At 28.8% G+C, this 144,179-nt stretch overlaps 1 protein-coding gene and 3 long non-coding RNA genes across 6 annotated transcripts; 2 read left to right on the plus strand and 2 right to left on the minus strand.

Moving 5' to 3' along the window:
* The first annotated feature begins 218 nt into the window (after positions 1–218).
* On the plus strand, positions 219–64,377 carry LOC147807241 (uncharacterized). Of its 3 annotated transcripts, XR_015435572.1 has the most exons (5): positions 219–353; positions 2,575–2,677; positions 38,103–38,132; positions 43,239–43,276; positions 48,971–49,149. It is a non-coding gene; the product is annotated as an uncharacterized LOC147807241 (long non-coding RNA). The 3 variants fall into 3 exon arrangements; XR_015435573.1 differs by lacking the exons at positions 43,239–43,276; positions 48,971–49,149 and adding an exon at positions 64,293–64,377; XR_015435574.1 differs by lacking the exon at positions 43,239–43,276 and having other exon boundaries at positions 48,971–48,990.
* Positions 50,254–65,344, minus strand: LOC147807242 (uncharacterized). The gene is made up of 4 exons (XR_015435571.1): positions 65,195–65,344; positions 63,344–63,446; positions 58,993–59,066; positions 50,254–50,530 (listed from the first exon to the last, which is right to left on the minus strand). It is a non-coding gene; the product is annotated as an uncharacterized LOC147807242 (long non-coding RNA).
* Positions 65,345–80,272: 14,928 nt separating this feature from the next.
* LOC122269296 (uncharacterized) lies at positions 80,273–94,339 on the plus strand. Its single transcript, XR_015435570.1, has 4 exons — positions 80,273–80,415; positions 82,166–82,268; positions 85,050–85,123; positions 94,128–94,339. It is a non-coding gene; the product is annotated as an uncharacterized LOC122269296 (long non-coding RNA).
* An 8,866-nt stretch (positions 94,340–103,205) lies between these two features.
* On the minus strand, positions 103,206–120,467 carry LOC147807243 (uncharacterized). Its single transcript, XM_087168041.1, has 5 exons — positions 120,311–120,467; positions 112,834–112,939; positions 110,101–110,192; positions 107,965–107,979; positions 103,206–104,130 (listed from the first exon to the last, which is right to left on the minus strand). Exons 1-5 carry the CDS (start codon positions 120,398–120,400, stop codon positions 104,095–104,097), a joined length of 339 nt encoding a protein of 112 aa, XP_087024167.1. The 5' UTR covers positions 120,401–120,467; the 3' UTR covers positions 103,206–104,094.
* Positions 120,468–144,179: the final 23,712 nt, after the last annotated feature.

The raw sequence follows: 144,179 nt of genomic DNA on the forward strand, positions 1-144,179 counted from the left end.
CCATTTCATTTTATAATTTATCGAACAATGAATATCATAACTACAACATTTTATTTTAATCTTAGCAAACCAAGAGAAAACCAGAATGCTTGCCCTTCAAATTATAATCACAACCATTTAATTTAATATGTGACCACGATTTTAAATTATGGAAAAATAGAGTAATCAAGTTTAGCTTTATATCTGAATGAATAATCTTAATCGTGATCAAAGTATAAAAGGAGCTGTATAAAAGGAAAGCAATGGCTTGAAATTTATAATTCATCTATCCAGACATCCAGCCTATCAGTAACTATTGAAATAAAATGAATTTCCTTTGTCTCATTCTCATATCGAGCTTGGCATTCATTTGGGTAAGTACTATAAAAATGCATTATTCTTTACGAGAAAAGTTTTAAAGGGAAAACATTGTTTTCATGTCTAAAATCATCGTTTAAGTTATTACATCAAAACAATGCCCCTATCTACAATACGAAACATACATTAGGTGTAATAAAGAATAAATAACGAAAGTTGATAATTTGAAATTGCATGTTTTCAACTTTTGCATATTTTCTTCATTCTATTTTGCTTTAATTTTTGCTATTTGCATATTTTCAACTTTTCAGTAAGTTTGATGATAAGATTTAAGGACAGAAATCAAAAATTCTTTTTCCTTGGTTCTCATCATTGTTACTTGTTTTTTAAGATCATTTTTCACTGTTGAAGGATTATGCCTAACCTCCCCCGACTGTAGCTTGAAGTCCATTGTACCATTGTCCATTTTTTTCCGTCATTACAATTTTATAGGAAAGAATGATTAGAATTGTTAAAATATGATACCTGTTTTTATAGTTGAAAATACTAGTCAAACTATATCAATCAAAGTTGAATTTATTCAGAAAAAAAACTTGGGGCAATCTTCAGAAAATAGCATTTGTGGAGTAAAATTCAAATTATATTTAATCAAATTCTCCAAAACAGCGTAGTTGACAAGCAAATACTCTACTCTGTCATCTCCTTCATTCAGAACTAAATAGTTGGTATCTTTAATTTGATTCCCGTGATTCTTTATAATGCCAGCAGTAGTTTAGTGAAACTCAGAGTTCCCTTTTATTAACACCTCAAGGTTATCTCAGATTTTTTTTTTTAATTTCCTCATTATTTATACAAACTACTCACATTCTAGTGATTTACGTTTTGATAAAAAGTGTTAAAGAACTTATTACTCAACCAAATATCTCGAAGATAATGAGAACTAAAAGTATAAAAAAAATTATGTAGTGAGGAGTTTAGAAAATACAGCTTAATGTCATGTTTGATTGTTTTTATGAATTGTTACTATTACTCACTAGCTTAATACCTTCCCACAACATGAAAAAGCGAAATAATGAATTAATCGGCATTGATGAATTTTACAAAATAATGCATAAAACTGAAAGACAGTCACTAACACAATTAATGAAGTTCACTAAATTCTATTTTTCATTTATTATAATTTTTTTCTTTCTCGGTGGCTTTTCGTTATAAAATTGAGAAATTTCCGTTTTCATAATCCATCCTATCAAAACAAAGGTTATCTATATTCACATGACATTCGACATGATGTTGTTGCTCGAAACCAACACATGATTGGTAAAATTTACCACAATCAGGCAATTTTATCTGGCAATTTATCACAACCAATTTACCACAATCAGGCAAATTTTTTATTTCTTTTGGATGCATATTATAGCATATGAAAGTATATTACCACAGTACCTTGAGTAATATAATAAATACTCGCTGGCCGGACTTGTTCCTAAGCTGGGGTGGAGCCGGACCAGTAGCCAAGCTTTGGGCCATATGGTAAAGGGTCCATGATGACCTAGGTACATGCCCAAAGCTTGGAGAAAGGAAAAGTACCTTGAATAGGTTCCACGTAACCAATATTAGTTTATTTGGTACCTATGAAACCAGGACCAATTACTATGCTTCCAAATTACAAAATTTGCTAAATAACCTATTTTAAAAATTTAGTTAAATTGCGTCAGTAGGAAGATATTTAAAATATATCTGTTTTCAGAAGTGAAGCGGATGTTGGCAATTCAATTTTTTTCCTTGGTAGGACTGTTGTGTTTTACCATTAAGATTTAAAAACAAAGATGGAAAAGTAACTCTGATTTAAAAAATAAAGTGAAGAAATGAAGTAAGAAATGAAGTAATGAAGTAAAAAAATGAAGTAACATAATTCTAATTTTAAAAAATAAACATTAAGTTTGAGTATTGTTTATCGCACTACAAAATTAATCTAGCAATCTGAGTCAACAAAATGTGAATTTGAATACTTATTTACAAATACTATGCAAATTGACTCAGTTTATATTGTAAAATACAAATATAAGTGTGGAAGCAACAATAATGTGTGTAATAAACAATATTGACTGTCAACTTATATTGTTTATTACACACATTATTGTTGCTTCCACACAAATTCAAACTCTTCAAATATATTTTGTTAAACTATTTGAATAAAATTCTTACGAAGTGTCTCAAAATAGCATTTTTTAAATTAAAATGATTTCTGAAATAATATTTTTCTTTGTGTATTTTCAGACAACTGTTGACGCTGGGTGTAGTAGTAACAGTCAATGCAAAAAGGATGAATGTTGTATTGCATATTCAGCAACAGGAAAGTGTACAAAGCGTAGAACAGAAGGTAAAGATCTCTGTACTTATACTTTATGTACTATACAAATGCTCTTTCCCCACATTGGTGAACCGGTCATGATATGACCTGACCTACATCGAAAGTAACACCCACTTAGTTGAACGAATACCAGTTCATTATGTTACATTTATTACATTCATTATGTTACATATCATTCGAGAAACAAAAAGAAAATCTAAATTTTTTCTGCTTTTTTTTCCAACAGATTTTCTACATAAAATCAAAAGGGAAATAATACTGTTTCATTTCTCGTGTTTTCTCTCAACTTAAAAGAAAGAGAGTGAAATTAAGTTGATAAGGCTAACTATAAGAGGATTAAATGTATTAAAATTATAGTTTCAGATATTTGTAAACTCTTAAATCTTCCAAAACATTATTTTTATTGATTTCACAACTATTTTTATTTTTGTGGATATTAATATTAAACTTATCTAGATTTTAACTTCAATAAAATATATCACCAAAAGAAAAAGTCAGAAATCTTTATAACTCTAATAATTTCTAAAATCGGTTTCTACAACTTGGTTGTGCTTTCATTAGATTAAGTCTAAGTAAAGAGTGTATTTAAAAATAGGTATTTTGGATGATTTCATGATCATGCTCATTTCGTGAGGATGATTTCGTGATTTTTACGCAAATAATTTATTTATCCTAGAGCAGTTAGTGGTCAAAAGCAATGACGAGAGCAGATCAATTTTAGCTTATATTCTATACTATTATTTTTTGGAGGCGATATTAAATAGTTTTTGTGGAATAGCTGCACGATGACACACTTAAACATAGAGCATTCATTATCCTCTCAATAATTGTATTTTAAAGATATGTGAAATTTTAAAACCTAACAAGCACAGAGCATGTTTTATTTGGCTCCATACTGTACAAAGCCTCATTTCTTACGTTTAATATTCTATTTTGATTCTAATTTATGCTCTAAATTAAAAGAATTCTCTGTAAGATATTTAATATTTCATTTCGTATTTTATAACCATTGTTGAACACAATACCCGATTCTCAGTTTACGACTATGAAGCCCTATAAATTTGAACCCAACCTAGAAGACAAAAGAATTTCTGGATCAAGCATTGAGACAAATTAGCTTTCGTGGAGGACTTTCTGATGGAAAAGAAAACCACAAAAATCTACCACGGTTAACCTCAAGGCAATGGGAATTTTACCCATGAGCCGTCAACCAATGAGGATATTTTACGTCAGCACTGTAAATGGCGCAAAGTGGTAGTAGAAGTTAAACAACAAGCTACCACTGCGATTCGAACCAACTCGCCTCTTTGGGAGACGAATGCTCCGTATACTAACCTACTACAAAGTAAGCAAAGAGTGTCTAAAGCATTAAAATAATTTGAAAAAATCCAGATTTGTGAATAGACTAGGAGACTCTGCCTTCTGCTGACTTCACTCCCCAATCGACGATATTGGATATCACTCGATTAGACACAAATGGTTTCCAAAGCTTTGAAGATCCTTTTATCCAGTGGATAACAATTTTAGAGTCACTCCAATAGTATATCTGTTGAGTGAAATTAGGAAAAACGTTTTGTAAATATTTCCCTAATCTAGCACTGACGAGAGCTGCCATCAGTTCCAATCTAGCCAAAGTCAAAGTTTTTAATGGAGCAACCTTTCACATAGAAATAATGAATTTAACTTCAATATGTCCTTCAATTGGTGTATAACGAAGGTATGCCACGGCTCCGTAAGCCTTAGGACTTGCGTCAACAAATATGTGAAGAGAAACATCACTAATATCCGCCGTTGAACATAGTTTTCGTTCTATTATAACATAATTGTCCAAATCAGCAATTTCAGAACACCATTTCTTCCACTTTTTTACCAAATCGCTAGGTAAATCTTCGTCCCACTTTAGACCTCGCTCCCAAATTTCCTGCATAATTATTTTAGCTCTAACTACAAAATGGACTAATGAATCCACATGGATCAAAAATTTTAGAAATTATTCTCAACACTTGTCTTTTGGTGGTTCCTGATTCCAAGGAAAACCTTAACTCCTTTAAATCTAATTTAATTTTATCTTCAATAGGATCCCACTTTAATTCTAAGAAACCTGCTCCTTGCCCAAAATCAGTGTTTTCCTCATATCCGTTTTTACGCCAAAGTTCATTTAGTTCCATACAATTAGTTTTTAATTTCCTTAAATTAAATCCGGCGTCGCGTAATATTTCAATTGCCGATGAAGATAATTGATACGCATCCTGAACAGTTTTAGCACCATAATACAAATCATCTACGTATAGAGAATTCAACATTTCATAACAATTCGGTTGATCTACCTTAAATTTCCTAATATGAAATTTTAATACGCAAGCAAGAACAAATGATGACGTAATTAATCCGAAAGGAAGGCGATTAAATTGAAGTATTCTTTTTGAATTATCTGTTTCATCCGAAAACCATAAAAATTTTAGATAATTTCTATCATCTTCCGCTATTTCTATCATATGATAGGCCTTTTCCAAATCTCCGCAAAATGCGACTTGATTTTCTCGAAATTTAAGAATTATATCCAATAAATTTGGATAAAGATTAATTCCCGATTCAAGAGAATCATTCAAAGATTTCTTATTGTCATTTGCCTTATCAACCTTTACAATCGTAAACAATACGAACGCGACTTGTTTCTTTGTCATTCCTAATTACTGCACGATGAGGCATAAAATATCCTGAATTTAAGTTTTCATTTACACTATTCCCAACAATATTGCATTTTATTTGTTCGGAAACAATTTGTTTATACTGATCTAAAATCTCGGGATTTTTATTTAACTTTTTCTCTAACGAATCAAAACGCCTTTTTGCAACTTCATAATTAGAGTCCATTTCCAAAGGGGGGCCTAAATTATCCTTCCACATTAATTTACATACGTAACGTTCTCCATTAAATCGCAAAGAATCCTCGAAATTTTTTATCAATAGATTATCATTTTCAGAAAGACATATTTTTTCATTCGGAAACTCTTCTATTTCCCAAAATAGCTTAAGATCAAATAAAATAGATGTAGAGTCCATAGTTAAGCATACATTCTCACAACTTTCGGCTGAGTCATGACCCAATTTATTATACCCAGAAAGTAACCATCCGAAATGGGAATTAATTAAACTTACATCTTCGTTTAATTTCATCCTTTCATTATAAACAATTCTCCAAAAAATACCACTCCCTATCAATAAATCGCAATTCGTGGTGTGAAGTGAGTCAGCGAGTTCATATCCTTTAGTTTTTAACTCATTCATTAAGAGAGCATCTGGCTTGTTCAAGGTTAAGTTCGAAATGAAATGTGTTACTAAACATTCGATTTCGATCCACTTAGAGCTATTACTTTTATTTATGAGCTTTAAAGAAATTACAGGATTTTCTTTTTCGCATGCGTTAGTTTGGCCGAAAGAATAAATTGCTAATTTTTCATAGCGTACGGGTTTTAATTTTAATTCCTTAGTTAATTTCGAGCTTATAAAACTCCTATGTGACGCATTATCCCGAATGGCGTTTGCCAAAATCGAATTTTTATCCGAACAAGCTAATACAGAACATGTTTGTAGAAAAGCTTTATCTTTGCAAAATATATTATTGTGTGAAACAGAAATATTCTCTACATTTATTTTTGAGTTAGATTGATATTTATTAGAGTTACTATCGTTTTCCGAATCTTTTGTTTTTGTTTCATTAGCTCTATTTACATAATTTTGTGGTTTAGGAGTTTTCCTACAAACTGATTCGTGATGGTATTTGGAATTACATATTTTACATACAATTCCAGATCTACATAATTTACTGTAATGGTTCCTTTTGAAACAAATCCAACATCTTCCGTCAGACATAAGTTTACCAATTTTTGTTTCAACATCCAATTTTTTACAATCAACAGAATCATGCGAATTTACCAAACCACAAAAAATACAAATATTTTTTGACTGAGTATGCAAAGTTGAGGCTGTTACTACGTTTTTAGGTTTAGAATAATTCTTTTGATAATTTTGAAAGGGGGTACGTTTAGATTCGTAATTTTTGGGGCTGCTCATTACAGATTCACAAATTTCTCTAGACTCGACCGCGTTCCTTAAAAATGTCATTATTTCCGAAACTTCACAATTTTTATTTTTATCACGTTTCCTATGAAATTTCAATCCTAAATCTTGGGGTAAAAATTTCATTAACAATGGATTTAATAACTGACCATACGATCCCTCGGTAACATTTAAAGCGCGTAAATTTCTTATGTTTACCTCTATTTCATCATATAGTTTACGCAAACCTTTAACATAAGATGAGTTTCTAACCGGCTCCAAATTTAGTAATTTAGTCATATATGAATTTATAATGAAATCTGTTCTACCATAAAGCTGTTTTAATAGTTCAATGCAAGAATCGTAATTTTTATCGTTTAATTCGAATCCAGCAACAACATTATAGGCGGGGGGAGAAAGAAGGGATTTTAGGTACTGAAATTTTTCAATTTTAGAAAGGGAATCATTTCTACCTATAGCTCTATTAAAGCAATTGAGGAATTCCGTGAAATTGGAATCACCAGAGAAACGGGGAATTTCTAACTTAGGTAATTTAAGGGCCGAAAAGATGTGTTCTACAGTTTCAGTAGAAGTATTATGACTTAATTCAGCTACATGATTTATTTCCTTGTTCATTTCTTTAATTTTACTTTTTAACTTTATTTTAGTTGAAAGAATTTTTTCATCGAACTCTTCTGATACCTTAATTTCAGTTTTAAATTTTTCTGTATCCGTAATGAGGTCTTCTATATCCGAATCATGTTTTTTGAGAATTTGTTCTTTAGTTTCTAAAAGTTCTAGCATTTCTGCAAGTGGCGTATCAGTTTCCGCTTTCTCTTCCAAATTTATTCTTTTAATTAATTTCGTTATTCCGCTTCTTACACTGCTTCTTTTTTCTATAAGTTTATTAATCTTATCCATTTTCAAATAGTAATAAATAAGGGATAAAATCTCCTACCTTGCAATCCAAATCCAAATAATGTGCCAAATCCAATAATGCAATAGTCCAATTATGCAATAATGTCCCAGTTTTGCAAGATCGGGAGTAGTTATACACCGATATTATAATTCCTTTTTGTACTAACAACCTTTTGTCGTACAGTCCAGTTTTTATTTTAGCGATATTCGCGGACGCAATGCACCATGTTGCAGAATAATTCAGTGGTGAATGGGTGCATTAATTAAAGAAACCATATTTAATAACAAACAAATTTAATAATAGTAACAATAAAAATATATGATACGAAAAGGGGCTCTCCAATGAGCCATCCAAATCAATCCATTGCCTGCCACCTAAGAGTTTTCAGAATTATAATGAGTGAGTGATTACAACGCCCTCTTCTGGTCAGGCAGAAATTTGTAACACAGGTCACGGAATGTTCGGGATCTATCAACAGAGATTCTTTAACAAAACATCAGCTAAAGCTATTGTTAAGCAGTCCAATACATTACCCATTTAATAAACTACTGTCCCGGATTCTGGGCGCTATAAGGTTAATACTTTAAGGATTTGAAAACTGAACACAAGTGTTTTGCTATGCTTACCAGTGGAAAAGTCATTATTAACATCATAAAGCAAATAATAGAAGATCCTCTGTTCCCTGATACACTGTTCCCTATTCACATGATCTAAGGGTTGCACCATTTTAACTCAACAGTTCATCGTAAATTAGCTTGTGATTTTACACCTATGAACTTTAGTTCTACGCAATGGTCTTAAAAGTTTGCTTTTTAGTTTCTTTTTTTAAGATTATTTTTTAATTGTCAAAGCTGAATTTTTATAACAATTTTTCACTGTGCTATTTTATAGCAATATAAACTATAAAAACCAGCTTTTTTACTACCTAAAGAAACTATCTTTGGTTTCATTAACTCAAGCTAATCATTAGATTTAGTTTTTTAATTTCTCTTTAATTCCATGTTTTCTTTCTTTTAACTAAACATTTTTAACAATCTGATTTTCTCTTGATTTATATCAATTGGTTGGGCTAACGAGGCATTTTAAATCTTTTAACTTCAAATACTTTTAACACCCAACCACTCTTGGTATTTTGCAAAAAAAACGGGAGAATCTTTCAATCTTAGACCAAGACCCGGAGCCCATCAAACTGCCTTTTCACGCTTCTTGGTCCTGAGAGACTCCACACTTTTTATGGACTTTTTGAAGGTGTTCGGATTCATGGAAGTCGTCTAGCGCTGCTGGACGATTCCGAGATTAGCAACAAAAACATACTTTCAGCACATTTTATTTTTATACACACACACACACACACACACACACATATATATATATATATATATATATATATATATATATACAAATTAACATGAAAAACATGAATAAAATAAGAAATTAAATTGTAGAGAAACAAGAATGGTAAAAGCAAAACGTCGTTATCAAGACACATCTATTGCTATAAATGCGATATTTCTGAATAAAGAATAATTATCCTAAGATAAAAATTATTCTTTATATGTGTCGATATCGCAAAAAACATTATGTTGTAAAAAATCATGAAATAAAAGAAAAATGTAAAAAGAAATCAAATTTACCGGCGTGAATTGAAACGCGGTTTAGGTTTAAAAGTACAATAATAAAAGAGTTAACAAAAATCAGGAAGATGTAAAATATTGGAAGTTGTGCTTATAGCTTGAATCGAATAAAATAAAATTAAAAAATATACATATATTTGATCGAAGAAGAAGGAAAAAATTTTTAAGTAAAATATTAGTGCTGCCATCTATGAGAAAAAATTTTTAGAAATGTAATAAAATTGAAATAATAATAAAAATGTTTAACGGATTGATTAAATTAGCAGACTAAGAAAAAAAAATCATTCATAGGGAAATTAATTTAAAAGTCAGTCTGTACAATTGGATAGAAAGCCGTTTATAGACTTTATCCTTCATTCATAATCCTTACATAATTTTACAGAATACACATATCCATCTTTCATACGGTGACTTATTTAAAAATCAGAGCCTGCATACAGGAATAGAAAACCGTTTATAGGTTTTATCCATCATTCATACAACCTTACATAATTTTAAAGTATACACGTATCACCTGCATTCATTTGGGGTGGTTCTTTACGAACCAGAGCCCATTCCACTTATACAAAAATAATAAATAAATTAATTAATTAATAAACTGTTTATTACTGTATATATATATATATATATACTAGCTGTACCCTGCGTGCGTTGCAACGCTTTCAATTTGAATTTGAATTTTGTATTTAAGTGTGTAAATGACATTTGCGATTATGATTTGAAATGCAAATTTTATTTAATGGTGAAAAAAAGCAGTTAATTCTCTAGGATATCATTAGTGCATTTTCAAACAGACATGTATGGTGATGCACACGGAGCATGAAACACATTTTGGACAATGATCTGAAATAAGACTGGATCTATGGTGACATCAAGAATTTCTGCTGATATCTGATCAGTTTTAGAAGGTGGTTTTTTTTCAATAAGCCAAATTAGAATGTGTGCCTGAGGCAATCCTCGTTTTTGCCATTCAATAGAGTACACCCAACACCGTGTCTCTCTAAAAACATGACGCTTCACAATGAAATCAAGTAAAGATTATCATTTTTGTTTGAACACACGTGCTGTAATATCATGACGATCCGATGATGATTGTCCTGGTAACAAAATATCTCTAATTTCAACCCAAGCAGAATTGCACGTAAATGTAATAAATAAATCTAGGAGCCCATATGCGAGAACATATGTCATTGCATCCTGTGAGTATTCATACATGTGCCTTGGAGTCCAAGGCACATGTATGAATACTCAGACATGTATGAATACTACATTTGCAGGGAGTCCAAGTTTTTCTCCCTGCAAATGTAGTCGGCAATATAATCATTTTCCCCACATCATTAGGATTAACGTTACCATCATTAATTATTGCATCCCGTAAATGAATGCATTCTTCTGAACGTAATTTGGTTTGATTTAATTTAATATACAGTAGGCGTTCAGTTTCAATTTTCGCATACATATCGACAATGTATTGATGAACTAATTGTCGACATTTTAAAGTATGATTATCAGCGTTTTGGCAATCATTAATCTATATGCATAAAAACTTATTGCACTTGCTTTCTTATTGGTTTTCTCGCCTGTTTGCGGACTTCTTAATTTTATGTTAAAATAATATCCCTCCTCTCCTCACCAAAATAAAATAGGATATTGCAATGCATCATATGATCGATACGTTTCTGAGAACTCTTTGAACGTCACGATTTCTGCGATGAAGAACTGTATCGCGGGAGGTAAATTCTTCGCCAACTATAACAATAGCCACTTCATCCAATGTTGGCGCATTGTATTTTTCTTTGTGGTGGCCTACAGGTGTTTTTTCAGCTCTAATAACAACTTTGTAAATATCGGATGACATTTAGTCTAGGGCAATTGTGAACAGCCTAATTAACTGATTATGTTGATCGAAAAATTTTTGTAATACGGTAACAATTTTTCGTTTAGTGCCATTGTTTACCTGACAACGTTGATTGACTTGATCATTTGTGTTATCCATGAAATAAATTTGTAGAAATTTATGATCTGCGTTAGGCATTGAAAGAAGTGATCCTTGCACGATGATAAATTTGGCCTTGCACTTTGAATGTTGGGATGTAATTCTCGTTCAGGATACGTGTAGCACCGAATAAAGTCATTTAGAAACACGAATTGTACCGGCGTATATGCGCCAAAAAATGTTTCGATTGGTTTGTTTGACCTGATACGAAGGTTGATAATGTCTCGGCAGGCGACGTAAAATCTTGTAGTTTCTGTATGCTTCTAGAACAGCAAATTTCAGCTGTTTCATTTTTAAATTTGAGAGCATTACAAAACATACATAATTGATATATTTCTCCGATGATGACACTTGGGGGAAGACTATAGTTTGTTGTCGGATCATAGTGAAATGCACTGAAATTCAAATCAGAGTATTGGCAGCGTCTGAATAGCGAAATGCGTTCTCGGTCGGTTTTCATTCTTGCTTCCCGTTGCTCTGATGTTTCCGACGAACGGGCTTGTGTAGTTCGTAGTTGATTTGTTGACAGTCTTCTTTCCTGTTGCTCAGACGTTTCTAAGGAATGGGCAAAAGCATTCTGTTCTCGATTAGTTTCAAGTCTTTTTCCCGTTGCTCCGATGTTTCTGAAACACGGGTAGTTCTCTTTTTGCGCGCTTGAGATGTCGACCGACTAAGAGCGATTTGCTTAGGCGGCATATTTTTACAAATATTCTTTCTGACAACGAAAAAGAAATGTAAAAGTTGGCAGTGGTCGCAAATTTGCTAAATCGAAATATCACATACATATTTTAAATAATAAAAAGAGCAATAAAAATGAGATGAATAAGAAATATGAAAATTATAAGATTTAAAACAAAAATCAATATTATAAATGAAAGAAATAAAATGGATGAATTCGAAAACTTTGCATAAATAAACAAACAAACTAATAGTTTTCAAATGACAACTGTCACAGCACTGAAATCTTCGAAAAGTATATTTAATTTTGCTAACCTAAAATTACGTACTAAATATAAATATTTCTGAAAACGTGCAATTTGAATGAAATTTGCTTTTGTCTTTATATTTATTAAACAGTTTTCACAGTACTGAATCCGTGATACGACCAACAATTAAGAAATCTATTCTCGTTGATTTTACTTGCTTGTGCTCACCTGACATAAAGAAAAGCGCGAATTAAAAATTAAAGTATATGCAATTTACTTTAATTTACTTTTCTAAATGAATAGAGTTATAAGATAGAAAATATCACTGTTGTTATCTTCAAGATATTTGAAAATTGAATCGTTTATAGCAAAATTTAAAACAATGGCTAGCTTTTAACCAATCAGAAAATTCCATTTCGACTTTCACTGATATCGCTGGAACGGTTTATCGCACGGGATAAAAAGTATCCTATGTCCTTCTCCTGGCTCTAAACTACCTCCCTGCCAATTTTCAGCTAAATCGGTTCAGCCGTTCTTGAGTTATAAGTGAAGTAACTAACACGACTTTCTTTTATATATATAGATATATATATATATATATATATATATATATATATATATATATATATATATATATATATATATATATATATATATATATATATGTCATGTTATGTCATTAAAGGCTAGATAATTGAAGAGACTTAGGCTGCTTCTGTTAGAAAGGCATTTTATTTCGTTAGATGGAGTATTGCAGACATTGTGCGTTGGATATTTACATCAGGTTTCCCCCTTTGCAGGGATTGTTTGGATTTGGCTTTATCTAGCCATTGAAAATATGGAAAAGACACGCAATTTTGCCTGTCCTGAGCTTTTAAAGTGAGATTCTGAGAGGGCGTGGTTGCAAGTATCTTCTTATCTCAATAAAACGTCATTCAATTTATAAAATTTAAAGGTTTTGATTCGCTAAAAGTATCTCGCGACTCTGACGGTGGGAACTTTCTGGGACTATCTTTATCGACGAATTATTGCCCATTAACTTCAGAAAATAATCTTTTATCTAGTTCATCTTGACTTTTTATGGCTCTTTGTGAGAGACCGACTTCTACATCTGAAACTTGATAAGAAACATATGTTTTAAGCTTACCAGTTAATATAGAATGACTCGTATGAGAAATTCTATATTACATCCCCCCTCTCCAAAAAAATTTCATTTACTATTAAATTTAGAATTTAGGGTAAAATTATTGTTAATTACTTGCAACCCCTTCCATCAGAATTTTCAATAAAATTATAAGAAAACACACATTAAATTATCAAATAAAAATCCTTCAAGCAAAACAAAAATAACAAATGTAAAGTAAAAGCTGGGTACAAGAAAACATGCATAGCTATTAAGTATAACATTATGTAATGTTTACATCAAATTAACTTCTATAAGTAAAGTAGCAAAGTTTATGCACACATAAACATATAGCAAAAACATAAACAAAAAGATTTAGAGTCTCTATTCTTATTAAGTATTTTTTTTCTTCGAAAAATTCTTTTTAATAACACCACAAAATGCTGTAAGTGAAGATTATTTTTGTTTTTTAAGTTAATATAAAGAAAACAAATTAGAAATAATAAACTAAAAAACACATAAACAGAATTTCATTATTCACATATATTTCTAAAGTGAATGAAAGAAATAAGAAAAGGACACAAATGTGTCGTTACTCTAGAATTTAATATTCTAGTATCGTTAAGGGCTTGTTACTGGATACAAAGTTGTAGTCCCCAAAAGAAGAACAATCTTGTATCTCAGCAATATTGATACGGAAGATCCTATCTCAAAATACAACAATGAAAAATATTATTTGTTTTTGGTTAGATCATATGAGAAATTTCATCCCATATTTATTTTGGATTAGGGTAAACACAAAATTTTTGAGGGGTCAGATCTTCCGTGAAAAAGGGGTAACATGTTCAAATGAACCATGTCCATGACAATTTCATATTTTTAAATTTGTATACTGCAACACAAATCATATATTTGTTTTTCACTTTAATATTTACATTTTCAATTTAATAAATTTTATTCATGATTAAGCTTTAATTTCTCTGGTTCGTAATATTTTCTTAGTTTAGAAACATGTCTGTTTTTTCTTTAGTATGACTATTCTTTTTGTTTATTTCATAATTTACATCAGACATCTTTTGAATGATGATATAAGGACCACTAAAAGTTGGAGAGAGTTTTCTAGTGTTAGGATATTTAAACTCTTCATACATGACTGTGTCACCTGGTGAAAAGTTTATATCTACAAATCTAGAATCGTAATAAACTTTATTTTTCTCGTGGTATCTTTTTGTGTTTTCGATACCTATTTTCCTAGCTTCTTCAATTGGAGGATAAATATCCTCTTTTAAAGGATTTTCATGTGGAATTATGCCATTTAATAAATATGCCGGCGGAAATTCCGTAACTGAGTGAGGAGTTAAATTATATTCCTGAACAACTTCTTTTAATAATTTAGGCCACGGTATCCTGGAAGAATTTTCATTAATTTTGCATTTTAAACGCGTGATGATTGTTTGTCCTAATCTCTCTACTTTGCCATTAGTTTCAGGCCTATGGGCTGTAGTTAAAAGTTGTTTAACTTTATGATGCCTAAGAAATTTTTTGAAATGCGAAGATGTAAAAGCTGCATTTCTATCACTTAAGAGTTTTGCAGGTATTTGATTTTGAAAGAATTGATGGAGAAAAGTGGTATAAGTTTCTGTTGTAATAGATTTTGAAGCGAATGCCCATATATATCGCGTCATATGATCAATAATTAAGGTCAAATACTTTTTTGTTGAATTATAATGGTTAAGACCACCAACACTATCAATTGCAATTAAATCAAATGGTTTATGAACAGGAGGCATTGATTGTAAAAGCCCAAATCTTTTTTGTCGGGGCTTCTTATTTAATTGACATATGTGACAATGCTTAGTAAATTTAGTGATATCCGAAGTAATGTTTTGCCAATAATATACCGGAGTTAATAAATTAATCGTTTTTTGAATACCCGGATGCCCAAATTTTTCATGAGCAATTTTGAGTAATTTTAACCGTAATGAAAAAGGTACTACAATTTTAGTAAATCCTTTTTTACGAGGGCATAATACATCATTAATTTCTACAAATTTTCCAGTTAAATTGTCACATTTTTGAGCCTCTCTAATTTCATCTAATTGCAAAAGATGTGATACTTGACCTCCATCATTGTTTACATTTACATTTGAATCTGGTATTTCTCTCGAAAGCATATCTGCTTCTATATTTGTACTACCTTTTGTATATTTTACAACGTAATCATACATACTAAGGTGTAAGGACCAGCGAAATAATCTCCCTTTAAGATTTTTAACATTTTTAAGCCAAAGAAGGGCTGCATGGTCCGTATGTATTGTAAATTTCTTTCCAAACAGGTAGTGATGAAATTTATTTAAAGTGTCCACAATAGCGAGACATTCCAGCTCAGTGATAAAATAGTTCTTTTCATAATCTTTTAATGAGCGGGAGTGGAACGCTACGGGATACAGAACACCAGATTCATCATATTGTTTAAGTACTGCTCCAATACCATTTGTACTGGCATCAACAAAAATATGACAATCATGAGAAGGATTAAATATTTTTAATATTGGTTTACTTGTTAAAGCTGATTTAAGAGATTCAAAAGATTTTTGACATTCATCTGTCCATATCCATTTAGTATCCTTTTTTAACAAATTATTTAGTGGAGCTCTAATAGATGCATATTTCTCTATAAATTTATTATAAACATTAATGGATCCTAGAAATCTTTGCAAGGATTTTACATTTGTAGGAGGTTTTAATTTTTTAATAGCTTCAATATTACTATTATTTGGTGTAACAGTGCCGTTTGTTATCTCATACCCCAAAAAGTCAATTTTTTGTTTTAGAAAAGAACATTTAGAAAATTTTAATTTAATATTTTCTTGTCTACATATATCAAAAATTTGTTTAATATGATCTAAATGTTCAGAATAGCTGTTTGAAAAAATAATTATATCGTCAAAATAATTTGCAGCGAATTTAATTTTATGTTTAGTAAGGATTCTACGAATAGTTCTTTGAAAAATGCTTGGAGCGTTTTTCCAACCAAAAGGTAAACGTAACCATTCATATAACCCATTGTGTGTTGCAAATGCTAATTTTTCTGTGTCTTCTGGGTGGATTTGTAAATGCCAATAACCAGAAATCAGGTCTATAGAAGAATAATACGAACTTTGAGCTAATTTATCAATTAAAGATTCCATGAGAGGTAACGATTCTGCGTCCGACTTCGTCACCTGATTCAATTTTCTAAAATCTACACATAAACGCGTTTTTTTATTTTCCTCCTTTTTAAATACTAATGCTACTGGCGCAGAATATGGAGAAGAACTTTCTTTTATTATATTATGTTTTAATAACTCCTGAATTTGGTTATCGATTTCTTCTTGTTGTTTCGGAGATGTTTTATATGGCCTTAAAGAGATCGGTAAATCCGAAGTCAACCTCACCCGTTGTGGTTCTATTCCAACTTTGCCTACATCATATTTATTCTTAGCAAATATGTCCTCATATTCCTTTAGAATTCTGAGTAAATCAGAATTTTTCACACTTTCTATCGATTCAATTGTTTCGTGGATGACGGTCTGATAATTTGTGTCTCCATTACCAGAATTTTTCTCAGAAACATTCGAATTCTTTAGATCTTTTTTAACTTTTTCTTTTATCTTTTCCGTACAACGATTATTTTCGTTTACGTTATTTGTCATATTTACTTCTGAAATTGTTTGTTTAATGTTCCTTTTCTCAGTTTTATCCTCTTTTTGTTTACTGTTACTAACACTTATTTGCATTGGATTTTCAGTTATCATTTGTAAAGTCAAGTCGCGATTTTCCAGAGGAGAGAAAGTGATCAGTTTTCTGTTTCTCTGGGTAACAATTTGCTTTACACAATTTATAACGATGTGAAATTCGCACAAAGATTGTACCCCTAATATGGCATAGTTTAGATCGTTGTTTAGTACTAGAAACTCAGTCGATCTAACCATATTACCAATTTTTAAATTAAGAGTACACTTTTTTGCAAGTGTTAGTTTTCCTTTTGTTTGGATAACATTTATCCCTTTACAACTTCTAACAGGAACATTCAATTTCAATACAATATACTCGGGTATCAAATTTATCGTTGATCCCGTATCCAAGTTTAACATTAATTTTTGCATGCAACTCGAGTTATCTTTTTTCTCTTTTTTATCCTTTTGTACGGATTGTTCACTTTGTATGTATCCCGACACAAGTAATTGATACTTTTTAGTCTTTGATGTTCTGATCATCATCATATTTGGCTAGACAGCCCAGGGTGGGCCAGTGCCTTCCTTTGAATTCGAATCCACTTCTCTCTACTTTTGACACTTGTTCGCCAGTTTTTCTCCTTTAGAGTAAGGAAATCAGTCTCAACTAAATCTAGCCATCTCAGCCTGGGTCTACCTCTTTTCCTGTTCGTTAGGGGTTTGTGTAATAGGATTTTCTTTAAATTTGAGTCATCATTCCTTCTGAAAATGTGAGCTGCCCAGTTCATTCGATTTATTTTAATGAATTTCACAATATCTGGCTCTCTGTAGATTTTATACAGTTCAGTATTGTATCGTCTTCTCCAGGAATTATTTATTTTTATCCCACCAAGGATGGCCCTCAAAACTTTTCTCTCAAAAATGGCAATTTTATTTTCACCAGCTAGAGTTAGGTTCCAGGTCTCAGAGCCATAGGTAAGTATTGGCCCTTTGATGTTCTAGCTTTATTTTTAGTTATAGTCGGATTATTTAAACAGGATTGCCCCCAGTGATATGCCTTTTGTATGCCTATTTTTTCGCAAAATTTACACGGTCTGGGCGGCAAATCTCGCATCTCATGTATCGCCTGATTTTCATCATTTTTATAATCACTTAAATACAGTTTAACCTCCTTTTGCTTTTGTAATTTAGGAGAATTGTAACGTACGCCATTATTATGTATTTTATCTTTTTTCTATCTATGCACATTTGGTCATATATCTTTAGTTTATTTTTAAAATCATTTAAATTAGTTGACCCATATAATATAGTTTTATTGTCTACTGCATCGGGTATGCCATTAATACAATATTTCATTAAAGATTGTTCATCAACATTATTTTGAATTGCAATTTCTTTTAATTTTAAAAAAAATTCCTGCACTGATTCGTGCGTATGCTTTTTCCTATTTCTCAAAATTTCATGAATTTCAAGCTGAGTAACCAGAAATTCACCGATTAATAATTCTTTTAATTGAGCAAACGAATTAATGTTAGGATGGCTACGAAGAAGTATCAATGCATTTTCGCGTAAACACCTTTTTGCATATACAAATTTATGTAAAGGAGATAAATTAAAAAATTTAGCCTGATCTTCAAATACTTCGAAACACCAATTAACATTTTCGTGTTTTTTTCCTTTAAAAAGTGGAACAACTGTTTCAAAATCTGAAAAATCTATCATAAATTCAACTGCATTTACATTTTGCGTTACCTTTGAATTATTTTTTTCTACATTGGCACAAATTTCAGTATTTTTAAAATTATCAGAAGTTTGTATACTTTTAGAATTAACCGAATTCGGTTCCCTATTTATTCCACAATTACTTTTAATATTTTCATGATTATCATTGATTTTACACTCATGAATTTTTTCCTCTTTCTTATTTTCATATGTAAACCTTTTCAAAAAATTTTTATACAATAATACAAGTAATAATAATGACAAAATAAATAATGCAAACAATAAGAGAGTATTAATATAATATACCTCAATCTTTTGAACCATTTTAGCTCATTATGTTTTAGAATTTTCCTTTCTTACAATTTATCAACATTTTTTTCTTCTTTTTCCTTTAAAATTAACTTTAATGAAGAGCATAATTTCACGAAATACTTATACATAATATTCAATTAAATAATAAGAAACAAATGTACTTTTAAAACTAAATAAAAATTCTTATAGAAATTGAATATTTTTCATAAAAATAACTTACCCATTTAGAAGAATGGCGTGTTTAGTTGTCATATTGCAAATTTATACTTATATATTAAAAGGTTTGACTTAAACATTTTACGTGAAGACACGCGGAATACTTTTACTATTTCTAGAGTTTTGAAGATAATGTTTATATTTGATTCCGAGCATTTGTAAGTCCAGATCCTCCTTCCAGATGTTTTCCATGATTTCGATGCAAGTGTTCTTTCAGATGTCGACACCTAGAGGAAGAACGCCGCTTTTCTTTGAACTGTAAAAAGATGTAATATCATTTCTTCTCTTGGGGGGTTGGGGATTCTTCGGAGTTGAAATTCTCCATATGGCTTTTGATGATTCTTTGACTGATCCAGATGCGGTGGTAAACTTTATAATGAATATTTTTTGTGACACAATCTTTTCTATGGATGTATCTCGACTTCAGCAGACGATAAAGTTTCTTTTCTTGTTGATTTGACGATCCACTAGCATATTATTCTATTTACTTCTTTTGCGGTGGGAACTATACGGAATTCAGCTTTTTCACCCCATGTGTTCCGTGTTCAAATCAATATCAAGGTAGGTTCAGTGGTTTTATATCAATAGTTCAAAATAATTCATCGGCGAAATCAAATCAAATATAACGAAACAAATATTTAATAATGAAAAAAGAATTAATACAACTTGACACTTCCGTGTCTACATGTTCACTGCTTGTTGATGCGCTCACAGCGCCCTCTCAGTAAGGAGGTTTTACCATTCTCCCCACTTAAATTTCGATGAAATTTATCACTAAAATAATTAAACAATAATTAAAAATTAATTCACAATACATCAAATTTTCTGAATAAAATATTTAAATCTGACTTCTTCTAAAGTATTGAATTTTAAAATTAGCAAATTAAATGAAATTAAAGTTCAATTCGATTGAGTTTTTAAAAAAGTTAGTTCAGAATTGTTCAAAAAGTTCCTGTGTGTGCAGGGCTATCTGGAATCGGCAATGGTGCTACTTTGTTGATGGCTCACCGCAGAACACCTCTGGAGGTCTTGACGTCAACAACTCTAACTAGTCCATCTTTTCCAGTCAGAACGTTCACGATGCGCCCTAAAGACCAGTGCATAGGCTTGGTGTTGGGATCCTTTAAAAGGACGAGTTGATTCACTTTCAAGTTTGGATTCTGAACTTTCCACTTTGCACGAGTTTGAAGGTGTTGTAGATACTCAGAGCTCCATCTCGACCAGAACTTGTTCTGAAGATTCTGAACAAGTTTCCACCTAGAATGAAAAGATAAAGAATCCGAAGCAGTATGGGGTTCAGGGAAAGATAGAATAGCATTTCCAGTTAAAAAGTGTCCCGGCGTTAAAGGATTAGTGTCATTGGGATCGGAAGAGAGGGGTGATAAGGGACGGGAATTCAAAACTGCTTCAATTTGAGTCACTAATGTGGTTAACTCTTCAAAGTTCAAAATAGCTGATTTTGTCACCTTTAACAAAATGCGTTTCATTGCTTTTATGTTTGCCTCCCACAATCCGCCAAAATGGGGAGAAGCTGGTGGAATAAAATTCCACTCAATACCCTCATCTGCACTAAATCGTAGAACAGTAGTGGATTTACAAATTCTTTCCCACTCATTAAGGATATTTTTGCACCCTTAAAATTTGTGGCGTTGTCACTCCAGATGATGGATGGCTTGGATCTTCTTGAAATAAATCTTCTAAGACAAGCCATAAAAGCCTCGGTCGTCAAATCGGACACAACTTCGAAGTGCGTGGCTTTTGTGCAGAAACAGATGAAGATAGCGATGTAGGATTTTAGAGTAACTTTTGATCTTTTCAAATTTGGTTTCGTAATTATGGGACCTGCATAATCCAGTCCGACCCTTTCAAAAGGTCTCGATGGCACAATTCTGTCTCTTGGCAAATCTCCCATCATTTGGTTGATGGTTTGGTTTTTCGTTCTGAAGCAAGTAATGCACTTATTTAATATTCTTCTAACTTGGTTTTGACCAGATGGAATCCAATACAATTGCCTTATCAAATTCAGGGTAGTTTGTACTCCAGAATGCAAAGATTTTTTGTGAAAATAATCAATGATGAGTTCAGTCAGATGAAGATTCTTAGGCAAAAGTATTTGGTGTTTTTGAAATTCAGGAAGTCTAGAATGTTTCAATCTTCCTCCAACTCTAAATATTTCTTTCTTGTCCAAAAATACATTTAAGGATGATATTTTGCTATTTTTTGGAATAGGGTGATCCTTTTTCAAACACTTGACTTCAGATGAAAATTCAGATAACTGTACATGTTTTACTAAAATTTCCGTGACTCGTTCTAATTCAGACGCACTTAAACACTCGGTTTTCCTTAATGTTGGTTCCATTTTACAATTATGCACAAATCGTAAGCATAAAGCTGTTATTCTAATCAGTCTACTGAATGATGAATATCTTGCGATCAAATCATCTGCTGGCTCTTTTTCAACTGTTGCATTTACAGTAACTGATTTCTTGATTTCCAATTCATCGATGTTCTTATCAGTTTGAATTACTGGTTCTAACGACACTGGCCATTCTGTTTCATTCAATGTTAACCAGGTGGGGCCATGCCACCATAATTCGTTGTTCTTAAGATCATTCAAGGATACTCCTCGACTTATATGATCAGCAGGATTGTCTTTTCCTATACAGTGATGCCACTGGTCGGGTTTACTCAGTCTTTGTATTTCTTGTACTCTATTCTTCACGAACACTTTGTGTCTATTCGGGTCTCCTTTGATCCAGTAACATGCTATTGACGAATCTGTCCAATAGAATCGTTTAAGAGGTAATTCTAGAGCAGATTCAATTTTATGGCTTATTCTTGCTGATAAAAGTCCGCCCATGAGCTCCAGTCTTGGGATTGATAGTGTCTTCAGAGGTGCTACTCTACTTTTTGAAGCTACAAATGAAATAATATTTCGATCAATCAATTCTATACGTAAATAAGCCACAGTTCCATAAGCTTTCTTGGATGCGTCAGAAAAGCAATGCAGTTGTATGCTAATTGTACTTCCAGGTAACGTTTCTTTAAAGTAGCAACGTGGACTTCGTATCTTCTTTAAATACTCGATTTCCTCACACCATTTGTTCCAAGCAGCTCCTAATTGTTTAGGCAACTTTTCATCCCAGTCCAGACCTAAACACCAAATTTCTTGTATCAAACATTTAACTCGAATAGTGTATGGACTAACAAAACCTATTGGATCAAATAGTCGACCTGCTACTTGTAATAAGTATCTTTTAGTTTCCTTTCTTTTGGAGAGAAATGCTTCCAGATTTTTAAAATCAAAATTAAATGTATCAGTTTTCTCATTCCATCCCACTCCTAGGACCTTAGAAGTTATCAAGTTAGTGTCCAGTGCACTTCCAGATTCATCAACTTCAAAATTCAAATCCTTCAATTCATGGGTAAGTTCAGGTGAGTTACTTCTCCATTTTCGAAGGTCCATGCTAGCATCTTTAAAAATCTGTTCACTTTCTTTACAAGTTTTCAAAGCTTGTTGAACATTGTCTTCTCCGCAAAGGAAATCATCGACATACAGAGACTGGTTCAGATGCTTGTAAGTCGACGGAAATGTGTCCATGTATTTTTTCAGATGATGTTTAATTGTAGCTGCTAGTAGGAAAGGGCTTGATTTCACTCCAAACAAAACTCTGCACATTCGGAACACGTCTAACTTTTTGTTTTCCAAATCCAAATTTTCTGGATCTTCATCCCAGAAAAATCTTGTAAAGTTTCTTTCACATTCATTAATTTCAATCATCAAAAAGGCCATTTTAATATCTGCTACGAAAGCAATTGGGTTTTTCCTGAAATTGATCAGGAGACTAAACAAGTTTGGTATGAAATTAAGACCGGTGTGTAGACATTCATTTAAACTTAACTGTCACTGTCCTTTATCATGCGATCCTGCATCAAACACAATCCGTACTTTGCTTGTAGTCTTATCAGTACGAATCACTGCTCTATATGGTAGATAAAATGTGTTTTTCTGCAAATTCTCTTCTTCAACTGGAATACGTTCAATGATATTCTCGGAAAGATAGTTCTTTAATATTGAGCTATATTCACTAAATAAAGTAGAATCATTTCTTAAAGTTGATCTTAATTTCATAAATCTCTTCTTTGCCACTTGTTCATTGTTTTCTAACAACGATTTCATATGCGGTTTCCAGGGAAATTTGACTTTATAGCGTTTATTTTCATATAAAATTCCAGCTTCAAATTCGGACATTATATCATTATCATTAATTTTGTCGTCAGATATCTCTGCCTCAATTCCTAAATTTTCTAAATCCCAAAATTCACTAAGTTGTTTGGAAATGATCGACTCATTAACAATAACACTCATTGTAAATAATTCTTCGCAATTTGTGCTCCCCCCTTGTAAAGACCATCCCCACAACGTTTCGACTGCTACTAAGTTTTTGTTTAATCGCATAATTCGCCCAGTAACTACTTCATAGTAATAGTCCCCACCCAAGAGAACTGATATTTCTTTATCATTAAACTCATAACAATCAGCTAATTGTATATTTCTTAAGTGTCTAAATTTTTTATCTATGTTTTCGGGAGGGGTTGGTAAATGTGAGGTTGTTCTATTATCTGTTTCAATTGCTTCAATTTCGATGAATAAATTTGGATCCTGTCTATTTTGCAATTTAATTTTCACGACATTATATGTTTTCCCTTTGTTTTCATTACCGCCAAATGTGCAAATTGAAATACTTTCTTCTCTGATTATAGGAAAGTTAAGTTTTTTGACAAGGGACGACAAAACAAAGCTACGCTGACTCCCATTATCTAGGAAAACGCGGCATATTTCCTTTTTATTTTCATCCCCAATCAATGCAGCGCATGTATGTAACAAAATGTTATCGGATTTAGTATTATTAGCTTTCGTTTTAATAACTGCCGAAACGACGCTATCTGTTATATTTTTCTGATTAGGACTTTCAATATTCGAATCATTTTGTTTCCGAAAACATATTGAAATATGGTGGGATCCCCCACAAAAGGAACAGTTTTCTTTAATCGAACATTCTGCAACACGATGACGAGGTTTAAGGCATAAAAAACAACATCCTTTCTTTTTCAAAATATCTCTCTTTTCCTTAGCATTAAATGTATAACACGATTCTAATTTATGTGACTTATTGCAGAATAAGCATTTCTCATTGCCTGGCACCGATGAGAGGCTCTGTTGGGATGCGATCATAGAAAAAGTGTTTTCTTTTTTCAAGGGCATGCCCGTGGTATTACGTTTAACAAACCCATAATTCTTATTTTTTAATCTTTCTTGTGGGGAAAGGAAATAAGATGGCGATGGTTTATGATTATTTATTTGAAGTGATCGTTCGCGGCTCCGTATTTCTGAATTGAGAAACATTAATAGAGCACTTAAATCAAATTCCTTATCATTTTGGGATCGATTAAATTGTAAAACAAATTCTGAAGGAATTAATTTCATTAAAATGAGTGTCAATAAACTGGTATAAGTATCTCCTTTTATACCCAAGCTTTCTAAACTGCGTATCTGTGTTTCCGCGCTGTCATATAAATTTCTAAGACTCATAACATCATTAGGATTTTTGACAGGCGATAAATTTAATAAATCACTCACATGAGCGTTGATTAACATGTTTTTGTTCCCAAATCTATCCTTTAATAAATCTAGGGCTTTATCGTAATTCTCATCAGAAATTGCAAATCCGTTAATGCATGCAAGAGCATTTCCACATAAATACGATTTCAAATAATTAAATTTATCAACTTTGCTTAATTTTACATTATTATGAATACAACTTTCAAATAAATTGTAAAAATCTAACCATCCCGCATAATTTCCCACATATTTATTTATATTTAATTTAGGTAGATTTATGTTCATGCATTCAGAATTATTTGAATCATTTGTTTCAGAGGTATTTGAAACTGTATCAGCTGGGATAGAATTCATTTTCTTTATTTTTAAAGAAAGTTTAGTCTTCCAAAAAATTATTTTTTCTTGGATTTCTTCAGAAGTTTCAACATCTTCAGAAATTGTGTCTTCAGACAAAAGATCTACAATTTCATCATTCAAAAAATTCAATTTGCTTTCGTTTTCATTCACTTGTGCTAAAAAAGCTTCAAATTGTTCCAGTAATTCTGTTTCGTCATTAATCGATTCTTCAATTTTATTAATCAATTTTGTCAGTGCTGTTCGTACAGCGGTACGCTTCTTTTTCAATTTTGAAATATTTTCTGCCATATTTATTTCTATCCAGGTAATTCAGCTTCAATGTAAATAATAAATTCTTACCTGGATATTTCGTTCGCCGATGACGTCAAATCAATCAAATCAGTTTCAATTCAATTCAGCTTCCTTTGGCCGATAGCAGCATAAATGTTCCGTGTTCAAATCAATATCAAGGTAGGTTCAGTGGTTTTATATCAATAGTTCAAAATAATTCATCGGCGAAATCAAATCAAATATAACGAAACAAATATTTAATAACGAAAAAAGAATTAATACAACTTGACACTTCCGTGTCTACATGTTCACTGCTTGTTGATGCGCTCACAGCGCCCTCTCAGTAAGGAGGTTTTACCACCATGCATCGGAACTTGTTGACATTTTTGTTGTTTCTTTTCCTTTTCGGAAGGTAATATATATTTCTCTAATCTTTTCGTTGAAGTAAAACGATGATGATATGTTCTTTGCTGTTTATATCTGGGGCCATTATTCCCAAACAAATTACTTGCCACTGCCGGCTTGTCATGTTATGTCATTAAAGGCTAGATAATTGAAGAGACTTAGGCTGCTTCTGTTAGAAAGGCATTTTATTTCGTTAGATGGAGTATTGCAAACATTATGCGTTGGATATTTACATCAGGTTTCCCCCTTTGCAGGGATTGTTTGGATTTGGCCCAGCTTTATCTAGCCATTGAAAATATGGAAAAGACACGCAACTTTGCCTATCCTGAGCTTTTAAAGTGAGATTCTGAGAGGGCGTGGTTGCAAGTATCTTCTTATCTCAATAAAACGTCATTCAATTTATAAAATTTAAAGGCTTTGATTCGCTAAAAGTATCTCGCCACTCTGACGGTGGGAACTTTCTGGGACTATCTTTATCGACGAATTATTGCCCATTAACTTCAGAAAATAATCTTTTATCTGGTTCATCTTGACTTTTTATGGCTCTTTGTGAGAGACCGACTTCTACATCTTAAACTTGATAAGAAACATATGTTTTAAGCTTACCAGTTAATATAGAATGACTCGTATGAGAAATTCTATATTACATAAATATATATATATATATATATATATATATATATATATATATATATATATATATATATATATATATATATATATATATATATATATATATATATATATATATATATATATATATATATATATATATATATATATATATATATATATTTATATATATATATATATATATATATATATATATATATATATATATATATATATATATATATATATATATATATATATATATATATATATATATATATATATATATATATATATATTCACTTTTGTCCCTGTAGAAAAGGTTTGAAGTGTGATCCTGATAATATTGTAAGTGCTGATATATTTTTCAATTAATTTTTTGATATTTTGGTTTTCTTTTGAAATGCATCTTTTATCAAAAACTTTGCTAATATTTCAATTTTCTTATAAAAAATATGCTAATATATGTGTATTGTTTTCCTAAAAAGTCACATGTCACAGTTGAGAAAATTCTTTCTTATAAATCATTGAGTCAAAGTAACTTCTTACTTGACAACAAGTAAAAATCAGTAGCATATTTTTGGATAAAAGAAATCAATGATCGAACCGTTTATTTTCGCAAAAATCTTCAACTCGATTGATGACAGAATTATAAAAAATATGTTTAATTACATGCAAACAATTTCTTGATATCATTTTAGCAAGTATTGATTAAAGGAATCAAGTTTGTATCATAATTATATGATAGATTAATTATTACTAATAATTATGATTACTTGGAACTTAGATTGCAAGTAAACATTAGTTTACACAATCATGTAATATTTTAATTAAAATTCAACTGATTGCTTCTAATAAGAAGTAAAAATGTTAGCTGAAATATAATTTGCTTCCTTAGAAAATGCAGCTATAATTAAAATTTATTAATAACTATTTTTATATTAATATATATATATATATATATATATATATATATATATATATATATATATATATATATATATATATATATAAGCTCAAAATGAAGAATAAGACTAAGAAAAATTAAAGACATATGAAAAAAATGGGGGGGAAATAATAAGTAAAAAAATAACAAACAGTTTAAATGAAGAAAAAAAAAAAGGATGAAATTTTATTTAAAAAACCGGGAAAAAAACGGAAAAAAATGATATTATCTTTTCTTCAGCCCGCACGATTATATCCGCGAAACAGAGTGCTTTCTGATATTGTATCAATAAAGCCAAAGCAAAATATATGAATACAATAGTGTGAGGAGCACTCAAAAATTTTTTTATAAAAATAACAACAAATAAAATAGATCACAAAAAGTAAAAATAAGTAAAAATAACATGTAAAAACAGAAAATAAAATAAAATAAAAAAAATAAAAAAAACAATAAAAAGGGGACCATAAAGCGAGTAGCAAAATCAGATCAACTTAAATGGACGGAAAATTTTTCAAGAATGATTTAAAAATGTTTTCGCAGAAAGATTGCCAGATTACAAAATATGAAAACAAAAGATGAAAACAAAAGCGTAACTTGAGTGTAACAAGAGTTTTAAAGTGTCGTTTTTACTGCACTGCTGAAGTGATTTGTCATTCTGAGCTTTGATTTGTTAGTTACCAAGGATGGGCCCGAAATGTATGTGCGCAAGGTAATATTATACTGGATAATTTTAGAAATTGATCATAAATAGTTTTAGAAGATAGATGTTTTTAAGAAAACATATAAAATAGAAAAAAGAAACATAAATAGCCTGTTATGCAAATAATTGTAGCCGCGGTTTTTCATGATATGGATTAGCACACAGAAAAATTATTTAAATTATCAAAGAAAAAAAAATTTGATAGATAATTTTAACACGGATTTGCCCGAAATAAATTTGCATATGGAAAAATTAACAAAGAAAAAAAAATTTTAGTAGATAATTTTAGCCATGGATTTTCCCGACATGGATTTGCACATGTAAAAACTGTATAAATTAATAAAGAAATTTTTAGCAATCAATTTTACCCACGGATTTGCCCGGAATGGATTTACACTTGGAAAAACTGTGTAGATTAACAAAAGAAATTATTTAGTAAAGGAATTTTTAGTAAATAATTCTAACCACGGATTTGCCCGAAATGGATTTGCTCAAAAAATTATACAAATTAACATAGAAATTATTTAGTAAATAATTTTGGCAATGCATTTACCTGAAATGGATTTGCACATGGGAAAATTATAAAAATCAACGAAAAAAAATGTTTAGTGAATATATCCACAAAAATATACGATTAATTCAATGATTTTATATGAAATTTTATTACTTTAGTTGGGTATCCATTGTTTTTTATCAAATTTTGAAAGAGTTTATCGATTTGTTTTTTGAATAAATTTAAAAAACCGGAAACTCTTTCAAAATTTGATAAAAAACAATGGATACCCAACTAAAGTAATAAAATTTTATATAAAATCATTGAATTAATCGTATATTTTATATATATTATACATATATATATATATATATATATATATATATATATATATATATATATATATATATATATATATAAATATATATATATATATATATATATATATATATATATATATATATATATATATATATATATATATATATATATATATATATATATATATATATATATATATATATATATATATAAATATATATATATATATATATATATATATATATATATATATATATTCAAAATGAAGAATAAAACAAAAAAAAATTATAGACATATGAAAAAAAAGGGGGGGGGGAATAATAAGTAAAAAAATAACAAACAACTGTTTAAATATGAAATAAAAAATTAAAAAAAAATTGTCTCAAAAACCGGAAAAAAAAGATATAATCTTTTCTTCAGCCCACACGATTATATCCGCTAAACAGAGTGCTTTCTGATATTGTATCAAAAAAGCCAAAGCAAAATATATTAATACAATAGTGTAAGGAGCACTCAAAAAATTTTTTTATAAAAATAACAACAAATAAAATAGATCACAAAAAGTAAAAATAAGTAAAAATAACATGTAAAAACAGAAAATAAAATGAAACAAGAAGAAAAAACATTAGAAAGGGGCTATAAAGCGAGTAGCAAAATCAGATCAACTTACATGGACAAAAAATTTTTCAAGAATGATTTAAAAATGTTTTCGCAGAAAGAGTGCCAGATTACAAAATATGATAACAAAAGCGGAAATTGAGTGTAACAAGAGGGTTTTAAAGTGTCGTTCTTACTGCACTGCTGAAGTGATTTGTCATTCTGAGCTTTGATTTGTTAGTTACCAAGGATGGGCCCGAAATGTATGTGCGCAAGGTAATATTATACTGGATAATTTTAGAAATTGATCATAAATAGTTTTAGAAGATAGATGTTTTTTAAGAAAACATATAAAATAGAAAAAAGAAACATAAATAGCCTGTTATGCAAATAATTGTAGCCGCGGTTTTTCATGATATGGATTAGCACACAGAAAAATTATTTAAATTATCAAAGAAAAAAAATTTGATAGATAATTTTAACACGGATTTGCCCGAAATAAATTTGCATATGGAAAAATTAACAAAGAAAAAAAAATTTTAGTAGATAATTTTAGCCATGGATTTTCCCGACATGGATTTGCACATGTAAAAACTGTATAAATTAATAAAGAAATTTTTAGCAATCAATTTTACCCACGGATTTGCCCGGAATGGATTTACACTTGGAAAAACTGTGTAGATTAACAAAAGAAATTATTTAGTAAAGGAATTTTTAGTAAATAATTCTAACCACGGATTTGCCCGAAATGGATTTGCACATCAAAAAATTATACAAATTAACATAGAAATTATTTAGTAAATAATTTTGGCAATGCATTTACCTGAAATGGATTTGCACATGGGAAAATTATAAAAATCAACGAAAAAAAATGTTTAGTGAATATATCCACAAAAATATACGATTAATTCAATGATTTTATATGAAATTTTATTACTTTAGTTGGGTATCCATTGTTTTTTATCAAATTTTGAAAGAGTTTATCGATTTGTTTTTTGAATAAATTTAAAAAACCGGAAACTCTTTCAAAATTTGATAAAAAACAATGGATACCCAACTAAAGTAATAAAATTTTATATAAAATCATTGAATTAATCGTATATTTTATATATATTATACATATATATATATATATATATATATATATATATATATATATATATATATATATATATATATATAAATATATATATATATATATATATATATATATATATATATATATATATATATATATATATATATATATATATATATATATATATATATATATATATATATATATATATATAAATATATATATATATATATATATATATATATATATATATTCAAAATGAAGAATAAAACAAAAAAAAATTATAGACATATGAAAAAAAAGGGGGGGGGGAATAATAAGTAAAAAAATAACAAACAACTGTTTAAATATGAAATAAAAAATTAAAAAAAAATTGTCTCAAAAACCGGAAAAAAAAGATATAATCTTTTCTTCAGCCCACACGATTATATCCGCTAAACAGAGTGCTTTCTGATATTGTATCAAAAAAGCCAAAGCAAAATATATTAATACAATAGTGTAAGGAGCACTCAAAAAATTTTTTTATAAAAATAACAACAAATAAAATAGATCACAAAAAGTAAAAATAAGTAAAAATAACATGTAAAAACAGAAAATAAAATGAAACAAGAAGAAAAAACATTAGAAAGGGGCTATAAAGCGAGTAGCAAAATCAGATCAACTTACATGGACAAAAAATTTTTCAAGAATGATTTAAAAATGTTTTCGCAGAAAGATTGCCAGATTACAAAATATGAAAACAAAAGATGAAAACAAAAGCGTAACTTGAGTGTAACAAGAGTTTTAAAGTGTCGTTTTTACTGCACTGCTGAAGTGATTTGTCATTCTGAGCTTTGATTTGTTAGTTACCAAGGATGGGCCCGAAATGTATGTGCGCAAGGTAATATTATACTGGATAATTTTAGAAATTGATCATAAATAGTTTTAGAAGATAGATGTTTTTAAGAAAACATATAAAATAGAAAAAAGAAACATAAATAGCCTGTTATGCAAATAATTGTAGCCGCGGTTTTTCATGATATGGATTAGCACACAGAAAAATTATTTAAATTATCAAAGAAAAAAAAATTTGATAGATAATTTTAACACGGATTTGCCCGAAATAAATTTGCATATGGAAAAATTAACAAAGAAAAAAAAATTTTAGTAGATAATTTTAGCCATGGATTTTCCCGACATGGATTTGCACATGTAAAAACTGTATAAATTAATAAAGAAATTTTTAGCAATCAATTTTACCCACGGATTTGCCCGGAATGGATTTACACTTGGAAAAACTGTGTAGATTAACAAAAGAAATTATTTAGTAAAGGAATTTTTAGTAAATAATTCTAACCACGGATTTGCCCGAAATGGATTTGCACATCAAAAAATTATACAAATTAACATAGAAATTATTTAGTAAATAATTTTGGCAATGCATTTACCTGAAATGGATTTGCACATGGGAAAATTATAAAAATCAACGAAAAAAAATGTTTAGTGAATATATCCACAAAAATATACGATTAATTCAATGATTTTATATGAAATTTTATTACTTTAGTTGGGTATCCATTGTTTTTTATCAAATTTTGAAAGAGTTTATCGATTTGTTTTTTGAATAAATTTAAAAAACCGGAAACTCTTTCAAAATTTGATAAAAAACAATGGATACCCAACTAAAGTAATAAAATTTTATATAAAATCATTGAATTAATCGTATATTTTATATATATTATACATATATATATATATATATATATATATATATATATATATATATATATATATATATATATATATAAATATATATATATATATATATATATATATATATATATATATATATATATATATATATATATATATATATATATATATATATATATATATATATATATATATATATATATATATAAATATATATATATATATATATATATATATATATATATATATTCAAAATGAAGAATAAAACAAAAAAAAATTATAGACATATGAAAAAAAAGGGGGGGGGGAATAATAAGTAAAAAAATAACAAACAACTGTTTAAATATGAAATAAAAAATTAAAAAAAAATTGTCTCAAAAACCGGAAAAAAAAGATATAATCTTTTCTTCAGCCCACACGATTATATCCGCTAAACAGAGTGCTTTCTGATATTGTATCAAAAAAGCCAAAGCAAAATATATTAATACAATAGTGTAAGGAGCACTCAAAAAATTTTTTTATAAAAATAACAACAAATAAAATAGATCACAAAAAGTAAAAATAAGTAAAAATAACATGTAAAAACAGAAAATAAAATGAAACAAGAAGAAAAAACATTAGAAAGGGGCTATAAAGCGAGTAGCAAAATCAGATCAACTTACATGGACAAAAAATTTTTCAAGAATGATTTAAAAATGTTTTCGCAGAAAGAGTGCCAGATTACAAAATATGATAACAAAAGCGGAAATTGAGTGTAACAAGAGGGTTTTAAAGTGTCGTTCTTACTGCACTGCTGAAGTGATTTGTCATTCTGAGCTTTGATTTGTTAGTTACCAAGGATGGGCCCGAAATGTATGTGCGCAAGGTAATATTATACTGGATAATTTTAGAAATTGATCATAAATAGTTTTAGAAGATAGATGTTTTTAAGAAAACATATAAAATAGAAAAAAGAAACATAAATAGCCTGTTATGTAAATAATTGTAGCCGCGGTTTTTCATGATATGGATTAGCACACAGAAAAATTATTTAAATTATCAAAGAAAAAAAAATTTGATAGATAATTTTAACACGGATTTGCCCGAAATAAATTTGCATATGGAAAAATTAACAAAGAAAAAAAAATTTTAGTAGATAATTTTAGCCATGGATTTTCCCGACATGGATTTGCACATGTAAAAACTGTATAAATTAATAAAGAAATTTTTAGCAATCAATTTTACCCACGGATTTGCCCGGAATGGATTTACACTTGGAAAAACTGTGTAGATTAACAAAAGAAATTATTTAGTAAAGGAATTTTTAGTAAATAATTCTAACCACGGATTTGCCCGAAATGGATTTGCACATCAAAAAATTATACAAATTAACATAGAAATTATTTAGTAAATAATTTTGGCAATGCATTTACCTGAAATGGATTTGCACATGGGAAAATTATAAAAATCAACGAAAAAAAATGTTTAGTGAATATATCCACAAAAATATACGATTAATTCAATGATTTTATATGAAATTTTATTACTTTAGTTGGGTATCCATTGTTTTTTATCAAATTTTGAAAGAGTTTATCGATTTGTTTTTTGAATAAATTTAAAAAACCGGAAACTCTTTCAAAATTTGATAAAAAACAATGGATACCCAACTAAAGTAATAAAATTTTATATAAAATCATTGAATTAATCGTATATTTTATATATATTATACATATATATATATATATATATATATATATATATATATATATATATATATATATATATATATAAATATATATATATATATATATATATATATATATATATATATATATATATATATATATATATATATATATATATATATATATATATATATATATATATATATATATATATATATAATATATATATATATATATATATATATATATATATATATATATATATATTCAAAATGAAGAATAAAACAAAAAAAAATTATAGACATATGAAAAAAAAAGGGGGGGGGGAATAATAAGTAAAAAAATAACAAACAACTGTTTAAATATGAAATAAAAAATTAAAAAAAAATTGTCTCAAAAACCGGAAAAAAAAGATATAATCTTTTCTTCAGCCCACACGATTATATCCGCTAAACAGAGTGCTTTCTGATATTGTATCAAAAAAGCCAAAGCAAAATATATTAATACAATAGTGTAAGGAGCACTCAAAAAATTTTTTTATAAAAATAACAACAAATAAAATAGATCACAAAAAGTAAAAATAAGTAAAAATAACATGTAAAAACAGAAAATAAAATGAAACAAGAAGAAAAAACATTAGAAAGGGGCTATAAAGCGAGTAGCAAAATCAGATCAACTTACATGGACAAAAAATTTTTCAAGAATGATTTAAAAATGTTTTCGCAGAAAGAGTGCCAGATTACAAAATATGATAACAAAAGCGGAAATTGAGTGTAACAAGAGGGTTTTAAAGTGTCGTTCTTACTGCACTGCTGAAGTGATTTGTTATACTGAGATTTGATTTGTTAGTTACCAAGGATGGGCCCGAAATGGATGTGCGCAAGGTAATATATATATATATATATATACAGTGGGTGATCGGTTAACGAACATAATCCGTTCCAAGACTATGTTCGCTATCCGAATTGTTCGTTAACTGATCATCGATTTACCATAGACTTCTATGTGAAATCGATTAATTCGTTCTGGAGACCCTAAAAATTAAATCTTAAAAAATGTATAATTTCTTAAAAAGTTTTTTAAAAAATTATACATACATATAGTCTTGCATATTAATCAATCCATTTCATTTTATGCTTATGGGGCGGTCCAATGTCGATTGCTTTTCTCTCTTTTTCAGGATTTTTCCGGAAGTAACTAATAGCATTGTCGTTGTAAAGATCCCCAAACCTATTGACATCAGCTTGGTTTGGGTGCCATTCTAAGACCATTGCTCTGACATCCTCCCACTTTTTCAAAATATCTTTAATGGCAGATGTCGGCATTGGTCCTCTTTCATCATTAGTACATCAAGAGTAGGAGACACATTTCGCTGTGTTTCTTGGTGTTCTTCATTCAAAATTTCTTGGAGTTCTTCTGTCGTTAGTTCATCTTCTTTAAGCATTTCTCCTTTCAGTGATCTTATTTCGTATGCAAAATGATCACAAATGTTTAATATAAATTTTTTTCAGGCCGAGAAGTGTTCGTTAGAATTCGTTTTGTTCATTAACCGAATATGTTTTCGTTGTCCGAACACAAAAAATCTTTTTCGAAATTGTTCGTTATCCGAATATGTGTTCGTTATCCGAACACAAAAATCTTTCGTGAAAGTGTTCGTTAACCGATTTGTTCGTTAACCGATCAGTTCGTTAACCGATCACCCACTGTATATATATATATATATATATATATATATATATATATATATATATATATATATATATATATATATATATATATATATATATATATATATATATATATAAATAAATATATATATATATATATATATATATATATATATATATATATATATATATATATATATATATATATATATATAAATAAATATATATATATAAATAAATATATATATATATATATATATATATATATATATATATATATATATATATATATATATATATATATATATATATATATATATATATATATATATATATATATATATATATATTACGGATATGGAAGAAAACACGAAGAAAGTTAAGAAAAACAATAAGTTTCAACAGTTAAAGTTAAAAATTTCCGTCCATGTAAGTTGATCTGATTTCGCTACTCGCTTTATAGTTCAATTTTACTGTTTTTTCTTTTTATTTTATTTTATTTTCTGTTTTTACATGTTATTTTTACTTATTTTTACTTTTTGTGTTCTATTATATTTGTTGTAATTTTTATAAAAAAATTCTTTGAGTGCTCCTCACACTATTGTATTAATATGTTTTGCTTTGGCTTTAATCATACAATATCAGAAAGCTCCCTGTTTTACGGATATAATCGTGTGGGCTGATGAAAGGATTATATCTTTTATATATATATATATATATATATATATATATATATATATATATATATATATATATATATATATATATATATATATATATATATATTCAAGAGCCATATATATATATATATATATATATATATATATATATATATATATATATATATATTCAAGAGCCATATATATATATATATATATATATTCAACCACTTTTCCAACAAGCAGATTATCATTTTCTTTAATCAGTTTCATAATTGCATTGACACGACGAGAAAAATGCGTTTATCACAACGAGATACAATTCAATGAAACGTTGCACATCAATATTTAATTGGCTGGTATCTTCATCGAGTCTGCAATCTGCAATTAATAGGGCTTTGCGCATATCCAACCAATGCAAATCATTAAAGCTCAAAGTATTAAACCAAGTTGCAGGACCAGGCATCGAAAAAATGCAATTAATTCATTGTGAGCTGTTCGCCAATATGATGCGGATTCTCTAAGATTCTTTAAATGTAAGTGAAGATCTTCGACGACATCTTCTTATCCTCGTACAGCTTTGCCACATACATTGATCGTCGACTGCACTCGTAGATACTCAAACATTGACAGTGTATAAAATAAATCATCTGTTCTTTGAAAACGGTTATCTGAGCCTAGAATTAGCTGCTGGAAATAATCCAGTGGCACTATTCTCACAGGACGTTCTTCATTCAAGCCATTTTTGCCATATAGAAAGAGATAACACCATGAGAATTCCTCTGCTTTCAACTCTTCATTTACATTAACAATATTGTCTTTAGTATGGCATAAAATTTTGTTAATATCTCCATTTTCCTCAAATTCATCATTAGCATCTGGTTGTTCATGATCAATTAGTGCCATTACAGACGTCTACATGGGGACAAATTGTGATGCATTAACTAGATGGCACGACAGTTCGGCCGCACATAAAAAATTTTATGGCACACTGACCAGCTGTGTGACAATTTCTGCGTGTGACAGTAATTATATTTAATACATATTAAAACGCACACACGAGCGCGCTCATACTTCCCATATTCTTACTTTTGTACTCACTTCCAAAATCTCAATTTTCTTACTCACTGTACGCAAAACTTTTCAACTGATATGTGACATTAATTTGAAATAATCGAATCCACAACAAAAGATCGATAAAATATTAATTTTTCGTTATTTTGAATTCTATTTTACTTTGTAAGTCTTCTTTCTCTTCATTTTCACGCATTGTCATCCTATTTAGAACTATGTGTCAAATTTGAAGTCTGTAGCTAGTCAGGAAGTTAGCTTAAAATTGCCTACAAAATTCTGCCCGAGAAGACATTCCCGAAGGCAAAGTTAATATAAATAAGGTAAAATTGTGCAATATTTGAGTATTTATCAGAAGATGTTGAATTTGGACCGTGAATTCAATTTTATCAACGTTTTTGCAATTGTTTGATTAATTTTTCCCTTGATCGTTTTCACAATTTACTTACTTGCCCACAGAAATGTGTTTAACTTGCAAATCAAAGACAATGACAGCCAAAGACGTTATACTAACCATAAAGTGTAAGAACCGAAGAAATATCAAATATTTTGTATTTTTAATAGTCTTCAATGCCAGTCTGTTGATTTTTAAATGATTTTTTTAATTAATTTTGATTCTTTTTTAATTATGATTACTGATTTTTTTTCCTTCTCAGATGCCGCTAAAATCTTTTCCCATTCCAATGGTAAGGAATTTTCTGTCTGGATTATCATATAACAAGACTAATGTTAACAAAACTATGCATTGATTCAATGAACAGAAAATAGCAATTAGCATAAAATTTATCGCAACAAAATTGTTTTAACTGCTTACAGTTTAAGAAATATCAGATTAAAATTTCAAAACAATATTCTTCGAAAACAATTTTTCTGTTTGTCTCTTTATTTTTCATAACGTTAAAAATTAATGTTAAAGACAAATTTTAATTTAAAAAAATCTAAAATGAATAAAACTTTAATCGTGATTAATTAATTTCACTCGATAATAATATCAATAAATGTTTAAAAAAAAATTATTCTATGATTGCTATCATATCAATATTTTTAAGTTATAATCAGAGATCTAGAGAGCAGGGTTGGGAAAAAGTGTAGTAATCTCTTCCTCAAATTAGTAAAAGTATTCCTCTAGTCACCATTTTTTTTTCTGTTCTTTTTTTCTGTTTTTTTCTGGCGTCTCTAACATTTTTGACAAGCAGGCGGAATAGAAAATATTTCGTCTAGGGACGAATTTCTTTGTAATTTTTTGGCTCACGTTGCGTTCAAAACAAAGGTTGATCTATTAATACCAAAATAAAAAGGCATTTTCTAATCAGCTTTTTAAAATAATTGGATATTAAAGATTTGAAAAAAAGTAACAATTTTAACGTAATAGAAGAGGCACTGTTTTGCGTTGAGCAATTTCTTTATTTTATTGAGTATGCTCAATTTTTTAAAATACTGATCCTATATCAGTCAACATTTGCACTCTTCAAAAAACGTTTTCCTTGTAGAAGGAGTAAAGAAATGGCAATTGAGATTAAAAGCTGGCGTTTCGTTAAATTTTAGCTTGGCATACATAGTTGATTTTTCCTATTTAATATTTTTTCTAAAAAAATAATAAAAATTGTTTTTGTAAAATATAGTTTTTAAAAAGTTTTTTAACAACATTTTGCTAATATGTTAATCGAAGTAAACAATTTCCTGGACATAGAAAATATTCAACTGCATTAAAAAGAGTTCATGCTGCGAAAAAATTTCTTTCTGTACTTGAAGCTTGTGTCATTTTCAATTTCAGCTTGGCGACGTGCGTATTCTTTAACTTTTTTTAAGAAGTAAATTTTTTTTATAAAAACTAGCTGTGATCATGTTTAATGGAAATTCATTATGCATTAATATTTTTTATATAATTTTGTAACAAAATACTTCATAAAATAGATTCAGTAACTTTAATAAATGGACTAGAAAAAAAATTCCCTTCCTTAAAAACCTTTTTAGGAATTAATTAAGGAATTTAAAATAAGATATTTAGAAAATAACAGTATTAAAAACTCTTAACTATCTGCCATTAAGCTTGTTCTTTTGCTTTTTTTTCTACATTTATATTAGTTATAGAATGTGCCATATAGAAAATTTTAACTAAGCAGAAATAATGTTTAATTTAAAGTTATTATGCATTAATATATCTAATTGAAATATTAAGCAAAAATATAGTCCATGGAAATACATTTAAGGTCTGGTTTCTTAGGACAAGCGCCTTATCTGGGCGTCAGCGTGACGTCAACGTCCCGCTGACGCCAACAAAATACTGGTTTGTTAGCTCAAGGCCTGGTTTCTTAGAACTAGCGCCTTATCTGGGCGTCAGCGGAAAGTTGACGCAGAGCTGATGCCAAAAAAATACTTTTTTGTTAGCTCAGCGTGAGCAGTCGGTCCAACGCAGACATTATCTCTCATTGCGCATGCGTTAATAGCGTAAACAAATATTTATTTTGAATTTGTATTCATTTTGTGATTGTCGACCAGTGTTTTAGAGAACAAATAATGACTTTGTCCAAGAAAAAACACATTATAGATGAACTAAATGAAGAGTGATATGTTTAATGAAGAAGCTATGTTTAATGTCAAAATCAAAATCTTGGCTGATTTCAATGTGCTGTTGGATGTTGTCCGCCATTGCTTCTGTGGTTAACGTCACGTTGTAATCCAACTGCAGTTGAGTTGGACGGCAATTGTAGTTTAAGATGAGCGTTCGATGACGTATACTATCAAACTCACAAATGGACCAATCAGAGGTTAGCGCTGATTTCCAGCTGACGGCGTCCTGTCCTAAGAAACCAGGCCTTTAGTAACAGTAATGTGTAAATTTCAAAAAAATTGCTTTCTATTTTAAAATTTTTATTATAGCTTGTGGTTTTTTTTTTTTTTTTTTAAAATATGACGAAGTGCGTAATCTCCAAAACTCAATTTGTTATTTTTTCGGAATTCATTTAGTTTTAAGTATTTAGAAAATATTTTTTTACCTTTTAACTAAGAATATAAAATAAAATGATGGAGGGTAAAAAAGATTTTAAAAACAATAAACAATTTGAAGTTTTAAACTCATTCTTTTGTTATTTATCTCAGATTGAGTTATATCATCTATCTATATTATATAAAACGCTAATACGTACGTATGTATCAATAAAACCGATGGTATTTCTTTTCTCGCGCTGGAAACAGTTTTCATTTTTAATTGATTGGATTCGGCGCACAAGAGCTCGTAGCCTTTCATGTTATATCATTAAATTTAGTAGTACTATTTCTCGGGCATTAGGTTTTAACTCTCATAAGAATATACATATATTTTTCTGTTAATGTACAAATATTTTTCCGATGTGTTTTGGATATTCCTTCTCTAATAAAAAGAGATACCATTTTGTTTTCGTTTGCATAAGAAAGAATATCAAGCATTTTTCTTTTTTAAATTTAATTAGCCACAATAAAGAAGGAACGTTGCAATGCTACGTGCTACATTAACGACGTCTCTAGAGTAACTGAATGATTGTTCATATAGAAATCGCAGGTATTAGTCTCATACAACAACGCCCCCTATAGTTCGTTGCGATCGCGAATAGTAACAGTCTCTCTCTCTTTTTTTTTAAAAAAAAAGCTATTTTGTTTTCTTTTTGTGGAGAAGATACGGCTGTGAGTTTATATCTATTCATTTTTTATCATTAATATATTTATACACATTTTATAATAAGAGAACTGATCATTAACTAATTCTGATTCGAAGTGCAAAACGGAATCTTTGCCTTCCGCGAACAGGACACGGCTGCTTTTTACAAGTAGGAAATATTTTGCATATTTTTTAATACTTTATTCCTTATGGAAGCTATATTGAAAGATAGAAAGCAACATTAGAGATATTTATCAATGATATTATCAATGGGATACCTGCAAGTGACGCAATGTGGGTATCTCTATCCCTGATCGGTTGTTGAAACGTGGATTTGTTTAAGTTAGCAACTGTTCTTTCTAATCTATTTCGAGTAAGCAAGCTACGTCAAGTAGCAATAGTCTTAGGTGACACATTCTAAATTCGTTCACAATTCGGAAAAATTCTGAAAAAACTTCAGAAACGACTTATAAATCAATAAAAAGTGCGGGAAAAAGAGAAAAACGAATTTTTTTAAAAGCACTATAATCCAGAAAAGGTGCGTCGTGTAAAAATAATGAAATTGATTTTAATATTGATATAATGATTAATTGATATTAAAAAAAATTTAAATCAATTCCAACAAATTCCTTGCTACCTTTCTGGTTGTTTGTCATTGCCTGGAAGTCAATGTGGGAAGCTGTTTCTAAGGTTGCGATGTTATTTCTGGAAGTTTATCGGCCTTCTCATATGGTCGGTGTGGTGCAAATGGTAAACGGACGACCTTCCAGCATATGCCTGAAATAGTAAACAGCCATCTTTGCAGCGCAAGCCGAAATCGGGTATCATTTTCTCTGGGGCAGTTAATCAAAAAAGAATCGATATCAAGAAATCAATTAAAAGTTAAAATGCCAATGCGTTAAAAATAAAATAAAACTGAGAAAACCAAATTGACTTGAATACGAAAATTTACATTTCGAACAAATAACTATGAAACTAAAATGACAACGTTAAACTGTTGAAACTTTTAAGCAAATATCTTTCAGAAACATCACACTAATTGCTTTAATAGTATATTTTAATTGCATTAAAGGCTGTGACCAATAATTTTTTATTGCTCATCAATGCTCGGGAATGCTTGAAATTTAGATAATTTCGATTGCTCTTATCGCCATTCCAGTGTCTTGCAGAAAGAACTAGCGAGCAAATAGCAAATAAATCTAAATAATGAAGTGAATTGTGGTTCATTTTTTTCAAAAAGTTCAACTTAACAACTTAATTACGCCAATTAAATTAGAAATTTAAACTAAGTATGATACATTCTTCATCATTAGACGTTATATTTTCAAAAAGAATATTATCCCAGAAAATATTTTTTATCAAATATTAATTTTGTAATGCAATAAAATATCTTTAACTTTGACCAAATAACTCAAAAATTAATGTTGCCTTACATAAATTATATTTTGAATTATGTACACTTCTCACTATCTCTCGCAAGAAGAAGGTCCTCAGAACTATTCATGTAGTTCTGCGCTAGCTCATTAACTCATCTCATACCCTAAAAATAAAATATTTCTAATATAGTACAAAGTCCAAAATACAATACGTGTTTAGATACCAAAAAATGAAAATCAAATCGAAAAGGTATTATCCTTATTTAGTTTTCATTTATTTATTCTTTTAATTTTTCTTCTGTATTAAATGCGTAAGCGCAACCTGAAAGAAAAGAAAACATAAAATTTCCTAGACTCAAAATTAAAAATAAAATTTAAAACAAAAAGTCAAAATGTAAATTCAAATCAAAGTTTATTCTACTATTTTATATACACAATCAAATATCTCTTCACTCCGAAATGGAGCATAGGGTTTCTATCGTAGTTTACCATCTTACTCTATTCCCTACTGTCTTCAATTCATTTACAATTGTCCTACACCAAATATTTTTAAATCTTTATCTTTTTTTCCATTGCTTTGAGGGTTCCAATCAAAAACTTGTTTTTCTTTAAACTCTTCTGGTTTACGTAGATTATGATCGTGATCCAGTTCAATCCGTTACATTTTTGCTTTTCTAAGGATTTCTGCTTTACAATTATTATGGCACCACTTGATACGAAAGATTCTTCTTAAACTGTTGTTAATAAATGCTTGAAGTTTTTTCATGTTATTTTTATTACAGTGGCATTTCTCAGATCCTTCGAGTTGGACAAATTTAATGTTAGTATTGAAAATTCTACTTTTTGTGGAATTTGTTATGTTTTTGTTTCTCCAGAATTCATTGAGAATAGCATAACTGCTTAAAGCTTTGTTTTAATCTATTTAGTATAGTATATCTTCCTTAGTTTCTCCTTTGTTGTATCGGTAATATCTCTATTTCGTTATGTCTCCCCGAATTGCTTAAAATTAACAAATACTACTTTAAATAAAATTGCCTTTTAAATAGATTATATATCCTCAAAAAATCGAATCGCAAAAACTTAAATTTAAAAATTAATTCCATGAAAATGAATAAAAGCGAAGAAATTGAGGGAAAAAAGATAGTCTCACGTCATTCACACGTCATAAGAATGGTAAGAAACGAGGGTGTGATGCCATAAAAGGCATTTACATATTTCCTAGCTTCTAAAATTTTTTAACTTCTTAAATTTATTTTTTTAATCATTCTTAATTGAATTGTAAGTAAATTAAACAGATTACTGATTTTTATTACATTTCATAAAAAGCAAATATAAATATTTTATTCTTTTCTTAACAATCAATGTAACTGCTAACATTTTCTTCAATACAAATGTAAAACTCATTAATTCTTTGCCGCGACAAAATAGAACATCAAAATCTGTTTTTAACTATTTATTCTTTATTTCTTTTACCACAAAAATGCTTCAGTTACAAGATTACACAAATTCTCATGATCCTTTTTAGTTAGCTATAGCCAAATTACTTTAATATTGATTACGGGGGTTGGTTTTGTTTTTGGCTATTTTATCTTTTGATAAATCGCGAATCATGAATCTCTTCCCATGCTCCTAACTGTGTGTTGAGAACAATTCAAACACTTTTTAATTTGGTTTTTTGATTAGACTAGTCATGTGGGATTTATCTCCCATGGCCTTTCCTTTTTGATATTATTATGCAAAATTTATTATTTCACTTAGAAAGTCTTATGGATAAAATATAATTTTAATTTCGTACCTTGAGCACTACAAATACTACTGAATAAAAGCTTTATTATAATTATGATCCAGTTTTCATTTTCAACTGCCATTTTTATTATCCTGTTCTCTTCACATCTTCAATTAGTAAATTATACCGTGCAACTCCAACCGCAACCACTTGAATGAATTTTTATCTTTTTCATAGATTTTTTTTCAGTAGGAATTATAAACTAAACAATAATTAGTTGAATATAACTCTTCTGCAAATAGGAATTGTAGTAATAGATGATTTATTCGAAAAGCTTTTTTTTTCCCGATGGTCTCTCACTGGCTAGGCGTTTTTAGAAACATTCACACATTTGCTATTTATTTCAACCGATGACTTAAATCTCTCTTGAAAATGATGTCAAAGAAAAGAAATGTCCTCATGTTATTCGCTTTAAAGAAAAATCTCTCGGGACTCTATTGTTAAAATTTCAGAAGCATGTCTTATAAATATATTCTCCGATTCACGTTTTAGCTCTCAAGGAAATTGACGTAAAACTTGCAAGAATCTTTTCTTTAAAAGTTGTTGAAATGGCAATAAAATTGAATTGAATTAGGACAATTTGTGACTTTGAGAATTATGATGTGTTGAAAATACAAAACAAAAATTCACCTCTACTTTATAAGTAGAATCTGTAATTTCACAAATAAATTCTGAAGTTTAAAGTGGCAAATGGAGGTCACTGAGAAACACGATAAAAAGGAATAGAATATTCAAATTTTTAGTATAGTTAAATCAGTCCCAGAAACCAATCGACGCACTTTGTATATACGAGTAATAATAAATTATGAATTATAATTGAATGGAAAAATGCCAATTCCAGTCTCATGTTTTTATAATCTTTGTAATATATTGACCCACAGGTGGTTCGGAAAAAACGGTTTCCAGACCGTGTTTACCTACAGTTTACAGTGTTAGTTAATCATCAATGTCTGTGGTCAATGAACGGGTGGGTGAACAATTTGACCAGTCTTGGAAGGGACCGAGGATGCGTGACATAAGTCCTCTTTATAATGTTTTATCATGGAATGAATAACTTTACGGGCATGTCATAGAGCTACAAAAGCATGGAAGCCATCTAAACCCTCTTTTTTTATTGTAAATAATAAAAGTAATATAATTTAAATAATAAAAATTTATTACTTTAAATACGTCTAGCTTCTGCTTGAACTAATTCTTATCTTTTTCGTGCAATTTTTCTCTAGTAATTATGTAATGAATAATAATTAGGTGAACTTTTTTGCAAATAAACATTCAGCAAATTGATGATTTGATCTTAAAAAATTCAATTTTTATTTCCACTGGCTTAATGTTTTTAGAATTTACTACTTGTTCCAACTGAAAATTAAAATCGCTCTTTAAAATGGCACTAAAGAAAAGAATATATTTATGTTGTTTGTTCTGGAGAAAGCCCTCTCGGAACTCCATTGTGAGTCATTCAAAAGCCTGTCTAATAAATATATTCTTTTACTAGTCATGCTGCAGCTGGTAAGAAACTTATCATAAAACTTGCAAGAATTTTGTCGTTCAAAACTCGTGCAAATGGCAAGAAAGTTTAAAAATTTGCGTCTTTCAAAAACATTGCGGGACTAATCAACATTAATAATATTATAATTTATTTAAAATTTTTAAATGAGAAACAGAAAGCAATATAATGTTGATTGTATAGCTTGGTATAAAAAGTAGTATAACGTAGAATTAAAAAATAATCTTAGAAAAATGTACAGTTATCTCAGATTTTGTGAATTTGTAGTGCCATTCTCGACCGGGAAATATCAATAGATTTTAAAGGTTTGTTCACAAGGAAAAAAACGTAAGGAAAACTAAAATATTTTCAATAAAAAACTTCGGGGGGGGGGGGTGCTTATACTGTCTTGCAAGTTGTTTCTGAAATTTTTACGGACAAATACAAAAGTTCTCTGTGATAAATGGTATGAAACACGATAAATAGATATAAAATTTCAGGATTCTTAGATCAGTCCTGGATCAAGCACCACTTGGCATTCTTGGTGAACCAGCTCTGTCGCCAAGTTGCTCTCCACAGCGCTTGTAAAAGCGCTGTGGAGAGCGTTTTTATATATAAAACGTTTTTATATCTTTAGCAATGGTTGCAAACGTGATTTTAAAGAAAATGAAAGAAAAAAAAACATTGGATGCACTCCCAATATTGTTACAGCTAATTCCATCAACATTAATAGATGAAAAAATCCTCATTGCCAGAATTTGTTTTCAGAAGAGCAATTGAGTGCGAAGATAAAGTTGAAAAACTGTAAAATTGTCTTTTCTTTTTTAACAAGGAGCTGAAATAAAAATATCTTTTCTGAACAAATACGAAAATAAAATTAGGGTCCAATAAAAGTAATTTGCATATAATGTTTTTTTTATTAAATATGATATGTTAAATATGATATATAAATTGTTATAGATAATTTTTTTTATTGAAAAGCAAAGCAGTTAAAAATTCTAGATATAAATAACATGTTAATAACCTCCTGATTGTTTTGATGTTACTAAAGTATTAATGTAGATGACATTAGTTGATAAATTTGTGTTTACTAAAACTAAATATTGAACTTTTGTCTATAGAAGTTTATTTTATCATTACTATATTATTATATAATTGGTTCTTGACGGAAGGAAAGGAATGATAGCCTATAATTTATCTACTTATTTCTATTGTTTTTAAATAAAATCTCGCAGTTGCATTTTTTTATATTGGATGTCATGTTAAACATGTATATACAAGATTTTAAAGTAAATTAAAAATTTTAGCGTATTCCTTGAGTTTCAATTTATGTTTCACTTTGCTTAATCTTATTCCATTTTTTTCTCAAGAAAATGGATTTCCTATCTCTCATTAAGTCTTCATGTCTTATTTTTATTTATAATTACTCATTAAAATAGCATTTATTACGCAAACTTTGAATCGAATGAACATTATCTTGATGTTGCAGAATTCAGAATGAAAAAAATACAGAATTTCTTCCCACAATTATTTATAAATAGTATTAGAATTTGATACATTGAGGTCCCATTATTCCTTTTGTATAATTTATATAATTTAAGCCATGGATTAGCCAAATGCTGTAATACAGTAAAATTTGGTGGCAGTTTTAGCTTGCCTCTGTGTGAAGTGTAAATAAATATACATAAACTAATCTTGCAGGTTGTGAAAAATGTTATTAATTCCTTCCAAATACTGAGAGTAGCCTGCCTAGAATCTATTGCTAATGAACATTAGAAATGCAGATATTTATATACAATTTGCATCACTTGTCAAAACATTACAATGTATATAGGCATAGATATTTTAGTTCAGTATTAATTGTAATATTATGTAAAAGCTTATTGAAATAATATTTAAATATTTTGAAGAAAATCGTTATAAGGAACGAAAATACAATTGCGTATTATTCAATATTCAATTTGATTCCATTGTAAGTTTAACATTTCTCCCTTGTTTTACAGTAATCTTGAGATACACCATGCGTATTCTAAAATATTAAAAAAATATATCCAAAAATATCCATACATATGAAATAACCAAAAATACCATATTTGACGCTGTAAGTGAGAATTTGAAATTTCCCGATATCAAAACCTGTTTTCTTACAGTTCAATGTAAATGAAAATGAAATCCTTTTCTGAATTAAATTTTTCGTTTCAAAGGTATTTTCATTATAAAACCCACTAAAATTTGAACTAAATTTGAGCAAACTAATTAAATAGAAACTAATTAACTAATAACAAACTAATTGACTAAAAAAATTACTTGGTACTTCTTTCAGAAATGGAAGAATCTAAAAATAAGTCGCACAATTGTTTAGTAATAAGCCAACAACGCTAGCCATTTTACTAAATTATTCATAATTATTCTGTAATTTGTGAATAAAAATTCAATAATTAGTGAAAAAACGCAGCAGTTGTTAAATTTTTAGGTCTATTTCATAATGTTAATTGAATAATAGTATGCAATAGTAAAATCTATATTATTATATATTCATTTTGAAATCCTTTCACCATATTATCTGAAAGTTATTTAGAACATTCATTCTTATAAGTATTTAGTAATGAATTGAAAATTAACATACATTGTGAATACAATATTACCTTTGTAGTTGATACAATGATTAATATGTAATTTGTCCATTTAATTATATCTATAAAATATGATCGAAATATTTTGATAAATATAAAAAAATTCTTTGCATAAATATAAAAAAAATTTAATTCTACTATGTCATTTCACACAAAACATTGAAGGAAACGATATATTTTTAGTTTCTTAAGAAACTCGATAGTTTTTTTCCAAGTCCTTGCTCATTTATTTTCACTTATTTAAAAATGAAGTATTAAATACTACCTTGGAAATTTAATCACTTTATTAAACTAGATAGCAATTAAGAAATCTTTAAAACTGTTTTGGTATTATTATGAAGTCGTATACAGATATCAAAGAAATATATCTGAGTCTTTAATACATCTATCACAATAAACAGCTGTGCATCTTCCAAAATAAAAAAAATCATTACGATCCTAAAAAAATTTGACCGATTCTAGAAATATTAGCGACCTACGTTTTCTGATTCTATTTCTAGAAAGCTGATAATTTTTAAGTTCGATAAATTTTTAACTGTTTTTCGGACAGGGAAAAAAAATTTAACGCAAATAAAATAGCTTTTTAATCCACATCAACCATTCTCCTCCTAGACTAGACCAACGAAACAGGGTTGCACGCTGCTGTAAGATAAGGTGTGACGCATTAATAGGTCGGATTTCCATATTTGGGATTTTCAAAGCATTTATTCTCGACCACGCCAAGCTGTGCCTATAGTGTGAGTCTTTCCTGGAGTGTGTACCGGAATCTAATCGCCACTCTTTGTATGCAATAATAAATTTTTTAAAAATACCAATTTTTGTGTTACTATTTTAATAATCTTTTCCAATAAAGCTAGACAGTAGACTTCTCTTAAGTCCCAATTCCTTGTAAATTACCACGTCTGCCCACTGTTCCCCTTAGTTGTAAATCATTAATGGCTGTTGTCAACAAGCGGGTGGGTGACTACTTTGGTTTGCCTGCGAAGAGACCGAGAATGAACGATATAAATTCTTTTTATACTGTCTCATCATAGAATGCATGACTTCGCAGGCATGCCGTTGGGCAACTAAAGCGTGGAAGCCTTCCCCTCATTATCAAAATTGTGATGGCATGTCTTCGGATCATCAGGTATGCTTCCTAGACTATCATGAATAGATTTACGCTTCGTAAATAAAGTACTTTTACTTCCTTGCAAATAAACGGAATAGGAAAAAAAAACGAGAATAATTTTCCTTAATTATATGTATTGCCTCTGAATTTTCTGGAGTCTATTTATTTGTAAGACGCTTTGATTGTCTTGTATTTATAAGCAAAAACAGAAAAGTTTCTTAATCTTAATTAACTCAATATTTTCATTCGTTACCATGTCGATTAAAAGAGGAAGCACCATTGATGTTCATTACAGTTTTTAATACATAGTTTATTAATTTAATGAAAATTACGTGTGCTATTTTTATAATTACGTGTGCATAATTTTACAGTTCTAAGAGAATAATCGTTAGAAAAACAATTTTTTTACAATTAGATATGAAAAAATAAAATTCACCATCACTAGGAAGTATAGCTTTTATTCAGATAATAATGATTTTTTTAGAATTAACTTAGCTTGAATCAAAATTAAAATTGTTTTTGTTTTTCAAAATAAATTTTAAGCTTTATAAGTAATTCCAAACAAATGACTATTCATTTTTTACTGATTTTATAGAACTCCATTAATTTCATGTCAAGCATCTGAACATAATCATATATAATTATCTAAGCAATAAATTTCGCATAAACTTTGTTTATAAACAAATTCGGTACAATACATGTAAAAAAAATTATGGAATTGTAGAAATTCAGTTAATTCATTAAAATTACTCTGCTAATTAATAGATTACGGCATAGTAACATTTACTAGGTGCTATTAAACATGAGAAGTTATGTTGCATAATTTTGGTAAAATTGATGTTTTAAATCTTCAAATGATTGATATTTTATTAACTCGAATTTTTAGAATGATACAGAAAGATTTTATAGTTGAATTTGTTATTAAGAAAATCAGACTTTTTATTGATTTTTCTTTAATTCTGTCTTTTTCGTAGTGCTTCTTTTTCTCAATTTTCCGATTCAGGGACTTTCTCTCCTCCGTCTAAGTCTCCTCTATCTGTTCTCATACAAATTCCAGTTGTCTAAAAGGGAACAATAACATGGAATACTTAGAAATGCACAAATAAAATGCAATCCGATATCTGAATTTTTCAATAAAAAATCTTGATTATGAAATTGTAAAATATGTGATGTAAATTATGCATTTTAAAATATGCATCTTAAATCATAGTATAGTTGATATTTCAAGTGAAATGACTAAATATTAGCAAAATTTACCGGCAAAACATGAATGTTAAAATATTTTCTTATTTTGCTTCACTCAATTAGTATAAGTTCAGAAAGCAGCTCATAAATATATATATATATATATATATATATATATATATATATATATATATATGTTACCGGCAAGGTATGAAATCCGGCATTGTATAGAATGCCTAAAATTAGTCGGCAGAGTATGAAGTGATTTATATTTCACACATTTCCTAGGCATTCTATAGATTGCCAAATGAGAAACCGACAAGGTATAAAATACATCTCCCATTCGTTTCAAATATCACTTGGCAAGGCTCGTGACTTTTAACGCGTGACTTTCAACGTGTGGCTCGTGACTTTTGACTAATAACAAAAATTATTTTTTTACTGTGCTACATGGAAATGGAAAAATTTAATGAAATGTAATTCAAAATGTCATTCAAGCCTGCCATGTTGCAACAAGTAGGTTAATTTCATATTTTTAACATGAAAATTTTGTTTCCCTTAATAAGAAAGGCTTAAATTTTGTTTCGCATAACTTTTTAATTTTCTTTCCACATTTTTAATACATGTTTTTCAATGGCACTCTCAGTATTTTTTCAGAATAACATTTTTATTTTTGAGAAATGCGTGTTACTGTGAATGAGAAAAATCGGTAGTTTTATATTTATTCGATATTTTAATACTTAATGACGAAAGATTAGTAGAAACATCAGTGTAGGGTATACCGGGCAAATGTATACCGAGCAATGGCACTTGACCTTAAAAAAACTTCAGTGTAGGATATACCGGGCAAATGTATACCTGGCAATGGCATTTAACTGGAACTAGTATGACTGGACCTTTGGTAAATGACCGAAATATATACTAGGTCTAGTTAAGTTCCATTGCCCGGTATACATTTGCCCGGTATACCCTACACTGATGTTTTTTTATGGTTCAGTGCAACTGCCCGGTATACATTTGCCCGGTGTATCCTACACTGATGTTTTTTTAAGATCAAGTGCCATTAACCGGTATACATTTTCCCGATACTCCAAACACTGATGTTTCTTCTAATCTATCATCAGTAAGTATTAAAATATCGAATAAATGTAGTTATATTCACGAATAAATTAATATCATATCGGATGTAATAAATATTTCGGACATTCACCTAAGCGATTAATTTGATTGTCAGCATTCACCAGTGAAATTCAACAACCACCGATTTCGCTCATTGACAGTAACATGCACATCGTTTACATAATAACCTCATCAGGACGTTTATTTCATACTTTGCCGAAATAGCATCCGGCATTGTATAGAATGCCTAGTAACATCGTAACATATATATATATATATATGGGTCATTCTCACGAAAACTGTCATTTTTCAGTTCATAAAATCCCAAAAAAGTAAAGTGAATAAAAAGCTCTGAAACTTTTTATATTAACAGAAATATATAATGGCATTATAAAGAAAGTATATATCCTATAAATTATACTTAATATTTAAATTAATTAATTTTTTAAATAATTAATTTATAATTAATTAATTTAAAATAATTAATAATTAATTAAATAATTTAATAAATAAATAAATTAATTTAATAAATTAATTAATTAATTTTTTAATTTATTTTTCAAATTAATTAATAAGTAAATTAATTATTTTCAGTATTTAAAAAGTGAGGGAATGACACTAAAAGTGAGGGAATGATATTTTATTTTAATACATGTTTTTATCTAAGTTACATCTACCTAAAGTTTGAAAATGATAACATACTAAGTATATCTAATATTTATTATAATTTAGTCTTATATATTTAATAGTTTTTACAGGTTTGGGAAATAAAATTGGCTGGCACGATTGAACAAAAAAAAATTTAATAATATACTTATCTTGAATCATTCCCTCACTTCAGCGTCATTCCCTCACTTTATACACTAGTGAGGGAATGACGAATTCAATAAAATTTAAAAATAACAGTTAGGCCTAATTAATTTCTGAAGTCAATCGCATACAATTATATTCATACAAGAAAGTAACATATAATTATCCACTTTATCGATGAAGTTGTATTTTATTTTACTCTAAAAAATGGCATGAGGGAATGACAACTGTAAAAAATTTTACCTGGTTTGATTCATTCAAATTTATTCCACAGCAAAGCTTCTTTAAGTTGAAGATGGAAACATACTGCAATTTTGTTCTATGATGCCAGTTGTTAACTTCTGAAGTTTTTATTAAAATATTTTTATTCTAAGAAGATTGCAGGTGATAAGAACATTGTTGTGAGGGAATGACGCGAAACACTGGGGACAACGTTTAAAATAGTGCTGTGTTAATATTTTTATCAGAAATTAAATTTAAAATTGATTTTCTGAATTCTATATTTCAGTATTCTGAAATAAAAAACACGAATTTGTAAAAAAAAAAAAAAAATTATTTCAGAAACAATTTTTTTCTTTTTTTAAATCAGCAGTGGGGACAAGTGAGGGAATGACATATTGGTATATTTTAATTACCTAAAATAAATAAAAAATAAAAATTGATAATTTTATTTTTATTCTTTTGTTAGCTTGCATTCTGTTGGACACTTTCCATGAATTTATTTTTTTCGTAAGCTGTAAAACAAACATAAAATATACTGGGGACATGAAAATGACTGTTTTTGTGAGACTGTTTTATATATATATATATATATATATATATATATATATATATATATATATATATATATATATATATATATATATATACGAGGGTTGTAAATTAAATAGTGGCAACTTAACCTTGAAACTCACAAAAGGGCGCGCATGCGTAAATAGGGTATGAGTGTGGTGAGGTGGCGCTGTTGTCGATGTGTAGAGTGCAAAAAACAGTCGATTTGCTTAGAAGGGTAGTTGTTGCGTGGCGTTAAAGTGAGGAGTTTCGTTTCCATCGTTCTAAAGCATGTTGTGAAAAGGCTTAATGACGAAAAAAGACGAGATGCCTGAATCCATCGTGCTACTGTCCTATATGGTAAAGCATTTGCTCCAAAGGCTTCCACTAATCCTCGATAGCATTCTGTTGCATTTTTGCCACGGGCAACCTCGATTGTAAGCCACGACCGCTGATCACCTTTTGAAAACATGCTTTAGAGCGATGGAAACGAAACTCCTCACTTTAACGCCACACAACAACTACCCTTCTAAGCTAATCGACTTTTTTTTGCACTCTACACATCGACAACAGCCCCACCTCACAGCTCCCATATCTAATTTGCGCATGCCCGTCCTTCTGTGAGTTTAAAGGTTAAGTTGCCACTATTTAATATATATATATATATATATATATATATATATATATATATATATATATATATATATATATATATATATATATATATATATATATATATATATATATATATATATATATATATATATATATATATAAATGAGTGAAATGATAACACATAGCCAATCATAAAGGACTTGCGCTTAGTAACGCACAAAACAGCCAAGCAAAATTGAGAACGCATGAGTGGGAAAAGATAATAATTTTTAATAATGTTGTCTGCTGAATTGTTACAACTAAACTGGACAGATAAAGTTTGTTGAAATTTTTATTTTGTTTTGAGTATGTCTAATGATGGTGTACAAGTTTTACATTGTTGTCCGTGCATTTTTATTGGCGTGGTCACGTGGTAGGATCCTGTTTTCCCCCATTCATTTCAATACTGTTTTGGTTGTCACCAGCATAAAACTAATAAAAGTCGTAAAGGTATTGTTTATCCATAAAAATTTCTGTATCCCTTATTTAAAGTTATTTCCCAGTACAGCTATTATTACGTTTTTAATTCAATTTTTGAGTTTAAAACTAAGAGAATAGTTAGTTTTTTATTATTATTATGATGAGCTACATTTTAAGATAAAGTTTGTTAGATAGATCATCAAATCTTATTAACCGTTTGACAGTTATTATTGTTGTGCAAATAACGTTAATATACTGTAATAAGTTACAGTTAAAGAGATATGTTAAATGATTTATAACTTAATGATCAGCTTCATGCGTATTGAGATGCAAGCAAAAATAGTATTTAATATATCCGCCCATTTGGTAAGTGAAAATTTTAAATTACAGTTGTAAACTCATCAAATTTGTTTGAACAATATATTGTTACAACTATATATTGTTATAACAGTATAATTGTTATTTTAAAAAATGATTACATTGAAAAATTACTTCTGCTTACCAATAGATCTAAATATTTATAATACTAATAGATAATAATATTTGGACGTGGTAAGTAGAGGCACAAACGTAAGCAAACGGAATTTCCTTTACTGCATATATGTTAAGTGAATAATTTTAACTTTAGTGGAAAATGTGTTCTGCCCAAAAACGACAATAATTGCGAAGCAATTATTGCGGTTGGTGAGCGGCAGCGAACAGGGAACAGGGAGCGGCAGCGAACAGGGAACAGGGAGCGGCAGCGAACAGGGGGCCCCCTAATATGTGTGTGTGTGTGTGTGTGTGTGTGTGTGTGTGTGTGTGTGTGTGTGTGTGTGTGTGTGTGTGTGTGTGTGTGTGTGTGTGTGTGTGTGTGTGTGTGTGTGTGACTCCTAATCCTTTAGACGTTAGAACAATCTACGACTAACCGTTCGAGCTCAACCAGCTCGAACGGTTAGTCGTAGATTGTTAAGCGTAGATTTTATGATTGGTTAAGCGTTTAAATTTATTTATAGATGATACAATATGTCAAATAATTCAAGGATTACATTAGTGGAATTTGTTAGCTTATAGCTCTATTTGATTAAATATAGTTTATTGTTTGTACTTTATTATTTATTTTTCATTTGCTACTTCAGCAAATAAAAAATTCTTGTTGTTTATTGAATTTATTAAATAAACAAAATAAACAACTTACGTCCGTATTCACCAACACAGATTACCTCCGGGTAATCTATGGGTAAGGGTAAAATCACGAGTTTAGTGCGAAACGTTATTCTCCAGCCGAAATTTCGCCACGAGTTTCATCGACAGTTCTGACTCTCCGGGTAACCCTCCGTTTTTGCTGAGTTATCGGAGGGTAACCTATTCACGAGGAGCATGTAAACAAAAGAGATGGAGGATTCTATCGCTGCGTTTGAGCTTGAAAATCTTGAATTTCTTGAAACTGTTGAAAGAAGGGAAAGATATGTCCCAACTATCAGAAATAATGACCTAGAAGAATTAGATGAAACATGCTTTTTTGAAAGATATCGTTTCTGAAAACCGACGATTGAAGAACTGATCTCCAAAATTGGCAGTAAGTTGGAATCTGATACAGATCGGATTAATGGCTTAACTCCAACGGAAAAAGTTTTAACTGCTGTAAGATTTCATGCATTTGGAAACCAGCAAATAACATGTTTATATTATATAACAGCACGTGTTTATATTATATACAAAGTCACATGGTTTTACCTTGCCCAATCAAAGGCCTCGTTATATTTCCTGCAAGAGTTAAACTCGAGTTGTGAAATCCTTTATTGAAAACGGTTGGAGAATAAAAAGCGAGGGTTAATCCGAAAGTAACTCTGAACCGTGGATATTCCAATCCCAGAGTTACTCTTGAATTTAACTCGGCGTGGTAAATACGGGTGTTAGTGGACTACGTCAGCAAATTAATATTTCAAAATGTATCTGATACCACGTATTCATTAGGCTAATGGTAATTTACTTAAAATGTATTTCGATAGGAGTAAATAATTTGAAATCAAACGGTAATTGAAATTTAAAATCTAGGGTAATTGATTGAGACTGCGGAATTGAACACTGATAGTTGTCAACTGAAAATAGGATTGGCTGTTCAAGACTGATTTTCAAAATAAAATTAAAATGATACTAAATCAACGTTGATAATTATATGTATTAAAAGCAAAGCAAAGTTAATGAAAAAAGGGTTAATGGGTAATTTGCTTAGGGGAACCGTAGAAAATCGCTATACCCAGGTCAGGTTTAAATGATTTTTGTAATTTGTACTACTGGTATTATGATAATTGGTGCAGTTTTAATATGCATTTTTCTCCGGATTTCTCCTAGGCTAAAAAATATTTTTCCAGTGGTAGAAAAAATAGTGTAATGATATTTTAATGAATTACAGTTTTTTTTCATCATTAGATTTAAGTATTTCAAACACCTATTTATATAAAGGCCAGATAGATAAATGTTTAGGATTCAAAGTCTCTATCAAACTCTAAAAAAAAATTTTGTCATTATTTTAACTTAAGCTAGATGCCACTGATGAGCTTCAGAAGTGCAATGCAAGAGAAGTACCAATTATACTGATACGTAATATATATATATATATATATATATATATATATATATATATATATATATATATATATATATATATATATATATATATAATAAAAAAAATACAAGAAAACACGAAGTTAATGTATAAATACTTGTGCATACATCCATTTCGGGATACCCAACTAAAGTAATAAAATTTTATATAAAATCATTGAATTAATTGTATATTTTTTGGATATATTTACTAAACATTTTTTTGTTAATTTATATAATTTTCCCATGTGAAAAATCCATTTTGGGTAAATCCGTGTTATAATCATCTATGAAAAATTTTTTTCTTTGATAATTTATATAAAATTTTTCCATGTGCTAATCCATTTCGTGCAAATCCGTGGCTAAAATTATTTGCAAAACAGGCAATTTATGTTTCTCTTTTCTATTCTATATTTTTTCTTAAATAAACATTTATTTTCTAAAACTATTTCTGGTCAATTTTTGAAATTGTCCAGTATAATATTACCTTGCACACATCCATTTCGGGCCCATCCTTGGTAACTAACAAATCAATGCACAGAATAACAAATCACTTCAGCAGTGCAGTAAGAACGGCACTTTAAAGCCCTCTAGTTACACTCAATTTGCGCTTTTGTTTTCATATTTTGTAATCTGGCAATCTTAATGCGAAAGTATTTTTAAATCATTCTTGAAAAATTTCCTGTTCATGTAAGTAGATCTGATTTCGCTACTCGCTTTATAGTCCATTTTTTATACTGTTTTTTTCTTTTTATTTTATTTTATTTTCTGCTTTTACATGGTTATTTTTACTTTTTGTGTTCTATTTTATTTGTTGTAATTTTTGTAAAAACATTTTTTAAGTGCTCCTCACACTATTGCATTAATATATTTTGCTTTGGCTTTATTGATGCAATATCAGAAAGCACTCTGTTTTGCGGATATAATCGTTTGGGCTGATGAAAAGATTATATCTTTTTTTTCCGGTTTTTCAAATAAAATTTCGTCCTTTTTTTTTCTTTGTTTTATCTTCTTTATATATATATATATATATATATATATATATATATATATATATATATATATATATATATATATATATATATATATATATATATATATATATATATATATATATATATATATATATATATATATATATATATATATATATATATATATATATATATATATATATATATATATATATATATATATATATATATATATATATATATATATATATATATATATATATATATATATATATATATATATTTGCCGTTGGTTTATTAAAAATTTAAGGTCCACACATGGATATGGAGCTAGTGTAAAAGTTTGTGACTCAATTTTGATGCTTGCTAGTGAAATTTTAAATTCACAGATTTCTAAATAAATAAATATTTTTACTTAAGGCTAATATTTATTAAAAAAAATCAAGCTAATCATACTTCAAATAAATAAACATTTTTAAAAAAAAACAGTCAGTTTTAATTTAAATATTACATGATTACGTAAAATAAAGCTTGCTTCTAATCTAAATTGCATGCAATCATGGATCATATGATTGGATACAAGCATGCCGTCTTTAATCAATACTTTCAACCTCAAATAAGAACGACAAACTTTATTTTCGTAAAGTTTATTTGAGTTGAGAGTTAGGGTGAAAGAAATATGTGATTTCTTATTATTTTATTTCTAAAAAATTAGAGAAGATTAGATAGTTCGAACCTCATTTTTTTCCAATTTCTACTATTGTCAAATTAAAAACAATATTTATGAATTATATGAAAAAATAACTAACTCAAATGTAACATATGATTTTAACGAGAAAAATAACTATACAATATCATTTATGTTAAACTTTAAGATTGAAACATTGACACACTTTTTAAAATAAAAGTTGTATTTAAAAAATAAACAAAATATCGAAAAAAATATTGAAAAATTTAATTTTACTTCAATTGATCTATCTATTGAAAAATAGAACTGCACTTACGTCATTATTAGGAACGCAAATCAAATCTTCTGCGCAAATGCAATATTTTCGTTGGAAATTGTCGCACTTATCACCTTAAAAGAATAAATATATTGCATAAAACTAATAATAGTAGTTATTGTGCTGTTTAAATTTGAACAGCTATATATGTTTTCATAATTCAAGGGAAATCACACACCCACACATCACTAGATGCATTTTTAACTTTTATTGTTAAATATTTATTACTCTCACTGTATAAATTGAATTCACACTGTTTTGAACAACAGGAATTTCTTTCGATATTAAAAACTGGTAGGTACACGAGTATTTTTCAAAATTCCTGCATCTCAATTCTATAATACAGAATTCTTATGCCTTCAATTTCAGGAGCTTTTTTACGATTTTTACTTACTGAATTTCCTTAAAAACTTCAAGTCTTACATTTAAAATTATATTCGGTTTTAGAAAAATATACTAAATGTACTACGGAGTTAAAAAATTTGCATTTCATGCTAGTTCAAGAATTTTTAACTGTCTAACTTGAAAAACAATGACATAAAAGTCAGTCTGCTGCCAGCTGAAATGCAACTACGATGTTAAAATTTAACATGTTTCATTTTATAATTTAAAGCAAGTTTCTTCTCTTTTTCTTTTTTCAAATTAAAAATATATTAAAAAATACTGGAATTTTGAATACATTCTTTGTGATTTTCTTTTCTAACTTTGATGCTTTAAATTAAATACCAACTATTTATTGTAGAAAAAAAATTTCTCCCGAGATTTCTATTCCGTAATCTAACCCTTATATTGGTGTCAAAAGAAAAAAAGAGAGACAAACGTAAGATGCTGCCAATTATAAATCTTAACAATTATATTAAAATTCGTAAACCATTAAAAAAAATTCATACAAGAGTAATAAAACCCCTTCCCTATTTAAATTGCATTATAATTTTACTCGATTTTTTCGTATTGAGTTACACAATCTAAATTCTTTAGATAACGTTCTTTTTTTCACGAACAAATGATAATTTTTTTCAAATCCCGGTAAACGTTCATTTCGTTATGATGATCATATTGACTAAATTTTTATACATAAAACTTGAATTCATTAATAATAAAGTGTTATATATAGTGTATATAGTATATTATATAGTGTGAACTATTTGAATACTTAATTCAAATAGTTCACACTATATAATATATTGAATGCTTACACTATAATGTTCACACTATATAATATATTGAACTATTGAATGCTTAATAAAGTGTTCTTTCTTTCTGCTGTGGAAATAATTAACTTTCGAGAAAAAAACAATGATGAATGACTAATAATCATGAAGGTTTGTAGGTTAAGCGAATAGGGGGAGGATCTTCCTGGACAATTTACAAATTTCGATTTTTTCCATATATTTGAACGCTATGGAAATTCTGCGTTTCCTTTATTATAAGTCATATCTTACTGAGAAATTTGATACATCTTCAATTCAGAGCATATGTAAGAATCAAAACAGCAAACTGTCCTTCAGAAATATACGTGAAACACGTCCGGTGCTGCTTAGGTTCTTAACTAGCTTCATAGGTTCTTAACTTAGGTAAGAACCTAAGAAGGTTCACAAATGTGTGTGGGGGTGCGTGGGGAGTTGTCGTGCGTGCCAGCGTGTTTAATATAGAATGCCTCATACGAGTCTTTTTAATCTAAATCATAAGCACAAAATAACTTCTCTTATTAATTTTAAGATGTAGATGTCGCTCTTTCACAAAGAGCCAAGAAAAGTCAAGACGCCAACTAAAAGTTTATTTTCTGAAATCAATGGGTAATAAATCTGAGAAAAATGCTTGTTAAGAAAATCCCAAAAAATTCCCTATCGTCTGAATGATATCACGTTTCAAAAATCAAAATCTTTAAATTTTCACATTTGAATGAATTTGGTTAAGTTAAGCATATTCTTACAAGCCTTTTAGAATCCTTGTTTAAATATCAGTAGCCAGCGAAAATGCGTGACTTTTTCATATTTTCATAGCTAGATAAATCTGTGCAAAATTCCAACATTTCTGCTATGGGAAATCATCATTGCCATCGATGGTAAAATCCGAAGTAAGATGTTAAATAAGCTTAACACAAATTAATAAGAAGCCTATTTATTTGAATTACCAAAACCCTGTAGGATTATTCAGCCTTCATATCAACTTATTTTATGAGTTTTTGCTGTAATAAATAGGAATTTATTGAAGTTTTTTTTTGTATCAATACTTTTTAAAGAAGGGTTATTTTTCAATAGATGGCACCACTATGATAAAATTTAAATGCAATCAAAATTATGATACTTCATGAGAAATTTTTATTTATTCTTTTAAAATTGTATTTTTGGGGTAGATTGTGGATATAAATTGTATTAATATTTAAGGAGGTTTGGATTATCACTTTTATGGCGTATTAGTGGGTTTGTAGCTGGTTTTTCTTGTGGATCTTTTTTTTTGTTCTGACGTCCACTGGATGCGGGATGACTTTTGAGCGAGTAAACAGGTCAGTATGGATTATTCCGCCTTGCTGAGAAAAGTATAAGAGGCGTGAAGAGTGGCTGAAAAAGTAGTAAGACGGGAGTGGCTGAAAAAGTAGTAAGACGGGAGTGCCTGAAAAGTAGTACGACAGGAGTGCGGATCGTGCCCGATGGAATGTTGAGTTGAAACATCACCGCTGCCAGGATCTATCATGGCTGTTAGAAGTATGTTCTGAACCGGTATCATCGAGAATGAGTGTAGATTTAGCTGGAATCTCGGAATGAGTTGATCCAGGCGGAAATGCTGAAAGGTTGATATTTGGAAAGAGTCCCTGGATACCGCGACTAATTACGCCACATTGATCGGATGAGCTGTTTCCTGGAAGAAAGTTGATCTGAAGCCTCAGAATAGTTGACTGGATATGATAGACGGAGTGTCGCTAGATTCAAGACGGTTGACAAGAAGTGAGCGTTCCTCGGCAGAAAATCAAGTGTTTCTAAAGAGCTGAATGGTGGTCGGAAGGTCGAAGTTCTCCTAGTCCACAAGTCTAGCTGCAGGCCCGGTGGGAGTTCCAGAAGGTGATCTGCAAGTTCCTTTGTATTTATAAACTCTAATTTCTTGCCTTTTTAGTAACTTTTTAGAAGAGCATTTTATTCCGTATTTTAAATTATTTCTATCCGGTGTTAAGATACTTATTTTAAGATGAGCCTTGGATATTTATTTTTAATTATCTGTCGTAGGAATATAATGACTTAAAGTTTAAATGTTTTTGTAAATTTAGAATGAGCTAGTATTTTTATTTCGTAAATGTCTCTTTTAGTGTGAATTAATTTAATGTTATGCATATGAAATTTAAAGGTGCTTTTTATCGAAAAGTTTTATCTTGAGAATAACCATTTGGAAATTTAAAAGTGTATAAATTGAAATTTTGAGTGCACATGAAGGCATCTGGAAATGATCGAGATTGTGTTTGTTGATAATTTATAGTTATAATAAAATTTACTTTTTATTGTTAAAAGTTTCATGTACTTCATTAGTCAAGTGTCTATTTTTGAACCTGGGTAACCGTTACCAAAATTCAGTTAAAAAATCACAGCCTTGCCAAAGTTTGAAGGGTAACGGTACATTGCATTTGCAGTTATGCACAGTAAGAAAAAATTATTATTATTATTATAATTCTTAATTTAATTCATTAATATTTCATTTGTTTTATCCTTTTTATTTTTGTTGTGTTATATATATATATGCATATAAAAGTCAATTATTAATAAATGCAATAAATATGCAATAAATAACTGATCATGCCGTCATAACGAATTACTTAATTTTTACCTGTGCACTTTATTGATGCCAGGTAAACGAAATCCTAACCATGTCAATTGAAGTCGATTTTAGAAACTAAAAGTACAATGAAGTTTTCTGATAAAAAAAATTTTATGTTATCTATTAGTTGAATTCGAACAAGACAAGTAGCAAATTAATAATTTATTAAAATAATAATAATTGCGTAAACAATAAACATCTGGCTTCGGAAGACTTAAGAATTTACAAATCGCTAGAGTAAAGGTAGTATAAATCAAAAATTAAAATTTTCATAAATTTAAACTTCATAACTAAATAATAATTAGGCCTATCAACTTGGCTTTGCTTGCATTTTATCTAAATTGCAAACAAGTACAACAGTAGAATTTTTATTTATTTTGAACAAAAGCAAGAAAAAATGTAGATTTCTTTCGTATTTATCCCCATATTTTTCTTGTGGTGGTTTGATAGGAGGGTTTGATTGATTCAGATATATTTCAACTACGTGGGGGGAAATCACAAGTCTTTGTTTGTGATTAGGTATTAGAATAGGGATCATTATAATTACCTTCTGATGCAAGTGGTTTACATCTTTTAAATGATACGTATCGACCAGCACAGCAAAAACCCTCATCACATGGTGCATTTAAATTACAAAATTGGCCAGCAGTCTTTGGAAAATACATCAGAAATAAAAAGAAAAATATATTATTCCAGAAATCATTTTCAAGAAAAAGAAAACATTTGTTTGGCACATTTTAGTAATTTTATTTAAAAAGCTCAACAAAACATATCTAAAGTGCGTCTGCGTTTGTGGCAGCAAATCTGCTCACAATAATGTGCGTAATACCCAACATAAGTAGACAGTGTTTTTTTTCACAGTATAATTAAATATCTATTCCTTTCATAAACTGAAATTACAAGATTGATTTAGTAGCGTATTAAGCTAAACGCAAATTTTAACAGGCTTCCTTTTTCTTTCCTTTAGTTTTTAATCACAGATGTTTTTTTCTTTCTTTTTTTAAGAAAATCGATAGAAATTTGAAAATAATTAATGTCGCTCTTATTTGAGTTCTGATAGAAAATAATTTAATGTATGCCCCTTAAAAAATGAATACTTTTTTTAATATGAAATCTTTTGATTCTTTTTTAAAGATATTTTTAATAACACTCGTGTTGCAAAACCCTTATTCTACAGATCAGCTTATTAAGAATGAAGTAATATTAGAGTTAGGGTATTATTACGAATTTTAACAACAACTTAAAATTTAAGGAAGTAACACAATAACACAGAGAAATTCATAAGCAGTTTTTACTCGAATTTTAGAGCATATGAAAAGTTACCCCTTTTTTTCAATGCGAAGCAAAAATGACAACACTGGTCTTTACAGTTTTCAAGCCACGCTAATACAAAAAGCTTAAATACTAGCTTGATTGCTGATTTTTAGCTTTATTTTATCAATTTTAATTAAATTTATGAAATTCATTGTAATCGTTTAGTTATTTGTTTAATTTAGCTCTATGAAATGTCAACATGTCAACACCTACAATGCAGGATTTAACATAAGAACAGCGGGATTTTGGCCTTATCTGAAACAACCCTTTGGGGTTATTCCAAAGTAAAATTTTTTTAATTGACTAATATTGTTCAAAATGCAATATATAAGAGTTTTTAGATATTAAAAAATATATTTTATGTTATTGACAATATAGTGAATTATTGTATTGCTGAAGAGACAATCAAAATATGAAAAAATGGATAAATATGACAACCAAAGCTGACGTCTTCAGGGGGTACCAGCTCCGGAAGTCATGAAAACAAAACCTTTTTTATCGAGAGAGCAAGACAAAAGTCTAAATGTCCCTATAGCTTAAACTAAATTGTAATTGAATTAAAAAATATTATTTATGTACTAAAGAGCAAAATTAAGGGAGAAAAGATATTTGTTTTATTCCAGGAACCGTAAGAAATTGCCAAACTATTAATGGCGCCAATAATGCTTTATCAATTTTAAAAATTAGTACTACTGATAACATTATATTTCATGTTGTTTTATTATGTACCAAATAAACTGATATAGATTCAGGTATTTAATTTACTATAAAAGTAAAAGTAATTTTAAAAATGCACTTTAGGGGAATTGTAAAAATTCGCCTTACTATTATTGACGTTAATTATCTAAATTTTTGTAATTTTGGTTATTGGGTTTGGGAATACAGTAAATGGCACTGATTTCATAGCGAGAATCCTTCTCGAAATACTGTGGTAATAGGTTTATATTAAAGAGGATAATTGCCGAAAAAATTGCTTTACTGATTTACATTTTTGCAATAAGAAGTTCGTTTTGAGCAACAGCATCAGTCCGCATTTTTCTCTTAATTTTCTAATAGAATTAGTTATATTATTTTTAGTACTTACACAGATGAATGCCAAGCTCAATAGTATCATGAAACCAAGGAATTTCATTTCTTATCGTAGCTGATAGCCGTCTTTAATGATGCGTTATATTTCTTCTGCCGTTATTTCTCTTTTATATACCTATGTTAAAATGTAAATAAAGATGTGGTATTTACACATAATGTCTCATTTTCTTTCATTGGAATTTCTGTGATGCTTTAGTACAAGAATATTACAGCAAACAATGTGAATATATAATTAAGATTGTTCATTCAGATAAAAAGCTTCACTTAATCATTTAACCTTTCCATCATCTAAAATCGTGGTCTGGAGATCACAGGAGGAAATCATTTATTTCAGCTGCTGTTAGATAACGGTCAAGCATGACTTGTATTTTATAATACAGCAGTTATACTGTTTCCAAATATATATTTATTACATAGCAACAAAAACTGAGAATTCGAATACCTTTGCATCCATTAATTAAATCAACTCAATATTAGATATGATGAAAAAAACAAGAATATTAAGTTTACAGGATAGTACACTCTAGTTTACTGATGTTTTGTTAAATTTAATGTAAGTTCTTGGAGTTATGTTATTCCTCTCTATCCTCTCTCCCTCTCTCTCATTTTATTGAGAAAAAGATTAAAACGTGTAAAATTTGCTAATAAAATTGCATTTGCTAATTATATTTAAACATTTAAACAACTATACTTAGTAAGCAATTACAATTCAATCATAGATTAAAACTTACGCTACATCTTTTACAAAATATTTAAGAAATAGAACAGAAAAATTATCGAAAATTAAAGAAATATTACATTTTGCCGTCAGTGTTAATGTTAAACATAAATTAAACATGATTACTCCTATTTATCCAAACTGCATTTAAGTTTTAAGGTTTTTAAGTTCATTGAATTATTTTTCTAAAATATTTTAATAGCAATTAAAAATAAGAATAGTTCACATCGTTTCTGATCACGAATTCTTAATTCTCAAACTAACTTTATATTATTATCTTTTAAGAGATGGGAAGTTGAACTTATGCATTAATGTTTTCTCCAAAACAATTGTTTAATTACCAGTAAGTAAGTGTGAGTAATTTTTTAAAATAATAAAAGATTTAAAATAATAAAAGATTTTCTAATGCAACACCTCTTTGATCCATTATCTATTACTATCTATTATTTGATCCACTATCTGTTATTATTTATCCACATCAATTATTTTAAATCCATATATCCGAACTAATTTAAATATTTGTTCTCTAAAGGAGGATTTTTACTTGCAATTTGGGAATAAGGTAGGGAAAAAAATTTCAGACAATATGTTTCTCTGTTCAAACTTTTTCTGTCAGCAAAATTTCGAAGGGATGTAAATTATAAGTTTAAATTTACATCTCTAAGAAATTTTGTCTGAGAAAATTTGCAAAGTCATTCTGCGGTGGTGGGGGTAATTTAAGGGGGGTTAATGAATCAGAGAAAATGATAATAAGGGTTGCATCAATTTGGGTACGTTTAATCTAACATAACTGTTTTTGCTTTCACGTAAATCTAACATCCCACATCTAATCACATCCGTTTTTAGTATGTTTGCATGACTTTTTTCTTCGAATTAGGGAATGGTAACTAATATAAAGCAAAGAATTATTAGTTTCACCTTTTAAAAGTATCCTCCGATCTTTTGTGCTGCCAATATTTATAAAATAGTTCTGCGGAAATTTTTTTTTGTTCTGAAAATGTCACTTACCTGGTTGCTCCACTAAGTTTTTTAATTAACATAGCTAAAAAAATTAAATTTTTTTTGTTTAATATTATTTGTTTCCCTTTTTAGTAGCTTTACGTTCCTGAAGTAAGCAAAACCTGTCTTCTGTAGCTTATCCCATTAGAATAAATTAAAATGTATTTAACATCACTTAGCATGATACCATTGCACTATGAAGTAATTTTCTCCGGTACATATCCCTTTCGAGGGGTTTTAACCCACTGGCGGTTAAGGAAATGGGCAAAATTGGGAGAATGTTTCGCCCAATTTCCAAGGTATCAGTTCCAAAACTGCTTAGTATTGGTGAGACCGTAATAATCACCAAATTTATCAATATGATATTTTATACCTGTATTAGTATATTTAGTACTTATTACATAACCCTTCAACCTTTAAGTTTCGTGAAAAATTTATTTATCAGTGACAGACAACTAAAGACAAATTTGAAAAAAAAAAAAAATTAGAATTTTTATTAGAACTTGACAAGGTTTTTGGATCATTTCTCTATCTGACCTTTAATTTACTTTTAAAATATTTATAAGTAAAGAAGAAGCAATTTTTTTTTAAAATTCTAATTCATTAAAATATTAATGCATTATCTTTGCTACCACTAAAAAATTTATTTTCTGAAAGTACGGGAAACACGTTGTAGAATTTCTTATCGAAACTGTCCCAATTACCTTAATACCAGTAGTAGTATATGTTACCGTCAGTAGTGCATCGTCATTAGTTGTATTAAGCTGAGCCTGATACGTGCTCCTAAGGTGATGACATGGATTGTTAAAAGGATATAATACACGTGTCGTATCCCAGACTCCCCCTAAATCATCAAAATATTCTAAATTTGAGAAGGTAAAGATGTGACTTATTTAGGTTAAATTTATACATTAATATTTTTGGATCCCTAAAATGTCTTAAAATTCCAGACTTACGGTATATTTGTGTAGGTCTATAAATTCAAAAAAGAAGTGCAAAAATAGAGTCACCTACACTCCTGAAGCACCTTCATAATGAAATACCAAAAAAAAAACGTGTTCGTCAAAAAAATCACGCTCAAATCAACTAACCTTTTCTCGGTCGCAGTTTATTGAAAAGCAATCAATATCAGGATATCATTTAGTCAATAAAAGTTAAAAAAAATAACAAGTTGACTATAACTGGAAAATTTAAATTTCATATGTAAACCTATGATTATATGAAAATAATTCCTCAAAAATGAATAAAAACATCGATATGAATAGAAAAAAAAGATATTCAGACATCTTTTGCTCATCATATGAGCACAACAGGTAAGGAAGGCAGAAAAAATAAAGGATGAATCAAAGAAGTATTTTTATTAATTTAGTATTAAGAAATAATTTTTTTTTAATGTATGGAAATTTGAATATCGAATCTCTTAGTTCAGTGGTTCCAAAACTTTTTTGCCATGTTTTTCATTGATATTGATTTACCTGATATTGATTTTTTGTAAATTCATCCTTCAAATGTAAAGCTTTTCACTGCGAAAGATTTAAATTTCTAACTGTAGTGAAGTGTAGTATGAAAAACCCAAGGAGAAAGATATGTTAATTTTATGCATTTATTAAATAAATTCAAATTAATTTACCAATCCAATTAATTTACCGGAAGCCAATTTACCGCAGAAAAATACTTTTTTGTTACAAAATAAAACCTTATACGCAGAAAAAATTAAAACGTACGAGGGCGGCGCTACAGGCAACTACTAGTTTATAATAATTCAGTTTCATATATCAGAAAATAATCTTAATAACTTAAAATTTAATACAATTTTTACTTTATAGCTACTTTCATAAATTATGTAAAATGTAGATAGATACATGTCTTTATATTATAAGGCAGTATAATAAGTAAATCGGTACTATCAGTGTACGTTGATTATTCCACTCATGAAATGCCAAAATTAAAGTCACGACATGCTTATATGAGAAACACTATCGTTGTTCCCCATTTTCATTTCATGGACCCCCAATTTTTTCCCACTTGACAAAGACCCCTTGCAGGTTTTCGTCGACCCCTGGGGGTCAATGTAGACCACTTTGGGAATTATTGCTTTAGTTAATTTATAACCATTCTCATTAATGAAAGGTGAATATTTGGATTTTTGTTATTCAAAAAAATACAGATTTTTTTATCCTTTCAGGTTACATAAAAAATAATCAATAACAATGAACTTGATGTTAAACATTTTCACTAGATTCATATCCATACTTTTTTATTTTATTTATACAACCCAAACGTGTGAGAAATTTTGCATTTACCTGACTTCAGAGGATTACTAAACACAGTTAAAAAAGTAAAATTACTTTTGGTAATTTTAAACTAATTTAGAGAAGAATATCGTGATGACTATCATTGATTTCATACTCATTTATAATATCTTTGCATATCTTGATCTTCGTTTATCGAAGATCATCAAATGTGTCTTGCATATCTAATTTAAACACCAAAAACTGTTAGAACTCTTGGGACACGTTTTTATCTTATAAACTGTTTTGCCGTTTATACTAATCATTATTCCAGATGAAGAAACAAAACATTTTTCTTGCAAGTTATAAAAAAGTGTGATATGTTGTTAAATACTATTACGAAGTATATTTTTGTCGATAATTTGACGAGCGTGTTCCTTATCCTTATTTTATATCTTTCCATCATCAGTAAAGCGGATAAAATGCATAGTTTTTCTTTGCTAATTATTCTCGATCTGTAAAATTCTGGATAGTAAAAATATAATGTTGTATTAATAATAAACATGCCTAATAATAAAAAAATGATACATCATTTTTTCATGATTTCCACTAAATCATTTGCATACAAATATCAAGTTTATACTTAGATTTTATATAAGATATAATAGAGGAAAAGTTTTAAGGAACATATATTAACAAGTTTACATCCTTTTGTAAAGACAGTTTGCCAGTAACCATAAAATATGAAACTGCTCTTTTTCTTTCTTGTAACATGCTTATTTTGTATCTGTGTTAGTAGTGATTTGCATGCAATATTTATAAAATTGAAAAAAAAAATTGTTTTTTGGTAATTGCCACTGAAAGTACGTAAAAACGTTATATTAACTATAATATAACGTTTATATAGCATACGTAAAAACGTTATATAAACGCTATATTATAGCTAATATAAGTGTTTGATGAAGTTGATATACTTACGCGATTCAGAAATAAACATATCAGATAAAAGAATCGCTCTGAAGCAATTTATAAGCCTGCTTTGACAGAACTTGTTAGTTAAATGATTGTTAATGATTTTTGAAATGCCAACAGGAAGAATGAAGTTTGGGCGAGAAATAATTTAATATTATGATAATACTATTCAATTCCTTTTTTAATAATGTTTTTGCATAATGCTGAATTATTTTTTCCCAATAATGTTGTGTTTTAAAAATTTAATTTTTTTCGGTAAAAATTAATAATTTAAAAAGTAATTATTTTTCAGACTGAAATTATACCAATTTTTACTTTGGTAGAAATACCTGGTGCGAAAGCAAATATTCATATAAAATTTATATTGCAGGTATTTATATGACATTCAATATTAGATTTATATATCTGTGAAAATATTCATATTGCAGAAATATGTTATCTGAAATCTCAAAAATGCCAATCATAGTAAAAAAGAAAAGAAAAATAGTTAAAAACAAACAAAATAGAATAAACAAAAGGAGGTAAAAAGGCCTGGTTCTAGAATATGCTCACAGTGAATGTTGCTTAAGTATTGGTTACAATGAAACTCAACAGATGTCACTACTTATTGGGAATCATGTAATGTTTTCTCAACAATCATTTCTGTTTTCTAGATAATGATAAGAACCAATTTTATTTTTGCTACTCAAAAAAATAACCGGACTAATCCAATTGAAACGCTATCTTTGTCCTCTGACCATGTTAGGTTACAGCCACAAAAGGTGGTTAGGTTGAGAACTAAGTCTTTATTTTTCAGAAACCAGCTCTTTCTGTTTAAATATTTCATAAATTATTTTGAAATTTGGGGAGAGTGTGCACACAAGTGGTTTCCTGATAGGAACGTCACAAACTGGACATTTCCCTCCACCCTGGCCTTCTATTTTCCATGTGGTGTATTTTTTAATGTTTTTTTTCTTTTAAATGTGGTGTAATTTTTTGAAAACCTGTTATTTTCCTGTTACCTGTTATTCTTTATGTTCCTATATTATACATAATATTTGTTTCCCAGATTGCTGAAGGACAGATGAAGAGGTGCGGAAGGTCGGATGAATGTGCTGAAGATGAATGTTGTCAAATTGTAGATACCAGTACAATTGTTAGAAAAGTGTATTGCAAAAAACTCCACACGAAGGGTAAATAATTTTCTAAGAATCATTTTTAAATCATAGAAAAAATGAATTAAACTAAATCTGATGGATATTTTTTAAAAATTTTTGTTTAATCTTATCGAACAAATCCTTAAAGTTAAGGCTAAAATATTACATGATTATTAAATTATGTAAAATTAGATAATTAGTATTAAATTAAAAATAAACAAATATCTTACTACTAAGCTAAAACTATATTGTTAAATCATATAGCTATTAATTATATATAATATGATAATTAACAATAAACTGTGGGAGATATTGAATCTATTCTTTATTATCTAAACAAATTTTCCTACAAAGTAAAACATTCTTTCTCTTTTCAAATTTAAATATTTGGTTTTTAAAACAATAACTTTTTTTAATAGCAGAAAAGCAGAAAATATTAAAAAAAGTTACTTTTTTGAAAAATAAAATAAACGTGAAATAAAGAAATTGTGAGAAATGATAGATTTAAAAAAATTCCATTAGGGAATGTGACAATGGAAAAAACTAAATTATTTGTGAATTAAAATTCGTTTATTTTTATCTGAATAAATATATAAATGGGAATCCAGTGTATCCTTTTATATTGGTATTGTTTATATTTGTACCAAACTGGAGAAATAAAAAATAACAGAAAATAATTAAATATCGTTTTGTAGTTTTTTCTGGCTTCAAAGGAAGGAAAGCCTTCCCGCAACAGCTTGCTTTGGGACAAGAGATCAATAATGTTGTAGCTTCATAATTTTGTGAACAACGGTTTGATTATGGCGATGTGGTTACCATCGCACTCAGTTACTAACTGATAACCATCGATCTAAAACTGGATGGGCTGCAAGACTCCTCAGGGAATAACCAAATTGAGCAAATTTTGAACGAAATGTAAATTCAGCACAATAAGGGAATGTTTTTATTTGCCACATTTGCATAGCAACTAATTAAAAAACTAGTTGTGCGAAATTCCAACATATTGAAAAGTATTACCTAATTGAGAATTGAATTCGCTTCAAAAATATACAAATATGAAATAGAAATCGACATGTTTCAGGCACTTCGAAATGGGCATCCATTTTCACGACTTGCCAGACGTGGATATAAGGAAAAAAATGATTCAAAGTTGCTAACAAGAGATTTAAAAATAAAGGGGAGAAGCATAGCTAGAAAACCACAGCAGCATTACATATATATATGTATACATATATATGTATACATATATATGTATACATATATATATATATGTATATATATGTATATATATATATATATATGTATATATATATATATATATATATATATATATATATATATATATATATATATATATATATATATATATATATATATATATATATATATATATATATATATATATATATATATATATATATATATATATATATATATATATATATACACATATATATATATATATACACATATATATATATATATATATATATATATATATATATATATATATAAATATATATATATATATATATATATATATAATTTTTCTGAATTACTTAATTTCATAATTAATTGTTTAACATACATTAAATCTTCAAAAAATCACGTTTTATTTTTTTCTATTCGCGTTTGATAGATTTGAATTGTGAATAACCAGGGGAGGAAAGTTATATAAATCTAATTTTCTTTCATGTTATTAGTGGAGTAACTAAAAATTGAGGTATTTTTGTATTAGCTCAGTTATGAAATGATCGGATGATATCTCGAGAATTGGTAAAGCGAATTGAGGCATTGTTACACTCAGTTTAAATTTTGTTTATCCAAAGATACGTCAATGCAAAAAATAACTTTTAGTCAATATTTATTTTTTTTTCTTATTTAATTTAAAATAGTCGAAAAATTTTAAATTGTTGGAAAATGTTAAATTTTGGTCACGAAACAAATTAGATGTATTTCCCAAAAAAGTTTTCATTTAACAGCAACCTATATATCTGACACAGCTTCTAAATAAGTCTTTTTTATGTGCTTGCCGTGCTTGTTTCTGTAGTAATGGCCATTTCAGGTATGAAATATTGATATCTGTACGACATAGCATTTATTGATCTAATACAGAGTTAGTCATCCCTTAGTATTACAACAGCTGACGCTTTTAATGTCACTTTTAGTGCTAACATTTATTTAAGAAGGGTTGAAAATGGTTGAAAGTGTAAGGTATAAAATTTTTTGTATCATTTGAAAGAATGTAATTTTACATGGCAAAATAGAAAATTAGAGCGAAATAGGTTGAGCAGTTCCTGGGAAATATAATTTCAAATAAAGTCAGATATTTAAAACTCAATTTTTCTGGAACTATTCGACCAATTTGCGCTTAAATTTTGTATTTTGCCCTGTACAATTACATACTTTAAAATGATTCAAAAAATTTTATAACTTACAATTCAAAATTTTTCGACTATTTTAAATTAAATAAGAAAAAATAAATAAATATTGACTGGAAGTTATTTTTTGCATTGACTTATCTTTGGATAAACGAAATTTAAACTGAGTGTAACAATGCCTTAAATCGCTTTACCAATTCTCGAGATATCATCCGATCAAAAGTTATTCAGAGTGGCCCGTGTTTATTTATTTATTTATTTTTGCGCACTGTACCATCAGAAAAAAAAACCTTATAACTTTCAGAGTGGTTGCACAGAATTTCATTCTGTAAAGTGCTTTGGTGAAATCTTTTGGATAAATCTTTTAAAGCTCAAGAACCTCAGGAAAATCTTTTAAAGTAAGTGCAGCAAGTTACATGCTATCGTATCCGAATATGGTTATTTATACCGAAAAACGCACTTTTTGGGGGGAAACATGCTTTTTTCTTTATGAAATTTTAATTTATCTTCCCCAAAATTTGGGGGGGAATGAAATTTTTCAAAAATCTTGCCTTCATAGTTTAACATTTATAACCGATCAAAAATTTGCCACTCTAATGTTATTTAAATGTGTCACGTTTCTCGTCATGCTTAGTTAAACGACAATAATTCTTACACAAAAAGTTGTAAGCCCACGGCCCATGGATAAAAATGTAATTCCATGGAGAATTTAGACGAATGAAATAATTTTAATTAATTACTTTGCTAATGATAAAACATGAATTGTATGGATTTATATTTTTGATCCTCAAATTATGAAGTGACGAAAAGTGATGGCGATGTTTGAAAAATATGGTCCGAATAGTTCAAGTATTAACATTATTGCATATTTCGCTTTATGTGAAAAGATTTTTAAACGAATTGAAATCTTTTTTTTCATAATTATTAAATTTTTTTATCTAAGAATAATTCAATGTAATTTCTGATAATTTTTCATAATTATCTACTACTTTTAATTTAACTTAATAAGAGTTGAAGAACTTGAAATTATAAGTTATAAAAATTTTTACATTCAATTTCTTAAGAATGTAATTTTAAATAGCAAAATATAAAAAGTGAGTGTAATCTATTGAATGGTTTTTACTTACCATTTTTTTTAAAGTGCGGGTTTAAAATTTGGCTTCTTAAAAACTATTTGACCAATTTCGTCCATTTTTTTTTTACTTTACGTTTTAAAATCGAATTTTTTAGATTGATGTAAAATGTTTATAATAATTTTTTTTTGCTTCCATTAAATAAAGGAATAAAAAATAAATAGTTAGTAAAATTAATTTTATTTTGCACGGTGTACGAGGATTGTCAATATATCTTTGCTGAAGTTTATATGCGTTTTTGTTTGAATCAAAGCTTTGAAATCAGTAATTTGAAAGACAGTCTGAATTATCCAAAAACCTTTATGCATGCACCTATTCTTAAAAAAGCCTTATTTACCAAAGTTATACAGTGGTCTTAATATTTATTTGTAGCCAGTGAATTAGTTTCGGGAACGAAACAGCATTTCCTTGTAAAATTGAGTGGACAGTTGGGTACTTGCACTTCAAGAAGAAAAATATCACGGATACCCACAGATGCTCCAGCTGATCGTTTATAATCAAAATGGCGTGTTAAATTTGAGCAAAATTTCTATACATAAGTTGGGATATCCATTAACGTGAAATTAGTTAAATACAGCTACTACATCGAATTTGTTGAAATGTAAAGTTTTCATGTCTACGTCTTTTATTTAACTTAGATTTATTATTTATTTTTGTATTTTATTGAAACCGTGATTAATTTTTGTTTTGTGTACCTGCAACTTCTTTTCATAATTAGTTTGCTTATGTTCTATATGGCTTCCTGCCTGTCTCTGTGTTAAGTATGAAATAGTGAAATAATTGAAATCTTTGAGAAATAATCTTTTTGTAAGAATATAAAATGTGTCTCATAAGAGAATTGATACTTGACGGGCTTTGCTTACTAGAAATAGAATAGAAAGAAAAGCTGCTAACTTAAACAAATACCACGTTTCAGCAACCAATCAGGATTGAGATACCCACATTACGTCACTTGCAGGTATCTCATTGAATTTAATTTCTTCCCCATCAAAGGAGTTACATGAGCTTCCATGATGAGTTCCATGATGAATGAGTTCCATAATGAGCTTCCATAATGAATGAAAAATAAAAAAAAATACGCAAAATATTTCGTACTCATAAAAAGCAGTCGTGTCCTGTTCGCGGGAGCAGGACATTCCGTTTTGCAGTTCAAATCAGAATTAGTTAATGATGTCAGTGCTCTTGATTATAAAATAAGCAGCTTTCAACACACAAAATGATTTATTTTGCAGTTTTACTTACAGAAATATAAGTGGATGGTAACGAAGAAAAGAAATCTTATACACTTTTTATAACAGAATTTTTACAAGGAACAGATCTTTACGAAAATTTAAGGTATATTTAAGGTTGATTTGAGGTATTTTTGAGGTATTAAGGTTGATTTGAGGTATATTTAAGGTTGCTGAGAAAACAGCAATAAAAATTATACCTCGTAAAGGTTGTAATTAAGATGTACGAGGTTGTAATAAACCATACCCATATTAAAAATTCTACAAGGAAAAGTTAATCCTAAAAAAGGAAAATATCCTATATATACAATATATATATAAATTAAACAGAGCAGTCCATTGGATAAAATAATAAGTACTGAATTCGAATATTACTCATAATAAAAGAAATGTACTTTATAACAGTATCTATTTTATCGTGAGTAATTATTGACCATAAAAGAATAAAAGCTAAAATATTTAACAGAATACTAGCAAGTTGAATATTTTTTTGTGAAAAAAATAGACTAAAAAAAAGTCAATTTTTTCTCACTAATTTAACGAAATTTTGAGGCTAATGATTGCATGAAATGATAACAGTATGATATGAAAAACAGTAGATGTAGTGTAGTTTCGAAGATATAATGAATGAGTGTTGAGAGGAAGTATTTCAATGGTATTAGATCAAAAATTAATGACATTTGAATATAAATGAAGTTTTTCACAGACTTCTAAACTTTTAAATGTTATTCGCTTTCCAAATGCGTTATAATTTATTCATTATTTTTTAATTGATTTTCCCAAGTTAAAAATGCCAAATTACAGCTTTCTTTTGCTATTACGAATAGCTGAACAAAACTATCTAGTAAGATTTTTTAGTCTTCATCCTAATGGAAAGAAACAGACATTAATTTATATAGATACAGATTTAGTTCAACAATTATATACACTGGGTGGCCAAATTATTATGACCACCTCAGAGTTTTATGCAAATGAGTTATTGCGTCACAGCGCTGCCGCTAGAGGGCAAGATAACTATAACACGTGAACGCTGGACAAGTAAGTCATCAGTTATACTGTGTTGCTTGCTCAGATATGGGAAAGAAAAGTGATTTAACTGAATTTCAAAGTGGAATGATTGTGGGTGCGGGATGTGTCGGAACGAGTATCAGCAAAACGGCTGCACTTGTGAAGTGTTCTAGTGCAGCAGTTATTAATGTGTACAAAGAATGGACAATCAAGCAAAAAACCGGGTCTCAACGTCAGACTTGTGGTCGTCACAGGGTACTGAATGCTCGATCAGAGAAAAGGCTGGCCAGGGTTGTGCAGCGCTACAGGATAGCAGCATGGTGACAAATTGCAAGTGATCTTAATCAAGGAGCAACTGTGAACGTCTCTAAACGGACTGTTCGACGCACATTGCGCCGTATAGGGGCGCTATGCGTCGTACTGATGGGGTGGTCATAATAGTTTGGCCACTCAGTGTAAATCCAGAATAAATTGTATTGTTTGCTCCCATTTACCGGAATTTCAATATAAACACTATCATTAGGTAAAATCCTATGAATCATATGTAATAATAAGCCGACCGGCCTGCGTAGGGGTTAGGGAACTGCCCTTGTATCAGAAAGGTTCTAGGTTTGAATCTCGGGCAAGGCAAGGATGTTCTTTAGTTTGTATTAATTTAAAGGATACATATCTGATGAAAGTTCAATCTAGTCAATGAAGACAACTCCAAAACCAAACACAAAACCATAGACGAGATTTGATAGGAAAATAATTAGTTTCTTCTAATGATGAATCATAAACACCAGAAAGTTTTAGGAGAAATTGAAGCAAACTATTTTTTAACAGGACCATATCTGGAGGGGGGAACGTCGAATATCCAAGTAAACCAACCATCCTATACCGTTCCAAAATAAAGAGAGGCTATTTTATTCCAAAATCATTTCGAAAAGTATTCGCAGCTGTACGTAACCACCGCTCAGTATTCTTCTTCAATTTGTAGTAGCCGTGAAGAGAAAAAGTATTTTGAAATTTTGAATTGAAGACCAGAAGATTTTTAACAATGTCGTTGTCAACCCAACTTTGCTCTGTGTGTTTTTAGGCATTATTTTTATGTAGACTTTTTATTCCCGTTAGTCTTCGTAATGTTCAATTCTTTTTATGGAAGAACTAGTTGGTCCAGTTGGGGTGATTTTTCGTTTGTTTGTGATTTTTGTAAAAAAGGGATTTCCTCCTGAGAAGTTGAACAAAAATTTTGTACTATTACTTAAGGAATAATTATGGAAAATACAAATATTGCCGCATACAGACAGTAACAAAATAATGAGCAGCAGCAAGAAAAATTTGGTCACATTGAAAACCATAACTTAGTACAAATTTTAATAACGCCATGCACGGTCGCAATTATATTTTTATATTTTCCTTTTTAATTTAATTTCTATTATGGTATATGTGATGCCACACAAGGCATTACATGTTTCCCACCTTTTAAAATTTCTTTAACTTCTTAAACTTATTTTTTTAATCATTCTTAACCGAATTTTAATTAAACTAAATCAATTATTCAATTTTTATCAAAATTTATAAAAAGTGAATATAACATATTTGATTCTTTTCTTAGCGATGAAAGTAGCCGCTAACTTTTTTTATTTCAATACTAATGTAGACTCATTAATTCACTAAATCGAAAAAGAAAAATCTATTTATAACTCTTTCTTCTGTATTTCTTACCACGAATATGTTTCAGTTTCATGGTTGCAGTAATTCTAACATTTTTTTGGGATTCGCGATATCTAAATTATTTCAAATATAATATTCATTATATTTGTTTTATTTTTGGCAAGATTATCTTTCCATTATTCACCAACCTTGGATCACATTTCATGCTCCCTACTCTCCGTTGGGAACAATTCATTCACTTTTCAATATCCATTTTTTGGCGATTAGGGGTGCCCTTTTGGGCCATCCAGTCCCAACGGTTGGATATCAATCTTAACAAAAATTCTCGATATGAAGAAAATTATTTATCGTCATCCCTTTAAGGGGCTTTTCTCTATTTTTATATTTTGAATTATGGTCATTTTCTTTTAATAAACCAGTTTTTCTTAAAGGATTTTATTAATTTCTCTGATCATTATATTACATCGAAATTAAGATGTAACTGTAACGGCCAAAAGTTAATGATGAGACCTGAACTAGCACTAAAAATTTGGAATGATGATCACCGCCTCCATAGTATCAATATGCCCCCAACAATAAAATGTAATCCTTCCTTTGTATGTACAATAACAAAGGTATTGTTATACTCAATGCACCGAGGTGCATTATCAGTAGCCTGTGTAAATCACTTGCTGGCGAACTTGTTTTCATAATACCACTAACCGAATAGCATTGATTTTTTTAAATAAAGTTTCTGATATATTCACTTAAAAGATAATAATATAAAGTTAGTTTGAGAATTAAGAATTCGTGATCAGAAACGATGTGAACTATTCTTATTTTTAATTGCTATTAAAATATTTTAGAAAAATAATTCAATGAACTTAAAAACCTTAAAACTTAAATGCAGTTTGGATAAATAGGAGTAATCATGTTTAATTTATGTTTAACATTAACACTGACGGCAAAATGTAATATTTCTTTAATTTTCGATAATTTTTCTGTTCTATTTCTTAAATATTTTGTAAAAGATGTAGCGTAAGTTTTAATCTATGATTGAATTGTAATTGCTTACTAAGTATAGTTGTTTAAATGTTTAAATATAATTAGCAAATGCAATTTTATTAGCAAATTTTACACGTTTTAATCTTTTTCTCAATAAAATGAGAGAGAGGGAGAGAGGATAGAGAGGAATAACATAACTCCAAGAACTTACATTAAATTTAACAAAACATCAGTAAACTAGAGTGTACTATCCTGTAAACTTAATATTCTTGTTTTTTTCATCATATCTAATATTGAGTTGATTTAATTAATGGATGCAAAGGTATTCGAATTCTCAGTTTTTGTTGCTATGTAATAAATATATATTTGGAAACAGTATAACTGCTGTATTATAAAATACAAGTCATGCTTGACAGTTATCTAACAGCAGCTGAAATAAATGATTTCCTCCTGTGATCTCCAGACCACGATTTTAGATGATGGAAAGGTTAAATGATTAAGTGAAGCTTTTTATCTGAATGAACAATCTTAATTATATATTCACATTGTTTGCTGTAATATTCTTGTACTAAAGCATCACAGAAATTCCAATGAAAGAAAATGAGACATTATGTGTAAATACCACATCTTTATTTACATTTTAACGTAGGTATATAAAAGAGAAATAACGGCAGAAGAAATATAACGCATCATTAAAGACGGCTATCAGCTACGATAAGAAATGAAATTCCTTGGTTTCATGATACTATTGAGCTTGGCATTCATCTGTGTAAGTACTAAAAATAATATAACTAATTCTATTAGAAAATTAAGAGAAAAATGCGGACTGATGCTGTTGCTCAAAACGAACTTCTTATTGCAAAAATGTAAATCAGTAAAGCAATTTTTTCGGCAATTATCCTCTTTAATATAAACCTATTACTACAGTATTTCGAGAAGGATTCTCGCTATGAAATCAGTGCCATTTACTGTATTCCCAAACCCAATAACCAAAATTACAAAAATTTAGATAATTAACGTCAATAATAGTAAGGCGAATTTTTACAATTCCCCTAAAGTGCATTTTTAAAATTACTTTTACTTTTATAGTAAATTAAATACCTGAATCTATATCAGTTTATTTGGTACATAATAAAACAACATGAAATATAATGTTATCAGTAGTACTAATTTTTAAAATTGATAAAGCATTATTGGCGCCATTAATAGTTTGGCAATTTCTTACGGTTCCTGGAATAAAACAAATATCTTTTCTCCCTTAATTTTGCTCTTTAGTACATAAATAATATTTTTTAATTCAATTACAATTTAGTTTAAGCTATAGGGACATTTTAGACTTTTGTCTTGCTCTCTCGATAAAAAAGGTTTTGTTTTCATGACTTCCGGAGCTGGTACCCCCTGAAGACGTCAGCTTTGGTTGTCATATTTATCCATTTTTTCATATTTTGATTGTCTCTTCAGCAATACAATAATTCACTATATTGTCAATAACATAAAATATATTTTTTAATATCTAAAAACTCTTATATATTGCATTTTGAACAATATTAGTCAATTAAAAAAATTTTACTTTGGAATAACCCCAAATGGTTGTTTCAGATAAGGCCAAAATCCCGCTGTTCTTATGTTAAATCCTGCATTGTAGGTGTTGACATGTTGACATTTCATAGAGCTAAATTAAACAAATAACTAAACGATTACAATGAATTTCATAAATTTAATTAAAATTGATAAAATAAAGCTAAAAATCAGCAATCAAGCTAGTATTTAAGCTTTTTGTATTAGCGTGGCTTGAAAACTGTAAAGACCAGTGTTGTCATTTTTGCTTCGCATTGAAAAAAAGGGGTAACTTTTCATATGCTCTAAAATTCGAGTAAAAACTGCTTATGAATTTCTCTGTGTTATTGTGTTACTTCCTTAAATTTTAAGTTGTTGTTAAAATTCGTAATAATACCCTAACTCTAATATTACTTCATTCTTAATAAGCTGATCTGTAGAATAAGGGTTTTGCAACACGAGTGTTATTAAAAATATCTTTAAAAAAAGAATCAAAAGATTTCATATTAAAAAAAGTATTCATTTTTTAAGGGGCATACATTAAATTATTTTCTATCAGAACTCAAATAAGAGCGACATTAATTATTTTCAAATTTCTATCGATTTTCTTAAAAAAAGAAAGAAAAAAACATCTGTGATTAAAAACTAAAGGAAAGAAAAAGGAAGCCTGTTAAAATTTGCGTTTAGCTTAATACGCTACTAAATCAATCTTGTAATTTCAGTTTATGAAAGGAATAGATATTTAATTATACTGTGAAAAAAAACACTGTCTACTTATGTTGGGTATTATGCACATTATTGTGAGCAGATTTGCTGCCACAAACGCAGACGCACTTTAGATATGTTTTGTTGAGCTTTTTAAATAAAATTACTAAAATGTGCCAAACAAATGTTTTCTTTTTCTTGAAAATGATTTCTGGAATAATATATTTTTCTTTTTATTTCTGATGTATTTTCCAAAGACTGCTGGCCAATTTTGTAATTTAATTGAACCATGTGATGAGGGTTTTTGCTGTTCTGGTCGATACGTATCATTTAAAAGATGTAAACCACTTGCATCAGAAGGTAATTATAATGATCCCTATTCTAATACCTAATCACAAACAAAGACTTGTGATTTCCCCCCACGTAGTTGAAATATATCTGAATCAATCAAACCCTCCTATCAAACCACCACAGGAAAAAAATGGGGATAAATACGAAAGAAATCTACATTTTTTCTTGCTTTTGTTCAAAATAAATAAAAATTCTACTGTTGTACTTGTTTGCAATTTAGATAAAATGAAAGCAAAGCCAAGTTGATAGGCCTCATTATTATTTAGTTATGAAGTTTAAATTTATGAAAATTTTAATTTTTGATTTATACTACCTTTACTCTAGCGATTTGTAAATTCTTAAGTCTTCCGAAGCCAGATGTTTATTGTTTACGCAATTATTATTATTTTAATGAATTATTAATTTGCTACTTGTCTTGTTCGAATTCAACTAATAGATAACATAAAATTTTTTTTATCAGAAAACTTCATTGTACTTTTAGTTTCTAAAATCGACTTCAATCGACATGGTTAGGATTTCGTTTACCTGGCATCAATAAAGTGCACAGGTAAAAATTAAGTAATTCGTTATGACGGCATGATCAGTTATTTATTGCATATTTATTGCATTTATTAATAATTGACTTTTATATGCATATATATATATATAACACAACAAAAATAAAAAGGATAAAACAAATGAAATATTAATGAATTAAATTAAGAATTATAATAATAATAATAATTTTTTCTTACTGTGCATAACTGCAAATGCAAAAACTCATAAAATAAGTTGATATGAAGGCTGAATAATCCTACAGGGTTTTGGTAATTCAAATAAATAGGCTTCTTATTAATTTGTGTTAAGCTTATTTAACATATTACTTCGGATTTTACCATCGATGGCAATGATGATTTCCCATAGCAGAAATGTTGGAATTTTGCACAGATTTATCTAGCTATGAAAATATGAAAAAGTCACGCATTTTCGCTGGCTACTGATATTTAAACAAGGATTCTAAAAGGGAATTGCTTGTAAGAATATGCTTAACTTAACCAAATTCATTCAAATGTGAAAATTTAAAGATTTTGATTTTTGAAACGTGATGTCATTCAGACGATAGGGAATTTTTTGGGATTTTCTTAAGAAGCATTTTTCTCAGATTTATTACCCATTGATTTCAGAAAATAAACTTTTAGTAGGCGTCTTGACTTTTCTTGGCTCTTTGTGAAAGAACGACATCTACATCTTAAAATTAATAAGAGAAGTTATTTTGTGCTTATGATTTAGATTAAAAAGACTCGTATGAGGCATTCTATATTATACACGCTCGCACGCACGACAACTCCCCACGCACCCCCACACACATTTGTGAACCTTCTTAGGTTCTTACCTAAGTTAAGAACCTATGAAGCTAGTTAAGAACCTAAGCAGCTCCGGACGTGTTTCACGTATATTTCTGAAGGACAGTTTGCTGTTTTGATTCTTACATATGCTCTGAATTGAAGATGTATCAAATTTCTCAGTAAGATATGACTTACAATAAAGGAAGCGCAGAATTTCCATAGCGTTCAAATATATGGAAAAAATCCAAATTTGTAAATAGTCCAGGAAGATCCTCCCCCTATTCGCTTAACCTACAAACCTTCATGATTATTAGTCATTCATCATTGTTTTTTTCTCGAAAGTTAATTATTTCCACAACAAAAAGAAAGAACACTTTATTAATAATGTATTCAAATACTTCACACTATATAATATACTATATACACTATATATAACACTTTATTATTAATGAATTCAAGTTTTATGTATAAAAATTTAGTCAATACGATCATCATAACGAAATTAACGTTTACCGGGATTTGAAAAAAATTATCATTTGTTCGTGAAAAAAAGAACGTTATCTAAGGAATTTAGATTGTGTAACTCAATACGAAAAAATCGAGTAAAATTATAATGCAATTTAAATAGGGAAGGGGTTTTATTACTCTTGTATGAATTTTTTTTAATGGTTTACGAATTTTAATATAATTGTTAAGATTTATAATTGACAGCATCTTATGTTTGTCTCTCTTTTTTTCTGTTGACACCAATATAAGGGTTAGATTACGGAATAGAAATCTCGGGAGAAATTTTTTTTCTACAATAAATAGTTGGTATTTAATTTAAAGCATCAAAGTTAGAAAAGAAAATCACAAAGAATGTATCCAAAATTCCAGTATTTTTTAATATATTTTTAATTTGAAAAAAGAAAAAGAAAAGAAACTTGCTTTAAATTATAAAATGAAACATGTTAAATTTTAACATCGTAGTTGCATTTCAGCTGGCAGCAGACTGACTTTTATGTCATTGTTTTTCAAGTTAGACAGTTAAAAATTCTTGAACTAGCATGAAATGCAAATTTTTTAACTCCGTAGTACATTTAGTATATTTTTCTAAAACCGAATATAATTTTAAATGTAAGACTTGAAGTTTTTAAGGAAATTCAGTAAGTAAAAATCGTAAAAAAGCTCCTGAAATTGAAGGCATAAGAATTCTGTATTATAGAATTGAGATGCAGGAATTTTGAAAAATACTCGTGTACCTACCAGTTTTTAATATCGAAAGAAATTCCTGTTGTTCAAAACAGTGTGAATTCAATTTATACAGTGAGAGTAATAAATATTTAACAATAAAAGTTAAAAATGCATCTAGTGATGTGTGGGTGTGTGATTTCCCTTGAATTATGAAAACATATATAGCTGTTCAAATTTAAACAGCACAATAACTACTATTATTAGTTTTATGCAATATATTTATTCTTTTAAGGTGATAAGTGCGACAATTTCCAACGAAAATATTGCATTTGCGCAGAAGATTTGATTTGCGTTCCTAATGATGACGTAAGTGTTATTATATTTTTCAATAGATAGATCAATTGAAGTAAAATTAAATTTTTCAATATTTTTTTCGATATTTTGTTTATTTTTTAAATACAACTTTTATTTTAAAAAGTGTGTCAATGTTTCAATCTTAAAGTTTAACATAAATGATATTGTATAGTTATTTTTCTCGTTAAAATCATATGTTACATTTGAGTTAGTTATTTTTTCATATAATTCATAAATATTGTTTTTAATTTGACAATAGTAGAAATTGGAAAAAAATTAGGTTCGAACTATCTAATCTTCTCTAATTTTTTAGAAATAAAATAATAAGAAATCACATATTTCTTTCACCCTAACTCTTAACTCAAATAAACTTTACGAAAATAAAGTTTGTCGTTCTTATTTGAGGTTGAAAGTATTGATTAAAGACGGCATGCTTGTATCCAATCATATGATCCATGATTACATGCAATTTAGATTAGAAGCAAGCTTTATTTTACGTAATCATGTAATATTTAAATTAAAACTGACTGTTTTTTTTTTAAAAATGTTTATTTATTTGAAGTATGATTAGCTTGATTTTTTTTAATAAATATTAGCCTTAAGTAAAAATATTTATTTATTTAGAAATCTGTGAATTTAAAATTTCACTAGCAAGCATCAAAATTGAGTCACAAACTTTTACACTAGCTCCATATCCATGTGTGGACCTTAAATTTTTAATAAACCAACGTAATAAACCAACGGCAAATATATATATATATATATATATATATATATATATATATATATATATATATATATATATATATATATATATATATATATATATATATATATATATATATATATATATATATATATATATATATATATATATCTATATATATATATATATATATATATATATATATATATATATATATATATATATATATATATATATATATATATATATATATATATATATAAAAGAAGATAAAACAAAGAAAAATTATGGACATATGAAAAAAGGGGGGGGGAAATAATAAGTAAAAAAAATAACAAACAACAATTTAAAAAGAAAAAAAAAAGGACGAAATTTTATTTAAAAAACCGGAAAAAAAAGATATAATCTTTTCATCAGCCCAAACGATTATATCCGCAAAACAGAGTGCTTTCTGATATTGCATCAATAAAGCCAAAGCAAAATATATTAATGCAATAGTGTGAGGAGCACTTAATAAATGTTTTTACAAAAATTACAACAAATAAAATAGAACACAAAAAGTAAAAATAACCATGTAAAAGCAGAAAATAAAATAAAATAAAAAGAAAAAAACAGTATAAAAAATGGACTATAAAGCGAGTAGCGAAATCAGATCTACTTACATGGACAGGAAATTTTTCAAGAATGATTTAAAAATATTTTCGCATTAAGATTGCCAGATTACAAAATATGAAAACAAAAGCGCAAATTGAGTGTAACTAGAGGGCTTTAAAGTGCCGTTCTTACTGCACTGCTGAAGTGATTTGTTATTCTGTGCATTGATTTGTTAGTTACCAAGGATGGGCCCGAAATGGATGTGTGCAAGGTAATATTATACTGGATAATTTTAAAAATTGACCATAAATAGTTTTAGAAAATAGATGTTTATTTAAGAAAAAATATAGAATAGAAAAGAGAAACATAAATTGCCTGTTTTGCAAATAATTTTAGCCACGGATTTGCACGAAATGGATTAGCACATGGAAAAATTATATAAATTATCAAAGAAAAAATTTTTTAATAGATGATTATAACACGGATTTGCCCGAAATGGATTTGCACATGGAAAAATTATACAAATTAACAAAGAAATTGTTTAGTAAATAATTTTGGCAATGGATTTACCCAAAATGGATTTGCACATGGGAAAATTATATAAATTAACAAAACAATGTTTAGTAAATATATCCAAAAAATATACGATTAATTCAATGATTTTATATAAAATTTTATTACTTTAGTTGGGTATCCCGAAATGGATGTATGCACAAGTATTTATACATTAACTTCGTGTTTTCTTGTATTTTTTTTATTATATATATATATATATATATATATATATATATATATATATATATATATATATATATATATATATATATATATATATATATTACGTATCAGTATATTTGGTACTTCTCTTGCATTGCACTTCTGAAGCTCATCAGTGGCATCTAGCTTAAGTTAAAATAATGACAAAATTTTTTTTTAGAGTTTGATAAAGACTTTGAATCCTAAACATTTATCTATCTGGCCTTTATATAAATAGGTGTTTGAAATACTTAAATCTAATGATGAAAAAAAACTGCAATTCATTAAAATATCATTACACTATTTTTTCTACCACTGGAAAAATATTTTTTAGCCTAGGAGAAATCCGGAGAAAAATGCATATTAAAACTGCACCAATTATCATAATACCAGTAGTACAAATTACAAAAATCATTTAAACCTGACCTGGGTATAGCGATTTTCTACGGTTCCCCTAAGCAAATTACCCATTAACCCTTTTTTCATTAACTTTGCTTTGCTTTTAATACATATAATTATCAACGTTGATTTAGTATCATTTTAATTTTATTTTGAAAATCAGTCTTGAACAGCCAATCCTATTTTCAGTTGACAACTATCAGTGTTCAATTCCGCAGTCTCAATCAATTACCCTAGATTTTAAATTTCAATTACCGTTTGATTTCAAATTCTTTACTCCTATCGAAATACATTTTAAGTAAATTACCATTAGCCTAATGAATACGTGGTATCAGATACATTTTGAAATATTAATTTGCTGACGTAGTCCACTAACACCCGTATTCACCACGCCGAGTTAAATTCAAGAGTAACTCGGGGATTGGAATATCCACGGTTCAGAGTTACTCTCGGATTAACCCTCGCTTTTTATTCTCCAACCGTTTTCAACAAAGGATTTCACAACTCGAGTTTAACTCTCGCAGGAAATATAACGAGGCCTTTGATTGGGCAAGGTAAAACCATGTGACTTTGTATATAATATAAACACGTGCTGTTATATAATATAAACATGTTATTTGCTGGTTTCCAAATGCATGAAATCTTACAGCAGTTAAAACTTTTTCCGTTGGAGTTAAGCCATTGTTCCGATCTGTATCAGATTCCAACTTACTGCCAATTTTGGAGATCAGTTCTTCAATCGTCGGTTTTCAGAAACGATATCTTTCAAAAAAGTCTGTTTCATCTAATTCTTCTAGGTCATTATTTCTGATAGTTGGGACATATCTTTCCCTTCTTTCAACAGTTTCAAGAAATTCAAGATTTTCAAGCCCAAACGCAGCGATAGAATCCTCCATCTTTTTTGCTTACATGCTCCTCGTGAATAGGTTACCCTCCGATAACTCAGCAAAAACGGAGGGTTACCCGGAGAGTCAGAACAGTCGATGAAATCTGCGAGTTTGGCGAAATTTCGGCTGGAGAATAACGTTTCGCACTAAACTCGTGATTTTACCCTTACCCATAGATTACCCGGAGGTAATCTGTGTTGGTGAATACGGACGTAAGTTGTTTATTTTGTTTATTTAATAAATTCAATAAACAACAAGAAATTTTTTATTTGCTGAAGTAGCAAATGAAAAATAAATAATAAAGTACAAACAATAAACTATATTTAATCAAATAGAGCTATAAGCTAACAAATTCCACTAATGTAATCCTTGAATTATTTGACATATTGTATCATCTATAATTAAATTTAAACGCTTAACCAATCAGAAAATTCCATTTCGATTTTGCTCAACCAGCTCGAACGGTTAGTCGTAGATTGTTCTAACGTCTAAAGGATTAGGAGTCATTCTTATACACACACACACACACACACACACACACACACACACACATATATATATATATATATATATATATATATATATATATATATATATATATATATACTAGGGGGCTCTGCCCCCTGTTCGCTGCCGCTCACCAACCGCAATAATTGCTTCGCAATTATTGTCGTTTTTGGGCAGAACACATTTTCCACTAAAGTTAAAATTATTCACTTAACATATATGCAGTAAAGGAAATTCTGTTTGCTTACGTTTGTGCCTCTACTTACCACGTCCAAATATTATTATCTATTAGTATTATAAATATTTAGATCTATTGTTAAGCAGAAGTAATTTTTCAATGTAATCATTTTTTAAAATAACAATTATACTGTTATAACAATATATAGTTATAACAATATATTGTTCAAACAAATTTGATGAGTTTACAACTGTAATTTAAAATTTTCACTTACCAAATGGGCGGATATATTAAATACTATTTTTGCTTGCATCTCAATACGCATGAAGCTGATCATTAAGTTATAAATCATTTAACATATCTCTTTAACTGTAACTTATTACAGTATATTAACGTTATTTGCACAACAATAATAACTGTTAAACGGTTAATAAGATTTGATGATCTATCTAACAAACTTTATCTTAAAATGTAGCTCATTATAATAATAATAAAAAATAGAACTATTCTCTTAGTTTTAAACTCAAAAATTGAATTAAAAACGTAATAATAGCTGTACTGGGAAATAACTTTAAATAAGGGATACAGAAATTTTTATGGATAAACAATACCTTTACGACTTTTATTAGTTTTATGCTGGTGAAAACCAAAACAGTATTGAAATGAATGGGGGAAAACTGGATCCTACCACGTGACCACGCCAATAAAAATGCACGGACAACAATGTAAAACTTGTACACCATCATTAGACATACTCAAAACAAAATAAAAATTTCAACAAACTTTATCTGTCAAGTTTAGTTGTAACAATTCAGCAGACAACATTATTAAAAATTATTATCTTTTCCCACTCATGCGTTCTCAATTTTGCTTGGCTGTTTTGTGCGTTACTAAGCGCAAATCCTTTATGATTGGCTATGTGTTATCATTTCACTCTCCACTTATATATTTTATATATATATATATATATATATATATATATATATATATATATATATATATATATATATATATATATATATATATTAAATAGTGGCAACTTAACCTTTAAACTCACAGAAGGACGGGCATGCGCAAATTAGATATGGGAGCTGTGAGGTGGGGCTGTTGTCGATGTGTAGAGTGCAAAAAAAAGTCGATTAGCTTAGAAGGGTAGTTGTTGTGTGGCGTTAAAGTGAGGAGTTTCGTTTCCATCGCTCTAAAGCATGTTTTCAAAAGGTGATCAGCGGTCGTGGCTTACAATCGAGGTTTCCCGTGGCAAAAATGCAACAGAATGCTATCGAGGATTAGTGGAAGCCTTTGGAGCAAATGCTTTACCATATAGGACAGTAGCACGATGGATTCAAGCATCTCGTCTTTTTTCGTCATTAAGCCTTTTCACAACATGCTTTAGAACGATGGAAACGAAACTCCTCACTTTAACGCCACTCAACAACTACCCTTCTAAGCAAATCGACTGTTTTTTGCACTCTACACATCGACAACAGCGCCACCTCACCACACCCATACCCTATTTACGCATGCGCGCCCTTTTGTGAGTTTCAAGGTTAAGTTGCCACTATTTAATTTACAACCCTCGTATATATATATATATATATATATATATATATATATATATATATATATATATATATATATATATATATATATATATATATATATAAAACAGTCTCACAAAAACAGTCATTTTCATGTCCCCAGTATATTTTATGTTTGTTTTACAGCTTACGAAAAAAAAAATTCATGGAAAGTGTCCAACAGAATGCAAGCTAACAAAAGAATAAAAATAAAATTATCAATTTTTATTTTTTATTTATTTTAGGTAATTAAAATATACCAATATGTCATTCCCTCACTTGTCCCCACTGATGATTTAAAAAAAGAAAAAAATTGTTTCTGAAATAATAATTTTTTTTTTTTACAAATTCGTGTTTTTTATTTCAGAATACTGAAATATAGAATTCAGAAAATCAATTTTAAATTTAATTTCTGATAAAAATATTAACACAGCACTATTTTAAACGTTGTCCCCAGTGTTTCGCGTCATTCCCTCACAACAATGTTCTTATCACCTGCAATCTTCTTAGAATAAAAATATTTTAATAAAAACTTCAGAAGTTAACAACTGGCATCATAGAACAAAATTGCAGTATGTTTCCATCTTCAACTTAAAGAAGCTTTGCTGTGGAATAAATTTGAATGAATCAAACCAGGTAAAATTTTTTACAGTTGTCATTCCCTCATGCCATTTTTTAGAGTAAAATAAAATACAACTTCATCGAGAAAGTGGATAATTATATGTTACTTTCTTGTATGAATATAATTGTATGCGATTGACTTCAGAAATTAATTAGGCCTAACTGTTATTTTTAAATTTTATTGAATTCGTCATTCCCTCACTAGTGTATAAAGTGAGAGAATGACGCTGAAGTGAGGGAATGATTCAAGATAAGTATATTATTAAATTTTTTTTTGTTCAATCGTGCCAGCCAATTTTATTTCCCAATCCTGTATAAACTATTCAATATATAAGACTAAATTATAATAAATATTAGATATACTTAGTATGATATCATTTTCAAACTTTAGGTAGATGTAACTTAGATAAAAACATGTATTAAAATAAAATATCATTCCCTCACTTTTAGTGTCATTCCCTCACTTTTTAAATACTGAAAATAATTAATTTACTTATTAATTAATTTGAAAAATAAATTAAAAAATTAATTACTTAATTTATTAAATTAATTTATTTATTTATTAAATTATTTAATTAGTTATTAATTATTTTAAATTAATTAATTATAAATTAATTATTTAAAAAATTAATTAATTTAAATATTAAGTATAATTTATAGGATATATACTTTCTTTATAATGCCATTATATATTTCTATTAATATAAAAATTTTCAGAGCTTTTCATTCACTTCACTTTTTTGGGATTTTGTGAACTGAAAAATGACAGTTTTCGTGAGAATGACCCATATATATATATATATATATATATATATATATATATATATATATATATATATATATATATATATATATATATATATATATATATATATATATATATATATATATATATATATATATATATATATATATATATATATATATATATATATATATATATATATATATATATATATATATATATGTATATATATATATATATATATATATATATATATATATATATATATATATATATATATATATATATATATATATATATATATATATATATATATATATATATATATATATATGTTACCGGCAAAGTATAAATCGCCGGCATTGTATAGAATGCCTAACGTTTTTAGGCAAAGTATGAAATGTGAGAAGTATTACATACTTTGCCTAGGCATTCTATACAATGCCGGATACTATTTCGGCAAAGTATGAATTAAACGTCCTGATGAGGTTATTATGTAAATGATGTGCATGTTACTGTGAATGAGCGAAATCGGTGGTTGTTGAATTTCACTGGTGAATGCTGACAATCAAATTAATCGCTTAGGTGAATGTCCGAAATATTTATTACATCCGATATGATATTAATTTATTCGTGAATATAACTACATTTATTCGATATTTTAATACTTACTGATGATAGATTAGAAGAAACATCAGTGTTTGGAGTATCGGGAAAATGTATACCGGTTAATGGCACTTGATCTTAAAAAAACATCAGTGTAGGATACACCGGGCAAATGTATACCGGGCAGTTGCACTGAACCATAAAAAAACATCAGTGTAGGGTATACCGGGCAAATGTATACCGGGCAATGGAACTTAACTAGACCTAGTATATATTTCGGTCATTTACCAAAGGTCCAGTCATACTAGTTCCAGTTAAATGCCATTGCCAGGTATACATTTGCCCGGTATATCCTACACTGAAGTTTTTTTAAGATCAAGTGCCATTGCTCGGTATACATTTGCCCGGTATATCCTACACTGATGTTTTTTTAAGGTGACGTGCCATTGCCCGGTATACATTTGCCCGGTATACCCTACACTGATGTTTCTACTAATCTTTCGTCATTAAGTATTAAAATATCGAATAAATATAAAACTACCGATTTTGCTCATTCACAGTAACATGCATTTCTCAAAAATAAAAATGTTATTCTGAAAAAATACTGAGAGTGCCATTGAAAAACATGTATTAAAAATGTGGAAAGAAAATTAAAAAGTTATGCGAAACAAAATTTAAGCCTTTCTTATTAAGGGAAACAAAACTTTCATGTTAAAAATATGAAATTAACCTACTTGTTGCAACATGGCAGGCTTGAATGACATTTTGAATTACATTTCATTAAATTTTTCCATTTCCATGTAGCACAGTAAAAAAATAATTTTTGTTATTAGTCAAAAGTCACGAGCCACACGTTGAAAGTCACGCGTTAAAAGTCACGAGCCTTGCCAAGTCATATTTGAAACGAATGGGAGATGTATTTTATACCTTGTCGGTTTCTCATTTGGCAATCTATAGAATGCCTAGGAAATGTGTGAAATATAAATCACTTCATACTTTGCCGACTAATTTTAGGCATTCTGTACAATGCCTAGTCATTCTATACAATGCCGGATTTCATACCTTGCCGGTAACATATATATATATATATATATATATATATATATATATATATATATATATATATATATATATATATATATATATATATATATATATATATATATATTTATGAGCTGCTTTCTGAACTTATACTAATTGAGTGAAGCAAAATAAGAAAATATTTTAACATTCATGTTTTGCCGGTAAATTTTGCTAATATTTAGTCATTTCACTTGAAATATCAACTATACTATGATTTAAGATGCATATTTTAAAATGCATAATTTACATCACATATTTTACAATTTCATAATCAAGATTTTTTATTGAAAAATCCAGATATCGGATTGCATTTTATTTGTACATTTCTTAGTATTCCATGTTATTGTTCCCTTTTAGACAACTGGAATTTGTATGAGAACAGATAGAGGAGACTTAGACGGAGGAGAGAAAGTCCCTGAATCGGAAAATTGAGAAAAAGAAGCACTACGAAAAAGACAGAATTAAAGAAAAATCAATAAAAAGTCTGATTTTCTTAATAACAAATTCAACTATAAAATCTTTCTGTATCATTCTAAAAATTCGAGTTAATAAAATATCAATCATTTGAAGATTTAAAACATCAATTTTACCAAAATTATGCAACATAACTTCTCATGTTTAATAGCACCTAGTAAATGTTACTCTGCCGTAATCTATTAATTAGCAGAGTAATTTTAATGAATTAACTGAATTTCTACAATTCCATAAGTTTTCTTTACATGTATTGTACCGAATTTGTTTATAAACAAAGTTTATGCGAAATTTATTGCTTAGATAATTATATATGATTATGTTCAGATGCTTGACATGAAATTAATGGAGTTCTATAAAATCAGTAAAAAATGAATAGTCATTTGTGTGGAATTACTTATAAAGCTTAAAATTTATTTTGAAAAACAAAAATAATTTTAATTTTGATTCAAGCTAAGTTAATTCTAAAAAAATCATTATCATCTGAATAAAAGCTATACTTCCTAGTGATGGTGAATTTTATTTTTTCATATCTAATTGTAAAAAAATTGTTTTTCTAACGATTATTCTCTTAGAACTGTAAAATTATGCACACGTAATTATAAAAATAGCTCACGTAATTTTCATTAAATTAATAAACTATGTATTAAAAACTGTAATGAACCTCAATGGTGCTTCCTCTTTTAATCGACATGGTAACGAATGAAAATATTGAGTTAATTAAGATTAAGAAACTTTTCTGTTTTTGCTTATAAATACAAGACAATCAAAGCGTCTTACAAATAAATAGACTCGAGAAAATTCAGAGGCAATACATATAATTAAGGAAAATTATTCTCGTTTTTTTTTCCTATTCCGTTTATTTGCAAGGAAGTAAAAGTACTTTATTTACGAAGCGTAAATCTATTCATGATAGTCTGGGAAGCATACCTGATGATCCGAAGACATGCCATCACAATTTTGATAATGAGGGGAAGGCTTCCACGCTTTAGTTGCCCAACGGCATGCCTGCGAAGTCATGCATTCTATGATGAGACAGTATAAAAAGAATTTATATCGTTCATTCTCGGTCTCTTCGCAGGCAAACCAAAGTAGTCACCCACCCGCTTGTTGACAACAGCCATTAATGATTTACAACTAAGGGGAACAGTGGGCAGACGTGGTAATTTACAAGGAATTGGGACTTAAGAGTAGTCTACTGTCTAGCTTTATTGGAAAAGATTATTAAAATAGTAACACAAAAATTGGTATTTTTAAAAAATTTATTATTGCATACAAAGAGTGGCGATTAGATTCCGGTACACACTCCAGGAAAGACTCACACTATAGGCACAGCTTGGCGTGGTCGAGAATAAATGCTTTGAAAATCCCAAATATGGAAATCCGACCTATTAATGCGTCACACCTTATCTTACAGCAGCGTGCAACCCTGTTTCGTTGGTCTAGTCTAGGAGGAGAATGGTTGATGTGGATTAAAAAGCTATTTTATTTGCGTTAAATTTTTTTTCCCTGTCCGAAAAACAGTTAAAAATTTATCGAACTTAAAAATTATCAGCTTTCTAGAAATAGAATCAGAAAACGTAGGTCGCTGATATTTCTAGAATCGGTCAAATTTTTTTAGGATCGTAATGATTTTTTTTATTTTGGAAGATGCACAGCTGTTTATTGTGATAGATGTATTAAAGACTCAGATATATTTCTTTGATATCTGTATACGACTTCGTAATAATACCAAAACAGTTTTAAAGATTTCTTAATTGCTATCTAGTTTAATAAAGTGATTAAATTTTCAAGGTAGTATTTAATACTTCATTTTTAAATAAGTGAAAATAAATGAGCAAGGACTTGGAAAAAAACTATCGAGTTTCTTAAGAAACTAAAAATATATCGTTTCCTTCAATGTTTTGTGTGAAATGACAAAGTAGAATTAAATTTTTTTTATATTTATGCAAAGAATTTTTTTATATTCATCAAAATATTTCGATCATATTTTATAGATATAATTAAATGGACAAATTACATATTAATCATTGTATCAACTACAAAGGTAATATTGTATTCACAATGTATGTTAATTTTCAATTCATTACTAAATACTTATAAGAATGAATGTTCTAAATAACTTTCAGATAATATGGTGTAGGGATTTCAAAATGAATATATAATAATATAGATTTTACTATTGCATACTATTATTCAATTAACATTATAAAGTAGACCTAAAAATTTAATAACTGCTGCGTTTTTTCACTAATTATTGAATTTTTATTCACAAATTACAGAATAATTATGAACAATTTAGTAAAATGGCTAGCGTTGTTGGCTTATTACTAAACAATTGTGCGACTTATTTTTAGTTTCTTCCATTTCTGAAAGAAGTACCAAGTAATTTTTTTAGTCAATTAGTTTGTTATTAGTTAATTAGTTTCTATTTAATTAGTTTGCTTAAATTTTGCTCAAATTTTAGTGGGTTTTATAATGAAAATACCTTTGAAACGAAAAATTTAATTCAGAAAAGGATTTCATTTTCATTTACATTGAACTGTAAGAAAACAGGTTTTGATATCGGGAAATTTCAAATTCTCACTTACAGCGTCAAATATGGTATTTTTGGTTATTTCATATGTATGGATATTTTTGGATATATTTTTTTAATATTTTAGAATACGCATGGTGTATCTCAAGATTATTGTAAAACAAGGGAGAAATGTTAAACTTACAATGGAATCAAATTGAATATTGAATAATACGCAATTGTATTTTCGTTCCTTATAACGATTTTCTTCAAAATATTTAAATATTATTTCAATAAGCTTTTACATAATATTACAATTAATACTGAACTAAAATATCTATGCCTATATACATTGTAATGTTTTGACAAGTGATGCAAATTGTATATAAATATCTGCATTTCTAATGTTCATTAGCAATAGATTCTAGGCTGGCTACTCTCAGTATTTGGAAGGAATTAATAACATTTTTCACAACCTGCAAGATTAGTTTATGTATATTTATTTACACTTCACACAGAGGCAAGCTAAAACTGCCACCAAATTTTACTGTATTACAGCATTTGGCTAATCCATGGCTTAAATTATATAAATTATACAAAAGGAATAATGGGACCTCAATGTATCAAATTCTAATACTATTTATAAATAATTGTGGGAAGAAATTCTGTATTTTTTTCATTCTGAATTCTGCAACATCAAGATAATGTTCATTCGATTCAAAGTTTGCGTAATAAATGCTATTTTAATGAGTAATTATAAATAAAAATAAGACATGAAGACTTAATGAGAGATAGGAAATTCATTTTCTTGAGAAAAAAAATGGAATAAGATTAAGCAAAGTGAAACATAAATTGAAACTCAAGGAATACGCTAAAATTTTTAATTTACTTTAAAATCTTGTATATACATGTTTAACATGACATCCAATATAAAAAAATGCAACTGCGAGGTTTTATTTAAAAACAATAGAAATAAGTAGATAAATTATAGGCTATCATTCTTTTCCTTCCGTCAAGAACCAATTATATAATAATATAGTAATGATAAAATAAACTTCTATAGACAAAAGTTCAATATTTAGTTTTAGTAAACACAAATTTATCAACTAATGTCATCTACATTAATATTTTAGTAACATCAAAACAATCAGGAGGTTATTAACATGTTATTTATATCTAGAATTTTTAACTGCTTTGCTTTTCAATAAAAAAAATTATATATAACAATTTATATATCATATTTAACATATCATATTTAATAAAAAAACATTATATGCAAATTACTTTTATTGGACCCTAATTTTATTTTCGTATTTGTTCAGAAAAGATATTTTTATTTCAGCTCCTTGTTAAAAAAGAAAAGACAATTTTACAGTTTTTCAACTTTATCTTCGCACTCAATTGCTCTTCTGAAAACAAATTCTGGCGATGAGGATTTTTTCATCTATTAATGTTGATGGAATTAGCTGTAACAATATTGGGAGTGCATCCAATGTTTTTTTTTCTTTCTTTTTCTTTAAAATCACGTTTGCAACCATTGCTAAAGATATAAAAACGTTTTAAGACCTGCTTTTACAAGCGCTGTGGAGAGCAACTTGGCGACAGAGCTGGTTCACCAAGAATGCCAAGTGGTGCTTGATCCAGGACTGATCTAAGAATCCTGAAATTTTATATCTATTTATCGTGTTTCATACCATTTATCGCAGAGAACTTTTGTATTTGTCCGTAAAAATTTCAGAAACAACTTGCAAGACAGTATAAGCACCCCCCCCCGAAGTTTTTTATTGAAAATATTTTAGTTTTCCTTACGTTTTTTTCCTTGTGAACAAACCTTTAAAATCTATTGATATTTCCCGGTCGAGAATGGCACTACAAATTCACAAAATCTGAGATAACTGTACATTTTTCTAAGATTATTTTTTAATTCTACGTTATACTACTTTTTATACCAAGCTATACAATCAACATTATATTGCTTTCTGTTTCTCATTTAAAAATTTTAAATAAATTATAATATTATTAATGTTGATTAGTCCCGCAATGTTTTTGAAAGACGCAAATTTTTAAACTTTCTTGCCATTTGCACGAGTTTTGAACGACAAAATTCTTGCAAGTTTTATGATAAGTTTCTTACCAGCTGCAGCATGACGAGTAAAAGAATATATTTATTAGACAGGCTTTTGAATGACTCACAATGGAGTTCCGAGAGGGCTTTCTCCAGAACAAACAACATAAATATATTCTTTTCTTTAGTGCCATTTTAAAGAGCGATTTTAATTTTCAGTTGGAACAAGTAGTAAATTCTAAAAACATTAAGCCAGTGGAAATAAAAATTGAATTTTTTAAGATCAAATCATCAATTCGCTGAATGTTTATTTGCAAAAAAGTTCACCTAATTATTATTCATTACATAATTACTAGAGAAAAATTTGCACGAAAAAGATAAGAATTAGTTCAAGCAGAAGCTAGACGTATTTAAAGTAATAAATTTTTATTATTTAAATTATATTACTTTTATTATTTACAATGAAAAAAGAGGGTTTAGATGGCTTCCATGCTTTTGTAGCTCTATGACATGCCCGTAAAGTCATTCATTCCATGATAAAACATTATAAAGAGGACTTATGTCACGCATCCTCGGTCTCTTCCCAGACTGGTCAAATTGTTCACCCACCCGTTCATTGACCACAGACATTGATGATTAACTAACACTGTAAACTGTAGGTAAACACGGTCTGGAAACCGTTTTTTACAAACCACCTGTGGGTCAATATATTAAAAAGATTATAAAAACATGAGACTGGAATTGGCATTTTCCCATTCAATTATAATTCATAATTTATTATTACTCGTATATACAAAGTGCGTCGATTGGTTTCTGGGACTGATTTAACTATACTAAAAATTTGAATATTCTATTCCTTTTTATCGTGTTTCTCAGTGACCTCCATTTGCCACTTTAAACTTCAGAATTTATTTGTGAAATTACAGATTCTACTTATAAAGTGGAGGTGAATTTTTGTTTTGTATTTTCAACACATCATAATTCTCAAAGTCACAAATTGTCCTAATTCAATTCAATTTTATTGCCATTTCAACAACTTTTAAAGAAAAGATTCTTGCAAGTTTTACGTCAATTTCCTTGAGAGCTAAAACGTGAATCGGAGAATATATTTATAAGACATGCTTCTGAAATTTTAACAATAGAGTCCCGAGAGATTTTTCTTTAAAGCGAATAACATGAGGACATTTCTTTTCTTTGACATCATTTTCAAGAGAGATTTAAGTCATCGGTTGAAATAAATAGCAAATGTGTGAATGTTTCTAAAAACGCCTAGCCAGTGAGAGACCATCGGGACAAAAAAAGCTTTTCGAATAAATCATCTATTACTACAATTCCTATTTGCAGAAGAGTTATATTCAACTAATTATTGTTTAGTTTATAATTCCTACTGAAAAACAAATCTATGAAAAAGATAAAAATTCATTCAAGTGGTTGCGGTTGGAGTTGCACGGTATAATTTACTAATTGAAGATGTGAAGAGAACAGGATAATGAAAATGGCAGTTGAAAATGAAAACTGGATCATAATTATAATAAAGCTTTTATTCAGTAGTATTTGTAGTGCTCAAGGTACGAAATTAAAATTATATTTTATCCATAAGACTTTCTAAGTGAAATAATAAATTTTGCATAATAATATCAAAAAGGAAAGGCCATGGGAGATAAATCCCACATGACTAGTCTAATCAAAAAACCAAATTAAAAAGTGATTGAATTGTTCTCAACACACAGTTAGGAGCATGGGAAGAGATTCATGATTCGCGATTTATCAAAAGATAAAATAGCCAAAAACAAAACCAACCCCCGTAATCAATATTAAAGTAATTTGGCTATAGCTAACTAAAAAGGATCATGAGAATTTGTGTAATCTTGTAACTGAAACATTTTTGTGGTAAGAGAAATAAAGAATAAATAGTTAAAAACAGATTTTGATGTTCTATTTTGTCGCGGCAAAGAATTAATGAGTTTTACATTTGTATTGAAGAAATTGTTAGCAGTTACATTGACTGTTAAGAAAAGAATAAAATATTTATATTTGCTTTTTATGAAATGTAATAAAAATCAGTAATCTGTTTAATTTACTTACAATTCAATTAAGAATGATTAAAAAAATAAATTTAAGAAGTTAAAAAATTTTAGAAGCTAGGAAATATGTAAATGCCTTTTATGGCATCACACCCTCGTTTCTTACCATTCTTATGACGTGTGAATGACGTGAGACTATCTTTTTTCCCTCAATTTCTTCGCTTTTATTCATTTTCATGGAATTAATTTTTAAATTTAAGTTTTTGCGATTCGATTTTTTGAGGATATATAATCTATTTAAAAGGCAATTTTATTTAAAGTAGTATTTGTTAATTTTAAGCAATTCGGGGAGACATAACGAAATAGAGATATTACCGATACAACAAAGGAGAAACTAAGGAAGATATACTATACTAAATAGATTAAAACAAAGCTTTAAGCAGTTATGCTATTCTCAATGAATTCTGGAGAAACAAAAACATAACAAATTCCACAAAAAGTAGAATTTTCAATACTAACATTAAATTTGTCACACTCGAAGGATCTGAGAAATGCCACTGTAATAAAAATAACATGAAAAAACTTCAAGCATTTATTAACAACAGTTTAAGAAGAATCTTTCGCATCAAGTGGTGCCATAATAATTGTAAAGCAGAAATCCTTAGAAAAGCAAAAATGTAACGGATTGAACTGGATCACGATCATAATCTACGTAAACCAGAAGAGTTTAAAGAAAAACAAGTTTTTGATTGGAACCCTCAAAGTAATGGAAAAAAAGATAAAGATTTAAAAATATTTGGTGTAGGATAATTGTAAATGAATTGAAGACAGTAGGAAATAGAGTAAGTTAGTAAACTGCGATAAAAAACCCTATGCTCCATTTCGGAGTGAAGAGATATTTATGTGTATATAAAATAGTAGAATAAACTTTGATTTGAACTTACATTTTGGCTTTTTGTTTTAAATTTTATTTTTAATTTTGAGCCTAGGAAATTTTATGTTTTCTTTTCTTTCAGGTTGCGTTTACGCATTTAATACAGAAGAAAAATTAAAAGAATAAATAAATGAAAACTAAATAAGGATAATGCCTTTTCGATTTGATTTTCATTTTTTGGTATCTAAACACGTATGTGTTATTGTATTTTGAACTTTGTACTATATTAGAAATATTTTATTTTTAGGGTATGAGATGAGTTAATGAGCTCGCGCAGAACTACATGAATAGCCTTCTTCTTGCGAGAGATAGTGAGAAGTGTACATAATTCAAAATATAATTTATGTAAGGCAACATTAATTTTTGAGTTATTTGCTCAAAGTTAAAGATATTTTATTGCATTACAAAATTAATATTTGATAAAAACTATTTTCAGGGATAATATTCTTTTTGAAAATATAACGTCTAATGATGAAAAATGTATCATACTTAGTTTAAATTTCTAATTTAATTGGCGTAATTAAGTTGTAAAGTTGAACTTTTTGAAAAAAATGAACCACAATTCACTTCATTATTTAGATTTATTTGCTATTTGCTCGCTAGTTCTTTCTACAAGACACTGGAATAGCGATAAGAGCAATCGAAATTATCTAAATTTCAAGCATTTCCGAGCATTGATGAGCAATAAAAAATTATTGGTCACAGCCTTTAATGTAATTAAAATATACTATTAAAACAATTAGTGTGATGTTTCTGAAAGGTATTTGCTTAAAAGTTTCAACAGTTTAACGTTGTCATTTTAGTTTCATAGTTATTTGTTCGAAATGTAAATTTTTGTATTCAAGTCAATTTGGTTTTCTCAGTTTTATTTTATTTTTAACGCATTGGCATTTTAACTTTTAATTGATTTCTTGATATCGATTCTTTTTTGATTAACTGCCCCAGAGAAAATGATACCCGATTTCGGCTTACGCTGCAAACATGCCTGTTTAGTATTTCAGGCATATACTGGAAGGTCGTCCGTTTACCATTTGCACCACACCGACCATATGAGAAGGCCGAAAGTTCCCTTTTAAAGGGAGTTTCCTTTGAAATTACTTTGAACATGCGTGCCAGTTCCTCGATAATTTCAAAGTTCTCATCAGCACCTCTTATAACTAACACTAATTGAGCAGTATCAATTATATCAGTGATTTCATAGCTATTGAGCAAAATTTAAATTGAATTTAAACTGAAAAAGGAACACTCGAAAAGAAACAAGATTTGAGTTATGTCGAAGACATTAAAATCATCAGATTTTATGCCTTGGGTTTTGTTTGTTACATTACTATTAACCATTAACATAGATAATTTCCTAAATTGTCTAAGTTTATAATTTTTACTCAACAATATGTGAAACGTAACTATAAAAGAAACACAAAGTAAATTAAGAATATAGTTTAGTTACATTGTTTATTTATTTTGTTATGTGGCATAAGAAAACACATACATTTTTATAACTTCATGTGAATCAGACTTCAGTTCTATTAGAAATATCAATAGAAAAACATGTCTTTAATAAAAAGATGCAAAACAGAGAGTATATTTCATAATTAAATTTGAGTAAAGCGTTGAATTTTGCGTATAAGAATGATGATTTTTAGGAATAGCACTGATTAAATCAATAATAAATAAAATTCTTTTGATCTCATTTTATTAATTACACATTTTAACATAACGAAAAATCAATTTTTTTTTTAATATTAAGAATCTATTTTAATTACTAATACTTGATTTATAAATTTTAAATATATAGATACATGATTTATAATTTTTCGAATAATCTGAACTTAATATTTATTATATAATATAACTTATTAATTATTATTAAATATATTATAATATTAATTATATAATATAACTTGATATAACTTAATAATTGTTATAAAATACTTAGGTAAATATATAAAAAAAAATAATGGGATAAAATGTCAACTAATTAAATTTGAAATAAATTAATTGAATATACTGAGCTCAATAACAATTTATCTAAATAAACAGTCTTTGTAATTAACTGAGAAACGTAATATAGCTTGATTAATGTAAAATCAATGTTTTCAAAATCTTCGAATATTCGAGTGTGTTTAATTTCTTATAGTCGAATTTTTAGAAAGAATTTAGCGTTTAATTTGTTAATAAAAAATGCTAGTTCCTATGGATTTTTTCTATTAGTTCTAATTTTAAGTCATTCATTAGATTTTTCTTTCAGTTTACTGTGAGGAATACTTCGGACTCAGTTACAATTTGGTGACTCCGAAGACAAACGGACCACCAAACTAACCATGCTTTCGTTTTTCACATACCCCATAGTTCTGAAAAAAGACAATATGAATTAAAATCGTATTATTTATGTCCATAAAAATAGAATGCTGACATTCTTTTAGTTTCTTCTGAAAAAAAAATTTGTGAAATTTTAAGTTTCATTTGAAATTAATCATCGTAAAAAGTAGTTGGTTTCATGGAGTAAAACTTCAATACGTTAGTGAAGTAGTATTTCAATACGATGGGCAAAATTTTATTAAGTGATAGTACACACCCAAGCAAACGATTTTTATCAAAGAATGCATGGTCGTAAGCAAAGCGCAAGGATGCTGGCGCATTTGGAAAGTTGTTTCATGCAAATGTGAAAGCTCCATTCCTGTTGCTAGTTATTATTTGCATGTTATGGAAAGAAGAAGAGCTCGTATACAAATTTTCGTCATGATTCATACATCAAAGCTACTGATTCGAGAGGGCATTGTCAATCGCGAGAGTAACGCATCTCAAGATGTTGCCCTTCTCTAATAAGGAAAAAGTCGATATGCATTCTGTTTATGGAACTGCAAATGGAAATAGCTTAGAGGCTCACCAGTTGTACGGAGAACGATTTCCCAACAGGCTGTTGCCCAACCGTAAAACATTTTAGTGCTTGCACCGACTGTTGTGTGAAGCGGGATCCTTTCTTTCAGCCAGGTCGGATGCAGGTAGTGCAAGGACGGACGGAATGGTTGAGGAAGCTATTTTGGATATGGTGGCTGATCAGCCAAGTACAAGTACGCGAGAGGTGGCTAGACAATAACAAGTATCGCAATCCACAACATGGCGAGTATTGAAGGATGAACGTTTGCAACCTTATCATGTTCAACGAGTCTAGGGACTGACTCAAAGGGATTTTCCTAGTCGTGTGCAATTTGCCCTCCGGTTTCTGCAGAATAATGCTGTAAATCCTGGTTTTGTTGCAATTGTTCTTTTCACGGATGAATGTACCTTCACGCGTGATGGTGCATTTAACACCCACAATCAGCATGTATGGGCAGAAGTAAATCCACATGCCACTTATCCACATTCGCATCAGCGACGTTTTTCTATCAATGTTTAGACAGGAATAATCAGCGACCATTCACTCGGTCCGTATCTTCTGCCACAGTTTCTTGACAGGAAAAATACCTCGCGTTTCTGCAACAGGTGCTGCCAGACAAGTTGAACGACGGTCCTTCACACATCCGGTGGGTAATGCAGTTCCATCAGGATGGAGCACCAGCTTATTACATACGAGAAGCGCGAAACTATTTGGTCGTAATTTTTCCAAACCAATGAATTAGGAGAGGTGGTCCTATAGTTTGGCCACCGCTCTCGCCAGATCTTTTATGCCTCGATTTCTTTTCGTGGGGACAGCTGAAAGCTCTTATGTAGGAGACTCCCATTGAATCTACAGAAGAACTTGTCTCCAAGCATTCGGCTGCTCTTCGCGATATGCCGGGTGTGTTTCAGAATGCTCGCCAATCTTTTCTTCGCCATTGTACTGCGTGCATAGCCTCTGCTGGCCACTGTTTTGAACACTTATTGTAATCACATGCCATTAAATTTGCTTTTATAACTTAAATTCATCGTTCTTTGTGTGCTTCTGCCTCATATAAGAACATAACTTTTGACGCCCTCTAACGGTTTTGCGGTTTGTTTTCGACCATGCATTCTTTGACAAAAACTGTTTGCTTGGGTGAATGTAAAACCACTGCTTCTACACAAAAATGTAAATATTGAACATCAAATACGTAAGAGTACACGTGTGTGTAGGCGGAGACAGAAGAGAAACAGGCTTTATAAGTACGCGTAAGTTAAGACGCATTTCGTTCGATAACACACCTCGGCGAATGTTTTGGCGTTATTTTTCAGCAATTGGTTAAATTCAAATTGTAACAATAAAAATGAGTAACCAACAACGTTTAAATGATGGAATGAGGTGGCGAATTGTGGTGAGGCTCAGGTACAGATTTGTAGAGAGTTCAATTTAACTTCCAGCATCGTATGTAACTTATAGAAACAGATCCAGGATACCGGATCCATCGAAAGAAAGCCTGGGCATGGTCACCCAAAAGTCCCGACCGCAAGATCGCATTTAGTCCATTATAGTGATGAGGCGTAACAAAGGGGCTATAGCTTCTCAGCTCTCTCGTGACTTTTGTGCTGCCACAGGAACCCGTGTATCAAGGGTGACTACTTCCAAACGACTTCATGAGAGAAGATTGTTTGAAGAAGACCTGCTGTTTGCGTCCCACTCATTTCTACGAACAGGAGAGTCCATTCAGCAGAGAGCATAGAGATTAGAGTATGGAGCGTTCTCTTCACCGATGAGTCCCGGTTCAGCCTAAACACCGTTTCTTGCCATATGTTCATATGGAGAAAACCAGGGACCCGCTTTTTACCCTTCAATATCCATGAAATCGACCATTATGGCAGTGTAAGTTTAATGGTCTGGGGAGGAATCATGTTGGATAGCAGCACACCTCTCCATATCTTTAAAAAAGGCTCCGTGACAAGTGTAAAGAATAGGGATGGGGTCTTAGAGTCCTATATGTTTGCTTTTACAGGGGTGCAGTTGGCTACTGAGTTCTTTTTAATGAGCAATAACGCGAGGCCACACGGAGCTCTTCTGGTCGACGAGTTTCTAGAGAGTGAGGATATTCGCCAAATGGACTAGCTAGCCAGATTTCCAGATCTCCATCCTATAGAACATGTCTGGGACTCTGTGCGGAGACCAATTACAACTTACTACCCCCCTCCGAGAACCATCCAGGGAATTAAAACAGCGTTACTGAGCGATCGGGAAATTGGCACAAGAAATGATTAGATACCTTATTTTAGGGATGAAATCACACTGCAAGGCATGAATATAAGAGGACACTATACCCCCTATTAACCTATTTTTTTGTTTATTCTGCAACCGCTGTTTTATACCTTCCGACTCCAACGAGTGTTACACACGATTATGCGTGTGTAACACAGTTGTTGAACAATTATTGGTTTTGTATTGTATCAAAGTATCTACGTATCAAATTTTATTAAAATATGTCCAGTAGTTCTAGAGATTCGCCAGATGATTGGCTAGCCAGATTTCCAGACCTCAATCCTATAGAGCATGTCTGGTCGACGAATTTCTAGATAGTGAGGATATTCGCCGGATGGATTAGCTGGCCAGATTTCCAATTCTCAATCCTATAGAGCATGTCTGGTCGACGAATTTCTAGAGAGTGAGGATATTCGCCGGATGGATTGGCCAGCCACAGATTTCCTGACCTCAATCCTATAGAGCATGTCTGGTCGACGAATTGCTAGAGAGTGAGGATATTCGCCGGATGGATTGGATAGCCAGGTTTCCAGACCTCAATCCTATAGAGCATGTCTAGGACGCTCTGTGGAGGGCAATAACAACTCAGTACCCCCCTCCGAGAATCATCCAGGGAATGAAAACAGCGTTGCTGAACGATCGGGAAATTGCCACAAGAAATGATAAGATACCTTATTTTAGGTATGAAATCACACTGCAAGGCCTGAATATAAGAGGGGACCATACCCCCTATTAACCCATTTTCTTATTTATTTTATATTTTGTTATTTTATATTTAAACTTGTCTTAACATTTGAACATTTTTTTAATGCTAGACCTGGCCAATTATGAAGTATATAAAATAATAAGAATAACAATTTCAACACATAATTAATTTTCCAGTATTAAGTATCATAAATTTAAAATATAAAACTCTTATATACTTTTGTTGCTATTTACTTAACGCTAAATGCCTTTCCTGTGCATTAGATCTGTGCATTACAAAAAGTGCTGTTCGCAACAGATATGCTAGAAAATACTTATACAAAAAGTTTGTACTTACTCGATTGAGTTGGTGCTATTGTAAAAAATACAATAAAAGAATTTTAATGAGTAGAATAAAATTAAAGCAAATCAAAATTATAAATAAAAGTAATAATATTTCTCTGTATCTATTAATCAAAGAGTAATTCCACGTATGAAGTACCGAGCATTCCTTTTCTTTATTATTTACTGAACATTTTGAATGGAGTTTTACATTTCCATATGCTATGTGCCAAGCTAATATAGTATCAGGCCTCTATTTTTATATTCAAATGACAGAAAGCAACTCATGAAATAGTTATTGAAATAAAGGGAAATATAAAAAGAAATTATATAAAATTATAATAAAAAGACGAAGACGATAGCACAAAGGTACGATAAAAAAAGGACGATCACTAATATGTTTAAAAATTGATGAAGCAAAAATGGCACTTATGAAGGTTGGAGACCCTGCATTCAGTGCAATATTTACCATAGACTCATGCCATTTGCAAGAATGTCAAATTTTTTAGCTCATTAATTAAATATATTGAGACATTAAAAGTCGCTGCTCCATTGAATTGATTAATCGATTTCTGAAAGGAGAGTGATTAACTATCATTGCTCTGCGATGAACATACCTAAAACAAAATTTAAATCAGGTCAAAATTTGATTTAGGTAATAAAAAATTGGCTGCTTTGGCTATAAGCATCTTTCATTCAAATTGCTTCTTATTTTTTTAAGGCGTGTTGTCATCCATAAAAATGGACTTCCAACAGCATCTTTGAACTTACTTTGGAATTTAAGTCTTAACCCATTTCCAGGGAATTCTCAGAAAGTCCGACACTTTCGGAAATAAAACAAAATTTGAAATCTTCAGAATAGCTTTTTTTTAAATATTGATTTTGTAGGCCTAATTAATATCTTTTACAAAGAGCTAACAAGCTTTATGCAGTATTCGGCTGAAGGTTAAAGGATATTTTAATTTTATTTTACAGCCTTCTACAGCAGCTTTACAGCTTTTTAAAATTTTATGTCAGCCTACTTTTGAAACTGCCACTTTCATTTTGTGTTTTTACCAACTAGGCTTTTTAAAAGAACCCAGACTAAGCAATATAGTTTATGTTATTATTAATTCAGAGAAAAAAGGAAAATGATAAAGTCCTACTTGCTCATTAAAGTCTGTTTAATTGGATTTTTCCCTGAAACTGTCTTCTCTGTTGTGTTGCAAGATATATTTTAAGGAAATTTCCTACCAATCGTTCATTCACTTAAACAAATTGCAGAAAAATAATGAACACCAGCCTCATATATATAGGTTGAAAATGATCTATTTTATAACGACAGAAAACCGAATTTTTTCAAAATATTTTGTAAATCATTCCTTATGCACGTACTCCGGAAACTCTTTTAACATTTGAGAAGTAAAAAAATTGACACAAAAAATAATGTATATGCTTAAACGAAAGTAATTATTGAAAATATTGTTGTTACCAGGAAAATGCCGACTTGAACTTATTTTTAAATATAATTGTTAAAATCAGTGCAAAATCATACTAAAATATTGAGAATTATGAAATTAATTAAACTTTCAAGAAAGCATCGTGTATGAAATTTGATTTTCGTGGCAGTCATAGCAAAATGCCGTATTTTTTGAAAACTGATAAGTATCGTATTTATTATTATTTATATAAACTTCCAAATTTGGTGAGAATATTGTCACAGAATAATGTCATCGCACAACCTAGCGTACCTTTCTTACATTACTTAACACTAGCGTACATTACTTAATACTAATTAGTTGTCTTATAAATGCTTATTATTTAGCTCTGTTTAAAGGTTGTAATTTTGTTGATGTCTTTCTTTACAATATATTAACGCGCATTTTTCCCACACCGTTGTTAATATTGGCAATCCCTAAAAACTCTATTACATTCCCTTAATGTGGCACAAAATTTTACGAGCCGTGAAGTAAAAAAAAAAAACATATGAAATGTATTAAAAATTTAATTAATTGAAGCGTAAGTTATATAAAAATACTATTAAATATAGATTTAAAATTTACGATAAAATACGCTTCAAGTTTTCGTAGTCATAAATAAAAGATTAATTTTAATTTAAAAAATAATTAAACCAAAATAACTAAAAACTAAATAAAATTCTAAATGCTCATACCTCTTTTTTATGTACGCAAATAAAACCATCTTTGCAATTACAATAAGCATGGTATTTTTGTAATTCGCCTTGAGTAACTTCACAATATTCTCCTAAAAATTGTAAATATATAACTAAAAAGGAAATACTTGCATGCAGTCATTATTGTTTGAAACTGCCTATAATATATATATATTATAGGCGGTATATATATATATATATATATATATATATATATATATATATATATATATATATATGTAGGTTCTGATTTTAAACAGTCACCCAGTAAAAGAAGGAAAGCCAATAAGAGCTTTTATTTCTAGTTTTTCTAGTTTAAGTTCGTATGTTAAGTTCACCTATTTGAATGTTTTTTTATTAACTTTTTTTTCCTATTATGGGTACTGATGCGTTAATTTTTCCAATTATTATCATTATTAAAGCGTTTATTTCCTAGATGGCAGCACTGAAATATAATTTGCTTCATATTTTTACCAAAGATATTTTATACCAATTATTTTATACAATAAATCTAAAAGCACATTTTTTAGTTTTTTCTTTTGAAATTGTATTAGATATTAGATTAGTATATCTGATTTCAACACATGTTTATATTATTTTATTTCATATCGATAAGTTTGTTTTCTGCCTTTCTTCCTTTATCTTGAACCCATTTACAATTGATTTATTTTTTTAATTTTTTAGAGTAATGGAGCTCAATCACCATAGCAAAGGAATGCACCCTGAGGAGAACCTTTAATCTCCCCCCTCCCCATATATATATATATATATATATATATATATATATATATATATATATATATATATATATATATATATAGCAACCTATTCTAAAGTTCGTTCAAAATTTCCCCTTTCCACTCTTCTGGAATCAAAATCTAACTTTACAGGATGGAATTTTTATGGATGACTCGAAATCAAAATTAATTACAAAATGGTACAAATTCGTTTAAAAAAAAACTTTAGATATCAAATTGCTACAGAAAAAAACGCTGCTAAATTAAGTTTAGTAATAAATAAAAAAATTATTTCCTTTAATAACAGGTGCTGAACAGCAGACCCAACTCTGAGTTTACTATCAAGGTTCAACTCCGTTGCCTTGTAATTTTGAACTCAACACAGAAGACAAGGAAACTCCCAGATCAAATATTTGTAGAAATTTCGACTTCCTATAGGACCTTTTGATGAAACTAACCTACATTTGCGTTATGTGGAGAGGAAAACCATAAAAACTTCCCACGGTTAGCCTGAGAGCAAGGGTACTATTACCCTTGATCCGTCTAACACTGATGATATTTCACTTCAGAAACTTTTATGTAACTTCGGAAAAGCGAGTACAAGTGCCGGCTAAATACGGCGCTCCTACACGCAGGACATTGCATGGATGCTGGCTTAAAGTGGCTCTTGTGCAAAGATGATGTCGTGTAAGCACCAACTAGGCGCGTGAAACGAAAGAGTTCACTGCTGTATGACGAATAAAATTAATAATAGAGCGTTTGACTTCCAATGAGCTGAACACGGTTCGAATCCCAGTGATGGCTGTTCGATACGAATTCCGTACCCAGGTAGCACCAACCACAGTTATTATCATTAGTGGTAGACGAGTCATGGGTTAGAATCTTCTTGCCGTCCAGATAACCGTAGGAGGTTTTCGTGGTTTTGTCATAGTGATTAAATCTTACTTTTCAATGTAAAAAAAAAGAGTGGGTTTCGGAAAATTAAAAAAATGTAAAGTGAAATTTTGATAAAATGTTTCAAGAAAAGTTTGAGTCTTAAATAAAAAAAATTCCCAAACTCACTTTTTATTCACATAATTTAATATAATATGCTTAAATTACCAAATACTGAAACAGCATAAAAAACTTTATTTTCTTTATTAAAAAACTTTATTTTCTTAGTCAACAAATAAATAAAAACTGTTTTTTAACCAAAATATTTCAATATTTATTTTTATAGAGAAATAATTAAGTTCGTAGATCTCAATTTTTTCCGCAACATCTAAACATCATGCTTTTCAACTTACATTCAGAAAAATTAAAAGGTACTTTTTATTCAGGTATTAAAAAAATTTTCATTCAATGCAAACGGCCTGCATCTAGAATTTTTTTTTTTTGAATTGCATATTTTTAAGCAGTGACTCTGAGACTTAAACGCAATGACGATTAATATTTTCTGAGATTTCTGATCAGTTAAGCAAAAATTTTATGCATTATTATGAGCATTTTGAAAGGAATCTTAGTTTCTATGATTGCACAGTTCCAGCTTATTTGGGACAACAGAACAGTAAGCATTTTTACTCTTCCTGCTGTAGAGGAGTTTCTTCCAAATTTCAGTGTTTTCTTCACATGAAGCAATCATGATTTTTTTTTATTGAACAAAAAATAATAATAATAAATAATTGATCATTTTTCTTGTTGAAAAGAAAACGAGAAAATATTGAGTTTGCAAACATTGTGATTTTCTGTAAAGGATTTCTGAATTTTTTTCAAAAATATTACCCCAAACAACTAAGTATTTCAATAAACATTTCTCATTTGATTCAAAATTTAAGACAGAGAAATTTTTTCTGTGACTTTATTCAGCAGTTTAACAAAAACAGTCAAACTACATCGGGAAATGTCATTATACTCACTTGTTTGCTGGTTTGTTTATAGCTGCTGATTTTTTTTAAATGTTAAGTATAAAATTGCTTTTTTTGTGATTAGTAAGAAGCATTAAAGCCATTACATTTACCTTCTGATGAACGCTCATCGCAAGATCCTGTTATTTGACTTCCAAAGAGACAACATTCATCTTTTTTACAATTGATTTCACCAATACAAATTTGAGCATCGGCAATCTTGGGGAAAAAGATACAAATACATCAGAAATGAAAGCAAAAAAATAAATAAGTAAAACAATTTTTTTCAGAAATTACTTTCATGGAAAAAAAACAACACTTATTTGAAATACTAACTGCAAATTGTTTCAAAACGAGTTATTAAATTTATGAGTTCGTGAAGTTGTTCTTCAGCAAATAATACAAGTTAAAAACCGTACTGATTGTGTGGATTACACAGCAAATGTTGGCAGTAGTGTATTACAAGGTTTAAAAAAACATCCATTGCTTTCACAATTTTCGATTTTTTAATTTAGATTCGCAATAAACAAAACTCGAACATAATTTTCTCTTTTATACGTTGTTTTAAAAGGCGAATAGTCACAGCCGAAATTTTAATTGTTTTAAATTTTTTTTCTTTTTTTTAATTTCAAATTTGTCTATATTTTCTTGAAAAATACATAAGAGAAACATCATTTTTTTTAAATATTCACTCATGTTATTTCTTTAATTTTTTTTTATTGATCGAAAATAGTAGTAATACCACCACCTCTTCAACGCTTTTGAAAAGAAAGAAAAAAAATAGCTACATTTTTTTTATTCTTAATTTAAGGATTGAATAATTTCTTCTACAAAAATTTTAATATTACATTTAGATAACAACTTTAAAGTAACGTTTTTATGAATTTTATATTCTGTTTAAACCGTTTGTAGTGTGCATCTTAACACTAAAAATGGCTGCAATTATTTTACACAAAAGTGGTGTTCCTCTCTACCAGGAACCAAATATTGTTTCTGGTGCAGTGGAATACTAAGAATGTTCTTTTACAGAACTCGGTGTAAAGTAGCCTCCATAATTTCTTCGATTCAGTAACTTTAAACTTTATAAATAAAGTAAGATATAGTGCACACATAAGAGTCACTAGAGTTATTTTTTCTCTACAATATAAAGCAATAACGATTAAGTTATCTGACTGGTGTAAAAACATGATTTTCGATAAAATTTTCGAAATTTAGTTTAGTATAAATTTAAAATTCCAGCTGTAATACCTTTCTAAAAATACTTTACTTCGATTTGCACTAATACCTTTCTAAAACTTCAAACTTGACTTCTATTTGCACTCCAATTCTTCAAAGTTATAGTAGTAGTTTTTGTGCCAGGTGATAACAGTGGATAAACTAGTGTTTTTAAAGTCTTTAAATGCGTTTTTCTCTAAATCAGGTTTTTTTTACACATATTACACCACCTTAAACACCATATCTGATATCGTTTTTAAAATAATTGTCTACAATTTTTCTTGAGTGCTCATAATTTCATCACACATGTTTTGAACTATAGACTAATAGAAAAAAGTCGAATATAATTTTTTATGCACGTTTTTTCGCAAAGACAGAATTTTTAAAAATTTGCTTTTTTAACTACATTGATCCCTAACTCAGTAGGGTATGCACTTGTTTTTAAAATAATAGTTTAAAACATAGTTGATACCTCTTTAATAAAATACTTGTTTCAGATGATAAAAATTTTTACAGTGTTTAGCGAATAGGCAAAAAATTCTTATTTTTACCTAAAAAAGGCCATTTAGATTTTTTTTATTAATAATAGCTTTCTTGGCAGTTATATAAAATTTTACACATAATAAGATATGTAAACACAATTTCCTTTTTAAAATTTTGTATAATAATTTTAAAAAAATTGTTGAAGCTACTCGGATGCCTTAATTCAAGATGCAAAAGTGATAAATTTGCTGAACTAAAGTTAGTTTGTAAATTAAACATATACACAACACAGAGGGAATATTTATATGTATTCCAACAACACTGAATCGAAAACAGAATCGAAATGTAGAGACATTAAAAATTTATTTAATTCAATTAAAAGATTTATGTAACTCATCTAATTAGAATATAATTATCTTATTATACAACAAAAAACATATATGTTTTTTAATAACATTTTCTTTACTTGGTTTTGTGGGATGTTCAGCATCGTGGAAGACAAAGAAAAACTTTTACCTTCTCTTTTCGATTGTAAACAGAAAATATTGATCACTTAACAGATCGTCTTGCGCCAACATTGTTTAAAATAACTCAGGAATGGAGTTAAACCATCAGGTCTTGGTGTAAGCTTTCTCATTTGTTGGAATTTAGACTTAATTGCACCCTTTGAAGTATGTATGAAAGCTCGGTTCTTTATTGACTTGAAATAACGTACGATTTTCAGAGTTTTTTAAACACCAAATTTGGATTGGCATTTCCCCAAAGTTTTTACAGTATGGTGAATGAGAGACAAAGTAAGCTATTTTTTCCCCACGCTAATATGTTGAAAACTTAAATTAAATTTTTTTTATATTCTATATATGTAGTTTTAAATTGCTTGATTTATTTTGGCGACATCAATGTTGAATAGTTTTTTTAACCATGAAAATGTACTTTGCATCACGTTTCTGTTATCAAATAAAACCTGGACGCTATCAATTAGGCATAGTTGGGTCGTAAAAAACACCAAAAGTTAAGACACAGCATATAGGCTACAGTACCGTACAGTCCGCAAAAAAAAAAGATATCACCCTGAATAACTTTCGTTCTAATGATCGTATTTTCACGAACTAAGTGTCAATCTTAATGGTTCCGGGGGGTGACCTCAAATATGCTAATTAATTAGTTCTAACTATTAATTAAATTACGAAATCAGACACAAAAACGTACTTTCTCTGAATAAACATACAATTTTTTTTTTTGCATATTTGGATTCCTTATCTTCAAAATATACGGGGTAGCCGCAATCTGGGAAATGTGGTCCCCATAGTTTGGTCAGGAGAGCGATTCAAAGTTTGGACCCCTTAATGTTAATTTCGTTTTTTACGTTTTCAGTCGTATTTTAAAAACTAATTAAGCAATTCAAAAAAAAATTGCACCCACTCATAAAACTCATTTACCCAAAGATAATTTAATGAAAAAAATAATTTTTAATAATTATTTATTATTTTTTATTATTTAATTAAAGTGAGGATGAAAAAATTTTGAATAATAAGGTAGGGATTTTTTTATACCATTTTAATCTACATATTTTTCAATTGTAAAATCTAAAGTTTCTATCGTTTTTATTTATTAGAAGATGAGAAAAATTAAAATTAATTATTTAAAAAAAATTAATTTGTCGACAATGAAGAAATGATTTAATGGGGCGATTAATATTAAAATGTGATAAACTTACGAGGAAATTGACTTAGCGCGAGTGGCGTAAAATTTCATTCATATTTTTTTCGCTAAAAATCGTTTGCTAAACTTTTTATTTTTATTTTTTTAAAACGATAAAATACGATTCGCGATCGCAACGAACTATAGGGGGCGTTGTTGTATGAGACTAATACCTGTGATTTCTATATGAACAGTCATTCAGTTACTCTAGAGACGTCGTTAATGTAGCACGTAGCATTGCAACGTTCCTTCTTTATTGTGGCTAATTAAATTTAAAAAAGAAAAATGCTTGATATTCTTTCTTATGCAAACGAAAACAAAATGGTATCTCTTTTTATTAGAGAAGGAATATCCAAAACACATCGGAAAAATATTTGTACATTAACAGAAAAAATATGTATATTCTTATAAGAGTTAAAACCTAATGCCCGAGAAATAGTTGTACTAAATTTAATGATATAACATGAAAGGCCTATTTAAACTTTACATTCCATAGTTTTAAGTATCATATTACTTCAGAAAATTAAAATGAACAAAAGTATACATAATTCTCATAATTTAATGAAATTTAATTTTGTAAACAAAGTTTTTTGACAGCAATTTTTATCAAAAAATTTCAAGTTTCAATAAAAATCATTATTTAGAAACTAAGAAACGTAAAATAAAGAATGCTGACGAAACAAAAACAAAAAAACAATTCTTTTTTGTCGCCATTTTTAGTGCTACGAAAATTCGTCTTTGGGATTTGCCAAAAACAAAACAAGATGCAATTTTATTTTTTCAGGAGGAAAATATTTTACCGAAAAAAAGAAAATGTACCAATTCCCACAACATAAAACTTTATCTTGGTAAACGTACGTTTTGGAAATGTTATTTCATTTGGAATCTTATTTATCAGAGTTCATATGGCGATATGATTGTTTTGAATCTATGCTAAACTCTATATCGGCTCATTTTCCACCGAAATCCGATTGACTATTTTGATTTTAAATAAAGTGTTGTTGTCGCAAAAGTTTTAAGTGTAGATTAGCGGCACTTAAAAACCGCCAAATCTGTAGCGGTGGTGGCGTTAATACGTAAGTACCGAATTTTTATTCCATACTTTTCTGAATCATATTACTTCAAACATTGGAATATACAAGAAGTATGCATAAACACATAATGTTATACAATTTAATTTTTCAAAAAAAGTATTTTGAGAACAATTTTTATCAAAAAATTATAAACTAAAAAACGGAAAATAAAGAATTCTTAGGATAAAAAAACGATTTTAAGAATTCTTTACATTGAAATAAAAACTTTCATATTGTTTCATTTTTATTATTCTTATAGTTCTTAATCAGACGTAAAAAACCATTCTGTAGAGAACCATCATCAAATGAAAAAAAAATATTTACAAGCAAATTTTTATTGTAAAAATCATTGCACTTACCTGATTTATAATTCCCGGAGAATTCCAAAATGATAAGTTCCTTGTTTGAAAACTTTATTCTCAAATAATAGATACATAGTTTATCCCTTCATTACTTTTAGATAACATACTACACAGCAAAATTTTATAATTGATATTAATTTGAATATGTAGCTAAAAACAGAATAGCTGAATTCGAGTTGAACTTATTCTTTCAAAACTAAAAAATACTTACCAAGAAAACAATTAAAATTAATTAAGAATCAGCACAAATGGCACTATTTCAAGTAACTTGGATAATTTTTTATTGTCGTTTTCCGAATTATACGGATACAGAAATATATACTATTCTATAACGAAGAAGAATATGCTATAACTATTACAATTCTGTATGTTCTGAATTCATATTTATTCACTGGAATGACGAAAGCAATGTTGACTTCACTTTAATTCGTAATGAATTGAAGACAGAAGAAATGCATTTTACCTTAATACACACATCTGTAACAGAATCCGAAATCGGAAGTCATCAGTTGCAAGTTTGTTGATAATAGAAATTAAAAATTATTGAGGAATTTTTCTTCAAATGTTTGGCGTGTTCTGTTCCTGAAAGATTTACTAATATTCTGGAGATTTTTTTCAAGTTCTTCGGCCTTTTCCTTAGGGAAATTTTGTTTCTTATTTGCTGCTAAAAAATGGCGTCTGATTCTGTCAATGATTTCGATGGAACTAAATGAAAACGTGATAAATTAATGTCTGATATTTACAGGCTCCCGCTAGACGGCGTACTCGAGCGTTGCGATCGCGAATATTTCTTTTTTAGTCGTCTAAAATTCTATTTGCAATTTAGTAAAGAAATTTGAATAAAACATTTTAATCAACGAGTGTCGAGTTTTATAAAAGCATGCTTGTGATTGAATATGATTATACACCAGATTTTGCTTATTTAATGTGATTATTTTTTATTTTTTAGCATTTTTTCTCAATAACTGATACAATTTCTATAATATACATACGTATGAATAGATTTGGAATAAAATATTTAACAATTTCTTGAATATATTTTTTATAAATATTAATAAAAATACGTAGTCAACATTTTTAAGCATCTCTCACATCATTGCAAATTTCTCAACATCTTATATATCGTCTTAATCTTAAAAGTAATTTTCTAATCACCTGTCTGTGATCACCTGTCTGTGAATGTTACTGTGAATGACCGAAATCTGGAGAATGTCGACTTTCACCGGTGAATGTCAACAATCACATAGTCGCTTTGGTGATTGTCTGAAATATTTATTACATCCGATTTGATATTAATTTATTCGCTGATATAATTACATTTATTCAATATTTTAATACTTACTGACGATAGATTAGAAGAAACATCATTGTAGGGTATACCGGGCAAATGCATACCAGGGAGTGGCACTTGACCTTAAAAAAACATCAGTGTAGGATATACCGGGCAAATGTATACCAGGGAGTGGCACTTGACCTTAAAAAAACATCAGTGTAGGATATACCGGGCAAATGTATACCGGGCAGTGGCAATTAACTAGAACTAGTATGACTAGACCTTTGGTAAATGTCCGAAATATATACTAGGTCTAGTTAAGTGCCACAGCCCGGTATACATTTGCCTGGTATACCAGACACTGATGTTTTTTTAAGGTCAAGTGTCACTGCCTGGTATACATTTGCCCGGTATACCAGACACTGATGCTTTTTTAAGGTCAAGTGCCACTGCCCGGTATATCTTACACCGATAATTTTTTAAGGTTCAGTGCCATTGCCCGATATATATTAGCCTGATACTCCAAACACTGATGTTTCTTCTAATCTATTGTCAGTAAGTATTAAAATATCGAATAAATGTAATTATATCCACGAATAAATTAATATCAAATCGGATGTAATAAATATTTCGGATATTCACCAAAGCGACTATGTGATTGTCAACATTCACCGGTGAAAGTCAACAACCACCGATTTCGATCATTCACAGTAACATGCACATCATTAATATAACATAATGACCTCATCAGTATGTTTTTTTCATATTTTGCCTAAATAACATTTGTCATTCTATAGAATGCCTAGGGAAAGTATGTAATACCTCTCATATTTCATACTTTGCCTAAAAACATCCAGCATTGTATAGAATGCCGAGACATTCTATTCAATACCGGCGTTTCATACTTTGCCGGTAACATATATAAGAAAACAAAAATAATCATAGTAGCAGTATTTGGTGGTAAATGTAGCTGTAATCGTAACTGAAGAATATGCTGTGCGACATTTTATGGTGAATTTGCGAATGTAAGTTTCAGAATGCATTGAAAGATGAGGATGGTATTTGCTAATCATCTTTATTCAAAGAAAGCCTTGATAAATGTATAGTCTCATCTTATCGGAATTTTTACACGCTTTTAAGTAGAGAATTAGAACAAAATTTATTTTTAAAAATCATCGAAATTAATATTCTGTGTTCCCTCGATTTGACACAAAAAATGATTTTAAAACTTTGGCTCTATTGCTTCATGGTCTAAAGGCTAGCCAGAAGATAATTTTCTCACCTGCCGATACTATTTGTAATATATGTAAAAAAATATCAAAATAACAAATCCTTTTTAATGGTTTGTCGACGAATAATGATCTAGTCAAATTTATTATACGTATGCCTGATTTTATCATAAGTATGGTGGTGATAGAATTTTTTAAATAAACTATTAAGCAACAAATTTTAATTTCCATAAAAAAATTTTTATAATACTTGCACATATAAAAGTCAGACTTGATATTAAAATGATGCCATAGAACTTCATTTTACGATAGCTGCTAGACGTCCTTAAAGGTAGGTTATACATCTTACACCTGTCTCCCTTTTATGTACCTTCCTTAAAATGTGAAAGTAAACGTAGCATAAGTACAAGGCGTTTTGTTTTCCTTCATAGAAATTTCTATAATACTTAAGTAACGCCAAGTATAATACAATGAATAAACCAAATATATGTGTAAGATTATACATTCAGATAAAAAGCTACATTGGGTCATCTAAATTTTCTATCACGAAATTCGTGGTCTGAAGATCATAAAAAAATTCTTTTAATATACTAAATCGGAAATTAAATGTGATGTTCATACACATTGTCTTGTTTTACTTTATTGAAATTTATACAATGACATAATTTTTCAACTTTATACTCATATTAAATATAATAAGTACTCCAACTGTGATTTTTTTGGATGTCTGTGAAGTGATTTTGTTTTGTTTTGGAAGAAAATAGTATAACCAGGCTCTTAATAGGAGGAAAATATTATTCAGGAGTGTTTATGGTAACATAAATCCAAAAAACCCAGTAACTTTTAAAGTTGAACTTATAGTCTAGTTTCTGTCTGTTTGATTAAATAAATAATTTTTGCGATAAAAGTGATTTTAGGTATTTTTTCGATATCAATTATTCTAATTAATTCACAAGGAAACGGTATGATGTTTAAAATGAAAAAAAAAATGAGGTTTTCATCATTAACCTGATAAAATAATTGTTTTTCTTTTCTTATTAAATATCCATCTGAGCACATAGAATGCCTTTTTTCTTCGGATTATATACGGAGAAATATTATTCAGGAGTGTTTTTGGTAACATAAATCCACAAAAGTCAGTAACTTTTAAAGTTGAACTAAAAGTCTAGTTTCCGTCTTTAATTGAATAAATAATATGTATTTAAATAAATAAAAATATAATAATATAAAAATAAATGAAATATATAATAAATAAAAATATTTTTTTCACTAATACAAGTGTGCGTAAGTTCAATTTAGATGTTAGTTCCGATATACTAGTAAACTTTTATTTATTTATTACTTTTAACCAGTTATTTAAAATCTGTTCTAATTTTAAAAGGGTGGATGTTTTTTAACCTTGTTATAAGTTTGAGTGTTAATTTTATGTTTAACCGTTTACATGCCAAAGTTCCAAAAATGGAACATGAACTTTGAGTTCGAATTTAAGGAACAATTAAGGTCCGAATAATACTATTTTTCATAGAAATAAAATTTACACTGTGAGTTATTTTTTCATTAACTTTTGTTTTTTTCGATTTGATTATCCACCAATTTTGTAATTTTGATATGATTTGTAAAGTTTTATCCTGCCCGCAATGGAATTTACCAAAAATCCAATTTATATAACGCGACTACAATATTTACAGCCTTTCAAATGGATAAGATTACCCTATGTTAGACATTAAATTCATAATCGCATTTAAAAAAAAAGCATGTTATTTAAAAATTTTGTTTTCCATTTCTGGAGCATTGGCGTTTCAAGATAATGCACCAAGCACTACGAAGTCGTTTTGAGTATGCCGTAGTATCACTAAGGAATACATAATCAGGCTTTTCAATTGAATAAGATTCCGCATCGACTTCTGCCTCAGCATCCAAAGCACTTAAATCGATAGTACTAATTTTATCATGTTCCAGGCTAGTAATTGTGTAAACTAAGTTTAAATTTTTTTATTGACGACGTTTCTTAATATTTCTCTTTTATAAGAAATATCCTCGTAACTTCAGCAAGGTGGGTCTAATCTGGGCCACCTAACTTCACTTAACGACATGACCGTTGATCTCCTACGATTCTCACATTTCCCTGAATCATGTTTGCAGTTCTACTTCTGCCGTGTTCTATAACAGGAATAGCATTGACATGTGCTGTTTTAATGAGTAATTTGAGAAAGATATCACTCCTAGCTGGGAATGTTTTCCTTGTTTTATATTTCCAAAAATTATTAATTATTTGAGTTTCTCTTTTGGATGTCCTGTTTTTATTGGTGTCACAGGAATATCGGAATTCTCCCCTAATGGACAATTACAGTCAAATTTTTTTTTAATTTTAATGCATTCAGAATCCCTCAAAACTCCCAGAAAACATTTCATCACTTTTCTAAGAAGACTATTTATTTAGTTATTTTCAATCAAAAAACGCTTATTTTCGTTTTCGCCTGAAACGGGGAGTCACGTGATTATGCACGAACTGACGTCATACGTGTCCATCTGCCGTTCACTTACAATAGCTGCGCTGTGAAAACCAATACGTTCTAGCCTTCGTTTGAATTTTCGAATTAAATCCAACTATTTTAGATGGTCTAAAGCTATCTGTATAAAAAATTGCACCTTAATATCGCTTAATAAAAATGTGGATTTGATATAACGTATTTTTATAATGTTAAATTTCAATGGTACCCACTAAAACATTGTTAATACTTGACGAAATTTTCTAGCTCGGAATAATTAAGATTTTTTAGTTCAGTAAAAAAAATGTATGGTATTGCATATAAATGATGCGATATAAATACAAAATAACTTCGGTTTTTCATTTTTTAACTATAATCTTAATTTTAATGTATACTTCAAGTTCATTTGGAACATTTATTTTCATCCTAAGTGAAAGAAATGTTGGATCAATTTCTTATGTAGAATAAATAGTTTTAGATTTTAAAATGTAGGACAGCTTAAGTTATTGATAATTTTTATCTATTTATTCTAGAGTGAATTCAAAGCGTGTAATTGTGTTCATAACAGTAGCCTCTTAAAAAACTTGTGATCCCAGCAAAACTTTATATATATATATATATATATATATATATATAAATATATATATATATATATATTCCTGCAGATTTTATTAACTTTACTTTAATTGCCTTAATCTATGTTATAAGACTATTTGAAATCAAGCATATGCATTTATTAATTATTTAATAAATAATAAAGAATGTGCATTAGAATTTCTTTCCATTTTGTGTAAGTTAATTTTTTATTTTTGTTCTCTAGCTTTAGTGAAACAAAACCTTCCAGCTTAATGATATTCACTGAAATTTTGTGGATAAATGAGTTAATTAGATATGGATAAATGAGAAATTAAGTGAAATTTTAAGTATAACTAGATTATGGTTATGATGATGGTCAGATATATTTCAATGGACTAGATTCTTATAGTGTTGATACGTTTTCGGCTATACCGTATGCATAACCTGAGATTTTCTTAAAACTATTTTAATAATTTTTTTTAATTAAAAATGTATAATGTATTAATTTTACCATTTTAGAATTCTTCATTGCAAGCACTGACAAATAGCTTGCAAGAATAAGGAGAGAGATTAGCAATAACCATACTTTATTAATACTATATTGCAGAAAAAGGAATTAAAACTTATAAATTTAAAAATAAAAATAATTTCGAACTGTAACGGAATTCTTATTTAAGCTAGGAATAATAAATATAAGCGTTAATGTGTATTTAAATATTTAATACATAGTGAAACAAAAAAAAAAAGATGACATAAACTGCATTAGTAAATATTTACTTAAAAAGAAAATCCTTCAGCTCTAGTAATAAATAAATAAAATAAAGAAGCAACATTAAATTACATTATTTGAATTTTTGATCATTAACACATAGATTGTAACGATGATGGACTGATATTTTTCAATGGACTAGATTTATGAAAATACTGATTTGTTTTAATGCAATGACGAATTATAAAATCATCCATCCTATATCAAAATGTATAAAATTTCTATACAATCTGCGACTTATTTTAATTAAGTAATTAGGTTGTAATGAAGCATTATTTTAATTTAAAAGTAAGTGGAATAAAAGAGTATTTTCTATGAACTTTAACACCACTGATTTCAGCCGAAAAGAAATGTTGATTCGCTGTAAAGAGCTACATAATCATTTCTTCAGATATTTTAATGATAAATAATAACGTTTGAAGTTTTAAAATCTTTCTTTCATTTTGCACACATTCTCAGAACCGTAAATTTAATTCACAAAATTTTTACTGATAATTTACAAAGGATGTTCATACGATATACGTGATATCAAAACTAAAAGAGCATTGAAATAGCCTTAGCGAATGGAGACGGTACGTTTCCCTTCGGCACATTTGACGTCATAACCAATCAGGGATCGTTCTTGATTGCATCACTTACGGAGGCCTTTTGGGGCAATTTAAATGTTTAATAACTAAATAAATTAACATTTGCCGAAAAAAACACAGCAGATTACGAATTATATAATTTTTCTCTTTGTTTTTTTGTAAGTTTTTTCTTTTTATATTTTTTCATATGTCCGCGATTGACAAGAAAAACTAGCGAAGCGCATCCCCGTCTGTCATGGTCACTCGAAATCCTTTTTTCGGGGATTAATCTTGAAGTAAATGACCATTACCACCAGATACTTCTCTATTTTCTTTTCTGAAGAACAGATGATTAGGATGGGTTAAAATTTGGGGAATTTTAAATGGATTCTATTTCCATATTTTGACTCATTTCATACTTGGTCAAAGCTAAGGCTGTCATGTACTCTAAGTTTATTTAATATTTTTCTTCAATACTTCAAACGGTTGCGTAAAAGCAGTATGAGATCATACTTTTTTTCCAATTAAGTTAGCGTTGAACAAATGATATAAATATCTGTTATTTATACGTACGCTTTGGTAAAAATTATCTCTTTGAACAACATAAATTAGACAAAACTTAAATATTAATGTATTTATTTTGCTGTGACGGGGAAGAGAATTCTCCGACAGAAACAAAAAAGCTACGTTAAAACATGTATAAGAAGAAAAAATATGATTTTTTTTTATTACAGTGTCACTTTTCGCTTACAATAGACAACTATTTTTTAGATGGTTAGGGGCCAAAATTAAGATGAAAGATGAAAATTCATAGCTCTCATTCCTACAAAGATAAAAATTCATAGACGTTAATTTTTTTTTTGAACTGTCTATTATACACTCCCGCGTTCACTGACCACCTGACCGGAACATCTGCACCCCGGAGCTCAAGGTCAAGAAAACTGAGATGGGCACAGTAGGCCTTGGCCCTCTATGGGCTGTCGCGCCACTGAGTTTAGTTTAGTTTTAATTATACACCCTGCTCCACAGTTACAATTCTTAATAAATATATGAACCTGTTCAAAAATAAAGTATAGGTCGTGGTTGCTCAGAGAATAAAGCGTTTGCCTCCCAATGAGTCAGTGAAACCAAAAATCCATCACACAATATAAAACAGAAAATGTACAATTTAATAGGAAATCTAAATGTGATGCCTTTATAGGCATTACATATTTCCTAGATTCTAAAATTTCCTTAATTTCATAAATTTAGTTTTATTAACCATCCTTAATCCAATTATAATTGAATTAAACCATCAATATAATTTTTTATCACTTTCTATTAAAAACTAATATAAATAGTATAATTCTTTTCTTAACAATCAATGTAACTGCTAACTTATTAATTTAATACAAATGTATAATTCACTGTCTCAACTGATTTGAGTAAAACCCTCCTTTCTTTAACTTTCAGCTACTTTATTTCTCTACCCACAAAAATGTTTCGGTTACAGGATTATATTAAATTTTAACGGTCTTTTTGCAAATAAGCCGTAGCCAAATTAATTAAAATTTGATATTCGTAATGTTGGGTTGGTTTTGATTTTGGATATATCGTCTCGTCGATCTCTTCCCATGCTCCTAAGCGTCCGTTGGTAACTATTCACTGGAGATTAAACGAAATACGTTTTAAGAATTCAAACCAACAAAACAAAAGTTATCTAAAATCATTCGACATGATGCTATTGTTAGAAAACAACTTATGATTGTCAAAATGTACCAAAATGAAGCAATTTCGCTCGCAATTAGCTTTCTTGAGGACCATAAAAAGCCTGCAACTACGGTTCCTAAAGTGAATTTCTTACAACCAATTTCAATTTATTTGATATCTATGAAAAAACAGCAACAAATAAAAAACCAAATTACTAAAATTGCCTTATTACTTTGCTCCAAAATCTAATTAATTTTGTCAACATTTCGAAATTTTACTGTACCCATAAATGAATCTGTACTTTTTCTCTATTAATTTTGCTTTGTTAGTAGATCAATTATCTGATTCGATATTAGTTCATATCGATATTTTTTAAAACTGCACCAATAGACAGGGACAGTGATGACGTATTTTATGACGTCAAACCCCGCCTCCTTCCAAACGCGTTCCAAACAATTTTTCGAACGAACCATTTTAATGGCATTTCCTATGTGAATTTAAGACGGCAAGATTTTTAGTTTATTATAGAAATAAATAAATTTATATAGCGCTTCTAAGGGACTTATTCCTAATTTAAGTAGTTTTCTTTATACGGAGTATCAGTAGATTTTACGAGTTAAGCGCATTAAATGCTATAAAAAAAAGTTTCAAAATGGTCAAGTTATCTTTAATTTTGATGTATAAAAATCTAAGCGTCAATATTTTTAACTCTTGTTTCATGTTTAAAATAATGTCTTATTTTATTTAGAATTTGTTACATATTCTTGACCTACATCTAATTTTTTTCTTTAGTTATGGATAGGCATGCATTGTTTTAAAACGTTTTGTAATTAATTTTTCATCTATAATTAGATTGTATTTATCAATACTAATATGTCTGTTTATTTAATTATGTCTGATGATAAAATTTGTTGTTATTGTAAACTTTGTTTGCTTAAGATTTTCTGATTATTGATGCTAATTCTCATAAGCTTTAGTTTTTAACTACTAATTAGGAATAAATTATGTAACTAACTTATTTAATTTTAAATCTGCACAGAGTTTTAGTTTAAACTCAGATTTATTTTGACTTGAGATGTTATCTTGTTTATATTTGTCAACATCATCATTAATTAGTTTTTAACTATAGTTTTATGCATTAATTATTTGAGAAAATTAAGTTACCTTATTATTAGATAATAAGGTATCTATTATCTAATAATAATATTAGATTATTTCTTAACGTTAGTAGTGTAGTGCTATATTAATGTGTAGTGTTATCATAGTACAGTGTAGTGGTATGTTAAAAGGGTTAATATTATGTTTAGTTTCCAGAATTTTAATATATAGAATAGCTAAAATATTTTAGAATTTTAAATTTCTAATTTTCATTTTAAAATGTGAGAGGAACAATTTTTTTTAGGTGTTATATATGAATTTATCTTAAAATCTCAGATTCCTATTTTATTCGATAAGAAAGTGCAACATGAATTTTTTTAGAATTCTTTAAAACATACTTATCCCATACATAAACTTTTATTTAACATTCATATTTATTAATCTATGTATTCACATAGATGTTTAAATTTTACTTATTTAATAATATTAATTTCGCATGCATTTCAAATAAATATAATTCAAATTTTTAAGAAATTTTTTAATTTAGAAACTTAATTCTTTAGTGTATGTATGCATATTTAGTTATACAGCTTTTATTTTGGCAAATGTTACTGTTATCACTTTTTATAGAATAAAATTTGCATTTGACAGTCTAAATCAAAATTTTTTAAATTACCTTCATAGTAATATTCTATTTGTTGCAGTGAATGTAACATTCAAGTCATCCATATTTATTTCATAATTTGGTTGTAAATATGTTTTAAGACCTGTCAACTCTTTTGTTTAGATATTTTTTTTTTACTTATCATTTTAGTAAATTTACCAATTAATTTGAGCTATTTTAAAAACGTGTATCCAAAATGCTTTATAATTTTCACTAATTTATCTGACTTTATTCATGCTTCTTACATAACTTATTAATTTGTTTTAAAATTCTCATAATTATTTACAATTAATAAGTTGTCTCAATATTATAAAAAAAATTGATTTAATATAATATACATATTTTAAGAAAAATTAAACATAAATTAGAAATAACTTTTTCCAAATAATAAAATTCACAAATTTCCGATTTCCAGATTATAAATACAATTTATATGGTAAATATTAAATAAAAAATTCTCTCAATCATATATACAAAAAGTTTTCATAATCATTTGCAATTAATAAGCTATTCCAATTAATATCATAAAAAGAGATTAACGTAATATTAATATATGCAACACTTTTTCTTGCCATGTCAGTGGTTAAATTCGACTCTATATTAATATATTCAAAGATTTAGTTGACCCACTTTTAACTACATGAGAAACGCCATATTGTTTGCTCCGTTCAAAACTTTGTTTGGAACGAGGAGAGCAAGTGACGTCGTTGATGACGTAGGACTAGCCCTGTCTATTACCCTGATGCTAATAGTGCCGATTACCAAAGTGAAGTATCATTAGTGCCAATAATAGTATGACAATCTGTTGCGGTTACCCGTATGAAATAAGTACATTTTCTTCATTGATTTTACGTTTTAGCTTATAACATATTTTTTAATTTCAATAAGTACTTATTATTGTGATTAATGGTTGACATCTATAATAGTTTTCTGTTTTTTTACGCTCTCTTAAAAAGACTAGTATCTTTTCTCTATTAATTTTGTTATTTAGTAATTTGCCGAAAATACATAGCTTATTTGGTAATACATAGCTTATTTAGTAATTTGCCAAAATAAATTATCCTTGGCGTCAATAATAATATTGGTATTTTTTATGCTTATTTCACAGTCAATTAGTTCCATTTTTTAAACCAATTTTTTCTTTCAGTACAAAACTTTTTTCTTAGTCCAATTGCCGTTAATTTTAAATCGCTTAGCTTTGTAAAATCATGATTTAAACGCATAACTATAAGCAATATAATACGTGGTTGCAGATAACCTTCGAAAAAATAATTTAGACTTATGATTACTTCCAATCATGCTGTAACGATCACGTAGATCATTCAAATAACCTGACATAACGAATAAGAATTAATTAGGTATTGCAGAACGCGCAATGAGCAACTTTTTTGGTTAGAGCTTTAAGCTATTAAACATCATTGATGTTATCTTTAAAATGTTTGACTCAACTGAATTGTCTACAGTTTAATTTAAAGCAATGGCTTCCGCTAAGCCAACGTAAAATATCAATTTCTTAAATGTCTCTGAATCGAAAATATAATTTTAAAAAAAGTTGAAAATTGGTTTTTGTAATTTGTTTTCAAATGCATATTATACAAATTTAGATTCATGTTGAATATCTTATTTTTGGAGCAATGGTACAATATATATATATATATATATATATATATATATATATATATATATATATATATATATATATATATATATATATATATATATATATATATATATATATATATATATATATATATATATATATATATATATACAGAGCTTATCCACAGTTCCCTGATATTGCTGAGATGATTTAAGCTGTAAATAGCACATGAGCAGCGGTGCAGAAGAAGAGACTAGCAAGCTACTGCTCAGCCTTCCCCGAGGAAATAGTTCTGAATTTATACCTAAAAGAAAAAATAATCTCTCCTAATAAACTACAGAATTTATATAATTGTTGATAACAATAGTTTGCTAGATATTTGAAAATTGAAAACTAGCAACTGTACTAGCTCACTTTGTTTGATCACAAAACTGCTATTTTCCCTACATGATATTTTTTCGCAATTTACCCACGTTAATTTTTTACTAAGCTTATTACTTATTAGAATATTGAGCAGAATTGAATTAAATCCAATTTCAAGTTTTATATGACCATTTGTTTCAAGGTTATGAGCATTTTTATGCATGGTTCACTACTTCAAAAATGTGCGAATTTCGGAAATCTTAAATTTTTTAGAAATATGTCAGTATAGTATGCAATTTTAATCCTGAATTGAATAAAGTCAATTGCAAATAAAAACATTTATTGTTGAAAGTAATATGCATTATTTTGAATTTCATCCTGTGGGATGTGTATTTATATTTAAAAAAGTGTTTGTAACAACTAACTATTAGTTTTATTCTGCTCGGTATTACAAGTTATATAGGAGATATTATACTCATCTTATATTAAAAGTATTATTTCTAATCATTCTCTCTTAGACATTTTCCTTACATAAAATTACTCACAAATTTAAAACAAATGCTCCTTATCATCTTGTAATTTAATCTATTCGATTGAGTGTTAAAAAAGAATAAAAATTGGTACATAACTTTAAAATTTTAATTTATTAAACGATTGTTGATTCTTGATTACATTGATTAAAAATATTAAAATAACTATTTTTTAAGAAACTCTGATGTGATTGACAATAACGTAAGTCCTTTTCAGAATCAGCGTCAAAAATTTAAAAAAAAGCTATTAGATTCATGAAGTCTGACAAAACGTTTAAAAATATAGACTAGGTTTATTGAGTTTAAAAATTTGTAAAAAAAAGAAAGAAAATCTAATTATTAAACTTACAAGTACCATAATATTACCAGATGCATTGAAAAATAAAAAGTGTTAAAATTGTATAATAAGATTAAAATTATATATTTGAATTTCTGTAAATGTTGTTAAGGATAATACTCTCTTTAGTGTATTTTATTTTGTGGCTGTGATATATGTCATGCTTTTTAGCTACGAGGATTGAATTGAAATGGCGGAAGAGTAATACTATTTATCTGAAAAAGGAAATTAATTTCATCCAGTTAATTCATATAATAAAAAAAAAAAATTCTAATATTTTAAAACCTGCCACTATTACTGTAAATATGACTTTCTTACTAATTAATTTTTTTTCTTTTAGGTTCCAATAATTACAAGCTTCAACATGTAGATGGAAACAGTATTTAAAATAATTTTGTTGGTTTGTAAAAAAAGGAAATTTTAGTTTTAAATAAAAGTAATTTGAATTTCAACTGACTAATTATTTAAATTTGTAGTTTTATAGCTTGGAATTCAGGCACCTTAGACAACTGTCTTCTAAAAATACGAGTATGAGTTCCCATAAATAATTTTTACTAACTAGAATTTGGATAAGTGTTATTTTAAGATGAATTAATTCAATTTATTAAAATTATAGAAGAATTATGCATTTGAAACTTTCTTTTATAGCTTAACAAAAGAAGCAATTACTGCCGAAGGCTTAATATTAAAAATTTCAGTTTGATAAATGATCTCTACTAGTGAAAAATATGTAATGATATACATTATTTTTCATATAATATATATAATATCCTTATATATATTATATTTTTCATATAGTGAGTCTAAAAATTAATTAACTAGGTGGTCCGTATAACATCTCACCTTCGTAAGTGCTAAAAAAAACAGATTTAGTTTGAGCTACATAAGCCTGAAGTGCAAAATGTCGCATCTTTGGTTGATAAAGTATTACTTCTAAAAATACAAAAATATATACTTGAGGTTACGAAATAATAACTTAACGTAGAACATGGAACACATGGCACTAATAAAAAATAACCTTTCCAAGTGTTGAAAATACACTTCAGATTGATTTATAACAACCGGAAGTATAAAATGGCCCACCTTAGGTTGAAAAATATATACCTCTACAAGCATAAAATTATATACCTGAGGTTGAAAAATAATTTCCTGAGGAAGAACAAAATACACCTGAGGTAGATTTATAATAAGCTGAAGTGTAAAATGACACACCATAGGTTGAAAAATATATACCTCTACAAGCATTAAATTAGATACCTGAGGTTGAAAAATAATTACCTGAAGTCGAACAAAATACACCTGATTTTGATTTATAATAACCTGAAGTGTAAAATAACACACCTTAGGTTGTTGAATAAATACTTCCACAAGTGTAAAAAAATATACTTCAGGCTGATATGTAATAACCTAAGGTTGAAAATGAAACACTTTAAAGTAGTAAATATCTACCTCTACACAGATATGAAATTAAACACCTCAAATTGAAACATATATACCTCTGGAGGTATATTTAAGGTATATTTGAGGTTGATTTTGAGGTATTTATTTGCACCCTTTTCAACCTTAACGACGTAGTTAAATAACAACCTCCTTTATACCTTTAAAATATACCTCGTTTATACCTCATATATACCTCGATTTTTTCATAAGGGTTCATTGCCTAATAGGCTGCATTCATTTTTCATGCAATTTAAATTTTTTTTTTTAGCGTAAAAATATTGCTACTGTCTCAAAATGAAGAGAGAAAGGAAAACTTTTTTCCTCGGTTATGCTAGCATTTTCATTACACAGATTATACAATTAAAATGCTATAAATTCTATCAAGAAGATGTTGAGTTTAATGAAGATTGTTTTTAGATAAATTACTTATATAGACTTTAAACTTTGATATTTACCTGTTTAGTATAATTTCATCCTGCAGTATTGTAAGTATTACTATCAGACCTTAAAAATGACATGTAATCGACTCAATACATGCTTTTAAAGCATTTGGCAATGATCTCCTTACAGAGACCCATATGCAATGGCTAAACTTTCTGAGTCAAACGCCCGCCTTCCGGATAAGGCACATATTAATGGTATCTGGTAGAACCTTACTTGATATGTTACCCACTTGAAGTGTTTGGTGTAGGACATTCTTCGTTGATACATGATTCTCCTCCAAATTACTTTTTTGACAAAAAATGCTTCACTCATTTTGTCGAAATTCACAATTTTCTTGTCATGCAATATGCCATTAAAGCTTAATAGAAGTTTAAAATTTTCAATGATCCCTCGCAATTTCTTGACTTGTCGAAAAATTTAATCTGTAGTATCTAATCTAATGAAACGGTGGAACACATGCAGAGTGAAGGCTTTACATGCATCCAGATTCCTAAAAATTGAATCAATATTTCTCTTTGTGAATCTTTTACCAATGCCAAACGCATATGTAATATGCGTAACAAATGTAAATATTCAAATGCGTATACTTAGTAATCCGGTGATTGTACGCGATATTACACTCTATAACAAAAAAATCGACGCATCAAGAAGCAATCATCCGATTGCTTTGAAATTTCGTATGCGTGAATGTTTTGAACAGATATGGCTGGAATGATGCCGACTGTGGATGTATAGTCTTTAGCAACGAATCCCGCTTCCAACTGTGTCCTGACGATCATCGAAGACGTGTTTGGGGACGCACAGGGCAGAGAGGGGGGGATCCTGCCTCCACTATTGCACGCCACACCGGCCCTCAACAAGGCATTATGGTCTGGGGTGACATGCCCTTTGACAGCCGGACCCCTTTGGTTGTCATTAGAGGTACACTTACTGCACAGCAGTGCGTCGGCGACATCCTAAGACCTGTTTTGCTACAGTTCCTTTTGCAGCGCCCTGGGGTGGTTTTTCAGCAGAACAATGCCAGACCACATACGGCACGTGTTGCTATGAACTGTCTGTCCGCAAGCTTGTCAAACTCTTCCTTGGCCTGCCAGATCACCAGATCTCTCTCCCATCGAGCATGTCTGGGATATGATTGGAAGACGATTGCATCTGGCACGGAATGTTGATGACCTCGTTCGACAATTGGATCGAATTTGGCAGGAAATACCGCAAGAGATCATCCGGGAGCTTTATCGGTCTATGCCGCGCCGTGTGGCAGCTTCTATCCAGGCTAGAGGCGGGTCAACACCTAATTGAACTTGTTACTGTAACTCTGCAATAAATTATTCAATTGTTCTGAAATTTTAATTATTTACTATTCTGTACATTGTCTTCCTATTCATCAATTTCTTTTCAATCGGACAACTCCTTCTTGGTGCGTCGATTTTTTTGTTATAGAGTGTATTTCAACTAAAAATATTACAAAATAATTGCATGTTTATTTCGTTTATTGTTGTAATGTAAACGTATTTTTATAAAATTAAATAAGCTAAAATCAACAGTAACTGAAAAAAAGGATGCACTTAAAAGCAAAGTTAATGAAGGAAATAGACAGATTTGCTTAGGAGAAACTAAAAAAGCACCCCACTATTATTGACTCTAATGATGCTAAATTAATTTGGTTAATAAGTATTGCTTGCATTCCGGTAAATTAGTTCTATTTTCAATAGGATAAATATTGGTGCTACAACAACCATTATGGTAATAAGTTTTTAATTACTGTGTACCGAAAGGGAAGGGATGAATACTGGAGAAAATTGCATGATTATGAAAAACTTGGACTGCCATGACTTGGTCTTGAGAAACAGCATTTTGATTACACAAAAACTTTATTTTAATGTAATAAACTTCTGAAAAATATTTTGTTTAATCTAATAATGTGAAGCCATCTCCCAGAGAAATAAGAGAAAAAAAATATTTTAGCTAAATTAATTTTGTAAGCGTGCCTTTAAGTTTTATGCATAACTCCATAGTTGTGATCAAAGCTGTAGAGTCGGTAGTGGAAATGTCCAAACTTTCCACTACCGAATCCAAACTTTCGATTTGATTTTTATTCATACTCAATTGAAATTTTTTTACCGAATCTCAAGAAAGTATTAAATGCTACGATATCTGCTTTTAACATTTTAACACTATTTTAGTTTAATTAAAAACCAAACTGTAAATCTACTACTTAAATTCCTCAATTTTTAGTTACCTGCTCTGTCTACTAGTAATAGAGTTGAAAATTATATTGGTATATTTTTTTCTACTTGCAATAGGCCTGAAATAAAGATCTACAATGAAACCAAATTTACAAAGATAAAACAATATTGGGGCAAAAGTGAACCTCAAATATTTAAACACTTAACAATTCCAAAAACAAAAAAAAAATATAAAGCGAAAAAAAAGCATTTTTAGCGGATGTGAACTCAGTGGTTTTATAATAACAATGATGGCAAAAAATGAACTTTCAAACTTTCATCTGGTCTGTTTAAAAATTTTATAAAAAATTATTGCAACGCATTTTAAGATAAACTTTATATGAAATTAACATAATACCTGGAAAATTAACAGTCCTATTATCAACTCCATGTTTACAAGTAATATTTAATTTCTTAATTTTTCTTAAAGGCCCATTGAGAAATTTTTAAAACTATTTTGTTTTATAATTTAAAAAAAGGATTGTGTGTGATACAACTAAAATATACAAAATAAATCATTCAAAGAACGCATTGAGTTGAAAGAAAATTTAGTTGAAGAACAGTGGTTTATTACAATGGATTCTCTACTATTTTAATTCACTAACTATTGGAAACATAAATGTATGTTTTCTAATTTTCACTATGAAAATTTCGATATGCTCTATAAAATAGATATTCCCTAATCAGTGTTAATCAGGGCATTAAATCAGTGTTTAGATAAATGTTCACAACAGCTATGTCACTTATTTAAATGAGCAAAATAAATATTCCTTACCAGGGATTTCGAAATTTTTCTACTTGTTGGCTGCAAAAAAGACGAGGCATTTTTAGCATTTGCAGCAAAATATTTAAAAGAAATTAGACCGACATTAAATCATAACAAAAAAGTAAAGAGATTTATATTTGCTTGTAACTTTTATGTCAATTAAGTTTGTCATTGCATCATTTTAAAGTCTGTCATTGCATTATTCTCTAAAAACATTTCCCTGCTATTAACCCTTTTGAAACAATTAATAATAATATCTTTCAATATAAATTCAATGTTATACAACTGTCATCAAAAAACAACATGGCAGCTTATTTTCTCATTCTAATTAATAAGGTTTGAATGCATCAAACCTAGTAACAACGGTAATTTTTAAATTCCATTTTTTAGAGTAAAATAAAAACATAATGCATAAAAAAGTTAGTCATGATAGGTTTTTTTTCTTCATATCTGAATATAATTGTAAAGTACCGATTTAACTGATTTCAGATATCAATTTAATTCGAAGCATTTCTTGATTAGCATAAACCTAGGTCATTTTCTGTCATACAGAAAAAAAGTTTTATCGGGAGTATGATTGCCTCAAACAGAAACGCAACTCTAGCATTGGTATTTCATTCTGTTTACGAGAATGATAAACAATCTTTGTGGCAACTGCATCCACTCTTGTACTATGCCATCCTTTTGTACTAGAGGATCGTTGGGGATATCCATTAAGGATATAGAACGAGAAACATCACATACCACTCCAAGCATTAAAAATCCTCTGAATAAAGGTATTCGTCCTGTGCCCTGTGTGTTATCATTTATAAAAATGAAATTTGGTCCATATGCTTGACATTGGTTGCAAACTTCTCGTCCTTGTGCTCTGGTCCGCCAAAGTAAAATAACATAGAATACACGGAGGTCGCTATGGCCATCGTCAACGATGTCTGCCCAGATCATTAGACCACCTCTGTCATTGTCATCCTTCTCGACAATGTTAGAATGGTGATATAGACTCCCGGATTCTTTCCAGATGAGAACACGTCTCGAGTAGTCGTGACTTAAAAGTGACTCATCAACGAAGAGAACTTCGCCCCAATTTTCTTCTGTCCAAGACAGGTAACACCATTCCTTCTGTGGTTTATAGTCAAAGGGAGGCAGACTATAGGACGCATGGCTTGCAAGCCATCTTCATTTAAAGCCCTGAATGTCTATCTCAAGTAGCGACATTCTTTTTCTCTGCGATCTCACTTAATGGATTCTGTATTTCGCATTTTGTTTTTAAAAAAATTAGAAAACTACCTTTTCTAGTAATTTTCTTAATATTATTTTAAGATATTAGTAGAAACACTAGCTATAAAATCTGATTTTAGTCTAAAATTTTCAAATCCTAATTAATTACATATTATTATTATTTGGTAATGATATATATATATATATATATATATAATATTTTATGCTTTTATTTAATTTTTTTAATTTTTACATATATATTAATTTATTTTCTGACTTTATAACAAAAGAGCAATTTCTAAAAAAAGAAAACAAAAACAATGCCTTGAAATTGAGGAGCATTGTTTTGCTTTAAGGAATACTTACGTTACTTTTCTGTGAATGAAAACATCAAAAGCTTTGATTAAAAAGATTTAGTAAGGAAATGAATTTTTTTAATATATATTAGAGTTGCTGAATATTTTTAACAAACATACAGCAATCAATAAGGCTTTTGATTAAAGATTATTGCTGCTCAATTTTTATAAATTTTTCTATATGTCATATTCGATAACTCACTGATAGAGATGAATAACAAAAGAAAATTTTCAATTTTTATTTAGTTAAATAATCTTATTATTTGGTAATAATATATATTTTTCTTAACGAATCAATGATCAAGAGATAAATGCCAAGAGAAAAATTCTGAAGCTTTAACTAGTTTAGGCCTCTTTTTTTACATACATTCATTGTATATTCTTATTTTATGCGAAAGAGCAGTTTCTTAAACGGGAAAACAAAAACAATGCCGCGAAAGTAAGAAGTACTATAACGTTCCAAGGAATACTTACCTCACTTTCCTGTGAATAAAAACATCAGAAGCTTTAATTAAAAAGGTTTACTAAAGAAATTATTCTCTTCTTTCTTAAATAAACATTAACGTTATGTATATATATGGAGCATTTTATTTGTTTAAAATTTTAAACAAATACAATAATGTAATTTCACTTTCCTTTAAGCAATTTTACTGCATATTACTTTTAAATTTCTCTATATGATATAACTCAATCTGAGATAAATAACAAAAGAATGAGTTAAAAACTTCAAACAAATACATTAATGTATTATAACTTTCCTTTGAAAAATTTTGCTGCACATTGCTTTTAAATTTTTCTATATGATATAACTCAATCTGAGATAAATAACAAAAGAATGAGTTTAAAACTTCACATTGTTTATTGTTTTTAAAATCGTTTTTACCTTCCATCGTTTGTTTTATATTCTTACTTAAAAGGTAAAAAAATATCTTCTAAATACTTAAAATTAAATGAATTCCGAAAAAATTACAAAAACTGTTGCGTTTTGGAGAATACGTACGGCGCCATACTTTAAAAGAAACAAAACCACAAGCGTTTATTAAAAATTTTAAAATAGAAAGCAATTTTTTCGAAATTTACTCATTACTGTTACTAAACGTAATTCCATGGACCATATTTTTTGCTTAATATTTAATTAGATATATTAATGCATTATAACTTTAAATTAAACATTATTTCTGCTTAGTTAAAATTTACTATATTGCACATTCCATGACTAATATAAATGTAGAAAAAAAGCAAAAGAACAAGCTGAATGGCAGATAGTTAAGAGTTTTTAATATTGTTATTTTCTAAATTTATCTTAAATTCTTTAATTAATTCGTAAAAAGGTTTTTTAAAGAAGGCAATTTTTTTTCCAGTCTATTAATTAAAGTTACTAAATCTATTTTTGTGAAGTATTTTGTTACAAAATTATATGAAAAATATTAACGCATAATGAATTTCCATTAAACATGATCGCTGGTAATTTAAAAAAAAAATTTCTAATACATATATTTCACAACTCACACTGACAGAGATAAATAACAAAAGAATTGCCTAAAAGCTTCAAATAGTGTAGACTTTCTCAAATTTTTTTTTATCTCAAGTAATATTTTATTTTATATTCTTACTTAAAAAATCATTTCTAAAATGATTTTTAAAAACAAGTAAATTATTTCAAAAATTTAAAAATTAAATGAATTCTAGAAAAATTTAAAAACAAATGTTATGTTCTCGAGAATACTTACGTCGCCAAGCTGAAATTGAAAATAACACAAGCTTCAGTACAGAAAGGAATTTTTTCGCAGCATGAACTTTTTTTAATGCAGTTGATTATTTTTTATATCCAGGAGATTATTTACCTCGATTAACATATTAACAAAATGTTGTTGCAAAACTTTTTAAGGATTATATTTTACAAAAACAATTTTTATCATTTTTTTAGAGAAAATATTAAATAGAAAAAATCAACTATGTATGCCAAGCTAAACTTTAACGAAACGCCAGCTTTTAATCTCAATTGACAATTCTTTACTTCTTCCACAAGGAAAACGTTTTTTGAAGAGTGCAAATGTTGACTGATTTAGGATCCGTATTTTAGAACATTGAGCATACTCAATAAAATAAAGAAATTGCTCATCGCAAAACAGTGCCTCTTCTATTACGTTGAAATTGTTACTTTTTTTCAAATCTTTCATACCCAATTATTTTAAAAAGCTGATTAGAAATTTTTTTTAATTTTGGTATTGATAGACCAACTTTTGTTTTGAACACAACGTTGTAAGCCAAAAAATTACAAAGAAATTCGTCCTAGAGGAAATATTTTCTATTTCGCCTGCTTGTCAAAAATGTTAGAGACGCCAAAAAAAAAACAGAAAAAAAACATAAAAAAAACAGAATAAAAATGGTGACTAGAGAAATACTTTTACTAATTTGTGGAAGAGATTACTACACTTTTTCCCAACCCTGCTCTCTAGACCTCTGATTATAACTTAAAAATATCGATTTGAGAGCGATCGTCGAATAAAATGTTTTTTTAACATTTATTTAATTTATTATCGACTGAAATTAATTAATCACGATTAAAGTTTTATTTATTTCAGATGTTTTTAAATTAAAATTTGTCTTTAACATTAATTTTTAACATTATGTAAAATAAAAAGCAGAAAAATTGTTTTCGAAGAATATTGTTTTGAAATTTTAATCTGATATTTCTTAAACTGTAAGCAGTAAAAACAATTTTGTTGCGATATATTTTATGCTAATTGCTATTTTCTGTTCATTGAATCAATGCACAGTTTTGTTAACATTAGTCTTGTTATATGATAATCGAGACAGAAAATTCCTTACGAATGGAATGGGAAAAGATTTTATCGGCTTCTGAGAAGGAAAAAAAATCAATAACCATTAATAAAAAAAAATCAAAATTAATTTTAAAAAAATCATTTAAATATCAACAGACTGGCATTAAAGATTATTAAAAATACAAAATATTTGATATTTCTTCGGTTCTTACACTTTATGGTTAGTATAACGTCTTTGGCTGTCATTGTCTTTGATTTGATATATATATATATATATATATATATATATATATATATATATATATATATATATGATGAATGACCGAATGTTACGATGTATGACCGAAATCTGGAGAATGTCGACTCTCACCGGTGAATGTCAACAATCACGTAGTCGCTTTGGTGAATGTCCGAAATATTTGTTCTATCCAATTTTATATTAATTTATTCGTTAATATTATTATATTTAATTGATATATTTATATTTATTCTATATTTTAATACTTACTGACGATAGATTAGAAGAAACATCAGTGTTTGGAGTATCGGGCAAATATATACCGTGCAATGGCACTTGACCTTTAAAAAACATCAGTGTAGGGTACACCGGGAAAATGTATACCGGGCAGTGGCACTTAACCTTAAAAAACATCAGTGTAGGGTATACCGGGTAAATGTATACCGGGCAGTGGCACTTAACCTTAAAAAAACATCAGTGTAGGGTTAAAATATCGAATAAATGTAATTATATCCACGAATAAATTCGTATCAAATCGAATGCAATAAATATTTCGGACATTCACCAAAGCATATCTGTGATTGTCGACATACACCAGTGAGGGTTCGAATGTACAAGAATGTAATGAAATATTCGATCCTTCACCGACGTATTTGGTGTTTGTCGACATTCACCGGTGAAAGTCAAAAACCACTGATTTCGGCCTTTCGCCGTGATATATATATATATATATATATATATATATATATATATATATATATATATATATATATATATATATATATATATATATATATATATATATATATATATATATATATATATATATATATATATATATATATATATATATATATATATATATATATATATATATATATATATATATATATATATATATATATATATATATATATATATATATATATATATATATATATATATATATATATATATATATATATATATATATATATATATATATATATATATACAGAAGTGTTTTACAAAATTCTGATGTGTTTTGAAATTGTTTCAATTTTGAGAGCTTTTTCACAATTTTTTTTACTGGATTTCTTCAAATGACCTAAAAATTAAGTTATGTCAGGTGTAGAAAAAATAACAAGTACCGAAAGAGTAAATAATAGCATTGAATAATTATTTAAAGAAATATTAACTGTTAAATTTGCAGTAAAAAAATGTCATGAGAGCCGGTGTACTGCGCATTTAAATGGAGAACAACGGTCTTGAAATTTAACATGATGTTCTAAGAGCTATCTTTACTTGTTAACTTTATGCGACAAATTTTTCAAAATGACAATTTTCTCAAAGGATTTAAATACTTTTTTGGTGATATATTTTTCTATTTTTTTTGCCTTAAATTAAGTTTTAACAATTTATTCATCGTTTTTAGAAAAAATTGAAACTGGAACTGAATTAAGGTTACTGGGTGTCCGCACCGTAGTGTTTACCCTCTGTATAAAAGCTGCGTATACATGACAGAATGAATTACCTAATTTAGAAATTCACATGAAAAGCGAAAAAGTAATTATTTTCTTTCGAGATCTATGTTTTATTATTTTGCGCTAGAATTGGTGTCTAAAGTGAAAAAAAAGGAATGTATTGATTGTTTTTGTGAAAAATGTTTTGTAGAAATGTTAGAGAAATAAAAACATTGATGAATAAAAACCAATATCGTCGGTTGGGGAGTGAAGTCAGCAGAAGGCAGAGTCTCTTTGTCTATTCACAAATTTGGATTTTTTCAAATTATTTTAATGCTTTAGACATTCTTTGCTTACTTTGTAGTTAGTCAGTACACAGAGCAGTCGTCTCCCAAAGAGGTGACTAGGTTCGAATCACAGGGGTGACTTGCTGTTTAACTTCTACTACCACTTTGCACCGTTTACAGTGCTGACGTAAAATATCCTCATTGGTTGACGGCTCTAGGGTATACTTCCCATTGCCTTGCGGTTAACCGTGGTAGATTTTCGTGGTTTTCTTTTCCATCGAAAAGTCTTCCACGAAAGCTAATTTGTCCCAATGCTTGAGCCAGAAATTCTTTTGTCTTCTAGGTTGGGTTCAAAATTATAAGGCTTAATAGTCGTAAACTGAGAATCGGGTCGTGTGTTCAACAACGGTTATAAAATCTGAAATGAAATATTAAATATCTCACAGAGAATTCTGATGCACCTTTAATTCAGAGTATATATTAGAATCAAAATAGAATATTAAACGTAAGAAATGATGCTTTGTACAGTAAAGAGCCAAATAAAACATGTTCTGTGCTTGTTAGGTTTCAAACATTCCACATATCATAGAAAATGATCATGAAATCATCCAGAAATACATATTTTTAAATACCCTCTTTAATTAGGCTTAATGTCGACCGGCCTGTGCAGGGGAAGGGAGTTGTCCTTACTTCAGAAAGGTCCTGGGTTCGAATCCCGGGCAAGGCACGGATGTTTCTTTCTCTCTCAGTGTGTTCTATGTCCTTTCTCCTTTGTGTATGAGTAAGACCCGCCCTATAAACGGGCTGTGGTTGTGTGGCAGAATTCGAATTCCTGGCCATAGATGGCGCCAATGAAAAACAGGAACAATCACACCCCCACTGCCTAAACACCTAAACAGGCATACGACAGAAAAAAAACAAACTTAGGCTTAATCTAATGAAAGTACAACCAAGTTGTAGAAGCCGATTTTAGAAATTATTAGAGTTATAAAGATTTATGACTTTCTCTTTTGGTGATATACTTTATTGAATTTGCAATATAGATAAGTTCAATATTAATATCCACAAAAATAAAAATAATTGTGAAATCAATAAAAATAGTGTTTTGGAAGATTTAAGAGTTTACAAATATCTGAAATTATAACTTTAACACATTTAATCCTCTTGTAGTTAGCCCTATCAACTTAATTTCGCTCTCTTTTTTTTAATTTGAAAGAAAACACGAAATACTACAGTATTTTTTCCTTTTTGACGCTATGTAGAAAATCTGTTGGAAAAGAAAGTAGAAAAAATTTAGATTTCTTTTGTTTCTCGAATGATATGTAACATAATGAATGTAATAAATGTAACATAATGAACTGGTATCCGTTCATCTAAGCGGTTGTTACTTTCGATGTAGGTCAGTTCATATCACGCCCGGGTCACCAATGTGGGGAAAGAGCATCTGTATAGTACATAAAGTATTAGTACAGAGGTCTTTACCTTCTGTTCCACGCTTTGTACACTTACCTACTGCTGAATATGCAATACAACATTCATCCTCTTTGCATTGACTGTTACTACTACACCCAGCGTCATCAGTCCTCTGAAAATACATAAAGAAAAATATTATTTCAGAAATCATTTTAATGCAAAAAATGCTATTTTGAGACACTTCGTACGAATTTTATTCAAAAAGTTTAACAAAATATATTTGAAGAGTTTGAATTTGTGTGGAAGCAACAATAATGTGTGTAATAAACAATATAAGCTGACAGTCAATTTGTTTGTATTTTACAATATAGATTGAGTCAATTTGCATTGTATTTGTAAATAAGTATTTGAATTCAAATTTCGTTGATTCAGATTACTAGATTAATTTTGTAGCGCGATAAACAATACTCAAACTTAATGTTTATTTTTTAAATTAGAAATATGTTACTTCATTTTTTTACTTCATTACTTCCTTTCTTACTTCATTACTTCATTTCGTCACTTCATTTTTTAAATCAGAGTTATTTTTCCATCTTTGATTTTAAATCTTAATGGTAAAACACAACAGTCCTACCAAGAAAAAAAATTGAATTGCCAAAATTCGCTTCACTTCTGAAAACAGATTTATTTTAAATATCTTAATTAAGAAATTGACTTATTAGAGTGCAGTCTTTTTTTTTTATATCTTCCTTGCAATTTAGGTTTCTAGTACACCTAGCTTCAGCAGTCTAGTTAAAACACATCAGAAGTAAAAAAAAAATAATTAA

The sequence above is a fragment of the Parasteatoda tepidariorum genome, chromosome 7 (assembly GCF_982258835.1).
Source record: "Parasteatoda tepidariorum strain Cologne lab strain chromosome 7, Ptep-v5.0, whole genome shotgun sequence".
NCBI lineage: Eukaryota > Metazoa > Arthropoda > Arachnida > Araneae > Theridiidae > Parasteatoda > Parasteatoda tepidariorum.

Bases quoted from the DNA above. Each gene is read 5' to 3' on its own strand.
- LOC147807243 (XM_087168041.1), bottom strand. From the start codon at position 120,400: ATGTATAACCTACCTTTAAGGACGTCTAGCAGCTATCGTAAAATGAAG. The intron at 112,940-120,310 runs GCAAGTATTATA...TTTTTCCCCAAG, and splicing joins CAAGTCTGACTTTTATATGT to ATTGCCGATGCTCAAATTTG. The intron at 110,193-112,833 runs GTAAATGTAATG...TACAATTTTTAG, and splicing joins CGATGAGCGTTCATCAGAAG to GAGAATATTGTGAAGTTACT.